The sequence below is a fragment of the Miniopterus natalensis genome, chromosome 16, assembly GCF_054644295.1.
Source record: "Miniopterus natalensis isolate mMinNat1 chromosome 16, mMinNat1.hap1, whole genome shotgun sequence".
Taxonomy (NCBI): domain Eukaryota; kingdom Metazoa; phylum Chordata; class Mammalia; order Chiroptera; family Miniopteridae; genus Miniopterus; species Miniopterus natalensis.
In genome coordinates this window covers 42914108-43037229 of record NC_142096.1, presented here as the reverse complement: position 1 = coordinate 43037229, position 123122 = coordinate 42914108, and the positions used below count along the sequence as shown (strand labels likewise).

Sequence of the window (123122 nt, the reverse complement as noted above, 5' to 3'; positions counted from 1 at the left end):
CACATACCATGAGGCAGTCAGGAGGGAGGGGAGGGCCCCCTTCCCAGCCCAACCCCCTGGGAAGCCTTCTTTTTGCCCCCTCCCTCTAGGAGAAGGGCTGTCTTCTCCAAGTCCGGAGGAAGGTGGCAAGGTGGTGCCTGGGGGCTGCCCCTGAGAACCCGCAGCTGAGCCCTCCCATCCTTCTGTGCCCAGGTCCTCACTGCAGCTGCCCTGGAGGCCGGATCTCGCGGCACTAGCAGCCTGTGGCCACCAGGGGGCCTCTGATATTAGGCCCGGAGCAGCGGCGAGGGTGCCTGCCTGCCGCCCGCAGCCAGGATCCCGGCGGCTCTGCCGTGGGGGAGGGAGCCGCCCTCCCGGCTGCTCTGCGCTGGAGCCGGTGGGGCTGGGGCTCCTCCAGACAGGCCATCCAGGGCAGGTAGTGTCCCCAGCAACCGGGGCTTCTCAGCAGGGCTGTGCCTTCCTCTTCCCTGTTCTGGGGACTCCTTGCTTCCCTCTCTGATTTGCCTCTTTTAGAAAATTGTGCCCTTGCCCCAGTTCCTGATCCAGATCCCGCTCTAGGAGGGGCAGAGAGGACCCCCCCCCATGTTCCTCCCTAGGGAGGGAGAAGAGTCAGCTGGGCCTGGGATCAGATGTACGGAATTCTGCTGATGACCCCACACTCAGCTCCCAACTGACTGTCTGGAAACGATGAAGGTCACCTGTACCTGCTGCAGCCTCAGTTTCCCTCTTGGTTCATGAGTATCTCGCCTTAAAGGTTTTCAAGGTTTCTTACAGCCAAGACACTCCAGGATTCTCGAAACTTGAACCAATGCCCACTTTTCCTGAGATTTTCTACAGATTTACATCCAGCTCCGCGCCCCGCCCACGACACTTGCTCATACTGCTGACCCTCACCACTGTGCCATCTTCCACCCAGACCTGGGGACCTGGCCACAGCTTGAGGAAACCCGGGGCAGGTTCAATGCAGGCAGTGGAGTTCGAAGGGCATCTACTGGGCCAATCCTGTCCAGCAGGACATCAGCTCCGAGGACCTCCTCACTCAGCCCCAGAAGAGCATGGCCCTTGTCACCTTGAAAGCCCCATTCATGACCATAAACCAATCCCTGACCATAGTCATCAACTCAGCTGTGACCTCTAAGTGACTTTGAACCCATTAATCACTGACTCTGGTCACTCTAAGTCTTGATCCTGCTCACACTCTGAGCCCTGATCCTGCTCACACTCTGAGCCCTGACCCTGGTTACTCTGTGAGTCCTGACCCTGGTCATACTCTGAGCCCTGACCCCATGGCAGTTTTACAAATCCAGCTCTTAGTCCCAAGGCTGCGTAGACTCTAAGGCATCCCAAAGGAATGGAAAACAGAGGAACATGGGGGTCTGGGAGAACCCCAGGGTGGAGCAGCCCAAAGTGTACCTCAAACTTCTATGTATTTCCAACCATTTCCACATGGGACCATCTCTTCCTCATAGGGAGAAGTGAGGGCTCCGGGAGGGGTTATTTGAGATCATGTGAGGAGCCGGCTGGACCAAGCTCCCTGACTTCCAGGCTCTGGGACAGAGTAGGGTCCTTAGCATCCTCAACCCTTCCTAGGCCCTTCAGCCTCCTGGAGCTGGGGAGGAAGGGACATCCTAGGTTCTCTCCAACCACTCAGTGAACTTTGCATGCCGGAGGCAGAAAGGGGGTGGGCCTGAGCCCAGTGAGGAAGTAGCTGATTCACAAGCAGGATAACTAACTGTGGATGTGCCCTGCCGCACCGAACTTTCCAGTCAGGAATACAGCACTTAGCAGAAGTGAGGCCCTCGCTGTGCTGGCTCTGCCCTCAGGTACCCCATGCCCCCCTTAAGTCCTGTGGAAATGGGACCCAAGGGAAAAGAGGAGGGCGGGTTGGGAAGGAAGGACCACCCTCTCAGCTCCTCTGGTTAACCACGAGGGTCTAAAGGGTGAGGCTCAGCCTTGGCAGGTTTTCTCAGTGGTTAGAGTGTCGGCTCACGCACTGAAGGGCTCTGCGTTCAATTCCAGTCAAGGTTACGTACCTCAGTTGCAGGCTCGATCCCTGGCCCCCATCAAAGCGCACACAGGAGGCAACCAATCAGTGTGTCTCTCACATCAGTGTTTCTCTCTCCCCCCCCTTCCACTCGCTCTGAAAACAATAGAAAAAATATCCTTGGGTGAGGATTAGAAAAAAAAGGTGAGGCTCAGAAGTGCCCCTTCCTCCAGGAAGTCCTCCCTCCTATCTCCCTGTTGGCAAGCATGGCCCCTTCCTGTGTCCCAGGCACATCACAGGCACCTCTTTCAGCCCATCCATGAAGTCAGACACTCTGGGACCCCCTAGTCCTAGGGTGATGCCTCACCTCACAGATTGAGGGGGGTCATTTGGGGGACACCAGGCCTGGAAAGACTGAACTCCCTTTAACCAGGTAGGGTGCTTGCTTCCGTGGATTGTGTCGCAGCCCGCGGGGGCCCTGGGGGGTGGGCCCCCAGGAGCTGCCTGATGGATCAGAAGCGAGGGAGAGAGCTTAGTAGTAGCTGGTGGCGGGGGGAGAGCGGCCAGTCCTACTTTGGACTCTGTGAGCCCACATCTGTGGCTGTGTCTGCCCTTGTCGAGACCAGGCATCATTACTGTGCTCTACGAAAAAGGCTCATAGGTGAAGGCACTGGCCGAGGCCACATAGCAGGTCCTCATCGGTGGGACCCCAGGCAGGCTGTGGGAGGAGGAGGGGGATTCAGGACCAAGCTCTTTGAAGAGTTTCTCCCATCCCGTCCTTGGGCCCCAGAGAAGTCTGGGAGGCCCGGGAAAGACCGCCTTTCACAGGTCCTACCAGGCCCCACAGACCAGGGCCTGTCTGACAGAGCCGTATGGGCCTTCGCCCAGGCTCTCTCCTGGCTGTGGTACTGACTCTGAGTGCTCAGCCTTCTCAGAGGAGCACTGGCTGCTGAGCTTATGTGACCCGAGTGGCCCTGCCCGCCCCTGGAGAGCGGGAGGTTGGGGTAGTTTCAGGCTATTTTCATCTATTCTTCTCACAAGTCTTGGGGTGAGAACCAGGCATCAGTGGCGGGTTTTCCTAACACCCCCTGGGGGGCCGGGCAGAGGGAATGCAGATCAGGGTTATGCGAGGTGACACCAGGCAGTTCTGCTGGTGCTTCCCGGGCTGGGGAACCCCTGGGGCCTTCCAGGCCCCTGCAGATGTGAAGCAGGCCCTGCAGTCTCCTGACACTTCCGCAGCAGCTGTCCCGGCCAAATTGACTTCATTCCCTATCTTCATTGGCCCTCGTGGAAACTACCAGAGGCTGAGGGTATGGTGACATCCCAGAACTGCAACACAGGCTCAGAGAAGTGCTGTGACTTTCCCAAGGCCACACAGCCAGGGACTAGGATTAACACCAAAGCTTTCCCTCTGACCAGAGTGGGACCCAGAGTCATGGGCTTGTCCTCTAAGGGTGGTCTTCAAGATTGACAGGGCAGGAAGGGAAGGGAGTCTGTCATGTGTAGAGTCCCTGCCTTGGGCCGGGAACTGCACTGGACACTTCCAAAGCACTGCTTCCAGTCCTCACGGCATCCTGACAGAGCCCTGACTCTGGTCACATGCTGGCCCAGATCCCTGGTCACTGACTGATCCTGATTCCTGGTCACTGACTGAGCCCTGATCTTGGTCATGTACTGATGCCGATTCCTGATCTGACTCAACTCTGATCCATTGTCACAGACTGAGCCCTGACCCTTGTCACACCCTGGTCATACTCTGAGGATGAACATCATTTGACCAGTTTCCTTTAGCCCATCTTATGGGGCCTGGTACCCTGCTCACACCAGGCCAATCCCCACCCTCACCCCCACCCACCCCCACTGCCCTGGTTCCCAAGGCAGAGGCCGTGTGGACTTCAGGCTGGTGCAAAAGCTGCCCTAGCATCCCCATCAGGCCTTCCCTCTGGGCTTAGCACAATGCCAAGCAAGCTCTGGGAGCTTTCAGTGGCAGGAAATTAAGCATTTAATAATCAGCATGGTGAAAGTCAATACAATCAGAGAGATCAGGGAGCCAACAGGAGCAGAGGCTCAAGGTGGCCTCGCAGGCCCCACATGCTTCTGCCATATTCGATACAGTAGCTCCAAGTGGCCCTCTTGTCCTCTCAGGTGCTCTTGTGCCCCACCCAGTGCCCTGCCCAGGCCCCCGGCTAAGACAGGTGTGTGTGCCTTACACAGTAACAGCCTCTGTGTGCTCACCATGGTCTGCCCCAAAGAGGCCCTAGTTGTCCACAGGGACCCTGGACATGGCCTGGGCCTCCGTGGGCCTCCCCACACTCCAGGTCCTGATGTCCCACCCCCATAGCCCCACCAGGAGGCCTCACTGTCTCTAGCTATCATTAGGTGGGGTCCTGATTTGGGCACCCCAGGACACAGCCCAGCCTTGGTGTGGGGGTGGCCAAACAGACATGCAGAAGACAATAGACACACCACCTCCACATCAGGGGTCCTCAAATGTGGTCTCAGTCCCCTGGGGCCCATAGAGGTGACATTCTGGGGGTGGGCCCCAGGGGTCCTCACAGCCCTGAGGTCTGAGATCCACCTGGGGGAGAAAGGTTGGGTCCTGAGCCCTCCCTGCCATCTGGTGGTCATCGGTTCCCATCAGCCTGCCCCAGTAGGGCCGCAGCCAAGGCAGCCCTGTGCACTGGGGCCACTCAGTGTGCTAAGGCTGCAATGCCCCTTCAGGGTGCCCCTTACATGAGCTGTGGCCCCTACAGGATGGGTTCCAGTCATGGAGTTCCAGCCCATTGGGCCAGGCTCTTGGAAGCCCCCAAACCTGTTCTGTGCTCTGGCCCTGCTGGATGAGGCTGATGACAGGCTTGGGGCCTAGGCGATGTGGGGCCAGCAGTGACCTCTTTGCTCCAGTACCAGCCAGCGAGGAGGGTATCAGAGTGGGGCATGAGGCCTGTGCCTGTGGCATACACACCAAACCCTGCCACAGTGGGGGACAGAGTATGTGACTGACCCATAGGCAGCTCGAGACGGCCCTCGAATCCCTCTCTTTGTGGATGAATCCCCACAGTCAACCCACCTGCCCACTTGCAGGTGGTGTCCTCTGCCTGAGGAGGGGCAGAGAGCACGCGGGACCTGGGCGTCCTGAAACCTGGTATGGGCCAGTGCCTTCCCTGCCTGGGCCTCAGTTCCCTTCTATGTTCACTGAGAGTTGGGTCAAATCATCAGGGCTGTTAAGATGAACTCTGTCCTCCACAAGCCTGGCCTCCCAGGGCTGAGATCCTTCTCAATGGCAGGTGTGACTGATTCTGTCCTGGGCTTCGCAGCCCTCAGAGGTTCCCCGTTTCCTCCCAAAGAAACCCCAACCCAGTCCCAGCCCCAGGCCTGTCCTGGTCCCCTGGGCACTACCTGCCTCATCCCTAGCACAGACAGGCCTATCCTTCTCCTCTTTTAATCTCTCCTGCCCATCCCTACCTCAGCCAGGTTCTTTCTTGTTCAGGGAAGCCCCTGTCTGCTGTGTCCTCTGCCTGGGACACCCTCTCCCTTTGGGCTTCCTGGACCATGTTACATTTGAGAAGGACTCCTGTCTTTCCTGGAGGCGAGAGCAGGATAGGGACTGTGAGGGTCACCTCTTGTTTGTCTCTCCCTGAAGCCCATGTGCCATTGGTGGAGACAGAATCCAGGGACTGCAGGGGCACCCAGGAGAGAGGAGGAAGGGAGGAGAGAGAGGGAGGAGTGATGAGACAGATGCTGACATTTGAGACAATGAAGGAAAGCTCACACCTCTATAAAGACATGTTGACATTTTGTGTGAGAATATTAAGTCAAGGGCTGATGTTTCCACACCTTTTCCTTCCTCTTCTGACCCCCACAGCCCTGTCCCTTCACCATCCATCTGTTCTGAACCAGAAGTGTGGAAGGGCAGCCCTGCACCAGCCTGGGATCTCCTGAAGGAACAGAGGGAATCTGCATGTCATTTGCATATTATTTGCATTCCAGTCACAGGTGGAATCAATCTTCCAGCTCCTGGGGTTGCTTCCTGGAACCGCAGCCTCCTAAGACCTGGCAAATGTATGGTTGCTGGGACAGGGGGCCAAGAGGGGGACTGACTGGGAATGGGCTTTACCTGGTGATAATAATGCATAACATTTTCTCAGCACTTTACAATTTACATAACAAAATCAAGTATTTCAAATTATTTTACTCTCAAAATAACATTGAAAAGTAGAGAGGTCAGGGAGTATAATTTCTTTCTTAAAGGTGGGGAAAGTGAGGCTTAGCCATAGCAAGTCAATTTGCAAGGTGACATGACAAGCAAGTAGCCTGGCAAGGATCTGGGTCCTGAAAATCCTCTCCTGCTCTTCTCAGCTGACTCCCCAGTAGGTTTGGTTCTTCAGTCACCAGCCTCAATTTGACTTAGACAGTCCTTTGCCCAGACCTAACAAAGGAAGATGGTGGTAATGATTGAGGTGATGGTGGTGGTGGTGATGATGGTGATGGTGATGATGGTAGTGGTGGTGGTGGTGGTGATGATGAGTGATGATGGTGGTGATGGTGGTGATGGTGTTGGTGATGGTGTTGGTGGTGGTGACGGTGGTGATGGTGATGATGATGTGGTGGTGATGGTGTTGGTGTTGGTGGTGATGATGATGTGGTGGTGATGGTGGTGATGGTGTTGGTGGTGGTGGTGATGATGATGTGGTGGTGATGGTGGTGATGGTGTTGGTGGTGGTGGTGATGATGATGTGGTGGTGATGGTGGTGGTGACTGTGGTGGTGGTGATGGTGATTGAGATGATGGTGGTGGTGGTGGTGGTGGTGGTAATGAAGGTGATAATGACAGTAGTGGTGGTGATGGTGATGACAATGGTGATTTTGATGATGTTGAAGAGACTAGCTCTGCCTGATTTGGATGGCTTACAGCTCCAGGAACAAGAATCTGTGTGGCTTTTTCTTGATACTTCCAGAGCCAGTGACTGGCTGACTTAGTGCCATGTCCTTCTGCAGTGGTTACTCCGCTCCCCTTCTCCAGTCTGGAGCTCTGGGAGGGTGGGGAGGTGTTCCCTTCTCAGCGCTGTCCCATATCCTGTTTTCCAGACAGCCCCTTCTGGGGTGCTGTTTGTTCCCCAGTTCTCAGGGCATGGCCTATGGCATCCTTATTTTGGCATCGATTTCAGCCCCTAGCTCAGGGCTGGGCCCAGGGGCTGCCTTACTCAGTACTGTCTGATGAGTGATGCCTGAATGACTCCAGATGTGGAGATACAGTAAGCCATGGGGTACAGCTCCTTCACTCTGCAGCCCTCTTCCCTACCTCCCATCACCCTGTCCCTAGCCAGGCTGGCATCTGCTCTCGCCTCCTCTGTCCTCATGCTAGCACCAGGTTCACCGTTGGGCTGTGAATCCCACAGGTTCTCAGCCTCTGGGTGAGCACACGTGTGTACACACAAACGTACAAACACCAGCCCTCCTACATACACACAAGCACACACATTCACACATGTGCACAACCTGGTACACGGCCTGGATCACACAGCCAGGCAGAGTGGGGCCAGCCCACAGGTCTGTTCTCCTGAACCTAGGATTCTGCTCACCCTGCTGCATTCCACATGACCTTGAATGCCATCCCCAAGCCTCTGCAGGAACCCCTGATGGCTTCACTCCCAGGGAGGGAGCTGTGGCTGCACAAGGACCCTTTCTGAGAGTCAACTGTCTCAGTGCTGCCCACTTGCTCTCCACTGGGCTGCTCCCTGGGTGCACCTGGTGATAACTGTCATGACACTAGTCACTGGGCCCGTCCTGCAGGGGGCGTGATGGGTGTTCCATTTTGGTTTCCATTTGTTTTCCTCTGTTCCTTAGATATTCCCACTGGCCTTGGAGGCTGAGAGGTAAAGGGACAAAAGATGGGCAAGCTGGGACAGGCCAGAGGAAAGGGCCAGAGGCAGTGGCCGTGGAGGCCAGGCTCTCATCTGGGCATGACCCGGTTCAGGACCTCGTCATGAGCACCAGTGGGAGAGACCCCACTGCCGCCAGCCCTTGCTGATGTTGGAACTCGTCTCCTAATGCACCTCATTTCTGAGTCCCTGGACTCCCTCGTACCTGGCCAGGCAAGGGTGCTCTGGATAAGATAAATGAACAAGCAAATGCTCAAATGAATGAGTGAATGAATGAGTGAATGAATGAATGAGTGAATGAATGAGTGAGTGAGTGAATGAGTGAGTGAGTGAATGAGTGAGTGAGTGAATGAGTGAGTGAGTGAATGAGTGAATGAGTGAGTGAGTGAGTGAATGAGTGAGTGAGTGAATGAGTGAGTGAGTGAATGAGTGAGTGATAAGTGAGTGAGTGAGTGAGTGAATGAGTGAGTGAGTGAATGAGTGAGTGAGTGAATGAGTGAGTGAGTGAGTGAATGAGTGAGTGATAAGTGAGTGAGTGAGTGAGTGAATGAGTGAGTGAGTGAGTGAGTGAATGAGTGAGTGAGTGAATGAGTGAATGAATGAGTGAGTGAATGAATGAGTGAATGAGTGAATGAGTGAGTGAGCTAATGAATGAGTGAGTGAATGAATGAGTGAGTGAGTGAATGAGTGAGTGAATGAATGAGTGAATGAGTGAGTGAATGAATGAGTGAGTGAGTGAATGAGTGAATGAATGAATGAGTGAGTGAATGAGTGAATGAGTGAGTGAGTGAGTGAATGAGTGAGTGAGTGAGTGAATGAGTGAGTGAGTGAGTGAATGAGTGAGTGAGTGAGTGAATGAGTGAGCGAGTGAGTGAGCGAGTGAATGAAAAACTAGTTGGGGAAGACCTCATGAAGCAAGATGTTCACTAATTTAGGGATGTTAAAATCACTTCCAACCAATAAGTTAGAGGTAACCGGCTCTAACAAACAGGGCTTTGGGTGAGGCCTAGCCAGGGGACACAAAGTACCCTTGCCCCAAGCAGAACAGGTGACGGGCCTGGTGCAGCCCCATTACCTGTGGAGCTCATGGCCAGGGACTGGTGTTAGGGGCAGGGGAGAGGGCAGAGTGACAGGCCCAGGTCAGTGCAAGGACGGTGATGCCGTGGGGGGCTGTGATGCAGAGGTGACAACAACCTCTGAGAGGGACAGCGGGACGAGGGTCCGCTGTGCTGACCAAGCCCAACAGAGGACATGAGGGGTAGAAATATGCCCCATGTTGATCGGGAAGGGGCAACTGCTATGTGCCAGGGGCCTCCATCCCCTCACCTGTCAGCAGGCCCTCCCTGGAACACTGGCCTTCCTCCTCCCGACCCAGGTGCTGGACAGGAGGGTGGGTGGCACTGGAAGGCTCAAGTGGACTTTTGAGTCCCGATGCTCAGGGCCCGGAGCCTCCTGCAGGATCCCATGGCAGTGTTCCGTGGCCTCTCCAGAAAGGACACCATCGGGTCCAGGACCCTGTCCACCCATCCTAGGCCTGCCTCCCAGGGTGCAGGCCCCAGAGCCCCTCCCACACAGCAGGCTGGCAGGGCAGGCAGGCGGCCAGTGTACTTGGTTACCCAGAATGCCACTCAGACCAAGATGTGTGCCACTGACTGGCTGAACATTGCCTGCCAGATTAAATTGGGTACCTCAAAATTAAAAATACATATTTACTTTAACTGGTTGGGGTGTTCAAGGAAAGATGAAAGGAAGGGGAGATGAAATATTACAAATTAGATAATTAAGGCAGCAGAGAGGAGAGTGTGCTGAAATGGGAACCAGGAGAGCGAGTGGTGAATTCCCACGTTGGGCTAATTTAGAGGGGAAAAAAGAAGTTACACTCGAAGAGGGAAAAAATAAATAGGCAACAAAAACCAGCCCAACAAGCCACCAGGTTCTATTAGCATGCATTCAGGGACTTGGCAGAGGGGATGGCTTGGGACCACGAGCCATGCAGGTTTTGGGGCAGCGGAGCCCACACAGGCCTGGGCATGGGGTGGGGACCAGAGCAGGGCTGGCTAGGTGCAGGGTGAGGCCCACATGGCCTCTGACACAGGTCCCAGAGTGTGACTGTAGCTGAGACCCGCTCTTAGAGGCAGCTGATGGCAGCCTAGGCACAGTGGTGCCGCTGATGGAGCATGAAATGGAGAGCTGGCTGCTGCATGGCGACCTCCCGGGGCCACGAGTGTGATGTGCTGGGGTGAAGGTATGGTGGCGGTACTGGGGCTGGTGGGGGTGCTGTGCTGGGTGGGAGGAGGGTGACATGGCGTTGGGAAGATGGTGACTGTGGTGCTGAAGGCGGCTGGGGTGATGCTGATGTCAGTGGGTGATGGGAGTTCCTGGCGTATCTTCTGCCAGGTGGGGCAGGCTCAGACCCCAGCGTTGGTCCCTGAAAGCCATGGCGCCAGTGGCCAACCTCTTTACTTCTCCAGGTCATGTTTACACAGCTGGAACATTCCCCCAAGGCCTGGGGGTGGAGAGACCTTGTTGAGGGCAGAGTGTTACTGGTGGAGTTGATGGACAGAGGCGACAGAGGTATGACTGGAGAAGATCCTGTGCTGGGTGGGCACCCGGGGCCTTGCACGCAGAGGCTGCCTTGTGGGCTCCTGCCTGCCACAAGTCTAGGGCCCAGAGCCCAGCTTCTCAGATGGGGTGTGGGGAGGGAGGGTGTCTGGGGCATGCCCCGAGGGTGGCTATGAGGACAGCATACCAGGATGTAGGTGCGTAGGTGAAAGGAGGTGAGTCTTAGCACCCACCCATGCCCACCCACACTCCCAGGGTTGCACCAGCACACCCTCCTGCAATGCCCAGAGTGGGGCAGGCCAGTGACACGGGTCACTAACAGGGCCCTGGTTGTGGAGCTCGTCCCCCCTGGGCTGACCTCTTAAGTGCCCACGGCCGCTGGCACCTGTGGCCCCAGATTTAGACGGAGTGAAGAACAGCAGCTCCCAAAACCCTGAGAAGGGGGGAAAGGCTACTTCCCAACAACCCAGAGGAGAAAAGACGCAGGACTGCTCCCCTGACCCTCCCTGGCTCAGGATGGTGGTCACAGCCCAGAGCTGATCCGTAGGTACTGGGCACTTCCCCACCCCCAGTCACATGTGGTCCTTGTAGTCCGGTGTCCTCACGTTCCAGTGCAGCCAGTGTGGTCCGGACCCAACCTGTCAAAAGGCAGAATCTGGGGAGGCCTCTGCTCACTTGACCCCCACTGGTGCTGAGTGCTGGGAAGGGACCTCCTGCTCTCTCCCAGAGCTGAGATCCGGGCCAGGGAGCCTCTGGGGCTTCAGCACCACCAGGTCCCGAGATGTCTACATGCCAACCTCCCAGCCTCTGGAGCCTCATTTCAGAAATTGAGGGGGTAGGCAGCTTCCCAGCACTGGTGAGGTGGGGCAGGAAGGGCTCCTGTGTCCCCTGCCTGGTGCCTCCTCCTGCTTCCAAAGGGTCAGAAAGGTGGGATGCCCATTTCTCAGACCAAGTGCCATGAGGCCTGGCTGAGGGGCTGGTCTGAGCTTCGGCACTGCCTGGCAAGTAGCAAAAGCTGGATCCCTGACCTCCCCCCGCTCTGGTCAGACCCCTACAGCTCTGCCACAGTGGGGCCCAAGGGACAGGCAGGGCAGTGGTCTGGCTGGGCCCTGGCTCACCCTGAGCCCTCCAATGCTTGGTTCACTGCTAAATCTTGGAGAGTAGATGTATTGGCACTTGCCTATGTGTGCAATCCATGTTTACATGTATGTGTGCTGGTGTATACACACACATGCTCATGTGCATGTGCATCTCATGTGTACACACTAAGGGCAGTATTTCCTGCATGTTTATATTTGTACACATAGATGTATACATGCCCATGCACACCGCACATGTGCATGCATGTGCATTTATCTACACGTATGCACACATGGTCACGGACATTTGTATAAGAGAATTGCACTTATACACACCCGGTGTGCACACACATGGATACGTGGGGTGCACACATGCATGTGCATAAAAACATGCAAGCTATGTGCACACCTCATGGGTATAAGTGCACATGCACCTGTTTGTCACATGTGTGTCTGCTTGTCACTGCATGTGGCTGGAGGGGGATGAGTGGCCATCTCTCTGCTGGTGCCATGAATAAACCTCAGGATTGCATAAAGGTCATGCTGCGCTTTTCACACTCCCAGTGAAGGTGTGAGGTGCTACCTGTGAATTAAATTGGGCCAAGTGGAGACTGGCTAAGTATCCTGGGCTTGGCAACCAGGGGCTGCCAGGTTCTCGGAGGTTCCACGCCCTCTGTGTCCAGGAGACACCATGCCCAGCCCCGCATGCCCTCACCCCATGATCTGGAGTGTCCTCACCCCTCCCTCCCTGTTGCCCCAGGCTCCTATCCTTCCTCTGGACCCTGATCCCATGGGACACTGAGCCCCACCCTTTCACAGCTCATGTCTCCCCCACAGTATGCTTTGGGAACATTTTAGGGCCTGTAACAGAAAACCCAGTTGGGCTGGCTGCACCTGTAAGGGGAGCAGATTGACTCTTGTTGATGGAACGTCTGGACCTTGTGGTTTTAGGCTCCCAGCTCTGCTTCCCTGAAAGCCTCCTGCTTTGCCTCATCCTCGCGTGGTAAATTTGTCCTTGGGTGGCTCACCTCATAGAGCCGGGCAACCCAGCATCCTCGGCCCTCATCTGCACCCACACAGCCCTTCCTCATCCTCTGTCTTGTCCCTCACAGTCCCAGGTGACTGCTTGAGCTGGAAGTGGCCACGTGGCTAGCCGAGAGGGCCCGGCCTCCTAGCCTGACCCTCCGCCCACACTGCCCTCCTTGCCTTGCCCCAGATCCTCAACTCCAGGGGTGGGGGCGGGCGCCATTCTCACTCACTGGCTATGCAGGGAGCCAAAGTGTCACTTAATCAATTAGCAAGTCCTTCTCTGTAGCAGGAGGGAGTGTTAGCACAGCCCAGCTGTACTGCTGCACATGAGTAGTTGGCAAACAGGTGCCAGAGTCTGGGCCCCTCTGCAGTCACCCCCATCCTGAGGCCTGACTGCTGGGACCCAGGAAAATTCCTGCCCTGGTTTCACTCCCACCCAGGCTCCAAGGCGCCCTCTGATGGTGCAGAGTTGGTGCAGACCTGACCTGAGGGCAAGGCAGAGACAGAGGAAGGACAGCGGGGTGTCGGAGGGGTGGCCACCAGCTCAGGCCATCCTGGGTTCAAATCCCATCACTGCCTCGAGCTGGCCTCACCTGTGAAGTGGGCAAATGTCTCCACTTTAAGGGTGTGGTGTGTGCAGCACCAAGCAGAGATCAGAACACAGTAGGTGCTCAGTAAATACCAGTCTCCATCGATTGTGTGCTTTGGAGAGCTGTCAGTCTAATGGGGGGAGGGGGACTCTGCCCTCAGAGAGCCTGATGGAGGACAGGGAATAGCCAGAGGGAGGAGGTGCGAAAGTGGGAGCCCAGGGAAGCAATAGGTTTAAATGCCAGAGAGAGGGAGCGGTGTAGGGGGCTCGAGCGTCACCATCTGCCATGTCATCATAAGAATACCAGTGCCGACGTGGCCTGTGTGGCTCTGTGGTTAGTGTCAGCCCACGCACTGAAAGGTTGTGGGTTCAATTCCCAGTCAAGGGCATGTACCTGGGTTGCAGGTTCATTCTCCAGCCTGGCCCCCAGTCGGGGTGCGTGTGGGAGGCAGCCAATTAATGTGTCTCTCTCATATTGATGTTTTTTTCTCTCTCTCCCCCCTTCCCTCTCTCCCTTCCACTCTCTCTAAAAAAAGCAATGGAAAAATATCTTTGGGTGAGGATTTAAAAAAAAAAAGAACAACACCTGTGTCTCTGAGGGCACCGCTGCCCACACCCAGAACCAGGCCACCTCTGAGCCTGAGGCCCTCATACCAGATACCACATGGAGCCCCATGGGTGTTAGCATGTTTTTGTACTTGTTTAACCACCACCGCAATCAAGATAGGAGCAGTTTCTCCATCCCCAAGGCTCCCCCATGTTACCGGTCTGTGGTTACACTTTTCCCCACCCCTAACCTTGGCCCCCACCCTGTGTCTAAAACTATGGTTTTGTCTTTTGGGGACTGTCATGTCAGTGGAGTCCCATAGCATCCCACCTTTTCTTTTTTAACCCTCACCTGAGGATACTTTTTCTGTTGCTTTTAAGAGAGAGTGGAAGGGGGAGAGAGAGAAACATTGATGTGAGAGACACATCGGCTGGTCGCCTCCTGCATGCACCGACTAGGGCTGGGGATGGAGCCTGCAGCCGACGTATGTGCCCTTGACCGGGAGTTGAACACGAGACCCTTCAGTCCCTGGGTTGACACTCTAACCGCTGAGCAAAACCGGCTAGAGCCTTAAAATTTTTTTTGATTTTAGAAAAAGAGAGGAAGAGAGAGAGAAACATTGATTGGTTGCTCCATTTATTGATGCGCTCATTGGTTGTTTCTTGTATGTGCCCTGACCGGAGATCAAACCCACAGCCTTGGCGCATCAGGACGAGGCTCCAACCAGCTGAACCACCCGGCTGGCCTGCAGCTGCCTTTGAGGCTGGCTTCTTCCCCCAGTGTGGCGCTGCCGAGCTCCACCTGAGTGGCTGTGTGGGTCAGGTTTGCGCTTTTTCCTGCTGGGTCCCAGTCCGAGGCACAGGTGTACCCAGTGAACTGTCATCTGTTGAAGGACGTAGGCTAGTTTCCAATTTGGGGCTATTACAGAGAAGGATGCTTTGAACATGTGCATAGGTTTCTGTGAACATAAATTCTGTTTCACTCTGATGGGGACCCACTGGGTCCTAGGGGTTCCAGCCTCTGCAGCCAGCGCACATCAGCCACTGCCAGGGTGTGGGCTGCCTGCCGGTGACAGGGGAGCTTCTTCGCCATGGCCAGTTCCAAGGATGGAGCTGGTAGGGAATGGGGTGCCAAGGCATGAAGGAGAATTCAGGGGTCTTATGGAAGCCACTGCAGGCGTCACAGGGGAGGGGCCGGCGTGGCCACCAAGCGCTTGCTCCTGAGCCTTCTCCGCAGGTGAGGAGGCTGCTCCTCTGCCTCCATAGGCCACGACCTGAGCTCCAAGCAGAAATAGACCACCAATTGAAAAGTGATGGGGAGGCCGGATTCTCCAGAGGACAGGGCTGGGGAGACCTGCACTGGGTACCCATCTTCTGTACAGCACTGCCTCAGTAGCTTGCAAGACACTCAGACAGCCTGGCGACATGGAGGGGATCCAACCCTGGGTGCCCGATGGGGACACTGTCAATAGTGCAGGTTCCCAGACAGGACTTGAGCACGGGTCCTGCCTGGGGTTTCAGGACTGCAGGAGACGTCTTACCTGTGGGTGCAGGCTGAGCCCTGACCGTGGTCACACACTGTCCCTGATTCTGGGCACACTGAGCCCTGAGCTTGGTCACCCTGAACCCTGACCCTGGCCACACTCTGAGCCCTGACCCTGGTCGCAGGCTGAACCCTGACCTCACTGGACATCCGTCTGGCTTCAGCCACAGGGAGGTCTGGGAAGGAGGCACAGAGGGCAGCGGTGGGAGGACCCTGCTCCTGTATTCAGGCAGGAGAGGGAGAGAGCCCACACTGTGAAAGGCTCAGTGACTCACGCGGCTCCTCCTCACTTTATTTTTATCCCCATCAAGCCTTATAAATACAGCAATGATCACCAAATACAGTCAATATGCCCAACGCTTCCCGCCCCCAGTGCTGGCCCTTGGTCACCAGGGAGAGGCCTGTGAGCAGCACACAGGCCTGTGACTGGGGACCCAGGGCAGAGAGACAGTGCCGTTGGGGAGGGGCTGAAGATCCTCAGCCCAGACCCCAGGGACAGACCCCATGTCCCCTCCCCATTTGGAGGGCTGGCACCCCCTTCTTTCTTTTTGGTTATGGTGCAAATGAAACTGTATTTCCTACACTGGAGCCTCTGGATTTGTTTTCCCTGCAGAGAAATGGTTGCTCCAGGTGGAGGCTGTGTGGTCTTCCTACCCCAACACCCGCCCTGGGAGGCGGCAGGCTTCACTGGTTTCAGCCATTGCTGCCCCAGTGCCTGGGTCAAGATAATCTGTGGTGGGTCACGAGATAATGGCTCTAAAGTGGTCAACGGTGGTGGGTGGGGCGATGCCGTCATGCTTTGGTGTCCTGCTTCTTTGTCTGAGGAACTGAGGCCCAGAGAGGTGGAGTGGTACGCTCAGGGTCACACATCGAGGAGGAGGAAGAGCTGGTTTGGGCCAGGACAAACGCTCTTTCTTCGAAAAACCTTTCCAAAATTCCAGGAATAATGTGCTGTATTCCCAGGGCCTAGCACGCTGTGACACTGGAAGAAAAGATTGTTGAACGGACAAGTGATGGTGGACAGGATGAGATCCAATTTGTCAAGAGAGGAGAGGGCACACTGCCAGGCAGCAAGCCTAGGTGGTCGGGGTGGCATACAGATGCTGCTCCTTGGGGTGTAAAGCTGCCAACTCCCTCTGGGACAGAGGACCAGCAGGTTGTGCCATTTCCCAGGACCGCAGCAAACTACTCCACTGAGGACGTGATTAGCAGAGAATACTGCACGCTCCTGTCAGATTTTCTTTTACTTTTTTTTTTTCTTGCTGCTCCTGCTTGGTGTTAAATACCTGGGGAGGCGGTTACAAGCTCATGCTACCATTGGTTCTCTAAGAGCCTAGCGGTGTGACACTGCTGGTCTTGAACTGTTGGGGGCCAGGCGCCTGCTTGGGTCAGAGCCCCATGTGTGCCAAGCCTGTGCCAGCCCCTAACCAGCATGCACCCCCCTTTGACTTCACCCTCGTGCAGTGATGAGCCACCAGTGGGCCACCCTCCCGCATGCCCTTGCGGGGCTGGGGCTTGGGCAGGTTTTTGTCAACTCCCCGATCAAAGCTTTGGATGGTCCCCAGAACAGGTGTGTCACGTGTCAGCATCACGCAGCAAAACGGGCAGGTTTGTTGCTGGAACAAAGACTAGGTTCCAGGAGGGAAACGTGAAGAGGTAGCCCGGAGTCAGCCTACCTGCCCCCTCCCTCCCTCCTCACCGGTCCTGGCCACACCGACCGCCAGGCACCCCATAGGAGCCGGTGCCGACGAAATACACCGCCTGCTCCCAAGGAGCCCGTCCTCCGGGGGCAGGACCCACACCTGCAGGGCCCGCGTGCCGTCCTGATGCCCCCATTCCCTGGGAGTGAAGGAGGCAGGGCTGGCTTTCCCGCGATGGCCAGTCTGGGCGCCCTCAGTTCCGGCGGGAGGCTGCCGGCTCAGCCCTCCGTGGACGCGGTTTGCCGCGTGGGGACAGCCCGCTCCATCCCTCCGGCCCCGCAGGGTGAGCGGGTCGACCTGGGGCGCTCCGCCGGCCCCGCCGCGGGAGCGGGCGCTGCGGGAAGGCTGCCCTCGACCTGGGCGGGGGAGCAGGGCAACGGCGGCCGGCGGCGGGGCCTGTCCCAGCGGCGGCGCTCGGTTCACCCGCGGGAGACGGGCTCGCACGTGGCCGAGCGGGGTGCGGGCCCTGGCTCCCAGCCCGGCTCCCAGGTGTGTCGCCGGAGGGCGAGGGGCACAGTCCTGGAGGAGGGTGGCCCGGGGCTGGCCGCCCCGCGTCCGCAGGCAGAGCGGGGAGGGGCGCCCGGAAGGAGAGCGCAGTGTCGGGGCGACGGCCGCCTCGGGGCAGCCCAGCGGCGGCCCCGCCCCCCCCGCACTCCTCCACTCGGACCTGCGGGGTGGGCCTCCGCCCGGGCAGGGGCCAGCTCCGGAAGAGAACGCGAGGTCTAGCCCTGCGGGCGCCTCGTCTAACTTCGCCTTCAGCGTCACTTAGAATATCGACGGGGAGAGACCGAGGCTTGGCCGACAGAGCGACCAGCCGTCTCCCGCGGCCCGGGCGGGGGCTGCAGCGCCCTGACAACAGGGCTTCGCGGTCCAGCCCGCCGTCTCCCGCCGTCAGCGCGGGGCATTCTGGGACTTGTAGTTCCGGGCGCACGCCGTCCCCCGTCCGCAGCGCGCGCAACCATTGGCTGACGCCTGGCGCCCACGCCCACCTGCCGGGCGGGGCGTGGCCTCTCCGCATTCGGCAGCCCGGGAGGGGCCGTAGCAGGAGCTTCGGCGTCGGCCCCGCCCCTTGCCCCGCCCCTTGCCCGCCCTCGCCCCGCCCCTCCAGCCGAGAGCGCGCGGGGCGCGCCCAGCCTCGGGGGTCCAGGTGAGGCCGCGGCGCGCCGGGAGGGCGGCTGGGGCGGGCTAGCGGAGAGCGCGCGCTGCCCCACGCGGGGCCCGCGCGGCGGGCGGTGTGGGCGGGGCCACCGTGGGAGGGGCGGCTCTGCCTCGGCTCCGCCTCTCCGAGGGCGCGCGAGCCGCGGGGGCCCAGCCCAGGCCGCGCGCTCCCGGTTGCCCTCAGGAGCGGGCTTTGAGCGCGCAGGGTGCCAGGACGGCGGGCGCGCGCTTTCCCTGAGGCCTCGGCGCCCACTCGTTGGGCGCGAGGGTCGGTCCCCAGCCCCCAGCGCATGGGAGCCAGACTTCGAGGGAAAGCCGAACCCTGGCGCTTCTCTCTGCGCCTTCCTGCCCTTCCTCCAAGTTTGGCATGAAAGGTGCCTCCTGGTACTGAGAGGGGCCGACCCTCGCGCCCACAGAGCTTCCAGGTGACCCTCATTTGTGCTTCCACCCGGACATCCTCGAGGGTCTCCTCTTGGTAGACCAACGTCACACTCTGTTCGGGCCCTGGGACTGCGCGCCGGCCCCACGTGGCACAGGCATGGAACACTGTTGCCCCCACAGAAAGCTGTGTGTGCCAGGCCGCTGCACGGTGGCCTGCAGCCACCCCAGCCACACCTGGCGCCCTTTTCTTCCTCACCTGCCCACTCCGGGTCCTCTGAGCGGTTCTGGCTCGCTTTTCCTACCAGCCTCTCCCTGCATTGTTTCCTGTCTCAGCTTCAGGCTCCTTTCCCTTCTAGCGTTTCATGTCCTGTCTCTGTTGCTTGTTGCTTCTGTTCTGCTTTATTTTTAGTCCCTGTGAAGCAGATTTGGGGTTGTTCCTTGCTGCACCCCAGCGTGGACAAAGTATGAGGGTGAAGGATACAGATGAAGTTTGTTACTGGAGTGTTTTGTCCTATTTTAACAGTGCTTTCCCGTGGTACAGCCTCACAGATTGTAGGTCCTTGGTAGGAATCTGGTGGGGCAAATGCCTGCCACGTCCAGCACAGGTCAGGAGGTAAGTTGTGATTGCAAATGGCTGTGGGAGATTGGCAAATCCCAGAAGGCTTCCTGGAGGAGGTGGAGCTTTAGTCAGACGAACACATCTCTCTTCCTCTGTTGGCCTGGCTGCCCTGACTGTGTCCAGGCAACTCAGCTGCGCACTTGCTCCTCTGCAGGCCCTGAGGTGGGTGCCTAGGCGCAGGATCTCAGGGCTTTGTGGGTGGGCAGGGATCCATAAGTCCTTCCCTGGCTCTCCTGCAGGGTGAAGGTCAGGGTCTGGCTCCTGCCCGTCACTCCAGCCACATCTTCTATGATTTGCTTCATGCGCCCCAACAGCACAGAAGTCTTTTTTCCTGCACCTCCCACGTGTTTCCTCACCAGTATGAGCATGACGATGCCAGGTCCTCTGCTTGTAATGCCCTTGTACTCCCAAGTCTCTTTGGAAGCCTTCCTGTCTCCCGCCTCCCCTGGGGTAGGTTCACCCACATTTATGCCCATGGCCCACAGCACTGTGTGCTTACCTTGCCTTTCTGCGCTATGTGACATGATCTGTGTCTGTCTCCCACCACGACTGGGAGCCCCTGGGGTGTAGGGACCTCTGTCTTGGTCACCCTTGTATCTTGTGCACCTGGTCCAGTGTATGGAGCCTGTGGGCACGCAGCAGATTTTGATAAGTGAGTAGACTACATATGAGCCAGGGAGGAGGATGTGGGGAGACATGCCCTTGTGGCAAGGGGTTTGCTCACAATGTGGACAGCTTGACACAGGGAGATGGGACTTATCTTCCAGCTGGGGAGAAAAGACTCAAATTGTGAGCAGGGGTCTGCTGGGCCATTAATGACAAGGACCGACCAGGTACATGCTGTGGGGTCCCGAAGAAGGCCTTCCCAGGATGTGGGATCTGAGCCCAATAGCAAGGCAAAGTTTGGTCTGTCAGAAAGGGTGTTCTGGGGGTGATGACACTGATCAGACTTGCCATGCTCATGCAGCTCCCTGGGTGCTGGGCTCTGTCCCAGATGATTAGATTAGGCTTAGTGACTCGGGTCACCCTCAGAGTGAGCCCAGGAGGAGGGTCTGCTATTACCCCATATCACAGCTGAAGAAACTGAGGCACAGAAAAGAGCTTGCCAGAGTCCCCTGACTGCGGAGTTCTAAGATGCCATCCACTCCACTCTTAATGTGTGGATTGCATCCCAGGTGGTTGGACATGTGCTGCTCTGGCTGGTGTTGGGTGCCTGACGAGGTGGCCAGGGCTTGGGCTGTCTTGTTTTTCTTCCTGTGCACAGGCCTGTTGGGGCCGCAGGATTTGTTTTGGCTGTGCTGTCTGCTACCAGTGGGATTTCCCTGTGAGGCTCAGTCGGCTGTAATTCATTATGTTCTTTAAAGTGTGCTTCATGCAACGTCAGTAATGACAGCCTTGCTGGCGCTCTGAAGGCAGCCCTCCTCTTGGATTCGTCTGTTTTCCACCAGACCGCCCAGCACTGCCTGACTCCTGAGTGTCTGGTGGGCCCGTGAATGGAGGGTGATGGGGAAGACTAAAGGGAAGAGAGGACGAGCAGAGCTGAAGAATGAGTGGGCCTGTCCTGACTCCCCTGGGGACGCTACCTCCAGTTGTTCAGTGTTAATTCTTGCAGGTGTTTAGGCACTCTGCCTGGAGTGTCCCTGTCCCGCTGTCCCGCTTTGTGTGCTGAGGCTGGCCTGGGACTAGTAATGCACTAGTCCCATTTTTAGGCAAGGAATTGGGGCTCAGTGAAGGCTCCTCCTGTGTCCTGAGCTGGGGTTCCCGGGCAGTGCCACAGACACCCATGCCCCCGTCTGCCTCCCCACCTGCTCGGGAGCCACATTTCTGAATGTGGGGGGCCTGAATCAGTAGGCACCCAGTGCCTGCTTGTTGAAGTGAGAGGGACTGTGACAGTGCTGACTTGAATTCGTGTTCTTACTCTGTCACGCTTCCTGTTAGCCCTGCCCATGTTTTGGCCCAAGTCCTGGTGGACAAGACTGGACCGACCAACAGGCAAGCCAGATGCCTTGCAGGTGCCCGAGCTGCAGAGCTGCTGGTGATGGTGACATCTCCTGGGGGGCTGGGGCTGGGTCAGAGTGTCCTCCCTGTCTGCTGTCCTCAGAAGTCTGTCACAGCTGTTCTACCTGGCCTTATCCCAGCTATGGGATTGTCCCTATCAGGCCGAGTCTTGCTGGGGCCGGGACAGGTGTGAAGTGGATGAAGGCGTACCATACCGGATGGAGCCCTTCCCTGCTTTAGGTGCATCCTGGGCTTGGTTAGGTTCTGTTGGGACTTGAGCCATCTTGGTGGGCTGTAGGTAGGTGCCATTGCAGGCAAGCAGGGTGGCCTGCTGGGGCGGGTGCCTGTCCTTAACAGGGTCATTGGCAGGGCCCAGCCATGGCCTTTGTAATCAGGCTACCCTCCGAGATGTGGATGTTCCGTGAGAAATTCCTGAGGTCAGCCCTTGCCCAGAGGATCAGGGTGCTTGTTGAGCAGGGTGGAGCTGCCCCGTAGGCTTTCCTGGTCCCAACAGGGACACAGCTGTGCCTGTGCCAGAGGCGGTCACAGCGAGCAGCCAGTGAGAGGTGTGGAGAGGGGCCCCCACTGTGTGTGTGGCTGAGGTTGGGTCCAGAGGCCTGAGTGGATGTCAGGAAGGGTCCTGGATGCTGGTGAGGCCTGAACTGAGTCTTGAAAACTGAGCATTAGCCTGGGAGGATGGGAAGAAGGCCACTCTGGGTAGCAGGAGACCAGAGGAGGGCACAGGGTACCGGGCTCCCCGCAGGACTGTCTGACTGGGCCAGGCTGCGAGGGCCTTGGGAGGTAGGTGAGGCCTGGACTTTGGTCCTGAGCAGGGAAGGGCCAGCATGAGCGGTGCTGAGGGTCCCTTGAAGAGGGCTAGAGACAGGGCTGCAGAAGCTGGGACCAAGTGTCTGGGTGGGATGGCACCCAGGGCCTGTGGCTAGAGGCTGCCTTTGGCCTTGAGAGGCATGCCGCCTCCCCTACCCCCTAGCCTGCAGGGTCCAGGCCTGTCAGCCCTATGGCTCAGTATCGGGTGGCTGGGTCTGTGTTGGTGGCAGCAGTGCTGCAGACCCCTCCATGGACAACTGGGTCTTTCTGGGGATTGGGGCTGCTCATCACCTAGATGCCCTGGGCTTCCACCTCTGGGAGAGAGCAGCTGTCCCAGTGGGGGACATGGGAGAGCAGAGCCAGGCAGTCATGCTGACCCTGGGAGCCCATCCCTGAGCTCCAGCCCCATAAGCCTTTCTTGTTTTCTTTAACTGGATCGATGGAAGACTGTCTTGTTTTGTGCCTCTGATTTCTCCTGAGAGAAGGATGGGGCCCTGGCCCGCACTGTGTTAGTGCCCTGGTACAGAAAGAGTGAGCTCCCCTGACACAGCATTGCAGCATCTTAGCCATAGGATCCTGACCGATTTCCCTCATCAGCCCTGACCTTTCTGATCCTGCCATCCTAGAGGTGGCATCAGCGCCAGTGCAGAGACATGGACACTGTGGTTCAGGGCCTTTTGGAGACATTGCTCTTGGGGTGTGGGAGGACTGCCCAGGGCACAGCTGCCCCTCTGCTGAGTGACCCTTTGGGCTGCCTCACCACTGCCTCCACTCCCACTTGCTCTGCCTGGGTGGTGAGGCATGGCCTGCTTCTGAGGTGGGTTAGCAGGAATGTAGGAGAACTGACCATCATCACCATCTGTACTATTACCATGATAGTCACCACTGTTTATTGACATCGGATATCTGCCAGGTACCTGCCAGTTTCTGTATATTCCTCAGGTGAGGGATGTGTAACTTAATAGCGTCCTGGACCCATAGGGACCTGGCAGGATTTGAACCCAGCACTTCAGCTCTGGCACTCCTGCTCCCTGGAGGACCAGCTTGGAAGAGCTTGCACAGCAGAAGATGCCTGTGAGTTAGAGGATGTCATTATGCTAATAAAGATTTAACTCAGGACCTTTCTCCCTTACTGGGCCGACCTCATAGAGAGCTGGGCCAAGGCTGAAGGTTTAAGGAGTCCAGATTTGGAAGTGTAATGTTTCTTACAGAGAGGGTAGGGTTGGCCCTGGCTGAGCTCGGAATTCCTGTCCCTGTAAGGCTGGGTGACAGGTGGGTAGAACATGCTCACCTTTGGGCTGTGGCTGGCTCCCTCTGACCTGTGAAAAGGTGTCTGGTCATCAAGTCAAGCATTTTGGGTGTTTTGGGGCTAGATGCCATGCTCAGATATTCATCTGTCCGTGTCTCTCTGTCCTCCTGTCTCCCAAGCCAGACCCTGGGTATGGTCTGAGGGGTGCAGACTGAGCTTACACTGGCTAGGAAGCTGAACATTGGGGGTGTGGGGTGGTGAATGAGGGGTAGGATGTCGTCTGGGGAAGATAGGGGCATCAAAGCTCTGTTCAGGGGACTGGTGCTGGCCAGAGCTGGCCAGAAGGAGGCGGGGTGCAACCCCACACCCTGTGCCTCAGCCACCTTTGGCTGCCCTCCAATGGGATCTATAATCCGTTCTAGCCAAGTGTTTGGCAAGGGAGTCAGAATCCATCTTTCCCTTAACAGCACAGCAGCCTCTTCCTGGCTTGGCTGCTAATAAGGAGCTGGGCACATCACTCTAGGGGGGCTCCTTCCTCACCCTCCCATTGCCCCTAGCCAGGGCGCTAATGAACTTAAGGGCTTTGAGGGTGGGCATGGGGAGGAGGGGTCTGCTGCTGCCTGGTGCGGGGTCCGGATGGCCTTCAGTTGCTGGGATGGATGCTCTGGCCCCTTTTCTTACCCTTCATGGCCCGGCTCCTTGCTAAGAGGTAGCTCCGGGGTCCCTCCTGCTGACCCTGGAGCTCAGGGCGCTGCCTCCCTCACTTGGCATTTGCAGCTACTTGAGATTCACGCTGATTGTTTTTCCAGCCTCTGGTTGACCTGCTGGTCCTGTCTCTGTTGCCTGAGCCAGCCCTTGGGTGTCAGCTCTCTGCCTTTGGCCTGGAATGGCCAGGTGTCAGCCCCACCTGGCCAGGGCTGCCCTGAGGAAGCCTGCTGTGCATACAGGGCCTGGCACCTGGGCCTGCCTCTCCTGTTTGCTCGAGTCCTTCGGCTGTCAGGGCACTGGGAGGACTGCAGACTCATGCAGTCTTGTGGCAGGTTCCTCATCGCCTTGTGGTCATTTGTCTGTGTAAGGCTCCCATGTGTCTTTTCTGTCCCTATGGGCCCAGGACAGGAAGAGCATACAATAGGTGCTCCATAAACACTCGTGCAAGCTCAAGCTTACAATTGGAAAGAACTGTTGCTCAGCCAGCAGCACTGTCCGCTGGGCTTCTGAGGTGCTGGGGCCACCTCCAAATCCCCAGGTGGCCGGCAGAGGTTAGGGGCACCGAAGGCATTGGGTAACCGGCCCCGAGCAGGTACTTCACAAATGTGGCACCCACTGCTCAGAGCGGAAGGGAGACAGTTGCTCAGAGAGGCCGGCGGCATGCCTTGGGACTCTGCTGCCAGGATGGGGAGCCTCCCAGGGCCTGCAGCTCACTGCTTCAGGGTACAGGTTAGAGAGCCGACTGGACAGGCTTTTGGCAGGTGGGGGCATGTGGGGAATGCTGCAGGGACCCTGGGGAGCATTGCCACATGGCCACTGATCAGAGCAGGGAAGGGGGGTCATTGCCTTTTGGAGCACTGGGGGTGCCTGTGTTGCCCCAAGAACTCAAAGCGAGCCCAGAGCGGGGCCGGGAGCAGAGCCGTGAGTCGCACGTAGAACCCAGGCTCTGTCTCTCCCACGCTGCCACCACACTGTGGACCCTGGATTGGGGAGAGCTACTAAACCAGTGGACTTAGGTGGTTCCTGGGAACGGGGGCTCTAGTCCCCCACCCCCTCCACCAGGTGTTGCACCCTTCCTCCCCCACCGCAGCTCTAGTTTCGTCTGTGTACCTGAGCCTTCTGAGTGCCGTTGTGTTTGAGGAAGGGATTCTGTAGCTAGGAACAGCCCTAAAATTGGCTCAGCCCTCACTTTACACGTGGGGACCCAGAGGCCAGAGCGGCTTGCTTCTGGTGGGTGCTGCCTTGGCCTGCCTCGTTTGGTCTGATAGTACAACAGGGCAGAGCGCCCGCCACCTCTTGGGCCTCTGCCCACCTGCAGGAGGGGTTTGGAGGCCAGTGGAAGGGAGCGCCCAATGGGCAGCATGCGGGTTGCTGTCTTACGGGGCAGGCGTGAAGTCAGGCAGCCAGATGGGAGCACCGCTGTGATCGGAGGGCTGAGGTCCTAATGGTGTAGGCCCACCACGTACAGGTTAACCAGCTGCACCCCACCACATGCAGATCAGCCAGATGCAAATGTATACTTTTGTTTTAACTTTTTCTTTCACAAGTCAGGTTATAACACATTTCTGCACCTTGGTGTTTATTTCTCCCTACTAAAACCAAAACACCCTGGAGATCTTTCCACATCAGCATAGAGAGCTGCTCTTTTTCTTTTGATAGTTACAGGATATTTCAAGTGTGGATATTGCAGAATCAGTTTTGTCCTTTGTTGGTGGAAATTTAGGTTATTTTGCATGTTTGCCAATTATGGGATGAATAACCTTGTTGGTATGTCATTTGGTGCATTTAAGTAGGGTAAGTGCTCCCTAGGGCAAGGCTGGGTCAGAAGAGACACGCTTTCCTGATTATGACGCACATGCCAACTGCCCTTGAGGGGACACACCAGTCACGCACCGTGGGAGGTGTGAGTGCCAGCCCCAGCCATCCCCACACGGGGTGTGGTCAAGCTTCAGACCGGGACACACTTGCCTCTCCTTTGCCATGAATGAGTTTGGTGTTGTTAATATATCGGAGAGCCGTTTTGCATTTCCTTCTCTTTGTGCTTTCTGCTCCTCTGTTCATTTTTAAAACCTGCATTCCTGATCTTTCTCCTGTGGATTATGCAAATCAGCTCTTTAGTGCCAGATGAATTCAGATCATGGGCCCCTCACTTTGTTCCTGTCCTGTTCTGCCATGTAGCAGATTTACGGAGTCCAGTTTGTCGGTGCATATATTGTGGTTTCTGGATTTTGAGTCATAGCAAGAGCTTCTTTTCTTCGAGTTTAAAAAGAAATCTAGTATTTTCGTGAAGTTTTTGCTGTTTCACTTTTAAAGTTTTGATCCATTTGTCTTTTATCCTGGCATGTGCATGTGAGGTACGGGTCTACTTTAATATTTTCCAGATGTCCAGAGGTCCTGTGTGCTCTCCCCCAGTGTTTTTGGGGTCTCATTTAGTCATGCCTTAAATTCCCATTTGTATTTAGATTTTTAAAACATGCATTTTATTGCGATGAAAACAGCGTGAGATCTCTCTCTTATCACGTTGTAAGTGTACAATGCAGCACCATGGACCGTAGGTGCCCCATTGAACAGCAGGTCTTTAGAATTTATTCATCACGTGTGTGGGGTTCTCCTGAGTGTCCCCTACCGAGCTCCCCACGCGAGCTCCCCGTCAGCTTGTCAGCACTACGAAAATGCTGGTTGCCTTTCATTGGGGCAGGAGACGGACACCTTTGTGAAACAGGGTCCCCTGTCCAGAGCAGGGATGTCATTCTATTGATCACTCCACCTCTGTCTTCCTGGGGGTTTTTAAAGTGTCTTAGAAGTTTCCGCCATTTCCTGTTAAACTTATTCCAAAGTCTGTCATCTTCTTTAGCCTCCTTTAATCTTTAGGGACAGCTCAGCAGTCTTTTTCTGCTTCCCGATGCTGACGTCTGTAGTAGACTGTCCCGTGCGGGTGTTTCTGATGTTTCTCACGGGCACATGTTTTGCAGGAGCGTCACAGCTGCGCATCGTGTTCTCCGTCCGCTGCTTCGGGAGGCGTGATGTTGGCTTGTCCATCGCTGATGCTGCTGACTCAGGTCTATCGGTTAAGGTAATGTCTGCCAAGTTTCTCCTCTGCAAAGTTACTATTTTTCCATTTTTAATGAATAAGTATCTTGGGGAAGATACTTTGAGGCTGTGAATATCCTGCTACTCACAGATTCACCCACTACCGCCAACGCCATTGGACGTTCTTGCCTGAATCGGTTACTGTTGTGATGATTGCTGACTCCATCCTTCCTCCCACAGTGATCAGTTTCTGCTCTGAGGAAGGAATTTCCCCCCTTTCCCTTATTTATTCATGTATAACACTGTGGACTCATGGATTTTTATTTTGTTCGATGGGTTGTAATTCTTTGTTACTGTTACGTGTTATCATGTTCAAATTGTCCCAGATTTGGCCAGTGGAAGCCTCTTCCAGCTGGTCCCTGTGTGCGTCTGAGATACATCCCTTCCCTTGAGCACTTCCTTACTCTTTTACATAAAAAGATGTCTTAGGTTTACCTTTTACATTCTCTGACCCCCACCCTGGAATCAGCTGTTACTCCAAGCAATTGTAATTCTTTTGAGTGAAGAATGCTGGTTTGTAACCCAAATCTGTGTGCTGGGGGTGCCCACTGCTGTGGCGTGTCGTAGTGTCTCAGTGGACAAAGCTAGCAGGTAGTGAATGTCACCCACGTGCACAGCTGTGTGAGCAAGTGTGCTTGTATGTGGTCAGGTCTGACCGCGTGTAGTTCTGTCTGCCCCTGTCGGTAGGTGATGAAACAGAACTCACACTGATGCCTCCAGGCTCTAATGAGGGGTGCCACCTGGGGAAGGAGGAGGGGAAGGGGTAGGGCGATACGGGAGTGAGGAACATGTGCTCCTGGTCCAGTGGGGAGGACCAGAGTGAGGCAGACCTGAGGCTGTAGTGCCTGGTGCAGAGTGTTGGGGAAGGAGGCCAGGAGGAAGGGACTGCAGCCAAGGGCGGGTCAGCTGCTGCCCTAGGTCTGGTCTGTCTCTCTAACTTTGGTTCAGTCAGTTTCCATTTCTGAATTTCCTTTTAAAAACTGGGGTTTGAGCTGGATAAGGGAATACCTGGCACTGGTGTGTCTGCCCACATGCCCCCCCCCCCCAGACCCATGGCAGATGTTTGTCATCTACCCTGTGACCCCAAATAGATCCCAGACATCTTTTCCACATGATACTCCTGTCTTGGTGCTAAGTATGACCAGACGCGGGACCCAGTCTGTCAGGCGGCCTGGTCTTGAGCAATGTGGTCACCTTCATCCAGGGTTTCCAAGGCACCCACCCCAAGGTCACATTCATGTGGCTGAAGCATTCTGGTGGACACGTGGGTAGCTGCCAGTGGAGGGAACTCTGGGTCCCGATGGCATCATTCCAGCTTGAGGGCTTCTGAATAACTGACTCATGGTGTCCATGGCCTCGGGGGCAGGTGCCTAGCGGGGGGGAATCACCTGGAATAGCTCCGGTGGCGGGAGCACCACTGCCGCCTTTCCTGTCCTCCGCCCTCCTAGGGAACTACCATCTCTAAGCAACACAGCCCAGGGCCTCCTGCCTCCTTGGGGCCTCCTGCCTCCCTGGAGCCTCCGAGGTGGGGTTGGTGGCTGGGCCCAGGGTGGAGCAGAGCTCTGGGTAGGGGCAGTGTCACTGCAGGTCATTTCCCAGCAGGCCTCCAGGTGAGCTGAGGCCGCCACAGCAGGAGGCTCAGGCAGTGTGTGAGGCCCTGGCTCCTTCCTTCTGCAACACCTAGCAGGAGCCTCTTCTTCCCCCAGCCTGCCTCCTTCAGGAAGCCTCCTGGGTTGCCTCCCTCCTCCCTTTTTCCTGTACCATTCCTCACACAGGGAAGGCATTAGGAATGCAGGATGTGAGGCCTGTCACTGGCCTCAGTCTTTGGCACATTCCTGGGCATGGCCCAGTTTAGGTGTTTGGGCATGACCCCCTTAAAGTCCCCTTGCTTGTTTTGGTCCAGGGGACAGGGAGGGGATAAGAAAGGACAGGGATTCCAGAGAGACAGACTAAATATCATCCCTGGAGTCAGGCCTGATGTACATGAGATCTCAGCCCATGGCCCAGCCGCTGCGTACTCCTGGCCTGGCAGTGTGACCTGGAGAGGGCTCACCGTGCATCTGGTGAGGGGACTGGGGCTGTGATGGTGAGCATGCTGTAGCCCACAGCACCTGCCTGGGCCCTGGGATGGTGGATGGGCTGCCCAGCAGCACAATTTTACCGGAGAGCCAGTTACCCAGCATTGTGGTTGTGCAGGGGTTGGGGCAGGACTGAGGAGGGGCACCTGGGGTTGACAGCATGGAGAGGACAGAGGACACGGAAGGCTGAAGGACAGAGACCCAGAGGAGGCCCCAGTGCTGGCCAGAATGTGGGGAGAGTGTGAGGTCCTGAGGGCTGTCAGCAGTGACAGGTGTGTGTGGGAAGGGGGGTGTGGGTAGGGATGAGGGTAGTGTGGGACTCAGAGGTTCCCATGATGGTGCATTGGCCTCCCTCATAGGACTGGGGTGTAGGTGGCCTGCTATGGGTGCCTCTGTACGTGTTGGACTGAGGTCCCTCCTGGAGGACACCAGACGCAGATGAATCCGTCTCACCTGGAGCAAGGCTGGGCACTTTCACTGCAGCCCAGGGTTTAGCAGCTCCCCCTCACCAGGCCCCCACATTTCCTTTGGATGGGTTGTCTCTGGGGCCCCCTGTGGGGCCATCTAGGCATGTAGCAGGGTCTAGGGGCCATTTGGAGGGAGGGTAGGAGGGTCCTGAGGGTGGCTGGAGCCCAGGAGCCCTTTGGGACTTATAGGTATTAATGTGGGAGCAGGGCTGTTGCAGAGGGGCCTGGAAGTGAGGTGACATATGGTTTGAGGGGCCAGCACCTGTTTCTAGTAAGCACCTGTTCAGGATCCCAGTGCCCTCCCCTGGGGCTGCCCTCCCTGGTACCTGTTACGGGGGGGAGACTAGGGTTGGGCTCTAGACTGGTGGGGACACAGGCCAGCTTGGGCAGGCTGGGACTGGACCATGTACTCTGTCATCAGAGAAGTCTGCAGAGCCAAGCAGGGGACACCTGCCCTTGTCACATTGATCTCTGAGGTTTGGAGCACCTTGCAGTGGAGCCTGGTCTGCCTGGGGGCGAGAACCTGGGCAGGGTGCAGCCTCCTGAGCTGTCCTCTAGCTCTAACCTGTAGAGGGGCTGCAAGGTCACACACTGAGTGGCAGGTGGAGGGCTGGCAGGGTGGGCCTCTGTCCTGGACATGCTTGGGGAGGTGCCGCGTGTTGGGGGTGAGGGTCTGTGGGCGGCTGGCCTTGGTGGGCACCCCACCAGCTCCCGCAGCCACAGGCATGGGGGCTCATTTTCTCCTCTAACTTGGCAGTTTCGTTTTGCCCTAGAAAACATTTCCCCAAGGGCAGGCTTTGGTGAGCAGTGGTTCACATACTCCTTAGTCTGTCCCTGTCCCAGGGGTGGGGTTGGGCCACCATAGGCCACGAGCTGGGGTCTGTCGTGGGGCTGAGGCCATTGTCAGGCCAACACTGACTTGAGTTGTCCAGCCTCACGTGTCTGCCTGTGGCCTGGTTAGGATGTGAGTGAACACAGTGGCCCCAGCCTGGCTACAGTGGCCCAGGCCTCCCAGAAGGAGCAAACTCAGCCATGTCACCATCCTAGTCCCTGAAGGACAGGACGGCTATACTCCCAGAACCCTGTCCTAGCCTTGCCCTGGCCCTGGAGCCAGGTCAGCAGGGCGCAGCCTGGAGCCGTATCCGGGTACTCCCTTCTTGTGGCCTGGGGGCTTTGTTCTGGGGCTGGCTGTGTTGCTGGGGCATTCCCTGGCACCCTCGCTTCCTCTGCTGCCCTGTGAACAGGATCTGGGCAGCACAAGGACAGATGGCTCTCTTCAGGCTGCTGGGGGTGGTGCCCAGGGAAGAGCCAGGCGCCAGCCCAGGGCACAAGGCTGGAGCAGGCTGGCAGCCCCGGTGGGCGGTCACGGAAGCCGCTCAGTAGGAGGTTTCCTAGGAAGCGGACATTGTTCCTGTGACCTCTGTCTGGCAGCTTTGGGGCAGTCTGGGGCCATTCCTGGGCACCACAGCCGATCAGCGTCTGCCCAGCCCTGTGGCCTGGTCCTACTGTGGCTTCCGCCTGCCAGGCTGCCAGCTGCCCTCTCCTTTGTCCAGCTGCCCCCTCCTCCTTCCCCTCTGGCCCCGCTATAGCCTGCAGCCTGCCCTTGCCAGTGGGGACAGCTCAGTTGTGAAGTCAGGGCATGACCTGGCTGCAGGTGGAGAGTGGGAGCAGCAGGAGAGAGCAGAGGGCACAGCCTGGGCACAGGACACGGGGAACATGGAGTCTGGTTTGGCAGCTGAGTGCCCCATGGCCCCTGGCTTCTGGATTCTAGTGTGCTGAGCAGGTGGGCAGTGAGCCTCAGGCAGGAGACACGTGTTGGCGTTTCCTCTTCCCGATAGTGCCCTCTGGCTGGGGCAACTCTGGGGCTTCCATGTGCTGAACAGACACGGGCTATCCACATGTTCCAGGCAGCGAAGTGAGATTGCAAGTCCGAGGGGGCAGCGGGCTGGGATCCCCCTTCGCTCCCACCCTCTAGGACTGAGTATGCTCATTACCCTTCACTTGCCACTTTTGCCCCTCGGTCCCTTCTGGCTACTCCGCCTGTGGCCAGGCGAATTGTGGGTACTTGGGCTGGGAAGGTCCCTAGTTTTGCCTACCCAGCCTCTGTCACTTCCTCCAGTTGGCCCTGGTCTCTCCTTTGCCCTTGCTGTTCCTCCTGTCTTTCCAGAGTGCCCCTGCCCCTCTCGTGTCAGACCCAGCTGGGCCACCTACTTCCTGCCCCTGCTCAGATCCTGCAGCCTCCTCTGGGAGCTGCCTAAGCCCCCCCCACCCCCCCCAGTCTGGGGCTCCTGCTGCACCCCCAGGTCTCTGTAAGCTCCTGTCAGAGCCCTCGTCCCTGTATATTGCAGCTGACTCTGAGAAGTATTCAGGTCTCCAAGGCCAGGCCCAGGCCCACCTCGCCCACATTGGACACAGTGCCTGGTCCACAGCGGGTATGCAGGTGTGTCTATGGAACTGGACCCAGTCCTCTTGGGTCCCTGTGCCTGCCTGAGGTCCACCTGAACCTGGACAAAGTTGGTGGTTCTCCAGGGCCACCCTCTGGAGATTGGAGGATGGTGCTGGGTCTTGTCCGCTTGGGGAGACACCCATAGCTGCCACCCTGCTTTCAGACTGATTATTTATTTATTTAAAAAATATCTTTATTGATTTTAGAGAGAGGAAGGGAAAGGGAGAGAGAGATCGAAACATCAATGATGAGAGAGTCATTGATCTGCTGCCTCGTGCACGCCCCCTGCTGGGGATCGAGCCCACAGCCCAGGCATGTGCCCTGACCTGGAATCGAAACACAATCTCCTGGATCCTAGGTCGATGCCCTTTCTGTAGAATCCATCAGGATCCCCAGCTTGTGCTCTGAGGATCCCCGTGGGTCCCTGAGGTCCTCCCTCTGCCAGCTCCCCCATGGGGCCAGATTTCTTCACATGCTCCACCCAGAACAGTGTTGCATGGGAGGGGTTTGAGAGCACAGCCTGTTTGCTCAGCCTGCCTATGGACTTACAGAGGGTAAGAACTCGCTGTTTGCACTGTGTGGTTTGTTTGGGAAAATGGAGTTATTTTTCATGAAGAGATGTTATATATGTTAACAGATAATGAGCTTACTGTTATTTTTCTTTTCTTTATTTCCTAAAATTTGTCTTTATTGATTTCAGAGAGAGAAAGGGAGAGGGAGAGAGAGAGATAGAAACATCAATGATGAGAGTCATTGATTGGCTGCTTCCTACATGCCACTGACAGGATCGAGCCCACAACCTGGGCATGTGCCCTGACCGGGAATCGAACCTCCATCTCCCGGATCCTAGGTCGATGCTGAACCTCTGAGCCATGCCCGGCCAGGCACTGTTGTTATTTTTAAATGAATTAAGTATTTTTTAAAAACTTCATTTTCATTTCTAGTGTGATAAATAGCGATGGATGTAATCCCCATAAACCACAGCTCTTTGAGATCCTTGATAATTCCTAGCTGGGGACTGAGATAGCTGGGGCCCACCACGCAGATGGCCTCCTGCCCTGTTCTGGATGGCCAGCAGCACGGGCTATGCAGGAATAGGTCAGGGCCAGGGTCCTGGTGGCCCAGCTGGACCCAGAGCTTGGGTCTGCTCCTGGTGCTCACTGTGGCCGCAAGCCTTCCTTCTGCCGAGGATTCTGTGAGGGCAAGTTGAGCAGGGGCTATAAAGTGCTGAGAGCCCAGCCTGGCCTGCACGGGGCTCCGCTGAAGTTGTTAGCAGGTGGCAGAGCAGACCAGTGCCAGAAAGGCCTCACATGCACTAGGTCGTGGGCCTGGGTGTCCCCTGCGGTGCGTGCATAGGCACATCAAGAAAACTGGTGACACTGGAAGGTCACAGGTGATAGTTTTCAGGCTGGAGAGGTCCCCCCCCCCACTTCCCTGGAGCTGCAGTTCATGGGGGTGCAGGCCGGGCAGGCACATGCCTGGCAGCAAGCTCAGGATCCTGCCTGTCACCCTGTTCTGAGCACCATGTCAGCTCCCTTCCACAGCCGCTTGGAGGGGCCAGCCTTCCGTCCCTCATTTACAGAGGAGGGAGCTGAGCCCAGAGGGCCAGTGGCTGGTCCAGGCTGTGCAGGCAGCAAGTAGCTGAGGTGGGTTCAGCCCCAGGCAGCTTGCCCCCTGCCCTCCTGCCATCCTGTGTGGCTCAGGCTCTCAGAGCTGCAGACAGAGGTTCGGCAGGTGGCATGAGCCTGGTGCAGCGCTCAGCTCTAGCGGTGCCATGGGGACCAGTGTATAGGGAGGGACCCAGCGGTCTCAGGCGCCAGGCAGGGCGGGCTTGCTCAGGGGAGAGCAGGGGAGCTGGGGCTCCAGTGGGGTCTGCTGTGGTCTTTGAGAGGGGACCTGCGGGAGCATTGTTCTCAGTGTCTCCACACCAGACATTGGACAGGAGTTTCACCTGAAAGGGGCTCACTGAGCTGAGATGTGGGCATGGACCGGCTGGGGTGAAGAAGCAGAGGGGTCGGCTCCGGGCCCGGTGTGCACTCGGTGCGCACCCAGAATCTGAGCACTAACCATTCTCCCTCCCTAACCTGGTGTCTATGTTTCCTCCAGCTCCATGAGAAGGCGGCGGCCCTCCCCTCTGTAAGAAGATGTCATATGGATCCATCACTGGCAGCAGCGGGCTGGAGAGCTGTGGCCCTTTTGGGGGACCCTCGAGACAAGACTATCAGCCCCTAGGTAATGACAGCGCTGGCAGTGTGGGTTAGGAGGAGGGGGGGCAGCAGTGGGCAGGTCTCCGCCATGTCACGTGTATTGGTGGCCGTAGCTGGGTCCTGTCCCTTTGAGCAGTGCTGCCTGTGACCAGGGTGACACTGGCCCTGGTGGGGGTGGGCTGTAGGTGTTGGGCGGAGTCAGCCTTTTCTGCCTGGTTTTGCTCCGTGTGTCTGACCCTCCACAGCACCTGCTGAGGTTGTGGCTCTTGGAACCTTGTTTAATGGAACTGCATGGTTTGCTTTTTTCTGTAGCTGGTTTTGCTCCTGAGTCACAGAGGGCATGGCTTTGAGGAGGAGCAGATCACTGGGACAGAAACGCCCCCTCTGTTTCTCTGCTCTGTGTGAGTGAAACATGGTTTCTGTACCTGGTCCCGGTGCGAGGGTCGGTCATGGTGGCCTGTTTGGGCCCTGCTGCAGGGCAGTGCTGGGGCCTGTGGGTGTGGACTGGTCTCTTCTGGTTAAAACTTGCATTTCTCTTGAAACTAATGGGATGGATCATTTTTTTCTGTTTAGTAGGCATTCGGACCTCTCCTACAGTTAACTCTTTGGTTCTCTCTTGAGTTTGTCTTGTTAGTGATTTGCATGCTGTCCTGTGTGTCCTGGCAGTCAGAGCCATGTCAGCTTTGCCGCAAACATCTCCCCCTGTTGGGTTTGCTCTGCAGGAGGGTGCCTGCCGGGGACAGGAGCCTCAGTGTAACACCTGCAGTGGCCAGTCACTGCTGCCATGGTTTGTGTTTCTCTGTCTAGTTTTAAATTCTTTGGCAAGATGATAATGATTTTACCTGTACTTTCCTCTAAAGCTGACACAGTTTTCCTATTTCAATCTTCCAGTCAGCTGGTGTCCCTGAGAGAGGGACCCCTTTGCAGATGACCAGAACTCCATTCTCACACTTCCAATCCAGCAGCAGTCAGGGTCCCATTGCACCACAGAGCACCATGCCCACAGGTCCCAGTGAGATCCATACCCAGTCCATTGCTACACCCTGTAAGTCCCTGTGGATTCTCCTTCATCTCCCCCCCTCCAAAGTTTATTTCTGGAAGAAACCAGGTTTTTCCTTGGAGTGTAATGGATTTTGTCCGAAGACTTTATGTCCTGGCATTTTGCTATAAACTTTTTTATAATGCAATAATTTATAGAATCTTGAGTTTTATTGTCGACATGATGGTATCATTTGTGGATAAGGACAGTTTTTTCTTCTTTTCCACTGCTTTCACCATTATTTCTTGTTCCTCCTTCCTGTGCTAGCTGGGACCTCTGTACCATGTCGAGTGGGAGTGGTGATTATATTCTGTATCAGTTTTTGGAAGAACTGGACCTAGTTTTCTCTGTGGTAAGATTTTCAATTGCCAGTTAATTTTTCTAGTTGTGAAAAACAGTCAGGTTCTCTGTTTCCTCTTGGGTCAGCTTTGTTACATTGCGTTTTTCTGGTCACTTGTCCGCTCACCTCAGTGATCAAGTTTACTGAAATCAGATTGTACAGAGTAGCTGACTATAAGGCGGGGCAGCCATTTGCTGGCTGTGCCCCGACCACCTGGATGGGCTGTACTCGCAGTCAGGGCTGCACTGGGGGCCTTGGGGGGCTGCTGTTCTTACATCGTCACAACCTGTTTATTTCCTGATACCATTTATTTTACCTCCCTCTTTTTTTCTTTTGTAATCATTGTGTACAGAGACATGGCCATTTATAAGCTTCTCCAAAGAACTGACTTTGGGTCCTTGAGTCCCTCCTGTTCTGTGCTAGTTTTAAAGTTTGGTTCCTGTTCATATTCTTATTTCCCTCCTTTCTTTGCATTGAGCTGCTTTATTTTCCTAACTCCTGAGTTGGATGTTTATTTACCTCATTCATATTTACTTTTTATTTTATTCTAATAACAGTATTTAAGGTTATTTAAAAAATTACTGCTCTAGGTGAATGTCAAACATTTGAAAATATGTGTAGTAGTCTTATTAATGATGAGCTGCAAGTATTTTCTTATTTCCATTATGAGTTTTTGACCCAGGGTTTGTTTAGAATTGTGTTGGTCATTTTCAAACATGCTGTTTTCCTGGTTGTCTTTTCAAAATGGTTTCTGACTTTACCAAGTTTCTCTCAGAAAAGCATCTGCGTTGTCCCAATTTTTGGACAGTTGTTCAGATGGGGCTGCTTCTGGGATGTTGGGTGTGGTCCCGGTCCCTGATACTCCTCTCTGCGGGTGACCCAGGAAGGCTGCCGGGAGGCGGGGCTGGGAGGGACGTTCTGGGTGCAGAAGCAGCTGCCATCACCTGTGCCTGCTGTGCCCCAAGCAGGGCTGGGCGCACGGGACCCGAGGTAATGATGCAGAGCTGCGGGGAGCTCTTCACAGTAAATCTGGGCACAGATGCGACAAAAAGACAACTGGCAGATTATTGACACATAAAGAACTCATAAATGGGAGGAAACACTCCAGATCTCCTGGAAATGGGCCAGCGCTGTGAGGAGATAGGAAATGGGGATGTCTCAGGGCCTGAGAAGTCCAGCCTCCCTGGGACCCAGGAAGGGGGAGTGACATCAGTGCCGTGTGGGGCCGGGTTGTGTGGGCTGCTTCTGGCCCTGCCGTGGACTGTGAGGAAACCCCATCGGAAACGTTGCCGAGGTGCTGGCTGTAGCATGATTTACAAGAGAAAATTCAGAAATGCTGCCAGTAGGAGTGAGCCTCACTTATGATGGGAGGCGAGGCAGTGGTCAGGGTTGGTTGTAGAAGAATGTGGGGCGACTTCTGTACTATCCAGCATAGTGACAGACATGGGAGCAGACGTGGGGAATGACAGTGGAGCCACGTCCATAGTCTTCCCATTGGGCAGTGTCCCTGCCCCCAGTGTCAACCCTGCTCACCTTGGATGCTGTGGCTGCAAATGGTCTTTATTGTTTTCTTGGTGATTGTCTGCATTGAAGGGTTTTCCTGCAATTGTGTGTATTATTCTAATAATCAGAAACAAACAGTAATTGTCTCTGGGCAAGTTCCCCCCCAAACTCAAGGGTCATGTGATTCCAGAGCACAGATCAGATGGCCCCTCCACAGATGTCTGGCGGCTATGTGGAGTAACCAGGGGGAGGCGAACAGGGCCTGGATTTCTGGTGACCAGATGCTGCTTTGGTGAAGTCACAGGGCAGCAATGTGGGCTGCCAGTCAGGCCTGTGGCCTCCCTGCACCTGCAGGAGAGGCTCTGAGGTGACCTGAGCAGATGCTGTCAGAGAGAGAGACAGAAACATCGATGTGAGAGAGAAACATCTATTTTATGCGCTCTAACCAGACATTGAACTCACAACATAGGTATGTGCTTTGATGAGGAATTGAACCCGCAACCTTTTTAGTGTATGGGACGGTGCTGCAACCAACTGAGCCACCTGGCCGGGGCGGGGCCTCCTTTTTACACACTGATGTCTGGGCATCAGTCACTAGGCTTGGGTTTTGGACCAGGAGTGTATGCCTGCAGGGAGCCTTGCCTGGCGTCGGGGAAGGAGGCCCTTCCTGGAGGCTCCCACAGAGCCCTTCAGAAAGAGGGAGAGCAGTGGGCCCTGCCCTCTTGGGAGATGGGCCCTTTCCTGAGGCTTAGGGTTGGACACTCAGACCTGCAGAGCCGATTCTTCGCACAGCTGTTTGGAGACCTGAGGTGCCTGCTGCTCTGCGTGGGCCTTGCTCTGCCAGTGGTGCCCTGAGCCACCATGTGGGCAGGCTGGGCATAACTGTGATGTCCCTTGCTGTCTGTAGAGTACGCTAAATGTTGGATGGAGTATGGAATCTGCCATTTCCCCTGCTCGTCGCCAGAGAGCAACCTGCAGGACCCCTGTGTGGGCAAGGACAAGACTTGTGATCTAGGACCATCAGGCCCAAGGGCCAGGAAGCAAGGTACTTCCACTGGGATGCTGGGTCTGGGGTCCCAGGGAAGGCCGTTGGAGATACTGAGCAGTGAGGAGTGAAGATCAGTGGGTGGGAAGCCAGGGGCTCAGGCCAGGGGAGCCTGGGTAGAAGCTGTGGCGTGGCCCAGCCCATCTCCACAGCCCCACTAGTCTCAAGGACTGCGAATGTTGGAATGGGGCAGGACCTGTGCCAGGAGGGTTGTCACCTGCTGTGACATCCAGGCCCAGGCCCAGGCCCAGCCCCTGGACCTGCTCATCTGGCCCCTTCACACCCCACAGCCTGGGTGAGGGAGGTTGGGTCCTGGGATGTACTTTAGGACAAGGGGGAGTGGGCATCTGAGACCAGGCTGTCGCCACCTGCCCGCCCTCCTGCTCTGAGGCCAGGACTCACGCCGAGGACAGAAGGCACATGTCAGCAGCACCCTCAGGGTTCTTGGCCAGGGCATCTGGAGTGTCATTGGTGAGGGCCACCCCCAGGCAAGCGATGTCTTAGAAGCAGCCTCAGCCCTGGCCCCAGGGACAGCTGCCTGGCCTGTCTTGCTCCTTTGTCCCTTACAGTGGCTCTGGGATACAGGCAGGGCCAGTGTAGCCCCCTTTGGAGATGGAAGTGAAGTGTTCTGCTGAATGGCACCCAGCCAGGCAGTGGTGGTCTAGGACTTGGACTCAGACCTCTCGACACCCAGCAGGGAGGGGTGGTGGCCTATGTTCGAGAGTGGGCAGCAGTGTCCTGGAGCTGCCACCCCACTCTCATGGCCCAGGCCTTAAACATCTGCCTTTTAGTGCCTTTCCAGGGCCAGGGGCTGTCCCTGAAGGCTGAGGGATGCCGGAGCCCACCTTGTTACCCACTGCCAGCCTGAGGAAGGATTCGGTAGCCAGGGCCCATGGCCAGATGGTGGGGCCCAGCACCTCCTGGGCCAAGAAGAGGAAGCCCAACTTTTGTCCGCAGGAGACAGAGGTGCTGGTGTCCAAAGTCAGCAAGCACCACTAGCTGCTGCTCAGCTCAGGGCTGCTGAAGGCTGAGCCGACCCGCAGGTACCGCGTGTGGAGCCACGTTCTGCAGGCTGTGAATGCGCTGGGCTACTGCCAGTGCGACCTCATGGATCTCAAGCACAAGTGGACCCGCTTGCCATTGTGCAAACTGGCTGACCTGTAGGACAGCCCCAGGCCCTGGCCTCATGCCTTGGAGCAGATGGTGGCCAAGACCTTTTGCTAGGCCCTGCCCTCCGGGGGCTTTGTCTTGGAGCCACCCAGAGGTGAGTCCCTGCCCCAGGTCACCTGTAAATGGAGGGCAGAGACCCGGCTCCAGGTCTAGGCTGCTGCAGGCTCCTCCTCCTGCAGAGGACTCCCCCTGCTCCCCTCCCACGGCCATCTGAATTTTTCCTGTGGGTTCATTCTCTGTCCCCAACCCTGTATCCGTCCCTCCGTCCATCTGTCCATCCGTCCATCCGTCCATCTGTCCATCCATCCATCTGTCCATCCACCCACGCACCCAACCGCTTCACTGAGTTTGTCTTCCTCCTCAGTTCTGCCTCAGGTCCATCCCTCACCCGCTGCAGAGCGAGAGCTGGCTGGACAGACGGGGCACAGCTTCTCTCAGAGCACCTCGTCCTACCTTAGGACCGTGGCTGCAGTGAAGAAATAGTTTCTTTTGCTGCCAGTGTGACACATAGTTTTCAAAATGGGACTAACCCTCTGTCATCCCATCATCCTGACATTTCTCTGCCCTGTCCCCCCTCCTTCCCCACTCTGTGCTGTCCTATCCCCTGTTCTCCCTGCCCTGTGCTCTCCTGTCCTTTCTGTTAAATAAAGTACTCGTGCTGACTTTCTGAGCTTCTCTCACGACCTGGGTGTCAGACCTGTGGTTTGGAATGCCTGGCCTGTTGCTAGTGTGATGCACTTGGTCCCAGTAGCACTAGGGGCTGCAGCAGCCGTGGCGCTGAAGGATGAGGGTTTTGCAGTCCCCACATTGTGTCCACTGCTCAGGCATCAGTCCTCTGCATGTGGAAGCTGCCCAGATAGGTCACAGCACCTGGGACTGGCCAAGAGCCTTGGCTGCAACAGATGGAATTTGCTCCCTTCCAGAAACGGCCCAGATCTGTTCTCGCCCAGCCAGTGTGCAGCAAGAGCTGAGATGTGCTGGGCACCACAAAACCTACGGTGCCTGGGAGGTGGTGAGCGTCTGAGCAGGCCCCCCCACTGGCCGAGGGTGTCTGTGTTTGCAGGCTGCAGCCTCCCGTGCGGCCCCAGGAGAGACGGGCACAGTGGCAGCCCCAGGCCATGCAGGCTGCCCTCCTGCAGGAGTGTGCTGGCTGTCTAGACCCAGGAGTCTTTGCTGGGAGAGCCTCTCCTCTTGGCAGTTGGGGTGGAGTTGGGGGGAGGTGAGGGGAATACGAGGGGTGTGTGTGGGTCACTTTCTTTTGAGCCCTCTGGTCTCAGGTGGGTGCTGGAGTTAGGTCCCAGGGGCGTTTCTAATTCCTCCCATAGCCTTTGACCTTGAAACAGGGCCAGAACTTTAAAACAAAGCTAGCAGCGAGCACCGGCTCTGTCCCCTTTTGATGCCAGGCGAGTGGGGTACACTGCGCCCGGGCAAGGGCAGTGATCAGCATGCCTCCTCGGGCCCTGCCCTCTGCCTTTTCCTTCCGGCCATTGTCACCTGTGGGAACTTATGTCCCTGGGCCCTCATGCAGCATGGGGGGGGGGGGGGCGTCTGTGGCCTGTCCACGGGGCTGCTCCTCACCGGCCCAGGCAGAGCCCAGGCCCCGACCTCGTGGTTATCCAGATACCTGCTCTCCACGTGGCCTGTGGAGGCTACCTCTTCCCGCGACCGCAGTGCACTCAGGCTCCTCAGATCACTGAGCTCGGGGGAAGGTCACAGGGTGCTGTAGGCTCTGTGCCGACCAGGGAGTGCTCTGTGGGTTCTGCCAGGTCCCCTCCTGCAGGTGACCCAGCCTGTCATTGCTGCAGGTGCCTTTGGGACCTGGTGAAGTGCAGGGCAGCTCACAGAGCAGGCGGACATGGAGCCTGTGACCTGATATAACCGCCACCAGCATCGGCTGCAGTGCAGTGTGGGAGCAACGGTGCCAGGTGGAGGCTGGTTGTCTGTCCTGTGCTTGTAGAAGTCCCATCATCTGTGTGCACAGTGGATGCAAAGGGCAGGCTGGGCCCCTGAGAAAAACCCTGACAAGCTCTGCTGATTTTTGTTCTACCTATAGTGCGAGCGGAGTCGTTGAGGGGAGGAGACGAATCTCTGAAGTGGATTTTCCTCCTTTTGTGGTGTGTTGGGGGCACTGGAGAATGAGGGTTCTCCTCTGTGCCCTCCTTTGGGGGTGCTGCTTTGTCAGTAGACTCAGTGAGGGGTGCCTGGCCGCACTGTCCCCCACCGAGTTGAGTGAAGAGCACCCGGTCCCTTCCTGGCACTTGTGTCCTCCACTCCCTTAGCCCAGCTGCTAACTTGCTTTTGGCTGCCGTGGGTGAGGTGTCTCCTGCAGTGTCCCGAGTGGCGGTCCGCAGTCTGCTCTCGAGATCAGACTGGTCCTCAGCCCTTGGTGAGGACCGCCCATATCTGGTCCATGTGTCAGTAGTTCGTCCTTTCCTGCTCAGGGGAGGATGCTCACAGTCTGTGTCCCGTCCACCGTGACGACGGTTCCCTTGTCACCTGTGTAAAACCTCTGTATAGAAACATATGTTGGTTGTTAGGGGCTTTGATAAATACCTGAGTCAAATTGCTAGTCATTTGCTGAGAGTAAGTGTAATGTTTTAGGAAAATGCCAAACCCTTTCCAAAGTGGTGGTGCCTGGTCAGCCCTGACCCCACACTGGCTCCGTGGGCTCTGCTCCTACCTGCACTCAGATGGGTGTCACTATGACCATGGCCGCCCAGAGGGTGCTGAGCTGGTGGACCTCATCACGGTTCAGCTTGCGGGTCCTGGCTCAGAGCGCTTTGTCGTGACCTTACAGCTGCATGTCCGTCTTGGGTGTGGTGTCTGTTCACATCTACCGTCTGATCTGTATCCACTGTGCTCACTGAGTGAGCTCTGGCTCGATTCCTGACACGGGGCTGGCCAGACACCTGTCTGGTAACTCTTTTCACTCAGGCTCTGCTTGTGTTTGATCTGCTTAACTGTATCTTTTTGGAAGGTCAGAAGTTGTACATGTTGCTGTTGTTGTTTTCTTTGGTGGTTTTGGTCCTCGCAGCCTGGTTCCAGTCATGGTTTCAGCCTTTATGTTTCGGTCTGTGGTCTGCGTCAGGTTAGTTTTGAGTTAGGCTACTTTTGGGGTCGCACCAGCGGGTAGCGTTGTTCAGCAGTGCGCTGAAGACTGCCCCTTCCCACTGAGTTACCCTCGCACTCGGCCCGTTCCCCAGGCCCTTTGTTCAGAGGGAGCATGTGCAGAGCAGAATTCAGGATGCAGCCCTCAGCCTGGCGCTTTCACTGTGGGAAGGTTTTACACTGCAGCTTTGCTTATGTTAGGCCGCGCTGCGTGCTTCTGTTTCTTCTCAAGGGTTTTTCAGGGAACTGACCCATTTCATCGAAGTTGTTCATGATACTCCTGTCGCGTTGTCTGAGTGTCTGTAGGCTCAGTAGTGAGAGCTCCTCTCCTGTCCCAAGATGGCTCGTCTGTCTTCTGTTCTGTCCTTGATTAGTCTGACTGTAAGCCTATCAATTTTATTGATTGTTCAGAAAACCAGGTTTGATTTCATTACTCTCGTGCTTACCTAACCTTGATGTAATTGATTTCTGCTCATCTGTTATTCCCTCCCTCTTACGTCCGGGTTAATCTGTTCTTGTTAGATCATTGACTTGAGATCTTTTTAATATAAGTGTTTATTGCTATACGTTTTCTGCATGCACTGCTTCACTTAAACAAATTCACATGCATTGTGCTTTCGCTGTTAAAAATATTTTCTAGCTTTAATTGTGATTTCTTCTTTTGCTATTTAGAAGTATGAATTTGCAAATAATTCTATTTCTGGATAGCTTTCTGTTACTGATCTGTAGTTGGAGTCTGTGGTGGTTAGAGACTGTCTCTTGTGTGGTTTCAGCTCTTGTTTTGTCTAGAGAGGGGCTTTACGCCTGGCATACCACGTAACCCCGGCGTGTTCCATGTGCAGTTGACAAGTGTGCGTTTATGGTTGTTGGGTGGGGTGCCCTGTGAATGTCGTCCAGGTTGAGGTGGTGGATAGTGTTGTTAGAGTCCTCACATCCTCACTGATTTTCTGTCAACTTGTTCTGTTAACCTCCCAGGGAGATGTTGACAGCTCGCTGTGATTGTGGAGTTGCCTGTTTCTCCTTCTGGCTCTGTTTCTGTGTCGTGTGTTCAAGCTGTGATATGAGGGGCGTGCTTGTTTAGGAGTGGTTTGTCTTCTTGACCCATTGACCCCTTTATCATTGTAAAATGTCCCTTCTCTCCACCGTTATGTGCATTCTTCTGAGTTCTCTCTTTGATGTTAGTGTGGCCACCCCAGCTTTCTCGTGGTTACTGTTGTCATGATACAGTTCCCAATCCTTTTACTTACATGTGCTGCCTGATTTTATGAGGTAGGTGTCCTGTATTCAGTGTTAATGGAGTTTGCTCTCAATCGCACCTGACCCCTCCCTTCTGATTGGAAAGGGTGCACCGTGCCTTCCACCAGGACTTTGGGTGATGGGAACGGCCAGTGTGATCGCCACTGGCCACGTGTGGACAGGTTCGGATGACTCGGGTTTAGATCATTTACCTTTAGTGTAAATACCAGTGCTTTTAGGTTTAAATCTCCCACCTTGACATTTGCTATTTATATTTCCTTTTGTTCTCGTTTTCTCTCTTTCTTCCTCTTTTGGAGTTATTGGATGCTGTTTAATGTTCCTTTGCCTCTGCTGTTGGCTTATGAACTGTACCTGTTTGTGTTGCTATTTACTGCTTGCTTTACAGTTTACAATATACATATTTAGCTTTTCAAGCCTACCTGCAAATGCATTGTTATTTTGTTGTGATGTGCAAATCCCGCAGCCCCTGGTTCCTGTGTCCCTCCTGCCCTTGGGGTTGTTCTCATGCACTTACCGCAGGTGTGTCAGTAGCAGCGCATGTTGCTGTCACCATCATCTCTTAGGTAAGTTAGGAGCGAGACACAGTGTCCTTTTCATTGGCCTCCGCACTCACCGTCCGGGCTCCTCGGTTCCTCTATAGATCTGAGTTTCCTTTTACTGTTTCTTCGACCCAACGGACTTTTTTGAAGCATGCCCTTGGGTGCACATCTGGTTGGAACAGATTCTCTTAGCTCTTTTGTCTAAAATAAATCTGTATTTTGCCTCTATTTTTGAAATATTTCTCCACTGGGTATAGAATTCTGTCTGAAAGTTTCTCTTTCTCTTGCTACTTTATGAAGATGTCACTGCGTAGTCTTTGCTTCCATCGACTCTGACGGAGGGACGGAGCCCTTCTCATACCTTGTTCTTCTGCGTGGTGACGTGTGTTTTATTCTGGGCCCCTTTAAAGCTGCTTTTTTATCACAGGTTTTCTGCAACATTGACTATAATGTGCCTGGGCTTTTTATTTTTAATATGTATTCTGCTTGGGACTTAGAACTCAGTTTATAATTGTGTAAAATTTGGGTACTTGTGGCCCTTATTTCTTGTTCTTTTCGCTCTGCTTGTGTGATGGTTGCTGCCACACTGAGAGTCCCACGGCTCTGTCACCTTTGTGGTCTTTTCCTGTTTCCTTTTGTTTAGCTTCTGTCACTCGTCCTCAAGTCCACTGCTCCTTCCTTCTCAGTGTCCAATCTGCTGCTGACCCCAAGCAGGAAGTTTCAGGTCCCATGTTCCACTTTATCTTCAGAGGCACTGTTGGGTCTTTTGTGTCCTCACTTGGCAGGTGTGTCCTCTGCATCCTTGGGCACTTTCCTGACTGTGGTACATGCTCCTCCGTACATACTCTGTCATCTCTTTGTGTTTCTGGGTCAGGTTTTCTGTTGATGGATTTGTCTCATGGTTAGGGGTCCCATTTCCCTGCTTTTCCGTGTGTCCAGTGAGTTTTAATTGTGAATGTTATATCATTTGTGCTGGATTTTTTTCCTTTGAAGAGAAATGTACTTTGTTCCGGAGCACTTAAGTTACTTGTGGGTCACTTTGATCTTTTCGAGGCTTGTTTTAAAATCTTTTAGGGTACTAGAGTAGCCTACCCCTAACACAAATTTAGCTTGTTAGACGTGGCCCTTTGTGATCACTGCTCAATGCCCTGGGCACTCAGGTGGCTTGCCTTGGAGCCTTGGCATCTGCCCACTGGCCAGGGACCAGACTGGATGTCTCAGAGGCTCCATCTCCGCAGGTCCCCAGGGAGCGATCCCTGCAAGCTCCAGAGCCCTGCATGGCCACTGAGGGCACGGTGTCACTTGGGGTGGGGGTTTGACTAATGTGTGTATTTGGTGACCCGCACCCTGTCCTGGTGTAGAGACGATTACCCTGGAGCCCCTGCAGCCCCTGGGGCACCTTCGGTTCCTGCTGTCTGTTCTGGAGCGTCATATAAATCAGACCCTATTGCCTGATTGTGTGCCCTGGTGTCTGGCTGCTTTCCTTGGCATGAGGCTCCTGAGTTCTGCCTGTGTTACATGTCACTCCTCTGGCAGCTCCATCACAGGAAGGGCCCTGTGCCTGTGTGTCTGTCCGTGAGCCGTGGTGCCTTCCCAGGCTTTGAGGACGAGGCCACGGTGTATGTTTCACATAGCTTCTTGTGGACATGTTTGCCTCTCAGCGTAATACTCACTGTAGCACTGCTGGGCCACGGGCAGGTAGATATCTGGTCTCTTTGGGGGCAGCAGGTCTCTCTGTAGTGACCCTGCTGTTTTATACTCGCCCAGCCATGTGTGAGTGTTCTGTCCTTGCCAGGACTTGGTGGTGTCCACAAGACGTTCGGAATGGTGGTTGAATTGAGACAAAATTCGCGCAATGTGAAATTCACCATTTTACCCATCCTAGTTAAATTCAGTGGTTTTTAGTGCATTCACAGTGTTGTGCAATCATCACCATTATCTGATTCCAGAACATTTTGTCACCCCAAAAAGAAACCCCGCATACATTAGCGGTCACCCTCATGCCCCCCCCCCCCTCGTGACCACAGGTCCGCTTTCTGGACTGTTGGCTGCCTCTGTGGGTCTGGACACTTCGTGTGCGTGGCCTGTGTGTTGCGCTTCCCTTGCTGGCGGTGTGCGTGAGGCTCAGCTGCGCTGTAGCAATGCTGGTGACTTTCCATGTCTGAGTGACATTCCGTGGTTGGGACAGACCTCACCTTGTCGTGACTGATGGATGTGGTGTTTCTGCTTTGTGGTGGGTGAACATGTGTGTGCAGGTGGGGACCTGGGTTCTTGTTTCTCGTGAGTGTGCCTGGCAGTGGGATTGCCTAGACGGGTGGTACTGGCCGCTTGGCCTTTCTGTTTGCTTTTCTCTCTCCTGCAGCTGAGTGCTGCATGGGCAGGCGGGCGCTGGCTCCATCTTGGATGCTCTGTCCCACCTGAGGGCGCCTGCCAGGATGGTAGCGACTGCAGACTCCTGCCTCTGGAAACGCCCCTGTGCTCTGTGGTGCTGGGCTCCGCAGACACCATTGATGTGTGCCCTTCCCTCCCTGTCTTCTTGTGGCCACCCAAGTGGACCTGAGGGACCTGCAGGAGCTGTTCCAGGAGACGGTAGCCAGTGTCTTCCGCATTAACTCCAATGGTGAGTCTGCATTCCAGCCCTGCCCTGGCCTGGCTGTCCTGGGCCACCCAGCGTGCCATTCAGGGTCGAAGTGACACAGAGTGGTTGCTGTGCCCTTGGCCTTCCCCCCGACTAGACCGCCCTGCAGTCTAGGCTCAGGTGTCTCAGGACAGGAGGGCAGGTGGGTGACTATTTCCCTGGCTGCCCTGTCCCCCTCACCCCAGCCTCTATTCCTGACCCCAGTGCTTCTCTGTGACTGGGCTCCTGCAGCAGGTATTTCCCTCAGCTCTGCCTCCTGGGCCCCTCGATATCCTGGCCCTCTGTGATTGGGACAAGTCCCCAGGGGGAAGGAGCGAGTCAGAAGCTTCCCTCAGGCTGGCTGGCTGGTTGATTCACTGATCACCAAGGCTGGGGGTTGGGGCGAGAGTCACAGTCCACAAGGCTAGCTCCTGCAGACCTGGGACATGTGGGTGAGGGTGGGTGTTTGCCTCTGCTCCCTGAGATCAGTCAGTAAGAGCGCTGACCAGGAGAGGAAGAAAAGTGGGAGAGGAGAGATGCCCCCTCCACAGACTAAGGGTGGGGCCCCCTGGAAGAGCACTCAGGAGCCCATGCACCCCACATGGGCCTTGGCCTGTCCTGAGACAGCTGGGGAGGGACCTGCCCAGGGCCTCTGCTGGAGGCATGACTGAACAGACATGGGACTGTGCTGTGCCAGCAGTGAAGACCCCAGCACTGCTCCAGAGCACTGCCCAGCTCTGGTGTCCTGGCAGGTGCACAGTCACACAGATGGTCTCCCAGGCCTGGGCCACCTGTCCTTGGGCTCCCTGCCTGCCTTTGTTGGGGGTGGGGCATGCACCTTGGGACATCTCCTTGAGGAGGGACTTCTGCTTCTTATACCTGTCCCCCTTCTCTCACTTTTATTTATTTATATATCTTTAGTGATTTCAGAGAGAGGAAAGGAGAGGGAGAGAGAGGTAGAAACATCAATGATGAGAGTCATTGATTGGCTGCCTAGCCCGCAATCTGGGCACGTGCCCTGACTGGGAATCAAACCCCGATCTCCTGGATCCTAGGTCGATGCTCAACCACTGAGCCACGCTTGGCTGGGCTGTCCCCCTTCTCTCTGCAGTGATCTCTTTGTAGCAGAGCCTCTGGTCCCTGGGGAGGCCAAGTGACACACAGGAGCTGCGGGACAGCCTGTGAGTGTGCACCTGTGTGCAGTGCATGTGGGTATGCACAGCTCTGCGCTTTGCCCACTGCCATACCAGCCTGTCCACATACCATCCTGGCAGCCACTTAACCACATGCACATATCACATACCTGAGGGCCACACAGCTGGGCTTGTGCTTGGAGCCTGAGGCTGAGCTCACAGATGGGTACACAGGTGTACTGTGTCCCCATGTGGAAGCCCAGATGTACCTGCTGTGCTGTATTGACACATCTGCACACAGGTGTGCACTCATGTGGCAAGCCATGTGTCTACTTGCACAGTTTTTGCCCCACCAACTGTCCTCAACATGTCTGCCACATTCCTGAGCTCAACAGTAGGGTCTGCACACTTGTGAGCACACCTGCAAATGCAGGATGCGAGCCAGGTGTACTGTTTGCATAGTAGGTTGCAGGTGGTGGACATAGAGTCTGAGCAGAGTGGGGCTTTATGGTTTGACTCCGCTCCTGCGGTTTCCCACTGGGCATTCCTTTCAAGGTCCCCAGAGGCCTGTCCTGGGTCAGGCCAGTGAGGCCAGCTGGTCAGAGGTTCAGCTGCTGACAGAAAGACTCCTTGGGGGCTGGGTCCCTGGGAGGAGAAAGGAGATCCCTGCAGGAAGCCAACCTTGTGGGCTTGCATGGGGCAAGGGACAGCTCTGTGTTCAGGCCACCCTGGGCCTGGTATGGGATTGGTGGGTGCTCTGAGGGGGAGCCTGAGGCTGTGTCCAAGCCCTATTCCCTTGGCCACTTCCTTGCCATGGACCCTGGGCTGCTCATGCCAATTCTCTGAGCCTGGGGCAAGGGCTGGCGGGCTGGCAGACTAGACGTTCTCCGAAGGGCATGGGCTGCAGTCAAGACTGTGTGTTCCTTCCTGCCATCGACATCTGTTGGAGAGGTCTAGACCCTCTCCTAGGTAGCCTGCCATCCTAAGCCTCACCAGCCCAGAGGAGGCTCCAGGCACCGCTGGGTTCCCAGGGAGGCCTGTGGTGCTTGGGCAGGGCTGAGCCTGGTGCTTGGTGTGGAGTCCCACTGAGCACTATGCTTGGACCCGAGGACCTTCCCTGTATCACCCCACTGTAACCAGCCTTGCCTTCCTCTTCCCTGCCTTACCCACTCTGGTGACCTGTGGGTGTCCCTGCTTGGAGGAGACCATGCAGGTCGTGGCAAGGGGCTCTGTTGAACCCACCCCTAGCCCTCTCCCCCCACCTTTGCTGTAAGCAAACTAGCAGTTGTCCCAGTTGTTCTGTGGGTAACAGGCATTTGATGGCCAGTCCCATGGGCAGGAACCCTTGGGGGCCAGTGCCTGCTGCTGCTGGGCCTGCACCTTTCCCTTGTTAGATATCAGTAAGTGCCGAACCATCGTGGCCTTCCTGACCCACCTGTGGCCTTGTAGGCACCTGGCTGGCCTACCCAGCAGGAGCCTCGTGGTTTGGGAACTGTGCCAGGTGCTGGCTATACCTCTGAGGTCTGGGCCAGTCATACATGGGTTTAACGTTTCCTGCCCTGATGATTTCCGATGCTTTGGAGTTAGTGATACTGGAAGCATTGTGCCCACAGCTTCCTTTTGGGGACTCAGCTCTGCCCTCAGCTCCCTGCATCCTGCCAGTGACCTGTCACTCCCATTTTACAGATGAAGACACTGAGGCTCCAAGGGTGGTTGGATGTGTGGCTGAGGCTACACCTCTCTGAATTGACAGACGAAACCCATCTACTCAGCCACCTACCCACCTATTCATTTGTTTATCCATCCACCCACCCACACCATCCATCCATCCATCCATCCACCCATCCACCCATCCACCCATCCATCCATCCATCCATCCATCCATCCATCCATCCATCCATCCATCCACCCACCCACCCCCCCACCCACCCACCCATCCACCCATCCATCCATCCATCCATCCATCCATCCATCCATCCATCCATCCATCCACCCATCCACCCATCCACCCATCCACCCATCCACCCATCCACCCATCCACCCATCCACCCATCCACCCATCCACCCATCCACCCATCCACCCATCCATCCATCCATCCATCCATCCATCCATCCATCCATCCATCCATCCATCCATCTTCCCATCCATCTGTCCATCTATTTGTCCATCTATGCAGTCATCCATTCATCTGCCCATCCACCCTTCCATTCTTCCATCCATTTATCCATCTGACTGCTTATCAGTCTGTTCATTCATCTGTCTGTCCACTTATTGATTTGTCCCCTCATTCATCCATTCACCTACCCACCTGTCCACCCACCCATCCATCTCTCACCCACCCACCCACGCTCTGTCCATTCCCTGAGACCAGCTAAGACAAGCCCTGCCAAGTCTGGGCTTCTAGAGCTTGAGGTAACAGAGGGCCTTTGCATATTTGATGTGCAATTTTGTTTTTAATTATTTTTATTTCCTTTTTTAAAAGTATGTATTGTGTTCTGATTATGAAAGTAACATACTCATTAGAAGAAATCTAAACATGCAGGATGTCTGAGGAGTGCTGTTAACATTTTGGTATTTTCTGCCAGCTCCTCCTCAAATCCATGCGCTCTTTATAGAATTGGATTTCAGCAAATAACATTCTGGACCCTCCTTTTACCCTGAGTAAAAGGCCCTCATCACACACTGCAAACATGGCCTCAAGGTGTGGGGACGCTGGTGACCTGCCTAGTCACTGTGCTAAGGTTGGGCTAGTCCTCCGCTTCTCAATGTTGTGAGCAGAGTTCTCTGGAACGGTATTTTGGTGAATCTTAGTATTGCTGCCTATTTCCAGTTTAGAGCCCTGGAGGGATGTGTCCCGTGGGCCAAGCAGGTGACACTTTCAGGGCCCTTGCCCACCCAGGTTTCCTGGGCTGCCTTGCCTGGCTGATGGAAGGATGACTTCACAACATGGGTTTGGAGAGACCTGTCTCCTGGACCTTCTCTGACACAGGCCTTGGCATCCCCGGGGCCACCCCCTCTCCCCGCCCCACCCCCATCAGCCTCGCCCTTCAGGTCCAGAAACTCTCACTTTAGCCCCTTCCTGTCTCCCCTCCCTGCAGGGCAGCTCCTAACCAGCTTGTTGTGGCCTCTGGAGTGTCCATGACCCAGTCTGTGGTGGAGTTTGTGCACAGCTGGACTGTTAGCATTTTTAAATGACTTGAGATGAATGTGCGGTTAGTTGCCAATTCTGTGTTTTCTGCACACTAATAGTTGCCAGCTTTTTTATTTTGCCAAGTAAGGACATGAAAAAAAAAAGCATACCGCCATTTGTTATTGCCATCATTTCATGAAAGAAGACAGGCCGTGCCCACAGAAGGCAGGCTTAGAGCTCAGGAGAGGACAGCTCTTCACGTTGAATAAATTCAGTTTCGTAAGAACCTCACAGGGTTGAACCTGCTGTTCTCTTCTTCATGAGATAGGTGTGGGCTCTGTCATTTCTGTCAGCCACCCCAAGGGGACCCGCCTGGCCCACAGCACAAGCTCCTAGTTTGGCCCAGGTTTTGTTGGTGATCTCTCCTCGCTTGTCTGGGTTCTGGGGGTGCTTTCCAGGGTGCTGCTGGGCCAATCACAGTAGGAGCTGAATGAATGGATGAAGTTCCAGGAGCCCCAATAGGAAGTGGCCTGTGGACAGGGCCCCGTGTCCTCAGCTTGTAACTGTGCTGCCTGCAGCCCTGCTTGCTCGGAGGTCTGAAGGGAACCAGCACCCAGCACGAAGCAATGATGCCCAGCCTTGGTGGACCCTGGTTCCTGCATGTTTCTGCACTGGTGGGGACCACTCCTGCCTCCTCTTCTGGTGGGGATCTCTGTTGCTGTTTCCATGGAAATAGCATCAGAGCTGAGAGTGGCACTTCCTGGTACTCCAAAGGGCAAATGCCTGAGTAGGGGTGGGCTTATTGCACTTTTGAGCTCTACCTTCCCCCCCACAGGTGTGTTCTCAGCTTGGCCCTTGGCCCACCCCAGCTCCTCAAGAGGCCTTTCTTTCTCCCACCCTCCATCCTTGCCTTTCCCTATCTCACCCTTGCTGCCTGTCAGCAGCTTAATGCTGCCTGATTGGGATGAGCCCTTTCAGGAGGTCTGTGTGGTTTTGGGTCCTGGGTCCTGGCACAGGTTTGGGGCCCAGAGGGAGTTTTGGGGAGCAAGCACACTGTGTTGGTAGCACCTTATGGGGAGCATGGAGGGCCTGAGGTGTGGCTTGGGGCTATAGTGAGCTCCCCTCTCTGGCCTGATCTACTGCTGGGACCAGGGCCACAGTTTCAGGTGGGTGCCAGTGTAGGGCCAAACTCATAAAGAAGCTGAGCAGAAGCCACCTAGCAGGTGGGAGGACTGGGGGGTGGGCATGCTCTGAGATCAAGCATGGGGCTTCAAGGAGGAGGTGACAGTGTTGCAGCGCTCAGGAAAAGCTGGCAGCCCACAGCAGGGCTGGCCAGGGGCCAGGCACTCCCAGGGAGCAGCACTGGGTCCTGGCTCTGTGAGCAGCACTCCCTCCCTGGGCATCAGGTTTACATGTTGGATTGGGCATCAGAGAGGATCAGGGGCTGGGATCAGGCTAATCCAGCACAGTGCTGCCTGGCCTGCCCACGGCTCTTTGAGGGGCTTAGTGCTCACAGCCTAGCTTTGTGCAGGCACTGGCGGCCTTGTTTCTCTTTCCCCTCCCCAAGCTTAGACAGCAGGATCCTGAGCCATGACTGCACACAAAGACTTTCTGGGGGTTTGCTGAAGAGCAGGAGTGGGGTGGAGGTGCTCCTTCAGCCACTCCTCTGTTATCTGGAATTAGCTCTGATCACTGGGCTGACCACGGTCCATTTCATCTGATCTGACACTCACTTCTCAGAGCTGCCTCTGGGGCCCAGAGACTCACTGACCAAGGGCCCGGCCCCAAAGGCCCTTCCAGTTGACTGAACCCAGTCCCTCCTTTAACACATAGGGAAACTGAGGCCAAGAGGCAGTTTTCCTGGGGCCACAGAATGAGTGAAGAGCTGCAAAGGGCCGCTTCTCCAGAACTCAGGGCTGGTGCCTACATGTCACCTTGGGCCTGGGGGATGCTACATGAAGCTCAGTTCCCTTTCTGCAGGGAAACCTTATAGCAGCCTAGGACCAGACCCTCTTGAGGCCAGTGGGATCTAAATCCTAGTGCCGTGGGGAGGCTCGTGGGGCTCCAGGGTGTCTGCAGTCTCAGCTGGGATCACTTAGCCTGGGGTGGGGGGCAGTGCCCCACAGCTGGGGCCAGAGCATGTGGAAGCTGCTTCACTCTCACAATCGGCAGTGCTGATGCTGACCTCGGCTGGGGCATCACCTGGAGCGTCTGCACCCCGTATTTGTGGTAGCTGATGTCTTGTGTATTGGCTTAGCTCCAGTGCCAGTGTTCATGAAAGGAAGGCAATGATCACCATTGCAGCTGATGACAGTGTCACTTCTGGTGCCCTCTGTGGTCAGAGTAACCTCGGCCTGTCCAAGTTCAGGAAGGGGCTTGGCCCTACCTCTCCTTGGGAGGGAAAATGGCTACGTCTCCTAAAGTGGCAGCAGACACGGCATGTTTGAGGCTCCAGAAGGAGAGGGGCTGCCACCAAGCGAGGAGGGCCTCGTGTGCCTGAGAGGTTTGGGTTTTATATTTAGAGCAGCGGGAAGCCGATGGGACGTTCTAGAAGGCAGTGACATGTTGGATGGTGCTGAAGACACACCCTGAGTTAGGCAGGGACTCTGGGAGGGAGCACTGGCTGTCTCCCAGGTGGCAGTCTCCACCCTCCACCTGTCCCCTGCTTGCTCTTGCTCACAACCCCATGGGGTCCCGCACAGGGGGTGCCTCAGACCCTTTGGCTGTCCTGAGGGTTCACGGAAGCCCATGTGGCAGACAGGCGGCCCGAAGATGGGGTGTGAAGCATGGACTGGGCCTGGCCTGGTCGGCCGCCTCCTCAAGCTGGCTCAGGTCCCTTCTGTCCCACCCCTGCCCTCCCCACTGTGAAAGCCATTTCTGTGTTTCGTGCTCACGTGCTCTGTGACTTGGGTGTTAGGGACCTGGGCTGCGGTACCTGAGGGGTGTCCCTCCTTGTCAGCCATATGTGTTGCATGTGGGGGTCCTGCAGGGAGCAGAGGGGGCATCCAGCTGCAGCTTACAGGGTCTGGAGGCTTCTCTGGTATGCACTGGGGCCAAAGCCAGGCCAGGCCCCTTCGCTGGCCTGCTGTGTGTGCCCGTAGGAAGCCTGAGGGCAGGGTTTGCCCTTTGTGCCACTTGGTCGGAGGGGTAGTGATCAGTTGCAAGTAGACGAGGGCGGGTCTCCCCAGTTCCTTCCAGGTTATACAGAATCAGGAACTGTGTGGCTGAGGGGACCCTGGCCCCTGTCTCCCATGTTCCTGAGTGTGGTGGTAGGGGTCTCACCTAAGACTTGCAGGGCCAGCTGAGTGGGCCCAGGTTCCTTCTGAGGTTCTCACCCCAGGTTCCTGATGAGTGCTGACCCCCAGTGGGGCCTTGCCACAGGGAGGGCTCAAGACTGGGGCCTCCTTGGTGGGTGGGTGGGGGTTGCAGGCGCAGACTCAGGCCAGAGGTCATCTGCAGGGTCTGTGGTGGCCATGGCGGGGTGAGGGTCCTGGTGGTGGCGAGCCGGTGTGCATGGGCTCCCCTCACCTGGAGTCGCCAGTCCTTCTTTCCTTTCCCAGCCCCGCCCTCTGCTTTTTGCTCTCTGTTTCCATCTGTCTGTCCCTTTGGCCCTGACTCTAGCTCTCCCCATCCTCCTCTGTCCCTCGGCCACTCCTCGTTCGGTTTCCTTGTCTTCTCTCTGCCTCTTGCCTTCCTGCTGGTTTTCCCCTCTCCCCTCTTCTCTCTCCGCGTCTCCTGCCCTCTCAGTGTTGCCCTCCCTTCTGCTTCCGCCATTCCTCCCTGTCCCCCTGCCCGGGTTCCCCACTCCCGCCTCCACCCCTGCCCGCCTCAGGCACACGGCACAGCAGGAAACTGACCACACCATCACGGCCCGCACCAGTGCCATGGAGCAGATGTTGGAGCTGCTGCGGGGCTGCTCTGGGGTATGTTCCCCTGGAGGCCAGGAGGGGACGGGAGGGCGGCATCCTGTAGCTGGGTGGGAACAAGTGACAGGAGGGGTGGCGTGGGGCAGATCTGTCTGTGCAAGAGGCTCAGGCTGTGGTGCCAATGACGAGAACCTCAGCTGGACTCTGAACCAGGCTGCATGTGCACAGAGCTGCAGCCACATGGGGACCATTAGGCCCGCAAGCCCAGGACCTTGGAAAGGCGTCCACTCAAAGTTGGTTTCACCTCAGTGGCTCTTTCTCATCATGGGCTTGCATGGCAGTGCGGGGTGGCAGTGGAGGGGTGAGGGGCCAAGGTCAAATTGGATCTACACAGAAGCCCCCATGCTGGGGTGGGCTTAGTCTGTGACTTGAGACACAGGGTCTGGGTAATGGCCAGGGCTCTCGGGAGATGACAGGAGGTGCTGGGAGCAGAAGCGGGCCTGGAGCTCGTGTCTGCATCTTGGTCATGAGAATACTGGGACCAGTGTGGCTTTATGTTGTTGTGTGTGGTGAGAGATGAGGGTTGGGGCTGCCGGTGGCCTGGTAGAGCTCACAGCTGACCAGAGTGGGCAGTGCCAGGCTCAGTGCTGGCTGGTCCATTCCCATATTTGGTGGTATGTCTGGAGCACCCGCTCTGTGCCCGGCATTGTTCTGGTCACCTGAGGTGCGGGGGTGAACAGGACAGATGAGGCCTGCTCCCCTGGGAGGCCAGAGGCCGTGTGTAAGGGCTGAGGCTCTGGTGGCAGAAGGCATGGTTTTATGGCTGCAGTGCTGACGCTGGTGATGAGACACAGCTTTGAGTGCTGGGTGCGTGGGCCCTGTGGTGGCCCTGAATAGGCCACTTAGAACTCAGGCTGAGGTCTCCTGAGCTTTTAGATGGGGATTACCACAGTCCTGTGAGGGTTGTTTCAGGGACCAGACAAGTGTATTGTGTTGGAGCAGTGCTGGCTCTGTGGTCAGTGCTGAAGTCGTGTGCAGGATTGGGTGGTGCTGGTGTCCATGGCGACGCTGGCCGTGTCTTGGAGCCTGTGCTGGCATCTGAGGGGATGGTGTGAATGGGGATGAGCCGATTCTAACGGCAGAGGTGGGATTATGACAGCAAGTCTGGGGATAGGCATAGAAGGGGGGCTATGCGGCTGCTGCCAGGAGAGCACAGGAGTGTGGGACATGAAGCCTGCTGGGAGGAGGGGCTGTGGGGCAGGCCAGGCCTTGCACCTAAGATCCAGTCCCTCTGCAGTGGAAGTGGCTTCAGTTGGACTGCCTAAAAACTCGGCTCTCTGACGCCATTTGATACAATGGAGTGGCGCAGAAGGGGAGGCTGGGAGGACAAGACCGCCAGCTGGGTGGGTGGGCCTCACTCTGTTGGGCACCCACTCTGGCTGTCTTGTCCCTAGTTTGGGCTGGTATGGTCCCAGCCCCCACAGCAGAGGGTGGGCCAGCTGTGGGCATTTGACAGTCACCAGGATCCAGCTGGTGTGACCGCAGGGCGTGTGTAGGGAAGGATAGTGAGCTTTTGGTGCCGCCCAGGAGATGGCTGCATAACAGCTTCCCAAGAGGTGGGAAGCCAGGTGTCACTCCTTCTGATGGGTGGGGAAATAGACCTAGGGAGTTAGGTGCCTGGATGAGGCTGTCCCGCAGGTCGCTGGCAGGGCCCAGCCACATGCTCAGTTTTCCCAAGACCCTGAGGGCTGCACTGTCCGGGGTGAGTGTGCTCTGCTGGCCATCATCATCCAATGTGTAATGTCTGTCTGACTGTTTCTCCTCTCCTTCTGCCTTTTCTGTTCTTCCCACATCCCTCCTGTGCTGTTTCCAACAGAAAATTGTGGAAAAGGCCTGAGCTCTTCTTCCCACGGCGAGAGGGATGGCAGATAGCAGGTGGGTGCCAGAGACTCTCTATGGCCTGTGGGTGTGAGAGGACAGCACAGGGTCAAGCTGTTGCTCCAGGCAAGAGCAGGAGGAGCTGAGGGCAGGGCCTCAGTCTGAGGGGTTGGTCTGGACAAATGATCTTTTAAAACATTGACATTTGACCTTAGGCCTGTGTCCTGGGCTTGGTACGGGGTAATGGTTAGCAGTTCCGCTTGTTGAGCATGGCTACCTTGTATCAGACCAATCCTCCCATGAGTAAAAAACCTAGAAAAGAGCATAATTGGAGTCCTCGATGAATGAGGGCAAGGGGAGAGGGAGATGGGAAAGAGACAATATTTGAAGAGGTGATGGAGAATTTTCTAAAACTGTCCAAATGCTTCAGGTCATAGATTGAAGAAGCTCTATGACAAATAGGATAAATTTATCCTCTTTCTTAAAAACCACCCTCAGTCACATCATAATAAAATTTTGATTAAGAAAGGGAAAAATAAAATCTTAAAAGCTGATTAAAGCCTGAGAAAAAAGTCACATTATTTAAAAAAGGAGCAATAAGACTTACATTTAACTTCTTAAAAGAAACAATGGAAGCCAGAAAACAGTGGAAAGGCCCTGTTAAAACTCTTAAAGAAATTACCTTCACCTACCTCTTTGTGGTGTGCTAACATTTGTTACCCAGGTGAAAAAGCCCGGACCATAAAGAAATAGGTTGCTGAACTTGACTTTGTTAAAGTCAACATACCTTTAAGAGAGTGAAGAGGAAGCCCATAGAGTAAGCAAAGGTATTTGCACAACACATCTGAAAAGGACTTACAGCCATAATATATAAAGATCTCTCACAAGTCAATAAGAAAACAGTAGCTCAATTCAGAAACCAAAAAGGGGAAAAGCCTCAGGCAGACACATGGCTGGAGGGGACGTGCTCTCAGCATGTGTCATGGGAAGAGGGCAAAGTGAACCCACCACACCTCACACCCAGCAAAATAACGAAGACGGTGCTGCGCGGTGAGGGCGGGGGCCCCTGGAAATCTCACACTGCTCATGGGAGCGGAAGTGGTACCCCCACTGGAACACTATTTGAAAACATCTTACGGTACACTGTTTTTCACCCCTGACCTTGCAATCCCACCACAGGTGCATCCCCAGCAGAAAGGCCCTTATTTCTCCACCAGAAGTCATGTCGAACACTCACAGCAACACAACACCCAGTGAAACGGCAGATTTATGTTTCAGTAGAATTTTTTTAAAAAGGAGAATGGTTAGTAGTACTTCTGAGAACTTATGAAAGATGAGCTAATTTTCAGGAATTATGGTAGCTGTGCACAGTGGGGTCGCTACCACCCTGCTCCACACAGCGATTGTTGCTGCGCTGATGCTCCCCACTTCGGGGCCACTGTCCACGGACTGGCAGTCCCGGCAGGAGCCAGGGTGCCCACCACCTGCCTCTCTCATCAGCCAGTGCTGGGGTGGCAGTGAGCAGCAAACCTCCCTGGAGTGGGCCACCTTAGCTAAGGTTGGCCACAACCTCAGCCGGGTCCTGCGTTCATCTGGGGCTGGCTCCTGCCCTGTGCTCTCAAGCAGCAGTAAAGGTGAACCCCACCCCCTGGGCCAGCTGGACCTTCCCTGCTGGGGTCTCCCTGCAGGGCACAGGGGTAGAGTTGCCCCTTGCTGTGTGCCCCTTTCATACAGGGCTGGGGGATGGCTATAGTCATGCCAGCTCTGGTGGTCTGGGCTTTGACAAGTCTCCAGAAACTTCCATCAGCTAGCAAGTAGAGTTGTTGCTGTTCAGAGAAGTTGACCGGCCTTGGCTGCTAAACAGAGCTGTTTCCCAAGTGTGTGACTGGCCCATGCCCTGCACCCTGGCCCTGCCCTCCTACAGGGTTATGGATGTTCCTGCATGGAGCCCAGGTTGGAGCACTGAGAGAAGTGGCCTCTTTCCCAGAATCCCCAAGGCCCCTGGATGCTCCTCATTGGCCCTGGGGTGGGGCTGTCCTCCCAGCCTCCTGGAACAACCCTCAGGGCTTCATCTTTCTCACGGGAAACCACTCAGCCCTGCTCTCCAGCAGTTACGTTGGGCTATGGCTCTTTTCGTACGTGTCAGAATGGGACCCAGACCCTTGGCCCTGGAGGGAGGAGAAAGCCGCCTTTGTTGACGCTTGGAGCTGGAAAAGCATCACAGGCGGCCCCTCCGTCCGGCCTAGTGCAGTGCCAGCAACTCCTGATCCCAGCTTCGGAGCTGAAGACCCAAATTGGGCCTTTGTACAGAGAATAAAGGGGTGCTTTCTGGTCCTTTCAGAAAAGGGAAGGACTGTGGTGGGGTCAGCAGCTAAACTATGTCTTCCTGGCCTGTCTCTTGTCCCGAGCCACTGGGGAGGGAAGCCTGGTACCTGTGGAGGGGAGGGCACGCGGGGTCCCAGCCACCACACCTCTGCACAGCAGCTGGCAACCTTGGCCTTGGGGTGAGGACCAGTATTCCCAGTCTAAAGGTGAGGACATGGAGGCCATGAGACTGTGAGACTTGACCGGGGCCTCCCATGGGGCTGAGTGCTTCAGCTTCCGGAGGGGCTGGAGTTGCAGAAAGGGAGGCCGTGAGGCTGGGCCAGCCCCCTCCTGCTCCCACCCACCGGCCAGGCACTGCTCACTTCCTCCCGCCCACACCCGGAAGGGAGGTGATAATTGCTGCCTTGGCCCAGTAGCGCTTGTCAACAGATTTTTTAGATCTTTAATTTTATATGCATCTATCCACAAATTTATTTAAAGGCTTCTGCTGACTGGGGGAAGAGGTGTCTCCTGTAGTAGCATGTACGTAGGGAGAAGGCAGGCTTGGGAGGGAGGACTGGGTTAGCAGGGCTTCACCACTCCATTGTGGGACTGGGCAGCCGTCCTGTGACTGAGAATGGGTGTAACCAATGGTGGAGCCTGGCACAGTTACAGAAGGAGCTCCTGGCATCACACCTGTCCTTCCAATGGCCCTGGTGCCCCTGGTGCCATTACCCCCTGGCCTCCTGCAGGTGGCCGCTCCTGCCCTCCTGGCATTTGTCACAATGGTGCTGAAGTTCTTATTTGTGGATTTCTCGGTTTCTGTGCCCAGCAAGTATGGCTGCGCACTGGGTTCTCGCTGTCTGTGGCTCTGTCCCCAGGCCTGGCACTGGGCAGGCGATCACACCCCTGAATGCGTGTGGGAAGAATTTGAGACTTGAGGTTGTGTTCTCCTGGTTGTGTTCTCGGCAAGGGGTCGGATCTGCCGGAGGACAAGCATAGCCCTGTAACTGCTGCCTATGAGAGACGTGTTCACGGGGTCTGCAGGGCCACCCACCTCATTGGGTCCCCTGAAGCCCCCTGGAATCAATCTGGGAGGGCCAGGAACATGGAGCCTTCTCTGTAGGGTCTTTTGTGTGACGCTGGTTGAGACTGGACTGCGGGTCCTGCCGAGTGCTCAGTGTAGCCAGGCCTGGGGTGGCTGGAGGTGAGCACATGTGCCAAGGGGCAGGGGCCCCATGTCCACCTGTCTCTGATCCTTGCCCACTATTTACAGAGCCCCAGCACCTGGCAGTCTTGTGGGAATGTCCCCCAAGAAACAGGGTGGGACATTCCTCCATCCACCCCCAAGCCAAGAAAGGGACTCAGGAGCTGCCTCCCTGACTACGGGGCGAGGCATGGGATGGGCGCTATGGCTGCAGAGGGCAGAGTGGTCGACCTGTGAGCAGGAGGTGGCCAGCCTGGGGCACATGCCTCTGACACACACTTGCATCCTGTAGAGCCCAGGCTGGGGCCTTTCCCCTTCCCAGGAGGCTGATGGAGTGGAGGGTGGGGAGCACAAACTCCTGGAGGCTCCTGGTGCCCTTGCGCTGAGGCTTAGCCTCAAGGTGGAGCTGCCTGCTGCTAGCTGGAAAGAAGACTTAGCCTGGGTCTGGTGGCAGCAAGGTGTACCCATGGTAACGGTCTGTCTGTCATCAGTAGATTCCCCGGGACCCTTCTGCTGAGCTGGCTGACGACAAGATCTTCAGTGGGGGTGGCAGCACATGGCAGGGCCAGGAGCAGGCGCTACTTTCACCAAGGAGGACCTGGAGGCCAAGCTGCAGATCGAGGGGAGGGCCTAGCATGCGTGTGTATGTGCATGTACACATGTGCCCTTGGATCCCCTGGTACTGTGACTCTTGGCTGTCCAGGAAGAGCTGGGCCAGCCCTGTTTTGGCAACACTCACCATGTGGTCAACAGACTGAGGCTGTCTCCTGCCTGAGCCATGCGGATGGCCCCTCCTTGCCCTCTGTGTTAAGTGTGGAGAGGTCAGAGTCCAGGGAACCCGTCAGAATTCATCTGATGTCTCTTGCTGCCTCCCTGGGTTTCTCAGTAGGGCACAGCCATCTGGCGGAGCTAGGGCCTGCCCTGGGAGGTGAGTCTCAGTCCCTGTGACTGTTTCCTTTGCTGCACTGAGACTTCCAGGAGTCTGCTTCGCTCTGGCCCAAGGGTTCTGAACCTGCAATTCATGGTGCTGCCAGCACGTGGTGGTTCTTTGTCTTCTCAAGTTCCCACGTGTGCAGTCCAGCCTGCCAAATGTGCCTATAGCCACGGATAGTCTGTGACAACTGCCAGAGGCCTGTGGCCCTGACCGGTGTGTGGGTATCCGGTGTGCTTGCAGTGCATTGAGAGTGCGGCACTCTGGGTGGAACTGAGCCCTGTACCTGGTGTGACACAGTCCTCCTCCCTTGCCCTCAGGCCCTCACCTGCAGCAGGAGGGGTTGGAGCAGTGCTTCCTGAGGGCCTGCCCACCCTGAAGCTTCCAGGGGCTTGGCTTCTGGAACAAAGGTCCCTGAAAGCAATAGCTTCTAAAAAAACAGGGACCTGGCAGGTCAACAGCTCAGGACCTGTCACGTGTCTGCCCCCAGCAGGTCTCACACTCTGAGGGCCCCCTCCCTGGGTCAGCCTGGTGAGGCACCCCGCCCTCCTCAGACCCTGTGCTGACACCCCACCCTGTGTGGGAAGACAGGCTCCCTCCTGCGGAGACGACCAGAGCAGGATCAAATGCAGAGACGGTTCCATCTTTTGCTTGGCTCAGTAAGTCTCTCTGACTACGGGGTGAGGGATGGGAAGGGCGCTGCAGCTGCAGAGGGCAGAGTGGTTGACCTATGAGCAGGAGGCTGGCCCACGCTTGCGTCCAGGCAGGACATCATTATCGGCTTGGAGGCCACAGGATGGGCCATGCCATCTGACCCCCAACTTGGGCACTGCTGGCAGCCCTGGCATTTGACCAGGCATTGCTGGCTCCTCCTGAGTGAGGTACGTCAGGAGGGCCATGCCCAGCTGAGCTGAGGCCTGCACATGCAGGGTCAAGTCTGGGGTGGGGTGTCCCAGCAGTGGGAGCGCACTCTTTCTCCTTGCCCCTGATCCAGAGGCCAGCTGGTCTCCGGCCTCCCAGCCGAGGGCACCTCCCTGACACTGTCTCAGGTGGGCCAGGCCTTGGGGGCCCCAGACCTTCTAGGACCCCAAGGGCCAGGTGTTAGTGCCACTGGGGCAAGTGCAGGCAGCTTGCTGCCTCCTGCCTGAGCCCTGTCTAGAGTGGAGAAGAGGGGAGGCATATTCCATCCTGTGACAGGGCTCCAGCTCTAACTGAATTTGAGCAGTGGCACCAGGCTGGGTGTGGGTAGAAGATGCAGGGTCGACATGCCAGGTGGTATCTGGCCCCCAATTAAGTCATGCCCAGGCCTGGTTACACTTCCCACTGTGGGCCAGCAGGCAGCCAGGTGGCCGGCAGCTCCGCCCCCAGGCCTGTTTGCTGCCCTTTGGTAACCTGTTCGCCCACTGCAGCTGTGCTAGAGCCCTAGCCCTCCCCTGCCTGGGGCCTGGCTGCAGGGTGGAGTTCCCACTGCCTGTCCCAGGCTGCATGCCCTCCATCCCGTGCCCTCTGCAGCTGAGCCTGTGGGCCCGAGAGGGGATCTGGGGTCTCTGTGGCCACGCAGCAAGACTTCAGTCTCCTTCTGCTTTGTCTGACATACTGTTTAGTTAATTATCTTGTTGTTTATCTCAGTCCTCAAGCATGTAAGCCCACGGAGGGAGGGGTTTTACCTGTCATTGCTGTGTTCCCAGCACCTGAAAGGACGCATGACACTGGGCACTCAGTGACTGTTTTTTAAAAAAATATGTTTTTATTGATTTTAGAGAGAGGAAGGGGGAGGGGGAGAGCGAAACAAACATTGATCGTCTGCCTCCTGCATGCCCCCTACTGGGGTTCGAGCCCACAACCCAGGTATGTGCCCTGGTCAGAATCGCTACGTTTTGGTGGATAGGGTGAAGCTCAACTACTGAGCCAGGCCGGTTGGGGCATCAGTGACTGTTTCTTGAACAAAGGTTGCATGGTGGATGGATGGGGAGGGTGGGGTGGATGAGTTCTCTGTTGATGAAAGACCCTGCAGTTTTTATCTCTACGCATCTTCTTGTCAGCCCCCACGAAAGCCCTGTGAGAGGGAGACCCCTATGTTCCAATTTTATTGAAGGCTTGGAGAAGTCATGCCTTGACTCAGGCCATGCAGCTCCTGTGGAGCAGAGCTGGCCTTGTGTCCAGGCCGCCTGCCTGGAGAGCAGGACTGTCCTAACTGCGGTGCTCTGACACCTGCCCCTGCTCTGGCCTCTTTCCCAGATGAGAAGAATGTAGGTCACTGAGGTCACCTACCAGGTAGTGGCAGAGCCAGTTTTGTCCCCATGGCAGTTCCTTTACCCTGGTTGAGTCTGGCTCTTCCTGTCTGCAGGGTAATGCAGTGCCCCATCTCCCTGGGGTAGCAGAGATCGGATGAGATGGGCACATGCCCCAAGCTACTGCTGTCACATAGTAGGCTTGCCAGGCACTGGTCTGGTCCATGGAGCTCTGCCAGGCTCCCCCTGCAAGGCCCGTGTCACCTGACCTCACCTGTGAGTGCCAGTGCTCCCTGTTTGCCTCCAGAGCATTGTGTCACCTGACCCAGGTGCAGAGCTCAGAGCACCAGCTGCTCTGTTGCCATGGCTGCCTGGCAGGCTTAGGAGGGAGGAGGCTAAGGATAAGGAGTGGGCCAGGAGGCAGCCTCCAGGCTGAGCAGAGCCCCAGGCCCAGCCCCCTCCCAAAGTCGGTGTGGCTCCCCTCCTGTCGTTGGCGTGCACTGGAGTGCGGGGTGGTTGATCTGGCTAGTATCGAACTATAAATACCTAATAAGCCAACACAAAGTTTGGTTGTTCCATTAACTGGAACCAGCGTCTGTAGGTGGATGGTTGCCAAGATCCTAATTATAAGAAGAGACTGTTTGATAGAGAAAATGCAGTGGTATTTTCAGAGGGCGCACACGCATGCACCAAGGTTTTATCATGTCCCATGCAAGGTTGTTATTCCGCGGTACCAGTGAAAGAAGAGAAAGAAGGTTCTGTGAGAGTTTTTAATGAGTTCTAGTTTTAGAAGCAATCAAGAAATAATTGCATGATTTAAACATTTACTAGCTAAGGTGTTTTTCAGTCTCGCCTCCTCACACTCGCTGTCCCACCCTCTCTCTGGTGCCCACACCTGGCACATGGCTCCCAGTACCTGTCACCCTTGGACACCACAGTTGGGGCTGCTTGGTGCTGTAGGAGGACTCCATTCTGGACTCTATCCCAGTCAGCTCCAAGGCTACCTCGCCCCCCAGTGCAGGCCCCGTTCCTTCAGGCCCCTGACCAGCCTCGCCTTGAGCTCACAGCCCAGCAATGAGGACTGGACTTCTGCTTGGAACTGGGTTCCCATCCTTGCTCCTGGTAGGATCTAGACCTCTGGTGTATCCCCCAGGCTGCCTGGGGAGTCAGGCCCCACCTGCCTTTGGTGTGAGGAGCTGAGGCCGGCCCGCCCCAGGGGCCCAGCTCAGTGGCTGGAGGGACACAGCTTCAAGCTAGCTGCCTGTGCCCAGACACTCCCACTCTGTGCTGCTCCCTCACACTGTGGCTGCCTGTCTGTGCCCCTTTCTCGGGTGCCTCCTTCTCCTGACCAGCCTCTCATGAGAGAGGCCCCATCCACTGCAGGCCCAAGTGCACTCACTGACCCAGGTCAAGATTGGTGTGTGGCGGGTTGGGGCAGGAACATGGAAGTCCATGGAGGTGGGATCAGTATGCGGACCTGGTGAGCCTGCAGCCTTTGTCTTGTGAGCTTGATGCCTGGACCGTAGGGCAGAACCTAAGCTTGGCTTCCCAGCCCCCGGCCTCACCTAGGAAAGGCTGTAGTGAGGCAGATCCCATAATATGGCCCAGGTTTGGGGCCACTGAGCATCCACCCATCTGCTGCAGATCCCAGAGCCTACACTGGTAGACTGCACACTAGCCAGCACCTTCCTGGCCATGGGCCCCATTCCCAAAGAGTTAAGCCTAGTAATTGAATTACAATTGATAGTATGTGTCCCTTTAAGATCAGCTAATTGCTTCACTTCCCAGAACACTCCTAGAAAAGAGAATGAATTTCCCTGTAATACTCTGCAGTGGGCTGAAGTGACCCTTCTGGAAATTGATCCAGGCTCCAGAATGAATTGCAAAGTCCGTGAGGGAGGGTGTGCTGGGGTGGGGTTCCCAGACGTGAGTGGTGTGGCCATGTCTCTTACGAGCATTATTGCTACTCCACTGGGCAAAAGGAGTTAATGTGGATTGGACTGCATGGAAGATGCCAGAGTCCAGTATGACCTGCTGGGTGGTGGATGCCCCAAAGTCCTCCTGGTCCAAGGTTCTGCTCCTCACCCCATTCACCATCTTCATGAAGCCACTCAATGTTAGGATAGTGGGGCTACCATCCATCGGCCACCCATCCATCCATCCATCCACCCATCCATCCACCCACCCATTCACCTACCTACCCACCCATTCATCCATCTATCCACCCACCCATCCACCCACCTATCCATCCATCCATCCATCCATCCATCCATCCATCCATCCATCCATCCATCCATCCATCCCCATCCATCCATCCTTCACCCACCCATCCACCCATTCATCCACCCACTACCTACCCATCCATCCATCTATTCACCTATCCATCCACCCACCCACCCACCCACCCACCAGTTCATTCACCACCCACCCGTCCATCCATCCACTACCGATCCATCCATCCATCCATCCATCCGTCCATCCATCCATCCACTACCGATCCATCCATCCATCTATTCACCTATCCATCCACCCACCCTCCCATCCATCCATTCACCCACTACCTACCCATCCATCCATCCATCCATCCATCCATCCATCCATCCATCCATCCACCATCTACCACCCCCCCCATCCATCTATCCACCCATCCATCCACCCATCCATCCACCACCCACCCATCCATACACCATGACATGGGGGACATAGGGTGACATGCCTGCTGTCTGTGCTGTTGGTGGGCACTGACTTGGGTCGGGTGTGTGGAGCCTGCAGGCTCTTGGTCCTGGGACTGTGCTCACTGGCTCTGGGTGGCTTGGATGACATAAGCCTTCATTCTAGCTCCCTCCCAGGCCAAGAGAGGACCTCAGCCTTTCCCAGGCAGGGCCCCTGTTGCCTTCTCTTTATCCAAGAACAGGTCTCTGCTCAGACGGAGAAGGGGGCCTTCCCTTGGGAGTAGTCGTGGAGCCCCAGGGCTGACCCCTTATCCTGGTGCGTCTTCATGCACATGGCGCTCACCTTGGGTGCTGGGAGTGCTCTGCGGGGGGGTGGGGATGGTGGCTTGGGGTCTCCAAGACATTTCTATTTTATGGACCAGGGTTAGGGGTGTTCTTGAGGCCCAGGAGAAATTGCCACATCTACCATCTACCACCCACTGTAATTAATGGCTAATTACACTCCAGCACTGGGCCAGGCCAGGGTGGAGGAGACATCAACAAGGTCTGGTTCGACTTGGAAAGGCCTCTGAGAGGGGGGATGGAAGCGGTCTTGAGAGGCCGACAGGATCATTGTGGAGCTCGAAGTCCCCGCGTTCCTGAGTGTTCAGACTCACCAGGCCAGCTGTGCAGGGGCCCTGGGCTCACAGTGAGCTCTGCCCAGCATACCCCATGTCCCCAGCTCTGTCTGCTATAACCCCTGGCTGCTCCAGAAAGAGGTGACGAGGGGACACCACCCCATGGCAGGGTGACTTGGGGATGGGTGTTTGCGTGGGATGGTCCCTTTCAAGGCAGAAACAATGCGGTTTTAAAGTGGTGGGGAATTTGGGCTCATTTTCAGCAGCTGTATGCAAATAGTATGCAAATGAGATATTTTCCTTCAAGTTCAGAAAAACAGTGTTCTTGAGGCCCCAGTTGGCCCAGCATCTTGTCCTCACTCAGAGCAGGAGCCCCTTTTTCAGAAGCTGCACTGAACAGGGGCAGCCACTGCTGTTTGCTTCACAGATGAGCTCGGCCCAGAGTCCCGATCCCAACTCTCAGTAGCAACTCGGTGTGACCTTGAGCACATTGCTTAATCTCTCTGATCATTTTTAAAAAAAATATATATCTTTATTGATTTCAGAGAGAGGAAAGGAGAGAGAGAGAGAGAGACAGAAACATCAATGATGAGAGAGTCATTGATCGAGCCCACAACTCGGGCATGTGCCCCGACTGGGAACTGAACCCTGATTGCCTGGATCCTAGGTCAATGCTCAACCACTGAGCCACGCCCGGCTGGGCTCTCTGATCACCCCCCCCCCCCATGTCATAGGCGCAGTCCAGCAGGCTCAGATAAGGGGGCCACTCCCCAAAGTCACAATGAAGTTGGCCACGGCAGCACAGACCTCGAACCCAGGCCCGCCTGCTCTGTGGGGTGGGAAGTGGGGTACAGGAGCCCCTTCTTGTCCAGAGTACTCAACACCAGCACCACCTCTACCCTCAGTCCCCATCTGCACATGAGGAGAAGAAGCCCAGAGAGGCTTGGCACCTTGTCTGGGTCACACAACCTGTTGGGGACACAGCCAGGATGAAGACCCCAGTGCCCGGTGCCCAACCAGCGCCCCCTCCTTCCTGCTGCTCATGAGTTATTAATCTGGCCTCTCTAGGAACCAGAACAGCATGTCTGTTTACCTCACGACAGCAGAAAAGAAAAACAACAAAATTAAACCAAACACACCGCCCAGACATCAAACAGGGTCGCTCACAAGTGCGTGCTCTGCAGATAGAAGGGTGTGGCGTGGAGTGTGGCGTGTGGCGTGTGGCGGTGCCTGCCCGAGGAGGCACCACAGATGTGAGCTGCTCCTCTAATGAGCCGTGGGGCCTGTCTCCTGGGTGAGCACTCTCAGGGCCTCATTGATGCTTCCAGGAGGCAGGGCTCAAGGCAGCCCTGCCGGGGATGAGAGATGTGCGGCCGGCGAGCTGCTCACAGCCCATGCACAGGTGGGACGGTCGAGCAGGAGAACCTTAGTCCCTCTCAACCTCCTTGTCTTTTCTTGATTGTGATTTTGGGTAGTCTGGCTTCTTCTTTTGAGCCCCAACTGCAGGGAATCGCCAGCTCCGAGAGAAGCCCCGAGCAGGCGTCCTTGGATGAGGTCCCTGCGATGGCTCAGTGCGTGAAGGACAGAGGTCTGGCCACAGGTGGGGGTGGGAAGCTGGGCTTGACCTGTCACTCACCTTCTGTGTGATCCTGGGCCTCAGCCTACCCATCATTTAAATGGGCACCCTTATCCACGGATGGGTTCTAGGCCTGAGCGTCGGCACCACAGATAGCCCCATGGGTTACTGCTCTCCAGGAGGGTGGCTGGCCACCCTTCAGAGTCCCCTGTGCCCTCTTTCGTTGGACACAGACCCCAGACCTGGCCGCTCTGCGAGGGGCATGGGAGGGAAGGACAGTTGCTGAGGATGGTCTCTGTGAGGTCTCTGCATGGTTCCCACCAGAGTCCCCTGATGTGCATGTGGCGGAGGCGTAGGTGGTGGCCGTTTCTAGGCCTGTGCAGCATGGCTTGTGGCCTTTCCTGGCCACGCTGATGCCGTGGTCTCCATCCCCCTGATACGCAGGTGCTGCCGCAGTGACGCTGTCAACAAGACAGATGAAAAGCTTCTAAAGAAAAAACAAAAGCAAAGGGGACAAGGGGACGTGTGTGACCCTGGGATTGTTAGATTGTCCCCAGTGCTGTCCCGGAGAGCCAGGCTCCTGCACACTCACAAGGCCCATGACGAACGGCTGTGTCCCTTTCTTCTGGCCCAGCCTGGAGTGGGTCTAGGGAGGCTGCCTGAGTGAGGCCAAGGCCCTGGCCCCCGCCGCTCTCCACCTTAGGGCCACGAGCGGCTCTGCCTTGCTTCTGCCCTAGGGGAGGGAGGCTCATTTCAGCTCCGTTTTTAGCATGGTGAAGAGCTCCCTCATGCCTCCCAAATTTGCATTTTTCCCTCAAAATGCTCTTGCCACTGGCAGGAGAATGGATGTGAAATTAGGAGGCATGTGGCTGTAAATGTGAGAGTTGCGGTGTGGGTCTCAGTGGCTCAGGACCTGCTCGGATCAATGACTGGCAGACATAGCCCACCCTTGGTACCAGCTTCCCTTGTGGGAATGGCCACCTGAGTCTCGCTGTCCACTCCACTTTGAAGAAGAGATGAGAGGCCTCAGCGGCCTTGCTGCTGGGGACCGCACAGTGGATTTGTGTGGGCTTTAGCATCCCATCTGCTGAACTGAGCATGTCACAGCCCCTACTGTAACAGTCAGCTCACGCTGTTTGGCTGCAGTAACAAATGACACTGTCTCAGGCTGCTTTTTGCTTGTCTCCTGTCCATAGTGTGTTGGAGGTGGCTTTGTGCCTGTGCTTTGGCTTCAGGACCCAGACTAACAGGGCAGCCCCCTTTTCGGCATCACCCAGCTCCCAGTGGAGACCAGAGTGGTGGAGGAATCTCACCGGGGCTCTGTAAGTGTCTGTCTGGATAATGCAATGACACTTCTGCCCCACAGCCTTGACCAAAGCGTCTCCCGGACCCTCATGGTCCTGCAGGGACATGGGGGGGCAGGGGGGCGCAAGGAGGGCAGTGAGGACCATCTGAATCGCTCCCGTCTTCAACATGCTCCTCGGCTCCCAATCATCCCCTTCTACCCTGGCCTCAGTCCAGGCTTTGCCTTTCTTGGGGGTCTTGGGAATCTCCACTCTGCTCCTCCTTTCCCGGAGTTTTGTGTGGGGGGGTTGGTTCCGCTTCCTAGAAGCAGCCTGCTCCTGGGTCAGGGCTGGGCCCAGTCCTCCCCCCCCCCCGCAGCGACCCTCCAGGTTTGGACCGTCACTCCACACTCCACTGGGCCTGCCCTCCCCAGCTGTCCAGTCCACCCCTAGGGAAGGGACACCCAACTTAGGGCCTCAGTGCCCTGCCCCTTCCTTGAGGCCCAGGTTTCCTTTCGCTGGGGTCGAGCACACCCAGCACTGCAGCCTCCCTGCATCCCATCCTGGAGCCTGCTCCTGACCGCTCTCAAGTCTCAGCGTCTGCCTCTGGTCTGAGTGGGGCCTCTGCCTCCCGAGGAGCCCTGTCTCTGCCCTCCTTCCAGGCCCTTCACAAGGGGTGGAGGAGGGTGTGCCCTGTGCTGGGCGGAGCCTGCTTGTCCTCAGTGCCAGCAAGGACAGGCCAGGTGGCCTGGACATGAGGGTGGGGACTGGGACCTGGCAGTGGGGGCACACCCTGTCAGGATATCAGCATCTTACGCTGGACTTGGGCCTGCAGCTCACTGCGTGAAAAACACTGTGGAGCTGTTAGCCTGTGAGGACCTCAGTGCAGTGGGATTCTAGGACGGTGCTGCGGTGGTTACAGGAAACCGAGCCTCAGAAGTCATTTTGATGGTCTTTTCCTAGCACAGCATTCGGTACTTACTCAAGGTCGCATATGCCCTGTGTTTGTTGTGTAAAGTGTGATGCTGTGAGGAGCTTCCCTTAACCGTCTCCTCACCTGACAGCGGAAAGTCCCTGCTCTGTCCGTGCGGGAGCTCAGCCAGCCCCCCGCTTCCACCGCAGCGGACTCTCTTCCCTAAATTACGTGTACGAGCACCTTCCCTTATAGAGTTCAAAACAGTTTGGTATCGTTTTATACAGACCCTGTTGGTAAAATGTGTCGGTTGCTAAACAATATATTGTTTGGTTTTGCTGGTTTTAGGCCATAAAGTTGAGGCACACTATCTGCATCCTTCCGAGACTTGCCTCTCCTTCCACTTCCTTCCCAGGCCCACCCATGTGCTTGTGCAACACTGTGGCTTAGAGTTTCACTGACGCCTAAGATGCACTCTCTTCTCAACAGGACGGAGAGCGTTGCCAGCTTGTTGGTGCCAGATGGCACTGACCTTGGCACTGTCTGTGTGGGCAGCGTCTCCCGTGGGCACTGTCGGCCTCAGAGTGGGAGGGAGGGTCTCTCTAATCCACACTCAGCACTGGGGTTATGGGGTATGGTGTGGACGGTTCGACTTCATCAGGGGACACTGAATTGATTTCCACAGTGCTGTGAGTTGTTGCGTTCTCACCAGCGACACCTGAGTGCTGTCCAATATTTGCTGTCTTCAGAGTCCGAAACATTTGCTGATCTGGCAGATGGAAAATAGCATCTAATTGTGGCCTTCATTTACAGCTCCCTGGTTACTGATGAGGTGGAATCCTTCATATGTTTATACGGGTTTTCTTTGCTGTGAAGTCTGTTCATGCCTTTTGCCCATTTTAAAAATTGGACTGTCTATTTCCTTCTAATGTACATACACACACACATGCACACACATGAGTGTGCTCTTGTCCAGATGCGGGCACTAGGTTGGTCATCGGGGTTGTAGACATCACCCTGGGGTTGCTTTCCCTGTGACTTCCCTCAGGGGGTCCCTGGATGGCGGGGGTTTTATGAGCTCCCCACACCCCTAGTCTGGTTTTCGTCTAAGGGCTTCAGCCCTGCTGGCTGTGTCTGAGGTTGGCTCCCACCCCAGGCTCTGTCGGGTCTCTGCCCCTCCTACGTGGAACCCTCACTGTCTCGGTCGCCCCCCGCTGGGTACTAATGACCCTATCTTCTAGGTAGACTCTGGCACCCTATTTTCTGGGAGTGCCTGACCTTTCCTGGCCCTTTGTCCTTCCGTGTATATTTGAGAACCGCCTTGCCAGGTTCCAGAAACAAACCGTTAGCGTTTTTGTTGCAGGGGCGTTGGCCTGTGGGCCCGCTGGCTGAGACCTGCCGTCTTTGCGACGCTGGGCCTCCTTTGCTGTGAACAGTGCATCTCCCAGCTCGCTTATGTCTACTTCAGTGTGTTACATATGCTCAAACCATGATTTCCCCCAGCTATAGTCTTCATATCTTTTAAAAGACTTATCCTAAGCATGGATATTTTTGGTCCCTATAAATGGCATATAGAACAGCAGTTGGTGGATGGAAATGTGGGTGATTTCTGCAAAGTGAGTGTTCAGGCAGCCAAATGTTAAAGTCTCATTTCTGATACTTTGTCTGAGAGTTCTCTTGTTTCCTCCGATGGCGACCCTGCTGTTCCCGATAATAGCGGTTTCATTTCCCCCTCCACACTTCTGCCTCCCGCTCCTGTTCCTGGCTCCCGGAGCCCTGGCAGGTGTCACGTGGCAGGGACAGGGACGTCCTTGCTTGGTTCCTCATAGGGACACTGCAGTGTTACCCCTCGAAGAGCATCGGGTCCGAGTCCACAGTCCGTGCTCCTCATCCGACAGGTTTGCTGAGGGTGCGCCGAGAGCTTTGCTCTGTTTTTCTAAATCCTGGGTGGATGTTCAGTTTCATCAATTGTTTTACCTGTTGGATGATTATTTAGTATTTCTGCTTTAATTTGTTCATGGGCTGAGCTCCAGTTAGAGATTCCCTAACAGTAAAGCCCTTGAGAGACGGGACTCAGCTTGGCCAGAGCGGTAACAGTAACAGTAACTATCGCTCAGAGTCGATGGCTCCCATGCACTGAAGGGCCTGCTGCGCTCACATTCGCCTAGGGCTTTGGCATCTCTGTTGGCCCCGCGTTTCCTTCCTTTCCTGACCCTGTCTGGCTGTGACACTGAGTTCACAGCAGCCTCATGGAGGGGCTGGCCTCATTCTCCCGTGCAGTTTGTAGTCACATCCTGTGTGCGCAGACACGCGGCCCTGACCCAGTGTGAGGGTGGTGGCGATTCCCACAGCCGGAAAGGGGTGGGGGTGACAGGTGCCAGCATCCTGGTGCCTATAAAGACCAGCGGGGCACAAGTGCCATGAATGAGCCACTTGGGTTGTCACCTCATGAGATAAAATGGATGGGCTTCCTCAGACAGGCAGGACAGGCACACGGCCACCCTCAGTAAGACACATGAAGACCCAGGCGAATGACAGGACAGGAGAGAAGGGACAAGTAAGCAAATGATTGTCTGAAGTGGACCAGCCTTCCGCCCTGACTCAGACACTTGCCCTGGGAAGGACGCGGGGAAAAGCCACTGGGCACACGCACCAGAGCAGCAGCCTCGCCCGCTGCGCAGGTGCGGCCTCGCCCTGGGTGTTGCCAGAAAGAAGTGTCTGCAAAGTTTTCTCCTCCTGCTCCCGTTGGAGTCGACTGGTGGGGTCCCCGAGAGGGACACTATTCAGCACGATGCCCGACTTTGGGGAAGTTTAATAAGAATGAGCTCATGAGCGTTCACAGCATGAAGTCACTAAGGAGCACAGGCGTCACCTCCTTGATCCCACAAGACCTGATTGTTACCCTTTTTTGTGGATAAAGAAACAGGCTCAGAGGGGCCAGGTTGCCCAGAGGTGCTCAGTGGCAGAGCAGGGCACTTGCATGTTCTTTGGGAACCACCTTCATGCCATACCACATAGATGGGGCAGCTCCAGGAACACCTTACATGCTGGATCCTTACATGCTGGTCCCACCACAGCCTGCCCACCAGAAGGCGTGAGTGGTCTTGGAGGAAAGCTCATCCGTCCTGATCAAAGAGGCTGCCCCCCTTCCCTCGAAGTGCCAGGACATGCGCAAGTCTTCAGGCTGGACTTGAGTGGGTGAAGGGTGGCGTTGGCAGTTCAGGCAACCCCTGGGGGACAGGCCCCGAGTTTTGCACTGGACCCTGCGGCTTGGCATAGGCGAGGTGCTCAGGGACCTTTGCATCACTTTGGAGGGCTCCCTGCTGCCTCCATTCCCCATCCTTGGGGTGGGTGCCCAGCTCCTGCCTCAGGACACAGAGCCCTGAAGTCAGCTCACAATTCTATAACTTTCCCAGTGCCTGTTTCCATAATTCTGGCATTTGTAATCCACTTAGAAAACATGGCATTTTCGATGTGAACACTTAAAAAACAATCCATTCCACACCCATCTACCCAAATGCTCTGATTTTGAATAATTCTTTTGAAGTGGAGTCTAAATATATACAAATAGATGTTTCTGAAATGTCGTGTGTTCTGAATATATTTACATGAGAAATAGCTACTGAGGACGGGGTCGGCCGGGAGGTTTCTGCAGAATGAGGGTCCCAGTGGGCCAGAGGCTCCCAGTGGGTCAGAGGGTCAGAGTCCAGTGCCCATGTGCCCACGCAGTCCCCGCCCTGGGAGCTCCTGGGGGAGTCCCTGCCCATCTCTGAGCTGTGGGGACCTTGCCAGGACCTCAGGGACCAGCAGGTGTGGGGAGAGAGCCTCAGCCCCACCTCCCTCTCACCCTGCCCCCCCTTATCTCTGTTCCGTCATCCTCAAGCCTCCTCTTGGAGCCCCTGCTGCTGAGCCCCAGGGTCCCATTTGGGTTTCTTTCTGTTTGTTCCCCACCTTTGTGGGAGGGTCTTCCTCACCTGCTTGGGTCCCTGCATGGCTGCTTATATTTAAGGCCGGAGCCTAAGAGGTTGAAGTTGGCTGGATGGTGTGTTCTTGTCTTTGGAGGCTCCGCAGCTGTGCTGTGAGCCTGGCTGGTGTCGCTGCCCCCCCGAAACTCTGACACCCCAGGCTCTCCCTGAGGGTAGGTGAATTCCTGGAAAACAGCCTTTGTCCTAGGGGAGTGACTCCCTTGTCCTCCCGTTTGGGGCGATGGGGGTGTAGGCCAAGATTCTCTCAGCCAGGCTTTCTGTGGGCCTGGGGTCATGCCTCTGCCCTGCTCCTCCCTGCCCTCCTCGCCTGGCTAGGTCTCAGACACCGTGCACCCTTATCTTAGTGGAAGGGGACCAGGCAGAGGTGGCACCTGTGTGTGGGCCTATTGGACTGACAGCCCAGTGTCTATCCTTCCTCGCTGTGGACACTGAGCCCGCAGAGACCTGAGGGCAGCGTCTGCAGAGCCCTTCTCTGGACCCCACTATTGGGACAGCTGGTTCACTCCTCTTGGTCACCTTGTTTCCATTAAGCCTCACCAAGTTCAGGGCAGTGGTCGGCCAAACACAGCCCCATCTTCAAGAGTACTAGTGGGAAGGAAGCAGAAGCTGAGCTGGGTGACAGAGGCAAGTTTTATGTAGAGGGAAGCAGGGGGCTGGGGGAGCCTAATGCAGTGGGGAGCATCTGGGAAGCCATCCTGGAGGCAGTGGCACTGGAGTTGGTTTTGGAGAGAGAGTGAGAGTTCTCTAAGTGAAGAGCTCAGAAGGCAGCAGGAGCACAAGAAAGGGTCCCACAGGGCTGGGATGGGCTGAGCAAGCTGGGGAGGCCTGTAGCCTCTTTGGAGCAGCTGGGAACAAGCCTGGGTTCTGGGCTTGGAAGGTGGAGCTCTTCCTCAGCCAGTGAATTAACTCAAGAAGTACTGCGCAGGGAGGCTTCTGGACCACACGGATGACACTAATTGGGCCCCAATCAAGAGCATAACTTAGGTTAATTGGCTCCCCACCAGCAACCCCCACCAGCCTTCTTCAATGAGGGGCTGTCATTTGTGAATAATTAGTCACAGCAGACTGCTGGGGGGGGGGGCACCCAGGGTGTGGGGAGCCAGGCTGGGTCAGACAGAGAGCCACTCCTAGGTGTGGAAGCAAGGCTGATGTCCTCCCACAATGGCCTTCACCCCACTCTGTCCCCTGTCCCTGTGGTATCTTCTCCCTGCTTGCTCCCTCCTGTCTGGTCCCTGAGCAGCTTTGTCCCAGTGCCACTGAGGAGCTGTGGGCTAACTGCACTTTCTAACGCTGGGATTGTGGCCAGCGTGTTGGGACCAGGACTGGCAGCCATCAGGACAGTCCCAGGGGCCTCGTGACAGCCTCTTGGTAGCAGGCCCCGGGCAGAGGTCTGGGGGCTTGGCTATCCACCCAGCCTTGCTCCCAGAGAGTGAACTGTGGCTCTTTGCTGCCCCAACATGCCCAGTGCAGGGGCTCACCACCTTGGAGGCATCACTCCCCAGAGTCAGCGGAAGAGATGGACTGGGCTGGATCTGTTATCTTGGGCTGCTGTGATCAGGACCAGGGACATTGAGGGCTTCACAAATCTGGGGCTGGGAGTCTGAGATCAAGATGGCAGCAGGGTTGGCTCCTGAGGCCCCCTGGTGAGGGAGAGTCTGTTCCAGGCCCCTGTTCTCCACCTATAGACTGCCATCCGCATGTTCACATGGTGCTCTCCCTGTGTCCTGGTGTCCAAGCGTCCCCCTCTCATAAGGACGCCAGTCAGATGGGGCCAGGGCCCACCCTAGTGACCCTGCTATCACTAGATCTCCTCTGTAAAGGCCCCTCAAAAGTAAGGTCCCACTCTGGGGTCCCCAGGGTTAGGACTTTAACATATTTTTGGGGGAACAATATTCAACCCACAGCACCAATCAGATGGGCATCCTGATGTCCCTGCAGCACTGTCCCTGCCCGGCACAGGGTGTGAAGCATGATGTGGACATGGGCGCATCCATCCATCCATCCATCCATCCATCCATCCATCCATCCATCCATCCATCCAGTGGCCCCGCTTGGGTCCCCTGCCCCCCTACCTTCAGAAACCGAGGCCAACCTCCTGTAAACGGGCTGGACTGGGGCAGCTCTCAGCAGTTCCAGGGGCCTTTCCAAGCCCCTCCCTGTCAGACATGGGGTATTCAATAGGAAAACTCCCACTGCCACCTGAAGGAAGACTCCCCAGCAGTTCCCCAGGTCACCAGTGTAGCCAGTACATTTCCATCAGGGAGTTGGAACGGTCAGCCTCAGTCCAGGCTGCGTCCAGGGACGTGCCTGCTGGAGCTTGGGAAGGGGGCTCGAACTCACTGGGTGCTCCTGGTGGAGTGAGGTGTGGTCTCTGCCCCCTCAGGCCAAGTGAGGGGCCTGGGCCCCTCCTTCTCTGCCTCCCCTGCTGGGGGCTGACCAGGGATGAAGTCTGCAGGGGTGGGGTGGGAGGACAGCAGGAGCTCCCTCCCTTGGGGAGGGTGCAGATGCTGGGGGCTGGAGCAGAGATGCTGGGGAGTGCTCTGCCTTGTGCCAGGAGGGGAGCTGGCAGGGCCGGGGCTGCAAGCACCTCATTAAAACCTGTCTCCGCCTCCACCATGTGTCCCAGCTGAGCATCTGGCAGCCCTGGGCCCTGCCTGTCATCGCCCTCCCTCCTCTTCCCTTGAAGTCCCTGGAGAGGCCCAGTGAGGTTTGCTGGTAGGGTGAGGAGGGGGCTGGAAGGAGCTGCTTGGTGGTAGCTGATCATAGGCTTGGAAGTGCCCTCTCCCCTCTTCTCCAGGTGACCTGTCCTGCTTCTCTTAGGATCACCGTCCACTCCAGCTGAGGCCCTGTGGCTGCTCCTTGGCTCCCAGCTTCCCCATCTCTGTTCAGCTTAGGGTGGGGGTGGAGGATAGACCAGAGGGACTAGGAAGGGAAGGCCTGAGTGTGGATCACACACCCAAGCAGGAGCTCGCCGCTGCTGTCCATCGCAGGGCCAATGCCATGGTGCCAGGAAGGGAGATCTGGGCCACGCTGGGAAGGTGTGGGCACAACTCTGACAGATGGCGAGGCAAAGCCAGCGTGCAGCCCTGTCGGCTGGGCTCTGCCTGAGCCACACTGATGGGAGAGCCAGGGCAGCATGCCCAAGTCACTTGGTCAGGCCTTGATATATGACCGGTTTGAAGCCAGACCCACCTGATCCTTTTAGCCTGTTGACTCCCTTGGGCACTCAGATGCATGCAGATGGCTCATCAGGGCTCAGTTTGCATTAGCCTTTGTTTAGGGAACTGGAGTGCAGGAGGGCAAGGACATGCAGGGCACACCCTTCTGTGAGGGGCGGGGAGTGGCTGAGAGCAGGCTTTGCTGCTGGATTCCAGTTCTGCTCTACAATGCTGGTGGTTTTGGGCTGGTCACTTTATCTCTCTGAGCCCTCACCTGCATTTGGGTGTGCATAAGACCTGCCTCTCAAGGCTGGGTGGGGGTGAGCGAATCCACACAGCCTGGTGCTCGGCACCCAGCAAGGGCTGGGGAAGAGTGCTGTCCTGCTGATGGGATGACAGTGGTGGGCATGCCATAAGGACAGGGACCAGGCCCGCAGCCCCAGCACATGGACTGTGGGTGCTGTCTGGGTCCTGAAGTGCTCCCAGGCTCAGAGCCCCTTTCCTGTGGCCTGACCCCCAAGCCCTCTCCCTCCCAGGAGGGCTGTGGGTTTCTGGCTACCTGCCTACCCCCATCTGTGAGCTCCTGGATGGAGCAGATTCACTCTGGGCCTCCCATCCTGACCCCTCCATGCCCCACTCCTGCACATGGCTGGCATGTCTGCTCAGGAGTGTGGTTCAGATTTGCCTACACCATCTGTGAAGCCATGGGCAGGTCACATAACTTTTCCAAGCCCAGTGTTTTGGCCTGGAGCACAGGACTGGGAAGCCAGGCTGGTGTGTGGGTCCCTCCTAAAGTGGAAAAACACTGAAGCAGCTGGATGGGGCCAGTCATCCAACCAGTGCCCAACAGATGAGACCCTGCTCTAGAGCAAGACCTGGATCTGCACATCAAAACACACTTGGATGCCAACCCCCAAACCCAAGTTCAGTCCCACCTACTCCAGGAACAACAACTCTCCAGTATCCCCTGTCACCAGCAATCTCTTCTTTTCCCCATGGTTGCCTTGCTGTGCTTTACTACCAACATCCACTTTATGGCCACCTTGAGAAAGTGGATAGATAGGAGGATGGATGGGTAGATGGATGGAGGATGGGTGGATGGAAGATGGGTGGATAAGTGGAGGATGGATGGATGGAGAATGGGTGGATAGGTGGAGGATGGATGGATGGATGGATGGATGGATGGATGGATGGAGGATGCATGGATGGGTGGAGGATGGATGGGTGGAGGATGGGTGGATAGGTGGAGGATGGATGGATGGATGGAGGATGGATGGGGAATGGATGGAGGATGTATGGAGGATGTATGGATGGGTAGAGGATGGGTGGAGGATGGATGGATGGGTGGGGGATGGATGGATGGGTGGGTGGATGGAGGATGGATGGGTGGGTGGAGGATGGGTGAGTGGAGGATAGATAAATGGAAGATGGGTGGATGCATGGAGGATAGATGGATGGAAATGGGTGGATGGATGGGTGGAGGATGGGTGAATGGAGGATGGGTGGATAGATGGGGATGGATGGATGGGTGGACGATGGTTGTATGGATGGATGGGTGGGTAGAAGGATGATGGTTGGGTGGGTGGAAGATGAGTGGATGGATGGATGGATGAATGGATGGGTGGGTGGATGGATGGAGGATGAGTGGGTAGATAGATGGGTGGATGGGGGGAGTGTGGGTGAATGGATGGATGGATGGGTGGAATAATGGATGGATGAATGAATGACAAGCCTCAACATTCACCTAATGACTCCGATGGGCAACCTGGGTACTCATCTTTGACATTGCTACTCCACTCCCTCGCATATCTAGTCACAGTCGGGTTCTGAAGATTCCCCTCCTGGTCTTGCCTCTGTTCCCCTAACCCTCTCTCTTCTGCTCTGGGCTCCACCCTTCCATGGGTCAGTCTTCCTCCTAACCATTCACTCTGTTTCTTCTCCCTTTTCTTACCCATCCTCCCATTTGTTTTCAAGTGGCCTCTTCACCAACACTCTCTTGAACATTTCACTCTGGCTTACAGTTTCTCAGTCTTACATGGTATCTCAGGGGTGCTGTCCAAACCCCTCCATATCCTGCAGGCCAGTCTCGCCCATCTACTTTTCCCTTCCCTATCCTTCCCTACCCTTCCCTACCCCCACTCCAGCCACTCGGTGACTTACCCGATTATTTTAAGCTCCATTTTGCCTGGTTTCTCCCTTGATACCTGGCCTCCCACCTCCTGGCCTGCCTGTGAGTCCTTGATGCCCACTCAGGACTTATATGAGGCATCACTTTCTTCACATGGTCTCTCAACCCCTCCCTAATGAGTCCCTAGCACAAATCTATGTCTTTTTTTTTTTTTTTTTTATGAGACCTTTGATGGTAGACCTCAGAACTTGCTAAATTAGTAATAATCCAACAATGTACAGGAATAATAAGAATATCTGATGAAGTCTACATGTCTGGTATTTGCCAGACCTCAGGCTATGTAACCTCCATGCATAATCTTTTTTTTTTTTTTTTTAAATGTATCTTTATTAATTTCAGAGAGAGGATAGGAGAGAGAGAGAGACAGACAGAAACATCAATGATGAGAGAGTCATTGGGGATTGAGCCCACAACCTGGGCATGTGCCCTGACTGGGAATCGAACCCCGATCTCCTGGATCCTAGGTCAATGCTCAACTGCTGAGCCATGCCTGGCCGGGCCATGCATAATCTTAATTAAGGCTTTCAGATGTTTCCCCCTGGAGTCTGGCATCATTCTCTGCCTCTGGAGCCGGGGCAGTCTCCTCCCTGTGGCCTGGCTGCAAGGCTAGCCCAGAGCAGTTCTTGAATGAGCTTGTGTGCCAGCTCAGGGCAGAGCCCTTTCCAAGGGACAGATTCTGCCCGGACCCTGCCTCCAGGGTGGGCCCAGTCCCCTGCATGCCAGAGTCCTCAGCAGGCATGAGCCAAGTGCTCCCCATTCCCACCCCTGGGATAAGAGGCTGGCAGCTGAGATACATCAACAACCTTGTTCTCTCTCCTAGCTCCAGAGACACAAGTACTACTTCCTGTTGGCTGGAGTCACCATTCTGCTGGTCATCATCCTCATCATCACCACTCTATCTGAAAGCGATGCCACCTGTGGTAAGTGCCCCCACCTTCCCCTTACACCATCTGTCTCTCCATCATCCACTCGTTAGTCTTTCCATCCTTCCTCATTTCATCCATCACCCACTCTCCTTAATCCATCACCCACCTGTCCATCATCCATCCATCATCCATCCATCATCCATCCATCTATCCATCCATCCATTATCCATCCATCATCCATCTATCCATCCATCCATCCATTATCCATCCATCCATCCATCCATCCATCCATCCATCCATCCATCCATCCTCCATCCATCATCCATCCATCCATCCATCCATCCTCCATCCATCATCCATCCATCCATCCATCCATCCATCCATCCATCCATCCATCATCCATGTATCCATCCATCCTTCATCCATCCATTCATCTCTCCATCCGTCACCCACTCATCCATCATTCACCCATTATCCATCCATCATTCACCCATTATCCATCCACCATCCTTCCATCATCCATCCATCCATCCATCCATCCATCCATCCATCCATCCATCATCCATCCATCCCTCCATCCCTCCATGCATCACCCACCCATCCATCATCCATCCATCCATCCATCCATCCATCCATCCATCCTCTGTGTCAGGCCCAGGTTAGGCCCAGGTGACTCAGCAGGGAATGTGGCAGATGGGGGCCTTCTTTTTCTGGAACTCACAGCCATGGGACAGGCCAATCTGAAGCTCCCTGTATGTGCTCACTGTAAGGTCACAACTGGCCATTCCCCTGGGCAGTCAAGGAGCAGAGCTGGCTGGGTTGTGTGGTGGGTGTGTTCCTGGAGCCCCAGCAAGAAAGTGAGGCCCTGGTTGGGAGACTTAGGCAGGGAGCCTCACTGAGGCACATTGGGAGCTGGGAAGTGGGGTGTTCCCTGAGCATGGGGCCCTGGGTGGGAGCTGAAGTGGGACTCAATTGGGACAGAGCAGGTAATGTGCCTTGAGTGTCAGTGCAGAGTCTCCTCCGCATGTTAGGCAGGCGTCTGAGTTATTTATTGCTGAGCAACAATTAGCTTAAAACTTAGTGTCCTGGAAGAATTAATATCATTAAAATGTCCATACTACCCAAAGCAATTTATAAATTCAGTGCAATTTCTATTAAAATATCAGCAGCATATTTCACAGACCTAGAACAAAAATTTCAAAAATTTTATGGAACCAAAAAAGACCCCAAATAGCTGCAGCCATCTTGAGAAAAAAGAACAGAGTGGGAGGGATCACATTACCGGATTTCAAACTGTATTACAAAGCCATTGTAATCAAAACGGCCCGGTATTGGTACAACAGGCATATAGATCAATGGAACAGAACAGAGACCCCAGAAATAGACCCACACCATTATGGTCAGTTAATATTTGACAAAGGAGGCAAGAGCATCCAGTGGAGTAAAGACAGTCTCTTCAATAAGTGGTGCTGGGAAAATTGGACAGGTACATGCAAAAAAATGAAACTAGACCACCAACTTTCACCACACACAAAAATAAACTCAAAATGGATAAAAGACTTGAATGTAAGTCACGAAACCATAAAAATCCTGGAAGAAAACATAGGCAGTAAAGTCACAGACACCCCACGTAGTGGACTTTTCACTGATACATCTCCTAGGGCAAGAGAAACAAAGGAAAAAATAAACATGGGACTACATCAAACTCAAAAGCTTCTGCACAGCAAAAGAAAACAGCCTCAAAATACAAAGGAACCCCACGGTCTGGGAAAACATATTTGCCAAGGATGCATCTGATAAGGGGCTAATTTCCAAAGTGTACAAAGAACTCACAGCACTCAGCAAGAGGAAGACAAACAACCCAATTAAGAAATGGGCAAAGGACTTAAATAGGCACTTCTCCAAAGGGGACACACAGATGCCAAGAGACACAGAGAGAGATGCAAATTAAAACCACAATGAGGTGTCACCTCACACCTGTCAGAATGGCTCCATCTACAAATCAGCAAACGCCATGTACTGGTGAGGGTGTGGGGAAGGGGAACCTGGTGCACTGCTGGTGGGAATGCAGACTGGTGCAGCCACTATGGAAAATAGTACAGAGGTTCCTCAAAAAATTAAAAATGGAGCTGCCTTTTGACCCAGTGATCCCACTCCTGGGAATGTATCCTAAGAATCCTGAAACATTCATCAGAAAGGATATATGTACCCCGATGTTCACAGCAGCGCAGTTTACAATAGCTAAGATCTGGAAACAGCCCAAGTGCCCATCAGTAGATGAGTGGATAAAAAGCTGTGGGACATTCACACCGTGGAATACTACGCAGCTGTAAAGAAGAAGGATCTGGTACCCTTTGGGACAGTATGGATGGACCTGGGGAATATTATGTTAAGCGAAATAATCCAGGCAGAGAAAGACAAACATCGCATGATCTCGCTTATATGTGGAATCTAAAGAACTTAATAAACTGATGAACAGAATAGATTCAATGACATGGAAGCATGGATGAGACTGACGAATGTCAGAGGGATGGAGGAGGGCGGGTGGGTGGAGGGGGAGAGAGTAACCAAAGAATGTATATGCAGATATGCACAACCCAAGGACACGGACAATGGTGGGGAGAGGGACTGGGAAGGGGGATGGGATGGGGTGGAATGGGTCATTGGGGAGAAAAAGGGACATCTGTAATATTTTAAACAAAAATAAAATTTAAAAATAAAGACAAAACAAAACAAAAGTTTAGTGTCCAAAAACAATAGACACTTATTCCCTCACAGTTTCCGTGGGTCAGGAATTCAGAAGCGACTTTCCTGGGCAGCTCTGTCCCCGAGGCTGGGCTGGGGTGCCCCTGGGAGAATAAGTAGCCAGCTCTGGTTTGCACTGAGCATAGGCTATGGGGGACAAGCTTGGGGAGGACTCAGTTATTGTCAGCCTGCTGTGTAGGTGTTGCACGTGTATTACCTGGGCTGCTCATCCAGCCTCCAGAGGTGGGCAGGTCCCTGCCTGGCTGAGCCGTTGGGCTAGACAGATGCGGAACGTCTTTGATTTCCCTAGAATGCGAGGCAGTGTGGCCCCCAGCCTGGCACCCTCACGTGCTGAGGTCAGAAGAAAGGACAGAAGAGGCTGGCAGGGAAGGATAGAGGGCCCCAGGGAGGGGCCATGGGGTGGAAGATGGGCCTGGGAAGGTGTGTTTGGGGGCCCAGCAGACAAGAGCTCCTGCGGGTCCAGACGACAGGTGAAGGGTCCTCCTCTGTCCCTGCAATCTAGGGTGGGGACAGCTTCCAGTTGCAGGCCCAGCTGTGGGAGGGATTTCCCAACTCCTCCAGCCTGAACCCTCTCCCCTTCAGGTTCCCCAACTCCCTCCTCTTTCCTGAGATTGGGGCCACCAGCCGCTTCCCACTTCTCTGCTCTGCTCAGGCTCATCCCCAAGTCCCTGCACATTCAGGTCAGACCCCACCCCAGGACCAGGCAGATCTGAGACCCCTTCCATGTGCAAGAGGGAACCCAAGGATGCGTTCTGGGCCCAGGGGTCCCTCCCCAGCTCCTGCAGACCCAGTGGGGACAGCTGTTCCCTTCTAGCAAGTCCCCCAGCTGGAGCAGTCTGGTCATAAGCAATGGCCCCTGTCCCTTTGGGGAGACAGCAAGGCTAAGGTCACAGATGGCAAGAGAGGCGAACTCTGGCCCCGGCAGCTTAGAGAGCAGTGGTGGAGGAAGCGGGCAGCAGGGCAGCTCGGACCCTGTACAAACCAGGAGGTCCTGCTCCTATGCCAGACCCCAGGCCGCCTGGTGGGGTCCGTAGGTGTGGGTGTCCCCGGGCTCTGTGGGGCTGGTGGAGTCCTGAGCCCAGGAAGGGACTCACTGTCTCTGGCATGTGACCTGAAAGAGAGACACCGGCCCCAGCACCCCAGCACCTTCTCCCAGGAGCTCTGTGGGAGCCTGGAGCCCTGCGCCCGGGACTTTGTTTCCTGCAGAGAAGCGGAGCCAGGAGGCTGTCCTCTCCGTCTCCGCTGAGTTGCTCTGAGGACAAAGGCAGATGGCGCTTGGAGGGCGGAAAGGCTCTGTTTAAGCGTACGGGATTATTATTTTTGCAGAGAAAAGCGGCCTCTGAGGGGGAGCTCAGGCTCCCTGACTTGAAGAGTGGGGTGCACGTGTGGGAGGGTGCGGCCACCCCCAAGAACCTGCCGAGCTCACAGGGCTGTGACCCTGCACAGGACAGGCGCCCACTCAGGTGGGGCAGCATTGTTGCCTCGGAGGCCCTGAGTCTCCAGAGTGGGCAGGATGGTGCCAGCGAGCCTCACTCCCCCTCGAGGCCCTGGAGTCGATTTACAGCGACTGTGAAAGCTACTCTGGGATCAGGGTCAGAGCCCAGCCCTGGTGTGATCGACAGGGACAGCTGGATTCTCGGGGGTCCTTCGGGGTCCCCCATTCCTCCTCTCTCTTCTCCTCTGACAAGGCCTACCTGGCCTCCTGACCCCATGGACTCCTCAGCCCTTCTCCAGCTACCACCGCCCACGGCCAGGAGTGGGCATCGTGTCCTGGCTGGACTTTTACAAGGCCTTCAGTTTTCTCTTTTGAAAGTATATTTATTGTTTGTCCAAAAATGATGCATGTCCCCTCAAACAAATGGAAAAAGACAGAGAAGGTGACAGAGCCACCCCATGTCCGTGGCCACATGCTACAGGGCCACATGCAGAGCCACGTGGCAGCCTGTAGTTGGAGGGGACCTGTGAATGGGGGCCGCAGGAGGTGCACCTGGAGGAGGGCACTCAGTGAGCCCGAGTTTGCGCAGTTCACTGACAGTGAGAGATGGGGGTCGGGTCAGGGAAGGACGGGAGGAGCTAAGGGCAGCTCCCGGGTGTGTGGCTGTGAAGGCAGGTGGAAGGTGGTGCCCCTACTAAGAGCAGAAGAGAATGGAGTGGCCCAGGCAGGGCTTTGGGGCAAGGACAGGCTGGCAGGGCCAGAGTGCAGGGCAGGGGCAGGTGTTTAGGGATGGCAGGGAGGCGGCCACTTCCCTCTTAGGCCCTGTTTTCTCATCTGTGAAATGGGCCCACCTCCCTGGGGCCCATTCAAATTGGCACGTGGAAAGGGCACCAAGGACGGGCTGCCTGGCCTGGCCCAGCCCCAGGTGAGCAGGGCGGCTGCTCTGAGCCTCCCTTTTCTCAGTGGGACTTGATGGAGCTTATTGTTTTGCAGATTGATGCTGTCACCTGGCCTGCATGGACCCAGGAGAGCTTTGCATCTGCCTGTCCCCAACCTGGGTGCTGACTCCCACCTCTGCACCGGCCCCTGGCTGTGTTGCCCTAATAAATTGCCTCTGCTTTGCCCGCTGCTGTGTCTGTCTCCTTCTGTGGCCTGGGAGGCATCTTTCTGGCTCTGGGGCCTCTGAGATGGAACCTGGCTGTGGGGGTGGGAGGGAGGTGGCAAGTGTGTGAGTGTGACAGTGTGTGTGCATGTGAGCCTCAGTGCTCCCTGTGTGTGTGTGAATGTGAATATGTGTATGTTTGAGCATTAGTGCTCCGTGTGTGTGTGTGTGAGAGCCTCAGTGTCCCTGTGTGTGTGTGTGTGTGTGTGTGTGTGTGTGTGAGCCTCAGCGCTCCGTGTCTGTGAGTGTGTGTGTGCGAGCATGCTGGCTGAGCTTGGAGGTGAGTGTGAATCGTGCGATGGGGGTAGTCTAGGGCAGTAACCTGCCATGGGGCCCAGCCCACCCCTCCCATGGGAGATCTGCGGCATTGATGGATACGGGGACCTTGCCCTTTCCTCCCTGAGACCAAGTACAAGCCCTGGCCTTCTGGAAACAAAGCAGGGGTTGGAGGCAGCTCTGAGGCCCCTGCAGCTCCTGAGATCCTATTTTCTCTGCCTCCTGACGCCCAGCCTGGGACGGGCAGGACTAAACGGGTCCTGGCTGTGGCAGGAATAAAGACACCTTGTCCTATAGGGGTGAGGGGTAGTGGATGAGATGCCCCTAAACAAGAGGGGGGCAGAGAAGCTGCTGCGGGTGGAGAGGGCTGGAGGCAGCCCCTCTCGCTATGGGGAGTGGGTGCCTGGCAGGCCGACTGAGGTCCCCATCAGTACAGCACTAGGGTCAGCATTGTCCTTCCCAGGTCCCCAACACAGCCAGGGGCCGGTGCAGAGCTCAAGACCTCACAGGGGCGGGGAGAGAGTGAGCCCATCTGGGAGGCACATCCCCAGAAGAGTCCGCAGGCTGCTGCTTCCCGCTCAGGTGGGCGGGAGCAGGCGGCCACCCCCTCCTGCAGCCGAGGCCCCAGTCCTCTGCTGGGGCACGGTTCTAAAATGTTTGGAATTGCTGATGCTTTTCCCAGACATGGCTTCAGGGTTTTGAAGATTCTGCAAAGCTCTTTCTTCCCCAGGGACCAGTAAGGTGTGTGCAGTGCAGCCTAGCAGCCTGAACTGGGGGGGAGTTGGGGGGAGGGGGTGTCGGGGGCAGGCCCCCAGCGGAGCTGCAGCCACAGCTTTGCTGCAATGGCCACTGGCTCACTAGCTGCCCGGGCCCCAGGGGCTGTCTGCAGGAGGTTCAAGGAGCAAATTGGATTTTACACCTCCGGGCCTCAGGTATGAGGGACAGTCAGAGGACCAGGCACTGGCGGCTCAGCGTCTGAGCCCACAGGCTGGCAGGTGCAGGCCAGGCTCAGGAGGGTCTCGGAGAGGGGGCTGTGCGGAGGCCGGCCCTGGATTTGGAGATGGAAGGGCCAGTTCTCTCCCCCGACCTGGGAAACCCAAGTGGTGGAGGCACTGGTTGGAGTCCTGTAAATTGAGGTCCCTGCTCTGGGGCTGTGGCCCCCATTTTATAGATGAGGACACTGAGCCCAGAGAATGGGTTTACCTGCCGGGAGGTGCTGCTGGGAGGACACAGGCCTGGCTCTGCCTTGCTTCCCTCTGAGCTGCATGACCTTGGAGATCCTGGGGGGCCAGCCAACCCTCCTGTGGGACACACAAGACCCAAGCACCCCTGCTGGCCCGTCAGCACTTCTCTGGTGGCCCTGGTGGGAGCAGCTGTTGGGGGTGAGGAGTTCAGGCTGGCAGACTCAGGGCAGTGTGGGGCCAGTGCGGGGCCAGAAGGCAGGTGCCCAGAGCAGTGCTGATGTCAGCGGTAGCTGCCACTGCCTGGCTGACTCAAGCCTCCCACTCAAGGTGTCTGGTGACTTTCAGCTGCACTGTGTGTAGCGCGTGAGGCCGAGAGCCACGGGGGCTGTCCCCGCTGAGCCAGCCCCGGCCAGAGAGGCCTGCCCAGCGAGTGCCCAGCGGTTAGGGTCACAGGAAGGGATAGGGTTTGGTATGACCAGCTGTAACCACGGTATCCGCTCCCAGAGCCAGCAGGACTGGTGGGAGGACCCACCTGTTGCTCCTCCTGGGAACACCCAGACAGAAATCCGGTTTCCCTGTCACACACTGTGTTGGGCAGAGTGGCAATTAGAAGCATCTCCTTGTTCTCAGGCCAGATATGATTTATGGGAACCCAGAGGTTGGTTGGAATTGTTGAACTTTCCTTTCGGGGAGGTTGGGGTGATGGAAAGACTGGGTTTTGGCACATAACTGGTGCTCAGAGGTATTTGTTCGGTGGAGATTGCATCTGAAGCATCCAAGTCAATTCTCTTCTATTTCTCCCCAGTCCACACCTCTCTTACCTCTCTCTCGCTGTCTTCTCAGCCACCTCAGGTGCCCTGGAGAAAGCATCCATTCCTCATCTACTTGTCCTTCCATCCATCCACCCATCCACCCATTCATCCCTCATCTATCCACCTATCCACCTGTCCTGTACCCATTCCCCATCCACCCATCCTGCATCTATCATCTATCATCTATCTATCTATCTATCTATCTATCTATCTATCTATCTATCTATCTATCTATCATCTATCTATCTATCTATCTATCTATCTATCTATCTATCTATCTATCTATCATCTATCTATCTATCATCTAATCATCTATCTATTATCTATCTATATCTATCTATCTATCTATCTATCTATCTATCTATCTATCTATCTATCTATCTATCTATCATCTATCTATCTATCATCTAATCATCTATCTATTATCTATATCTATCTATCTATCTATCTATCTATCTATCTATCTATCTATCTATCTATCTATCTATCTATCTATCTATCTATCTATTATCTATCTATTATCTATCTATCTATCTATCATCTATCTATCTATCTATCTATCTATCTATCTATCTATCTATCTATCTATCTATCTATCTATCTATCTATCTATCTATCTATCATCTATCCATCCTGCACCCATTGCCTATCTATTCATCCATCCATCCATCCATCCATCCATCCACCCACCCATCCATTCCCTATCCATCCATCCATCCATCCATCCTGCACTTATCCATCCCCATCCACCCATCCATTCCCCATCCACCCATCCATCCATCCATCCATCCATCCATCCACCCATCCATCCATCCTGCACTTATCCATCCCCACCCATCCATCCACCCATCCATCCATCCTGCACTTATCCATCCCCATCCACCCATCCATCCATTCATCCATCCATCCATCCTGCACTTATCCATCCCCACCCATCCATCCACCCATCCATCCATCCTGCACTTATCCATCCCCATCCACCCATCCATCCATTCATCCATCCATCCATCCTGCACTTATCCATCCCCACCCATCCATCCACCCCTCATTCATCCATTTGCACCCATCTCCCATCCACTCATCCATCCATCTCCCTACCATCTACCAATCCATCCACCCACCCAACCATCCCCCATTTACTCATCCATTCAACCATCCATCTCCCCTCTCATTCACCCATTCATTTATTCCAACAGCTGCATGTTCTAAGCGCCCCCTCTCACCTGGGCTTTGTTCAGGAAGTAAACAAGGACCCTGCTCACCAGAAGCTCCCAGTGTGGTGGGGAGTCACGCGTGTAAACAGAGGAGCCACAACCTGCTGTGGGAGGCACATAGGAACAAAGGTGACACAGAGCAGGCAGCCAGGTGCTCTGGGTGGGGTCCAGGATGGCTTCCTGAGGAGGCTACCCTGAGCTGCAGGCAGGGCAGGAACATGTGACCTCCTTCCAGCCCAGAATCCCGTGCTTCCCAGCATCATCAGAGGTCCAGAGCCAAATTTTGGCCAGAAGTTTTCAGTTCTCCCTTTAACCAAATCTCTGCTCCCTTCCCTTGGTGAGTTTCCAATTTAAATACCCACATTGTTTACTCACTGAAATCAATCGACAAGGGACCATCTTGTATTTGCAATTCAATTGACTATGATACACTGTATCACAATTACAGCTTCAATGGATTTCTTTTTAATTTATTTTTCTCTTAACACTCTCCTCCGAGGTGATTCTGAGACTAATTGTCCTCCAGCTCACCCTCGTTGAGGAGAGAGGGATGGTGGGCCGCTGCAGCTCCCGGGGCCACAGCTGGCCCTCACTGCTGCTGAGCCTCAGGGCTCTGCTCCACTTCTCTTTGTCCTGCATCCAGCCGCCCACACCCTGTGATCTGAAGTCCCCACAAAGTGTATCCCCAGAGGAGGTTCCACTGTGGGTGCTCTGATCTGTGGGCTCGGATAGGACTGGTCCCTGCCCCTGCCCAGCCCTGCCCTGGACTTCCCACCCAGAAGGGAGGGGGCAGGAGGCCCCTTCCAGCTCTGAGGGCCTGCGCCTCTGCCGGGGATTCCTGAACGTACCTCTTCCACTCTGGGCCTCAGTTTCCTCATCTGTGAAGTGGCCCTGAGAGTCTCTGGGCCTCTGCGGCTGTGACATTCTGTGAATCTGTGTACAGTTTGGGGTGGCATCCTGGCAGGGAGATGAGCAGCTTCCCAGGGGCTCTGGGCAGATTTACCTGGCATCCCAGGAATAGATGTAGCCATATATTAGGCACCTGCAGAAACAGCCGATAACTCCTTCCTGCATTGCCCTTGCCTGAAAAATTCTCTCACAATGGGGACTTTTTTGCTATTTTGGGACATAGATCCTCACGGAAGCTGAGATGCTATTTCCATTACGGTGTCGCATCTGTGAAAAGAATAAATAACAGAGGTGCCGGAAAGGGGGTGGGGACGAGGGAGGGGAGCCCCGTGCTGAGTCCAGCACTGCAAGACCAGCCCACAGGCTTCCAGAAATGTCCAGGGTGGAGAACGACGTCCAGCCGCGGCTGCTGGCCTCACTGCATTGGCCCCAGGTGAGCTCAGCTGGGACATTGGAGCCACTGGGCTGGGAAACATGCTGACCCCATGGGCTGAAGGAGGCAAAAGCCCCAAGAGGGCATGGCCACAGTGGGCATGGGGCAGCCCCTTGTGCAGTCACTCGGTGGTCCCCCTACCCAATATGCAGGAGACAGCACCCCATCGCATGCAAACCCCAGTGAGAGCCTTAGTCTCCACAGTTTCACTTTGCTGGTGTCCACCGCGGGCCCTCGGCCTGCTGACTTCTGTGGCAGATGGTCAGGGTCAGCTCAGTGCAGTGGCTGCAGATGGCCCTGGGTCCTAATGCTGTCATTAGGCCCAGCTCTGTCATTTTTGTGACAGTTCAACTTGGGAAAGTCAGGTTCTCAACTTCAGGTTTCTGACCTGTACAATGGGAACTTTTCCCTAAGGCTTCGAGGAAATGCCATTTGCTCTTTAGGTAGGTAATTAATGTCTGTTAGTGTCTGTCAGTGCCTGCCTGCCATGGGCACCCAGCACGGTGAGGGCCTGTCCATGGAGCAGGTGAGTGCCCATGTTCCCTCAGGCATGGCAGACTGGCTGAGAAGGCCTCGGAGGCCTTCCAAGTGGGGATTGCAACAGAACTGCAAGGACCCGAGGGGGCTGAAGTGACCCCCGGAAGTCCTCCTTGAGATCACACCTCCTGCCCTCATGCTGCAGCCAGGAGGCACCTTCTCTGCACTTCTGCTCCAAGCTGGGCAGTGGGCCCGAGGGGTTCCCAAGTGGGGCTTCGAGCAATGAGATGCTAGGGAGCCAGATTCAATTATGCACCAGGTGTTATGTATGGGACACGCCAGGAACACATTGATCCCTCAGGGAGACAGATTGGCTATGAATCGGGTAATGGACTAGCTTGTAAGTAAAATATATTGGATTGTGCAGACAGCCTGGCTGGGTATTGGCTTGAGGGGATGGGGCAGAATTACGAGCCTGGGAGGACAGCTTTCCAGCGGGTGGCAAGACATCAGCGTTCACCCAGCACCTGGGCCTGGGGAGGCGGGGAAATCCCACTTCATGAGGGCTGTGTGTTCCAGGGACTCATCCTGGGTTACCTGTGTCCCCTGTGATGATCCTCACACCCAAGAGTCTGATGACCAGGGTCAGGGTCAGTGTGAGGCCAGGATCAGGGCTGAGAGTGTGACCAGAGTCAGGGCTCAGAGTGTGATCAGATCAGAGTCGGGGCTCAGAGTGTAACCAGGGTCAGCGCTGAGAGTGTGACCAAGGTCAGGGCTGGGAATGTGACCAAGATCAGGACTCAGAGCACAGCACTGAGACACAATGAGATGCCCTCCGCCACATGGATCAAATTTCTAATCTCTGTGGCTTTTGCTCCATTCCTTAGCCAAATATTTGACCAAGATACCACCGGATGGAGAGCGATTCTGGACAGGTCCAGGACCCTCTGAGCCAAGAGCTGTCCAGGTGCACCTGTCCCTACTGAGGGTCTCTGTTTCGAGGGCGGCCCCATGAACCTCACTCACCCCCTTTGGCAGGGGCCAACTGGTGTCTGTTCAGGACTCCTTACACCAGGGCAGCTTCTCAGTAAGCTTTATGGGGTTCAATGATTATGTCTTCAATAAATATGACTGATCTCAATGGTTCTTAATGCTCCGTGTCAAACTCTCTTGTAAAATAGCTTAAACATTCAGCATAAACACCTGTCACTGCTGGTAATGCTGCCACCAAGACCTTGACAAGAGCCTCAACTGGTTCGGGGAGGACAGGAGGTGTCCTTGACCCTGGGCCCAGGGTCAGCTGGGACAGGGGTCCCTCCCCAAATCCCACAGCAGGAGGATTTTATGATGAGAACTGAGATTTCAAGGAAAACAATGAAACGAAGTGTGAGGTTGGATGCAAAACCATCATATTTGTTTTCTTGTTTCTGCTGTAACAAATCACCACCAATTTAGTGGCTTAAAACACTATATATTTGTTTCTTACTTTTCTAGAGGTCAGAAATCCAAAACGAGTGTCAGGGGCTAAAAACCAGGTGTCAGCAGAGCCGATTCCTTCTAGAAGCTCCAGGAGAGAATGGCTCCCTGCCTCCTCCACCTTCTCCAGGCACCTGCATTCCTTGGCTCGTGGTCGTGTCACTCGGAGCTCTGTTTCTACCGTCACCTCTACTCCTCACTTTGACTCTCTGTCTCTCCCATGAAAAGACCCTGGTGGTTACATTTAGGTGCACCAGGATGATCCAAGATAACCACCCACTGAATAGCCTGGACGTACCACAGCCTGAGAGTTGCTGCTGGGACAGGACACCAGGAAGGCACGCAGAGGGACAGGGCCCAGCTCCAGGTCACGGGTCTGCAGTGCAAGGTCACCCAGGCAGCATGTGGGGAGTCATGTCCTCTGTGTGAGGAAGGCCTGGGCTACTTTCTCCTTGAGTTGAGGGAGGCACCAGGGCTCCCGGTCATGGGCTGGGGGCACTCCCCCTTCCCTGGGCCCAGTGCCTATGATTAATACCAACCCCCCTCCTGAGACTCCTGAAGCCCCTAAGTGACTCCAAAATGCACATCAAGGACTTTACCTCTGCATCCAGGCCCTGTGCAAGCTCTGGTTTCCACTGGACTCCCAATATGCCACATATTCAGTCACCGCAAGAGCTCTCGGGCAGCCCCTGATCTCTGGCACATGGCTTTGCGTGCTCACTGTTCCTCTGGTGTGCAATTCCCTCTCCCGACTTTTCCATGGACAAACTCCTGCTCATGCTTTAAGATGTAATTCTGGTGTCTCCTCTTTCAGGAAGACTTTCCTGATCACACACATCCTCTGAAGCTTCTCTCACCCCCTGCATGCGCCCTGTGAGTTGCTTCCCTGGCCCATGGCCTTCCCCCTGCCCAGAGCAGCTGCCTAACCTTTTCTACGAGGGGTTTCCCCACTGGGCATGGTGCTGCTGGCACAGGGCATCCTGCCTGCCTGGCCCCATTTTCTCACGTGTAATTGATGCTTCCTATCAATCTCTTGCTTCTTGGAACAACTTCAGGTTTATTGAATCTGGAAGGAACGAAGAGAGCGAGCGAGAGAGCCATGTATATTGCACAGATCAGTTGTTCTGACAGTTTTATTAAAGACTGGGGTGGTTCGGTCATGTTGTAAGTGAGGCTCTGTGGGGGGAGGCTGGGCAAAGGCTGGAAGGCAGAAGGATCTGGCCTCTTCCAGAATCACTCCTGGGGGCTCCTTCAAGCTGTGGAAGGTGGGGTTCAAATCCAGTTCTCCCACTTAGCAGCTGATGACTGTGAACAACGGCCCAGTCCCCAGTGGACTGGCACCTCCCTTGCTCGCCTCCTGAGCTGGGCAGGCTGCGGGGCTCCTGGGTTGAAGTCACTGAGAAGTGCCAGGCGGAGCCAGTGGGGAGGACAAGGACAGGCTGAGGGGAGATGGAGAAGGGAGCAGACAGTGTTTATGCAGGAGCCACCCATGCTGGCACTTGTGACTGAGGGCCCCGGTGGGAAGGGGCCGGCCCAGCTCCTTGGCAGGAAAGCTGGCTGCGTCCAGGCCAGGCAGCCCTGCTAAGGTGGACGCTGGTGCTGGGGCCAGCCGTGTGGCCTGCCAAGGGATGACAACAGCAAGCCTGGGGTGCAGTGCTGTGAGCCCAGTGATGCCCTCCTGCCCCTCAGCCCCCTGCTGCCTGGGGAAGTCAAGGCTCAGAGGCCTGTGGGGTCTCAGCCTGAGTCCACAGTGTGGTCTTGTACCTGGCATCTGGGCAAACAGAAGCAACGCCCCACCCCGTGAGCATGGAGGGCACAGGCGTGGCAAGTTCTGGTCAAATACCCTGCTCCGCAGAGCACCTGCGGCAACGGTGATGTTTAGACATTTTCATGACAGTTCTCACCTCAAGCCAGTGAGGCAGAGGAGTAGTCACAGTTAGTGGCCCAGGGAGGTTAGGACACTTTTCCAGGGCCACACAGCTCATGAGAGTCAAAGTCTGTGCAGAGGCAGGGCCCATGCCTGTTCACCTGCAATGTCCCGCCTCATGCCCCGGGGCCCGCAGACAACGGAATGCACTTTCCCCGGGGGGGGGGGGGGGGGGCGGGGGGGGGGATCATTCGCGTCCTGCCCTCGCCAGCACCGTTAGTCAGGGGACTGCAGGCTCTGCGGACGCTGGTCCTGGTGCGGCGGAGCAGAGGCAAACCAACGGGGTGCCACGGCTTCAGCAGCGTCCTGGGCAGGTTGTCCATAAACCGGAAAGAATTGTCCATAAACCAGAAATAATACAGGCTGGCAGGACCCCAACAGAACATGCCGACATTTACGGCTTTTTTGCTGAACAGCCCTTACCTCTTCGGGGAGCTGATGGTGCCTGGCTCTGGCTCTCTTTTCCAGACCAGAAGTCCCAGGGCCCCAGGGTGGCCCTTCTTCTGGGAGCCCTGAATCTCCAAGAGGCCACCGCGATGTTTCCTGGCTGCTGGCTGCGGATTAGCGCTTGTGTTTGGGAGACTGAGGTCACAGTCACCTCACGCCGTCCATGGGCAGTGTACACAAGATTCCACTGAATCACAACCAAAAAAATTAGAACAAAATAATGGTCCGTTTCTCAGCGATTCCCTGATTTCTCTGACACACGGGCAGTCCTCAGTGTGCAAGTGGTCCCGGAGGCTGTCAGGTTCTGAGTGTGTGCCAAGCCCTATGGAGGGAGCTGGCCCCCCAGGGTAACTTGCCGTCTGTCTCCTGCAGACCGATTCTGAAATGTGTCCTCCCTCTCCCCGGCCCACACTGGCCCGGGCCTGGGGAAAGGCGGGCTCTGCATTTGAGGTTGCTGGGGGGCCGGGCTGACCGTCCATCCCTGACTCCTGACCTGCGGGGCTTCCCCAGATGGGCAGGCTGCCTGTGCCGCAGAGGCTGGGAAAAAGTAAGTTAAAGAAATCGTCAGAGAAAGCAGCCCCCTCCCATCCTGCTCCCTCCTTCAGGCTTTCTCCTCTAAATAGACCAAAAACATGGCAATTTTATGAACAAATCAAGCCATGCATTATACAATTTTACGTTCCTAAGCTGACAAAGTGACTTTGAATCTATAAAAGGCACCACAAATAAGCATTCCATTTAATTTTGCCCCCTGAATGGCCCTCTTCTCCATTGCTTCCTCTCGAGTGCCCTGGCTGGGCCCAGGCTTCACCTCGTCTGAGAGGACCGCTTCATCCTGGTAAAGACGGGGATGACCCTGACTCCGGCCTTCTCCAGGCCTGCAGAGTCCCTGCTGGCCAGCAGAGATCTGTTCACCTCCCGTGGTCCCATTCCTGACTCTCCATATGAGTCTTGCTGATCTCCCTCCCTTCCCCAAATTTCTACAAATGCTCTCACTTGCCCTCTGATCAACTGGTGAACTCCTACACATCCTTTGAAACCCAGCTTGAATGCCCCCTCCTCTGTGAAAACTCCCATCAGTATAGTGACAAGTGCGCATTGTTAGCCCAGAATTTATGTTTTCCCTCTCTCAAAGCTAAAGGACAGCTTGGACTGGCAGACTAGCAGAAGCTCCGAGCTGGGAGGAGGCACAGAGGGACTGGGAAGAGGGGAGTGGGGGGTTTTATGGGGAGTCAGCATGAAGAGATGTGGAGGGAGAGGCTACTGCTGGGTAGGAGGGGCTGCCCGGTTTGAGGGGTTGGAGTGTCCAGGCAGGGCTGGAATCCTGGCATGGTCAGCAAAGATGGGATCACAGAGGCCCAAGTGCCCTGCTGACGGCATCCTGTCACCATTGAACAGGTCCTGTCCTTGTCTCCAAGCACCTGTGTCCTGGAGGCCACACAGTCCCCGATGCTGACCTGCAGCCCTGCCCCTGCGGCCCTGGCAAGAGAGCGCGTGTGGTTCCAGGTGCAGGGCCAGCTGCTCCCTGCTGCCTTTTGGGGTAGTGATGGTTCATCCTGGGTGCCCAGGCCCCGCTCCAGGCTGACACCGGGCAGGCTGCAGATGCCACCTGTCTCGGTCTCTTCTGTTTCCTGCCTGAAAAGTGAAGATGTGCACAGATGTCATCCCAGGGTGCCTCCAGCTCAGCATCTGTGCCTCTGGGGCACGAGTTATTCTTTTGCCCTCTGAGTGGAGAAACGTTCTCGTTAACAGTGGGCATGTTGATCGCAGGCGGCATCAGGAGAGGAGGCCAGGTGAGCCCAGGCTGGCATCTGGCAGGTCTGGGATCGGGCCTGTGTGCAGGGTGAACCGAAGGTCAGGAGGTGGCCGGCGCACGCTGCCCCATGCGAGCCTGAGGCTGTGAGGACAGCAGAATCCCGGCCCCTCCCTCCCCAGGCTCCGGGAACCCCCAGGCCAGGGGCGGGCCGGCCAGTGGGAAGGGGCACTGTGCGCAGGACGGGGCGGGCAGGGCTGCCAGCTCTCTTGCTAGCACCGTGTCCTTTCGCCTGGCACACGGGACTGCCTGTATGTGTACATGTACATATGTTTGCACAAACGTTCTAGAGAACGTGTGTGCACGTGTGTGTGTGTGTACACATACGAATGCACATGTGAGTGAGCCTGGGTGTGTGAGTGTGTGGTTCCCTGTGCCTGGCTGGGGGACTCTCATTGGCTGGGACAGCACCTCCTGACCACAGTCCTGGGATTCCGATGAGTGTCCAGCGTCCTTCACAACCTCCTCCGGCCACAGCGATTGCTCAGGGGAGGGGCAGTCCTGACCTGACCCTCAAGTCAGCCTGCCTGGGCTTTGGCCTTGCCACTTCTCCTGGAGCAAGGTTGGGGCCACCTTGGGGACCTACCTGGGAGGGGCAGTCAGTACTCAGAGTGCGAGGGTTGGGTGGGCACACCACCCCTGCTCTGTGTGCCCTGTGAGCCACAAAGCCCCTTCAGACCACTCAGTTGGGGGAGTCTCTGTGGCCTTCCCCCAGGACCCCGGCCCAGCACGAGCATCTGTTGGTCCTACTCAAGTCCCCTTGGTCACCTGTGGCTGTGAAGGGGGCAGGCAGTGTCGTATAGCTGGACGATCGGCTTGGGTGTGTGGTGCTCCTACAGAAAGAGAACAAAACTGAGAGCCAGGGAGCCACTCTGTCCCCCACCAGAGGAAGGCAATCAGTGTGGCCAGAAACCCAGGCCTCAGCGCGCCCTGTCCCTGCGGGTCAGCCTTGTGCCTCTTGGTCCCGCTTCTTGCTGCAGTGGCCCTGGGCTCACACACCTGGGAAAATCCCAGCCACACCCCAAGTCCCTCTGCAGCTTTGCTTTCTGGTGGCTGTCCCTGTGTCTCTCATTTTGAGGTGGTCACTTCTGCTCTCGACCCTGCCCGACACTTCCTTCCTCTTCCCTGGCCATGACCTTTCAGTTAGTCTGAGTGCCCTTCAGACGGAATGGCTGGGTCCTCGAGGGGCACAATGAGTCTTCTCCAGGTGGCATTTCTCACCATCTGCATCACAAAGGCTCAGAGTATGGACATTGGGGGCCCTCCCGGGGACCCCATCCTCCTGCTCCCCATCCCTAGCCCCCCCCATCGGGAGAGGAAGGCCAGCTGGACTTAGTCTGTTTCAGGACAGAGAGGAGCCTTGTTTCTCGTGGCTAAGTGTGCACGCGGGTGAGTGGAGGGCGGCTGGATTGCTTCTCTCCACTTGTGTCCTTGTCGGATGCCTGGCCGCTGATGAGGCGGCTGGGGTTTGTCCAGACCCTGCGTATTGGGCTGAGGGGCAGGGAGAGGCCTCTGGGTCTCCAGCTGGGCCTACTGACCAGCCCTGGGTCCTGAGCTGGAGGTCCCGCACAAACCTGATGGAGTGTAACTGGACCGTTTGTTCCCCTGGGCTCAGGGGTACATCCCTCAGTGAGCCTCATGGGAGGAGGGACTGGGTTTGGTACGCCTGGCTATTCCTAGGTCCTTTGCCCAAACACTGGTGCCCAGCACATCACCCCTGCCATCTTTCCCAGCAGTGCATCTGATGGAGCAGTTGTCCAGTGAATGATTGAGTGTCTGATTGAATGGGCATGTGACGGCTAGCTGGGTTTAGTGGGGGTTCCTCGTTAACATTTACATGGTTCCCACACAGGTGGGCTCTGCTCCGGGCCCCTGCTGACTGCCAGCCTTACCTCCTTCCTGGAGGAACCCCTGGGAGGAGCACAGGTAGAACCACATGTGTCTGCCTGCCTTTTGGGCACTGAGCCTGGCTGGTCTCTGGTTCCTGGGTCTCTATCCCAACTTTGGTATTTTTCTCCATAAATGATAGTATTTATGTGTTAAAAATGTTATTCCTCCCCCATTGCTTCTAAGAGACCTGGTAAACAAGCCCCCCACACCTCCCAACAGGAGGCTGACCCCCAGCTGCCTGGGAGATGCAGTGGGCCTGAGTCAGCCCCTGGGGAACCAAAAGCTGGCAAAGGAAAGACACAGGTGGAAGCTGGAGAGAGGTTTCGAGCAGGGGGCCTGAGCTGGCAGAAGGACCCAGTGCTGTGTGGGCCTCAGCAGCCCAGTTGGGTCAGACTCCAGGGGTGGAGGGACTGTGAATGTGCCCACTCATGTCCCATCCAATGCTGGAATCCTGCTCCAAGTCACAGCCAAGCTGTTTGAGCTCCCCTGTAATGGAGAGCTCCAGGCTCAGGCAGCCTGTTGCACTAATCCTGTGGTCCCACTGTGCACGCCGATGCTTGTGTGAGGACTCTGTCTTCCTGGGATGGCAGGACCACAGGTCACCTCTGCCCTGGCCAGCAGTCCCCTGAGGGCCTATACCACTGAAGGTAAGAGCTGTATGGTCCTTGGACATGACCCCTGCCCCATTCCTAGGATGCAGGAGAACCCAGCTCCAACCCCAGTGGACCCAAACTGCATGCAGCTTGCCCTTCTGAGTGTCTGGTGTGCGGTGACATGCTGCCCTGCTCAGCCAGAGACCAAGCCTTACTAGTCTGTGTGGTCGTGCCCCAGAGGCAGCTGCCCAACCTGGGTGTTTGCTCCTCAGCAGATGGTGAGACTGGGATCTGTGCAGTCACATGTCCTGGGGTCAAAGGAACATAATACTTGAGCAGTTCCTCGTCTTCCCAGAGCTAATGGTCTTGTGGGCAACTGTCAGGGAACAGATGGTCACAATCTAGGGGCTCAGGGAACCCCAGAAGCTCCTCACTCTGTACCCCAGGAAAGATCATCCCATCCCTGCCTCTGGATAGTGTCTCAGTGATGGGCTCACCATGGGTGAAGGGTGAGGAGGTGCTGGTATGTGGGCAGCAGCAGACTCTGCTGACATGGGGTCTCTGCTCCTTCCTTCCCAGGTAGGAAAGGGGCAGGGCGTCAGTGCAAGCCTTCAGCTTTGTTTCTTCATTCATCCAATCATCCATTCATACTGTCATTAGTGAGCTCACTTAAAAATCTTTATTGAAGATTTCTGCCTGTGGTACAGTGTTCTAGGTCCTGGAGACACTCACTCTCCTGGGAGAGAAGAAAGAAGACAGACGAAAGCACACCACCAGGCAGATGCTGTGAATACGCCGAAGCAGGCTGGAGATGGCTGGTGGCGGTGGGCTCTGCCACTCGAGGCCATAGCAGGCCTCTTTGAGGAAGGGACAGTTGAGCTGAGTCATGAACCCAGGCTTGTGAGGACCTGGTGGGCCAGGCAGCTGAAGGATCATGGGGACCCTGTGAGGACCCACTGGGCGGTGATGATGGCAATGTCTTAGGTGGTGGAGATGATGATGATGGTGCTGGTGATGGTTATGTTGATGGTAATGATGATGATGGTGATGATGATGGTGAAGATGGTGATAGTGATGATGATGGTGATGGTGATGATGGTGATGATGGTGACGATGGTGCTGGTGATGATGATGGTGATGATGGTGATGGTGAAGATGGTGATGGTGCTGCTGATGGTGATGATGATGGTGATGATGATGGTGATGATGATGGTGAAGATGGTGATGGTGATGATGATGGTGATGATGGTGCTGGTGATGATGATGGTGATGGTGATGGTGATGATGGTGCTGGTGGTGATGATGGTGATGATGATGATGATGCTGGTGATGATGGTGATGATGGTGATGGTGAAGATGGTGCTGGTGCTGCTGATGGTGATGATAGTGGTGATAGTGGTGATAATGGTATGATGATGGTGGTGATGAAGGGAATGATGAAAGCCAGCATTTATTGACCTTAAATAAATGGTGGCTATAATACTTTTCCATATGTTAAGTCATTAATCCTCACAATAAGACATGCCAGTATCTACCAATATTATAGATGAAGACACTGGGGTCCAGAAGGGACAGTAGGTTGCACAATGTCCCATGGCTGTTAGTGTTGGAGTCAGAATTTGAACTCAGGAAGCCCGACCTTGGAGTGCCTGCTTTTAACCAAATCTGATAAAACACAGCTGGTTTGGTTGTCTACCAGGCTTGCTTTCCCAAGGATGACACCCCAGCAGCTGGCCAGCGCTGCCCTAATCGTCACTGAGAGGGGCTGGGCTCATCTTTGCCAAGTTTGCACTTTCTCCTAAAGTTTGAATTAACCTCAACATTAATTTGGAGATAGGGCTCCCGCAGTAGGTCACATAGCAGGAGCACCTGTGATATCTAATACATTTCCAAGGAAATTATTGTAATGTGCTAAATGGGAGATTTAAAGGTTACTTGTTCTCCTGCATTCTATGAACTATTTCATGAAAAAGTCATAACTGAAAGAACTAAAGTGTCAGAAAGAAAAAAAGGCTAAGAACACTAACCAACAACTTTCTTGCCATCTGCCCATTGTCCTGATTTTATTCGGTATTTTGGCAATCCACCAAGTCTTGACTATTGCTCTGGGCAGAGGGAAAAAGGAGGAGGGAGAAAAATCACAGAATCACAGATGTCACAGCCGGGGAGCCTCAGGTATCTGTGCTGAGCCTCTGGCTTTGTTCAGGTCCTGGGCTCCCCATTCCCAGGAGCATTTCTGCATCCTGTGGGTGGCCTCCTGAACTGGGCACTGTTGAGAGGGCCAATGCCTTCTGTGGTTGGCTATTCAGGAGAGTCCCAAGGTTTTTACCAACCCTGAGCTCCTAGGAGTCTCAGAGCTTAGGTCTGGCCCAGGGAAGCAAAACGACTGCCCCATGACCACACAGCAAAGTCAAAATCAGAGTCCAGACATTGGACTGTCTGTTCCCAGCTCCTTCTGGACTGAGTTCAAGGGAGAGAAGCTGGGAAGAATTGTGGAGGGGTGAGGGCCAGATGTGGTGGAGATGGGGAGAGACTGGGGACCAAACCTGATTCCTTGGTGAGGGAGTGTGTGTGCATGTCTGGGAGCTTTGAAGAGTTAGGTCTGCAATTCACAGGGATGAATAATACATTGAAGGAACATTAAGGGGCATCAAAGCCAGAAGTGATATCTTGCCAGGAGCCCGGACTCCATCAGCAGCCCGGCTTGGCCTGAAGGCTGGGCAGCCTGAGGGAGAATCCGGGCCTGGGTTGAGCATGTCTGGCCTGAGGCTCCCCCTCCAAGCCAGCCAGCTTGACAGGCTGCTGGAGGTGGGGGCCACCAGCAGGGTGGAATTAGCTGATTGTGGCAATCGCCCTGAATTCCCCAGTTTTTCCCACCAGTGCCTGACATGGCACCACTTGTGAGGGTTTTGGGGGGAAGGAGGGATAGTCGGCAGGGGCAGGCATGGTTCCTTGCAGCTTTGTCTGGGATACCTTCTAACCACAGGGCTCAGAATCCCTGAGGATCTAGGTAACCTGCAGTTTTCCACGGGGCAGGTCTGGGCCGGTGCCTGAAACTTTGCATTTCTAACCACCTCCCTGGTGCTGCTGGCCTACTGGTCCTTGGACCACACTGCCTAGCAAGCTAGGTGAGGGATCCAGCAGGTGATGGGTTTTCTTGGCTCTCTGCTGAGAGCTTGGACAGTTTCTAAAGCCACTGGTGCTGAGGTTCTGTGAGAAACAAGACCACAGACCCAAAATGGAGTGTCTTAAGCTAAGATCCGCATCACCAAACCTAGACTCACCTAGAATTTCTGCTCTCCCGAAAACAGAATCTTAAACCAGCCAACCAGGAGTCACCTGAGCACTCGGTAGGAAGGTTACCTGCCTGAGGGGCCCTGCGAGAGAAAGTGACAGAAACCACAAACTTTTCATAAACTGATCTTAGAAGTGAGGTCCCATCACTTCTACATGTTCCATTCCTTAGAATCAGGTGGTGAGTCTCGGTCCAGCCACACCGAGGGGAAGCCATGACCAGGCCTGCACAGCAGGGTGCGGCTCCAAGGAGGCGCCACTGCAGGGGACCTACCTCACAGGTCAGCCTCGGTGATTAAAGGGGGCGAGTCAGTCATTTTGCAGCGCACACACCCCTCCTTCCACATCACAGCTTAATTCTTAAAGGCAATTTCCTGGCACCCTGACAGCACAGGCTCCCCCTGGTGTGGGGGAGACAGATGAATGAGATGTGGCCAATGACCCAGAGGATGGTGCAATGAAAATATGGCCCGGTCAGCACGTTGATGGGGCGTGAGGCCCGGGAGGAGAGCGGAGCTCAGCTGCGCCCAGTGGTGGCTTTGTGCTTCTTCCCTCGTGCCCCAGGGGCCATTTGCCAGCCAGTCCAGGCTCAATGGGGCGATTAACCCGGAGCTCAGAGCCACGGAGCCACTGCGGATGCGGGTGTGCAGGAGGGCGTGCACTGCCTTTAAATAAGCCTTACGTAACCGGCCGTCGGGACAGCTGACTCCCCGCACACAGACCTCTTTTAAAATAGATCCTTGTCTTTATATAGCCCACTGCTTCTTTCTTCTGGCTCCGCCGTCTTCCCAAGGCGCTGATGTAGGTCAGATATTGCTTGGTGACAATTAATTAATCTATAATTGTATTGAATGAAGGGGAAAAAAACAGGTTGGTGCTAGCCCTGGCCTGGGAACCAGCATTCCAGACTGAAGCTTTGGGGAAGACCTGCAGCCAGGGGCCTCTCCTCCTAAGATGGGCCTCAGCCCTAGCCCCACCCACCCTGTGCCAGTGGGGAGAGCACAGGCTTGGAGTCCAGTCGAGCTCGGATCTGGCCTCCTGAGCTGCTGCAGACTCAGCGGTGCCAGGCCTGTGGGACGGTCACTCAGGGTCAGCTGTGGCCAGAGGCCTAGCTCCCCTGCCAGCACCGGATCCTTCTTTCTCTCGCCCCTGAGTGCACCCTGGCTCCCCAGTGTCCATGTCCAGCCAGGACCCCTGTATCTGCTCTGTTGGCAGAGCCTGCTGATGGTGTCTGCTTGGAGACAACTGCCTGCCCCTTCCCATCCATCCCACCACCCATGTCTCCCACACCTGAAGGGTCTCCTTTGAGTCCACTGTTTGAAGACCCTCCAGTCAGACCATGCCTCTCTGTCTAAACTGCTCTGTGGCCCCCAAGGTCCTGATGGTGACCGTGAGGCCCTGCAGAGCCTGGCCACACCTCCTCACTGCCCCTCCTCAAATGTCCCTGCTGCTTCTCAAATGTGCTGTCACGGGCAGGTGACAGTGGGGATCTGGAGCAAGAGGCACTGTCCCCTTCTTCACAAAATGCCTCCAACCCATCCACACTTGGCACTGAAGATCTCCCTTCCCCAGCTTCTTACCTGAGGGTCACTCTCCCTGAAACTTGGTCCTCAACAGTCACTGACTGAGCTCTGAGGATGTACCTGGGGCACAAAGCACAGGTGAGTCCAGGCTGGACACAGGACCTCCAGACACCAGCAGGGAAGTCCACAAGTGGCCAAGCCAGGCCCTGGGTCACCGTCTTGGCACGAGGCTCTCCCTCCAGCCACAGCATTGCTGCTCCCCAAGACCCTCCTTGGCAGTCCACTTCCTCAGAGCTTGGACCAAACACAGAGCTAATATCTGTGAGGGGCCCAGCCAGGATGTGGATCGGTCCAGTGACTTTCCAGCATGGCCTGGCTGAGGGTCATGGGTCTTTGTCTGGTTGGGGTGCTACTGCTCACCCCAGGCCCTGACCTTCAGTGAAGCATGGATGCTTAGAAGAGCCTCCCCCTCCTCCCGGACTCCCTCCTCCAAGTCCAGGCCAAGCTCCAGGGTCACTCTGAGAGCCCCACTGGCTGCCTGAGGCCTGTGACCTCCCATAAGAGCACCTGGCTAGATCCCACTCCTTCCGCAGCTGTGCGCCCTGGGCCAACACACTGACCCCCTGAGCCTCAGTTTTCCCTTCTGTAAAATGGACATGGTAGTGCCCACCTCCTGGGGCTCTGGGAGGATGGGGCAAGAGCCTGCATGGAGCCCAGGGCTGCCCTGTGTTGTGCGGGTCCCATTCTGCAGTGGGTGGACCAGGGCCCTTCTTCCCTTCCTCCTCTTTCCCGGGACAAGGAGACCCTGGCTCCCCAGACCTCTGCTCCCTCTCAGCTGCTTTGTTCCGTTCCCGGCCATGCCAATGTCAAGAAAGAATTTAAGTGAGGGGAAAACGGCCTCAGAGGTTGTGTTCCTGGTAGGGTTCAGGACACTTGTAATTAGGGGTGCAGTGAGGGCCTGTCCTGGCTTTGGAGGCAACAGCCCAACGGGTCAGGCACGGCCATCCACATGCTGTGGGGAGAGCAGGACGGGCTGGCCCTGAGTGCCTTCTGAGGGTGTCCTGGTTGTCAGTGATCAGAGCCCTGGGTCTGTGGCCACTGCCCTCTGTGCTCTGGACGTGGGGGTGAGGCCTGACCAAGACTGGCACTCCCACCCTGCCCTGGCCCACAGCCTCCTTCGGTGCCCTCCCCACCCCCACCCCTCACTGATGTCTCCAGACCCTCAGGATGGATCTGGGTGACAGAGAGGATGATTGTGTTTTATCTCCTGGCTGCTGGTCCTCATACATGCCATCTGGCCTCGGGGTGTCCGCTCCTGTTATTGATTCAAGAAGACATGTTCCATTGTGAGCACCCCAGTCTTCACTGAGAGCCCCCCTTTGTTTGGGGTCAGGCCCTTTAACTGCAGTGCCCTGATCCTCCCCCAGGTCCAGGACTGGATTGGCCACTGGCATTGAGACCAGCTTGAGAAACCCCTGTGCTTGGTGAGTGTGACCTCATTAATCCTCACGGCCTTATAAGGTGGCGATGATAGTCACTCCTATCTCCCAGGTGAGAAATTAGGCCCAGAGAGGCCGAAGAAACTGGTCCAAGGCCACTCGAGAGGTTGGGCAGGATAGGTGATCGCTGGCTGAGTGCCCACTGTGTATGAGACCCTCCTATCCCGATGCCTCACTTAATCCAGACTCTGTACTGGGGTTCAGGCATGTGCAGATACTGTGCAGGTGCTGTGGGTGCAGGGGTGGCCAGATGCTGGCCTCACTCTCCAGAGGGTGACTGGCACCTACAATACCCTGTTTGGCGAACAGTTAGGCCTACAGCACTAGTGGAGCAGAGAGGAGGGCCCCAGCAGACTGCCTGGAGGAGGTGACCTCTGAGCAGACTCCTGGAAAACAGACAGTGGTTAGGTGGGTGAAATGTATGTGCACACTGGAGGCAGCAAGGGGCATGAGAGAACAATAGAGAGCCGGAGTGGGCAGGACCAGACCAAACTTCCACAGTGAGCAGCACTATGGGAGCCTGGATCTCAACCTGGACTGTTCGATTGGGAAGGCCCTGTGGCCAGCAGTCTCACCTTACACAAGACGAAAGGGAGGTTCTGAGAGGTGCAGAGATTTGCCCAGATGGGAGCCGATCTGACCCTGTCGCTGGGCCAGGCTCCTGGGTTGAGGCTCTGCCTGTGAGAATGAAATCAGAGTGAACCAACTCAGCATTATAAAAGCAAAGCGAGGACTGCCGGCTGTCCGCAGCCAGCTGGGGAGAGCCAGAGCCAGTCGCCAGGAGACGGGGCTCCGTGAATGTAATTAATCACTTTTCAATTAGTATTCCGGCGCTTAGCTGAGGACGTGAAGCAGGTCAGCTCCAGATCGCTGCGCGGGCCAGTGGGTGCGTTTTTATAAACGCTGTGAGCCCAAATAGCACACTGGCAGCCAAGCCAGGGCCCGGCCAGGGGGCCGAAGGAAACGCAGGAGGGTGGACATGGAGGGAACCAGGCGTCGCGGATCAAGGCAGTGGGGCCCTGGGCCTGTGGCCGGGGAAGGTCGGGTACGTGGCCGGAGCTGCATGACCACTTAGACCCGGAAGGCTCCCCGGCAGGGCCGGGGTTTCTCTGGGGTTCTCAGGGCTGTTCGGGGGGAGCTGGCCAGGCTGCCGGGACAGCGGCCAGATGTTGTGTGCGCTGCTCGGGGTATCTCTCAGGTTTTCACACCAACCCAGTGAGGTGGGTCCCGTGATTCCACTTTACAGGTGGCATGTCAGTCAGAGCCAGGCCACTTCAGGGAGGGTGGCAGGCTGTCTGGCCTGGCTAGCTGTGTGACCTTGGAAGCATCCCTCAGCCTTTCTGGGCCTGTTTATAAAAAGGCACAAGGCCTCCCTAGTTGATGAAGAGCAACTGGGGGTCCTCCTGTAGTCACCAGGCACAGAGCAGGTTCTCCGGCACATGTCACACCTCTCCCCACAGGGGAGGGCCCTGTCCCGTGTCTCCACAGTGCTGGAGAACCGATCGCTACTCAGGTGGGATTTTGCACTGGGCCCTCTCAAGGATCCTTCTTTGTTCTGAGGCTCTCCCCTTCTGGTCAATAAGACAAAAGCAAACAAATGAGTGAGCACCCCTGGCCGCTGCCCATGGCTTGGGGTTGGGGGTTGAGCCTCTTTGCCTGGAAGCCACATCCACACAGGAGCAGAGGGCATGTAGCACCTGGACATCCAGCCCTGCCCAGTGCAGCCCGGTGGCCTCCGTGTACCCTGGGATTGCCAGCCTCGGACTTCTGTCACTGTGACCACTGGGGAGCTTTGCCCTGGGGGGTAGATTATGGACTGAATTGAGTCCCTTTCCAAAATTCCTATGTTGGGCTCCTCACCCGCAGCACCTCAGAATGGGGCTGTATTTGCAAATAGGGTCATTGCAGAGGGAGTTGGTTAAGATGAGCTCCTGCTGGAGCAGGGAGGCTCCTATCCAATAGGACTAGTGTCTTAAGAAAAAGGAAATTTGGACACAGACCTGCTCACTGGGAGGGCACCCTGTGACCATGAAGAGGTCAGTGATGCTTCTACAAGTTGGGGATGCCAGCAGCCACCAGAGCTGGGGGCAGGGCCAGGGACAGATCCTCCTGTGGCCCTAATGACCTCAGAAGGAGCGGACGCTGCCCACACCTTGATGTTGGACTCAGGCCTCCAGGACTGTGGGACAGTAAATGTTGTTTTAAGCCATCCAGTTGGGAAACTTTGTTCTGGCAACCCCAGGACACTATACATGTGGAAGTGGGTGAGCTGGCCCAGGAGACCGGTGAGGGCCTGTGGCACAGAGAAACCAGGCACTCCAGCACAGAGTCCTTGATTGGGGCAATACTGAGCTCTGGCTTGTCTCTGACCTGGCCAGCAGAGGTAAACTGAGGCACCACTACTAGAAACAGGGGCCAGCATGGGAGGGCAGCTCCAGGAAAGCAGGCCCCATAGATTAGCCAAGTTTCAGTGCACTGAGGCCCTGCAGGGAGGCCCGTGTACTCCTGTTCTCAAGGTGGTGTTTGACCTTTTGGTTTAATAACTCATTTAATTCTTCACATTCAAGAACCACCAAGGAGCTCAGTGTGGCTCTGCCCAGGCCCAGACGCCAAGGTCAGACCCATCTCCTGCCTTCCTGGTCACCAGCCCAGTCTGACTCCATGCTAATTTCTTCATTACCAGGAATTGGTTTGTAAATAGCTCAGGAAGCCTCAAGGTCTTTGTCTTCTTAAGAGAATGCATTCTCCGCCAGAGAAATTCTGCTGGGGGACCTGGGCAGTGTCCCTGCAGAATGCTCACCCAGCGGCACACTCGAGTCTTGATTATTAATTATTTTATAAATAACTTGATCTTCATCATGGCTGCATATTATTTATGATAACTGTGCTATTATTTAGATGTCAACAGCTCAGTGCTAATTGCAGATGCTGGCAGAGCTGTCAGCTCAGAGCGCGCCGGACTCTGCTCTTCACTTTGGGTGGGAGCGGCTCTGGTTCGTTCTTGTCGTCTGTTCCTCTCCTGGCACTCTGCCCTGTCACCCACTGTTGGCTGGGCCGGCTGACCCCGAGCAGCTGAGTGTCCCACGGGGATGGGCCTTTCTGTGCTGGGTGGGCTGGCTGGGGCTTGATGACTCTGATGGTCTCGGACATAAGATCTTTCCACTCAGGTCTGTGGAAATGGGGTATCCTCTTGTTACAAGGACAGCTGTTGTGCACATGGGGCTTGGCGTGCAGGCTAGAGGGTGTCTCCACCACAGGCCTCCAGCTGGGTGGGTGGACTACCTGCCCTTGTCATACGCAGGTCCTAACTGGTCCCTGGCTCCATCCCTTTGTCCCCATGCCATCCTCCCCAAAAAGTCCCCAGAGGGACCTGACTAGAATGGCATTGTCCAGGGGGCCAGCCACTAGCCACACATGTCTCCTTAAATTGAGATTAATTCATTGTAAAATGAAATTAAAAAGTGTGGTCTGCATCCTGGCTGCCTCATCCCAATGCATGGCTGCTCTGCCAGTCAGCTTCTCTTCTGTTGTTTCCTGTAACACAGGCCCAGGCCCTGAGCATTGGTGGGCTTGGGGCTGCTGTCACAGGCACCACAGAGAGCGGCTTACCCAGCAAGACACTTCTTTCTCACCGCTGGAGGCTGAAGTCCAAGATCAAGGTGCCAGCAGGCTGAGGCCACTCTCCTTGGCATGTGGACGGTGCCTCTTCCCTGGGTGTCATGTGGCCTCTTCTCTGTGAGTCTCTATGTCTTAATCACCTCTTCCAATAAGGACACCAGTGAAGGGATCAGGGTCCATCTTAGTGACCTTATTTAACCTAACCACCTCTTTAAAGACCCATCTACAAATCCAGTCACATTCTGAGGCCTCAGGGTTAGGACTTCAATGTAGGGACTTCGATGAACACAACTCAGCCCACGGCCGCCACACTGCCATCGACAGAGGAGGGTGGCCTTGGGGGAGAGTGAGGGAAACCCGCAGGTTTAAGAGAAAAGACTGGACATGGGAGTGCCTGCCTCCCCGACACATTCCTGCAAAGCTCCGAGCCTCAGTTTCCCCACCTGTATGTGGCACGTCACGAACTCTGCCACGAGCTTGTTTTGGAGATTAACTGAGTGACTCACGTGTCAGTTCACGGAGCGTTATTGGAGGGTGAGTGAGCAGCGTGTCCATTTCTCCCTCTCGTGTTTGTTGCCTCCCTCCCTGTGCTGCGCAGGCTTCGTCCTGGGTGCCGGGTCCCCTGGGGGCAAGGCAGTCAGGGCTCAGTGGGTAAGTAACAGCGTGGAAGCGTGGGCTTCGCACTGGCAACCCTGTCTTCCTAGGAGCTGGCACACAAAACAGGAGAGGGCTTCCCGGCGGAGGCAACCTTTATGCTGACCCGTGAACTCAGGCCTCCCTCTGCCTGTTGGACCTGAAGTGTTGGCAGTCACTCTGTGGGCCTAAGGTGAGGTCCCACCCAAGGGATGCAGAGGGCATCCCAAGGAGAAGGAGGAATGGGCCACCCTCTGTCCCCTCTGGGTCCCCTCCAGCCAGTGTGATCCAAGTCCAGGTCGCTAGCCTCCCCCCTGCACAGCCTCCCAAGCGTTGGCCCCTCCCCCACCTACCAAGTCACCTAAATGAATTTGCATACATTGTTTCCCATGAACCTTGATTGTTCAGGAGCCTGACAACTTGACTCATAAATATATGCACCCTCCCCAGGCTTTTATAGAAGAATTCCATAAATATCCCACCTGTCACCTCCCAGCTACCTTTGTCCTGACCACCCCCTTGCCTTTTAATTTCTCAATATCATACCACCAGGGAGGGTGCGATTTCTATTTTATTTTTTTATTTTTCACTTAGCAGCTTTCTTTCTGGGTGAACCCTGGTGGCCTGCCAGCCTTCCATGGCCCCTGGAAAAAACAGGACTTTGATTGTGGGTGGTGACATCTCAATGTCCCCTCTGGTGGCAGGTGTCTGTCTAGGCAGTGGGGAAGCCAATCTGAGCCCCTGTGGGGCAGGCTGGACAGGGCTGTGAGGGAGAGCAGGGCTACTGGCTTCTACCAGGCTGTCTGCCAGTGCATGCTACCCCCGATGAACCCTAAGACTTGAAGAAGCTCCAGAGAGGGGAACACAGGGCTGTTCACCCCCACCTTGGAAAGAAGGGGCTGCAGGTGGCATAGTACTGGGGCTATGTCAAGTGAAAATATCCACAGGACATGCCCACGGGGGCTGTAGCCATTGGGGAGGGTTTGGGAAGAGGCTGCTTGGGTCACTCCATAGCTCCAGCACCCTGCATGGCTCCCTATTGCTCAGATCCCTGGGCCCTGCACACACCTTATTGCACCTAGCCTTCCCTCATCTGATGCCCTTGAATTCTCCCCCGGAGTCTACAGCGTGTGTGCTGTCACCCCCAATTTACAGAGATGGAAACTGAGGCTCAGAGAGGCAATGGGGATGGGAGGTCACATTTCTTGGCCTGTGCTGTGGAGACCCTGGGCTGAGCACACAGTGGGTGCTCAGTTCATACTTACTCATACATGCATTTGCCATGTGCAGTGGTCAAAGGGCTGGAGGCCTGGGTGGGCTGGCCAGGGCAGAACTGTGGGCCTGGGCCCCTCCTTCTGTTTGAGGGGCCTGTCCTGCGTACTCCGGAGACTGCACCGTCTGACTCCCCGTGCTGGTGCGGTGGTGCCGTCCTCCATTTGCTCATCCATTTGTGCTCCATCCTGCAGCGCCCATTGGGCCTTTGCTCTGGGGATGCGCTGAGTGGAGAGGGGAGGCTGCAAGGCCCGGACTCTGTCCTTGCAGGGGCCAGATTCAGGCCTGGACAGCTGTCACCAGACAGTGGACAGGGTAGCAAGCAAGGTAGTGGAGAGGGAGGAAGTATTAATTAAGTGATGGATTCCATGCGCCAATCCCTGGGCTTCTGAAGGAATTACAAACCACCCCCTCAAGTGTGGCCATTGACTGAGGCCAGACCCAGACCCACTCAATCCCACATTTGACAGTAGAGGGATTTGCATAAATTTGGGGTTGGGGAGAGGCAGCTGGGGAAAAATCAACCAAACAGGGAAGGGAGCTGGGGGGAGGGGGCTGTTCCACCAGGACCTTCCTTCCCTCAGGGGATGCAGGGGTGGGGAGACTGGGCATCCCTGGGTCATCTAGAGATGGGGCAGGGGTGGGGGTGGAGGTAGGGGCAGGTGGGGTGGGGACTCAACAACAAGCTGGGCAGTCAGGTCTCCACCTGCCAGGGCTCTGGGGAGAGAGATGGGGCCCATAGAGCCCTCCCGGTCCCCTGTTTCGGGCAGATGGCTCACTCACAGCCTTCACCAATTTCCAAAAATGTGTCTGCTCTGTCCCCACCTGCCACCTAGATTGGGGCTGCTGGAGGTGGACAGCCTGTCTTCCCTGCACCTGCAAGCCAAGCTGGTGCTGTCCACTGCTCCACGGATGTAGTGGAGCGACACAGTGAGGTGATACTATGTTCCCGAGAACTTCTGGCAGTTACCAACACAAACCATGTGGCCACTTAATGAAGCAGGTGGCCCAAGGGCCGCAGTCAGCAGACGAAAGCCTACTACGAGCCAGACCGGGGCTGTGTGTGGGGCTGCAGGGCTGAGGCTCCTGTCCCCATTGTCCACCCACTGTCTACCCAGCAAAGATGAGAGAGCTAGGGTCCTGCAGACTTCATCTCCCCAAGTCCTGTCCCACCCGCTGAGGACTGGGGAGCTGGCCCTCTAATGCCCTCAGCACAGAGAATCACCTCCTGCTGGGAGTCCCAGTGAGGGAGGTGAGGCTGGGGTGGGCTTAGTGGGGGGGGGAGGGCAGCTGGTAGCAAAGGAGAATACAGCCCTTGGAGGCTTCCTGGACTGGCATCTCCTGTTTGTCCTAAGATCTGCTCCTAATTCATAATGCAGTCAGGTTTGTGCCAATCCAGGCATCATGTTCTGACTCACTCACCAGTTAAATGTCTTCATTTCCACCTTCACATCTTCAAGTGTTCTCAACGCCCCCAGAAGAGGAGCCAGAAGAGGGCAGCGGCCAGAGAGACTGGCTCTGGGCAGGGGCCCTGCTCCATAGGCAGCAAGTGGCACTCAGGGCCCAGGGTGGGGCTGCAGTGCAGGGCAGGGCAGCGGCCAGAGAGACTGTGGACGCTGGTGGCAGGCCTCAGGCGCGGATCCTGACTCTGGCCACCTCCCCAACCAAGTGCTGGCCTGGAATCCCTGGGCGTCCTGAGCGGTAATAGATGGGAGGTGCTGAGCACACAGCAAGTGCCAAGTAGATGCTAACTGATCGTGAGTTCTTACAGCCTGCTAGCAGGCCTTGTCCAGACTGTGCCTCAGTTTCCTCATTGGCTGAATGGTGACTAGCTTGAGCCTCATGAAACCGCCCTGGGTATAGATGCCCCCGGGGATCACAGCCGCCATCCCCCCTGGCTTGGGGGGTTAAACACCTTCCTCAAGAGGGGAAGGAGGGAAGCCACCTCCCTTGCCTGTGTTGTTGCCTCTGGCTCATGAATCACTGCCCACTGCCCACAGCTGGCTGGGCAGGCCCATTGATCGCACACTTGCTTCCCAGCACATTGTGGGCACAGATGGGCCTGTGTCCCCAAGGCTGGCCCCCTAAATCCATGCTCTGGTCAGCAGGGAGTGGAGGAGGCAGAGGCCACCGCCTGAATCCCCCCCACTCAGGGTGAAAACAATACCCCAAAAAATGAGCAAATGAAGGAAACAGCCACTGTTCCAGTGACAGTTTCATGTTGCCTGCTGAAGACGAAGGGCCGTCATCATTCAGGGATCACATCCTTCCCAGAACAGGTCTCTCCCACAGCTAATACCTGCACAGCTAATACCCGGCTGCTCCCAAGGCCAGGAGATGTCTCATTTTTGCCTCATGCCTTTTCACTGCTCTGTGTCCCTGGGAAGCTGGGCAGGGAAGGCCCCCTGGTGCCCACTCCTTCCTGGACTTTGGTCTTAGAGCGCATTTGAGTCCTGCCTGGTGATCAGAGGCAGAACCAGCCAACTCAGATTGGGTCTTGGGCACCCAGGCTCCCTCCCCAAGTGGTGTCCAGTGGCCTTCACTAGCACCATGTCTGTGACCATCAGTGTCACTTGGTGTCCACCATCCCATCTTACCGAGGGCACTGTCATATTGGTGGTGCCCGGAGCCTGCCCTCATCACCCCTACCCCATCTACCAGTCAACTCTGTCATCTTCATGGCACTTACCAACCAAGACACGGCCACCCTACGTGGTCACATGACTGTCACCTCTGCTCACAGCTCTGCTTTCCCCGACCTGGCCGGGTGCTTCATGCTTCTGGGAGCAGAGCTGGGATAGCTGATTCACTATGGGCCACACTGGGTGGCCTATACTAACAATGCGATTTACAGTGGGGCTCTGAGCCACGAGGGGTCAGCTGTACCTCTGGAGGGGCTGGAGATGAAGGACTGACCTCCAACAAAATACTCTGGACACCAAGGCCTGGGGGACTGTCCTTGGTTGGCCACACGTTACTGCTGGTGGCCAGCTTCATAAACTAGAAATCCTTAGACGTACCCTCTTTTAAGCTAATGGCAGCCAGCCTGGGCCTGGGGAGCAGGGCTGCTTGCAGCTCGACTCAGCTTGACCCATTCAAGTCACTCTAACCCATTTGGGCTGAGCTCAGTTCCAGCCCAGCCAGCCCCTGCCATTCTGGCTGGTCCCCAGGGACAGGCAGGGCTCACTCAGGTCAGAGCAGTGTGAACTCATCCCAGCTTCGTCTTGTGTGGCTCCTGGGATGAGCAGGGAGGGCTGCTGCCCACAGAGGAGGTCCCAGGCCCTGTCTTGGAGAGAGGAGGTGCATAGAGGGCTGCCCCTGGCTTGGGGTCATGGCCGCGGGGAGACTGCTGTGGCCCCCACACGTGGAATGGCTGCTATTGGTCACCCACAGGTTTATAGTGTGCTGCCATGCCCAGGGTGCTCGGGTTGGGAGGGAGGCCAGCAGGGCCCAGAGCCTGGCCTGGGTTTCTGTCCCCGAGCACTCTGTCCCTCTCTGACCCTGGTTTGAGCTGGAGGTAGCGGCAGGCTCAGAGGAGCCGGGGCCAAGGCCCCTTTTCTGCTGCCAACACGGTTCAGTGCCCTGAGGACCAATTAGACTGAAAGGGCCTCTCACCTCTGGGGAGTTAAAGTGCTTTTAAGAGGCGATTATTCAAAATTTGTAATCTCCGCTTTCTAAGTGCTCTCCCCTTTCCTGCCCTGACTTAAATGCAATTATTTCCATTCGCCAGGTTTGAAAGAGGGGCTATGCCTTTCCACTATTCAGACACCTATAGCCCTGGCCTTCTGACCTGGGGCTACTGCACCCAGACGCCCAGGACAGCGGGGCACTGCTGCAGCCCCAGGATTTCTCCCTTGGGGAGACTGCGCCCCTTCCTGGTCACTCAAAGGTGGAACTTCTCCACCCCTGAGCTGCAACATTAGCTCCCTGACTTCCCGGCCAGTGTGTTCCCATGTCACATGTCTTCCTGTTCAGGTGCTGAGGATACTGGAGGGGATGGATAACACGGCCAGCTCGGCCTGGTCAGCGTATCTTGGCTGCCCAGTGTGAAGGCCCCAAGGTGCCACTGTGGGGGTGGGCAGGGGTCCCCTGAGGCTCCTCCTGACTGCTGCCACCCTGATCTCTGCCAGAGCCCCCCAGGGCAGGAGGGGTCTCCACAGTGGTGGATATCCAGGACTGGGCTTCAGGATGAGAGCACCTCTTGGAGTAAACTCAGGCCAAATTAAATTGAGCTGATCTGGTGTGAATTATGTTGAACGTAATCGCTAACCAGTTGTGCTAACTTGAGCTGAGCCGATGTAATAAGCAGTACGGAGGCATGGGCGGGTTGCTTGGGAGGGGAGGGCTTCCTGGAGGAGGGGGCTCACAGCTGACCTGGGAAGTGATGGAAGACCTGAGAAATGGACTTGCTCAGAGCCTGGACAGGACTGTGCCTTCTCTCGGGGCCCAGGATGTGTGCTCAGTGGCGCAGCTCCTCGCCAGCTCCTCCTCGCCTGCTGCCTCCATCCTTCTGAGGTCTCAGCCCTGGCGGCGGCTCTTCCCCCGCCACTCGCTCCTGGGTGAGTGACGCACATCTCTGGCTCCTAATGAATGCTGTGACAAGGGACAGCTTGCCACCTGGTCTGTGCAGCCTGGACCTCACCCAGAGGCCGTTACCGTTGTTTCTACCGTCAGTTCCAGCTCCCTCTGGTGCTCAACCAACCCCTCACGCTCAGTGTTTCTGAAATAGCCCGGACTTCACACAGCTCCAGTCCCAACGCTCTGCCCCCCTCAGGTGATGGTCAGGACCTCAACTCATCCGTTCAGCCACTCTTTCTCTTGTGACCCACATCTGATCCTCCAGCTCATCCCATGGACTATGTCCTGAGCCTCCCACCCCTACCCTGGTCGAAGTCACCATCTCCCCTCTGGGTTATTACTGAGGCCTCTGGCGGAACCCTTGGACACCTTGTCTGAAGGAGGAGCTGCTCTCCAAGAGCTGGTCTTGCCGAAACAGTCAGACCCTCCCCTCTCAGGACTCTGCAGTGGTGCCCCTCTCTCTGTGGACAACACATCCACTCCAGGCCTGTCCCATCTGAGCCCATCACCCATGTCCTGCCCTGTCTTCCTCCTGCTCCCTCACAGCATTGGGCAGAGGGCAGGGCAGAGGAGCCCTGCAGGGCGTGGGAGCCCCAGGGCACTCTGCAGGGCGACACACCTCTCTCCCTCCTTTGTGAGTGTGCGGGATGTTCTCCACTGTCCCCTGACTGCCTGTGTGTGACAGTAAACATTGTTTGGATCCGAAGGAAATTGGCTCTAATTAGCCAGCCGCCAGATTAAAGCTTTGAGGAGCCTGTGGAAGGGAGGATCCTTCCTGAAGGAGGGGTGGGGACCTAATTAGCAAGGCAGTCAGGCCCTTCTTTCCTCCAGGCACCCACCGGCTTCCTCTCCGTGGCCCCTCCACAGGAGCATTTGCTCAAACTGAAGACCCATCTCCATAACCTGTTCGACTTGGCTTGGACCAGGCTCTCCAAGTTGATGTTCAGGATCTTGAGCGGAAAGCACAGGGCTACTCACTGCTGGGTGTGTTTTGGGGCTGGAAGGAGACAGCATCTCCATCACTATAAAGGCCATCAATGTCCCCTTGACTGCTGCCTCGAGAGCCATCAACCCTGGAAACATCTTCATTGCTGCTTCACCATAGTTACTGTCACCACTATTATCACCATGGTTCCTGTTACCACAACTATCGCCATGGTTACCACCACCTCCACCATCGTCACTACCACCACCTATGGGCTAGAGAGTCTCCATCTGGCCCTCTAGGTCCACTCTTCTTTGATCCTGTACCTTGGGAGGCTGAGTTTTATGGAATGTGTCAGTGAGCCACTTCCCTCTCATCCTGGTGGGTCCTGCAAGTGGGAGGCTGAAGGGGAGCAGGGGGAGAGGGAGGAGGGGGTGGAAGGAGAGGGGGAGGAGGTGGGGGGAGGGGGAGTGTGAAGGTGGGAAGAGGCAGAGGGCACAGATTTCTGTTGGAAGCTTGAAATAATTGCGGCTTCACATGAACTTGTAGGAAATAATGCAGAGCGACCCGCACCCCCTTCCCGTCTCCCCACTGGTAACATCTTACAAAATGTAATGCAGCCACCTAGGCCTGGAGCCGATGCCATGGCGATGCATTGAGGATTTTGTCCCTACTGCAGCCTGGGGGTGGACCTCAAGGACGAGCGGCAAGTGGGGTGGGTGGAGGCCCCCTCTGGCTCCCTGCCCAGTCCTCCTGCCTCCTGGAGGAAAGGGCCCAGACAGTTCAGGTGGTCAGAGGGCAGAAGCCACCCTGGAGGTGGCACCTCTGCACCAGGCCTCACCATTGCTCTTGGTGTCTCGTAATTGAAGGAATTCGTTCAGGAGGCTGAGTCCAGCAGCCCTGTGGCCTTAGACGCCGTTTTCGGGACATGGAGCATGGAGGTGCTCAGGCTCGCGCTGCCTCGGTGATCAGGGCCAGCTGCCTCCCCACTTCCCTTCTGTGCCCACAGCTCCCGTGCCGTGGGGTCCTCACTCTATTGCTTTCTCTGCAATATGAGCTTGTGCACTGGTGACATCACCTGGCTTCTTTTACTCTGGCCGCAGCACGCATAAACGAGTCACACCTCCTTGGCTGTGCATGAGCCTGTCCCGGGGGGAAACAAAGAATAAACGTGGCTGGGGGCTGTGCTGCCCACTGAACGATGCACCAGAGAATTAAAATCACTTTCCTGGCAGCAGCTGTCCCTCCTCCTGCCTATTGCCCAGTGCTGGCAGGCTGGGCCCTGGGTGGGCATGGGGGTCTGCAGGGGCTTCCCTCCAGCCTGAGGGAGATCAGGAGAGAAGTCCTCACCATGGGGACAGCCCCTCCCCCCTCAGTCTCTCCTGTCGCATTCGCTTTCTCTCTACTTGTTCCATTTTCCAGCCTGAAGGACAAGAAGCTGAGATGTCTTCCAGGGTGTTTCCTAAACTTTTCCAGGGTCCTGTGCCTGCAGGTCTGTGGTGGCCTTCAGCCTGTTTTGTCCCAAGCCAGTCTCTCTCCCTGTGGTCAGTTCATGATCTAGATTTGCAGCTCTGTCCTGGGGAACTTGAGACCCCCTCACCAGGCTGACCCTCAGATTCTCTAAGAAGGGCCTGTGTCTGCACCTTTTACAAAGCATCCCAGGTGATTCTCAGGTGCACCTGTGGTAGGGATCCTGACACAGTTGGGTTCGGGAGGGTCTGGCCATGAGGGAAGGCGAGACTCTGGGGTCAGTGAGGGCACAGACTTCGCAGAGGGTCCCGAGCCTCCTGGGACCCTCAGATGGAGGCTGGTAGGACTTCATGGCCCAAGGCCATCCTGCCCACCAGAGTGGAGGTTAGCTATTGGAGCTTGGCTCCAAGTGGGCCTTGCATCCCCTGACCAGAGTGTTCATTTCTGAAAGGGGAGAACAGAAGGGCACGTGTCCAGACTGCCTGGGACCTCCTTTGACAGTTCCTGCATCCCTCCCTTGTTGGGGCTCATAGTGGGTTGGAAAATCCCAGTTCACTCAAAACTTTGAGACATGAACTTATTTGGAATAAAAGCCTTTGCAGATGTTAGATGTCCAGATGGGCTCATCTTGGATTAGGGTATCCAATGATGAGTCTCCTTAGGGGAGAGAAAAGGAGGGATCAGAGACACAGAGGAGCAGCCACATGAAGACCGGACTGGGTGATGCAGCACAGAAGGAAAGCCTTCTGGGACTGCTGGGGACACTGGAGCCGGGAGAGCAGCCTGGAATCTCCCTGGAGCCTTCAGGAGGAACAGGTCCCTCCCTGAGCTTGATTTCAGACTCCAGTCTCCAGAACTAAGAGATGACAACTGTCTGAGGATTAGGCCTAGGAAACAAACTGCTACTGCCTGGTCTTGCTGACTCATCTGTGACCTCACCTGTGGCTGGCACCCTGGATGGCGTCCCCATTCCTCCACATTCCAGCTCCCAAAGCCAATAAGTGTGTGGGTCCTTCAGGTCCCCTGGATTCCCTGCTAATGGGGTCATTCATTTCTTCTGGAATGAATTCATTTCTCATCAGGAATACTGAGACTCTGGTCAGCTTCCTAGAGGAGGGGCTGGGGCATTTTGGCTTTTATGGGGACAGATAGTGACATGGTGTTTGGTGAGCTTCACCTTGGGGATGGAAGAACCATTTCAGGGCTGTCATAGGCTCAGGGCAGACTGAAACACCTCATAAAGGAAAGGACATTTGGGGTGAGCCTCCCTAAACTTTGGAAGGATCCTGACCAGCAGAGAAGTGAACAATACACATTCAGGAAATGACCATTCATTCACTTACTAATTCATCTCAAGGACAATAAATAACATTTCAGGCCTCTGAAATCTGAGTATTTCGTTGTTCCCAATGCTGAAGATGCTGGACGCTGGACAGAAAACAAGGGCTCTGCCTTCAGAGAGGCCGGTGCCACGAAGGTGAAGTCACTCATCACTGGGTGCTGAACGCTGTGAGCAGCCCCCCCACCGAGACCCCCCGTCACCCATGTTTGTGCGCATGGCAGAAGCAGCAACATCCACAGGACAGCCTGTGTGGTTCCCACCTTGAAAACCCCTCTCATTCATGGGATGCCACACTGGTGGCCCCTCCCTGGGCCAGAGGCAGCCTCAGTCCACATGACAGTGTGCCCCAGGCAGGAGGCCCCGGGACAAGCCTCCGCATGGCCCAGCGCCCTTAGTGAACCTCACCTGGGAACACAGTCCTGTTAGGTTCACTCATCTGACCCCACATGTCCTCAGTTATTGCGGCCAGAGACAGACAGACAAGTTGGAGCAGGAGGGAACCAGGACGGGCAGAAAACACTGGCAGGTAACAAGCTCTAATTACCAGAGATTGTTAATTATGAGGTGGCTTGTCACCAACTCAGTGTGACAGTTGGCATTATATATAGAATGCCATTCATAATATAATGCCTGTCAACCCCGTCCTCACATTACCATCATCTCAGAGAGCCCAAGTTTTCGCCACCATCATTGTGACCAACGCTGCCAGCATCACCACGACCCTTTCCACGTTATCATCACCACCACAATAGCATGTCTACTGCTATTTTTGAAACTCCAGGTCCACGAATCCTGTGAAGTTTAAGCTCTAATTACCAGAGATTGTTAATTAGGCAGAACCGTCAGCAATTTGTTTTTGTTGAGCCAGATGAGCCCAGAACCGCAGGCCACCCTGAGCTCTGCTCTGTTATCTGCACGAGCACACCCAAGGCTGTGACTGCCTTCTCATTTCGCTTCCACCTCTGGCAGGTCTAGTAAATCCATGAGCATTTGCTGAGCCTCTGGAGGCACAGCTTCCCCTGTGCAAGCAGGAGGAGGGGTGCGGACCCTGAGAGCTGGCAGTCCGGTAGTGGAGCCAAGACTGGGCGGGTGCGGGCCATCTCCATGGTTCCCGGCCCTGAGGGCCTCCTCCCCACTCCTGAAGATGCCCAGTCACAGGGCTCCTGCGCTTCTGTGCCCTTGGCCCGATGCTCTTCCTGCAGGATGTCTGGTGACTGATAGCTGTGAAATCGCGCCCGCCCTGCTCATCCGGGCCCTGCCTGGCCTCAGCCCCGCGGCGTAACTGCCGGACTCCCTGGCCACCTCTTTCCCCTGCCAGACACCAGGCCCACGGAGGCGGGCATCTGTCTGTTGCGTGCTGGTCAATGAACAAGTTTCGAACTATACAGCTGACTGAGTCCTGCTTGGCGACAGAACTCGAAGACATTGTAGTTCCGGCTGTTTTGTGCATCCAAATGGCCACACACTTCTTGAAGCTCCACTGTATCTTGGACCCTGGGCAGATGAGGGGAGAGGGCAGGCTGGGCGTGGGTGTGGGGGCCTGAGCATGCTTGGCATCCTCATCATCCTCTGAGGGAGGCCAGAGCCACTCCCGCCTGGGTCCCTGTCCCCACGTGGCAGAGGGAGAAGCCAGTGTTCTGGAAACTTCTGGCATGTAGGGCTGGGGTCCCACACTCCAAGGCTTGTGATGCTGTGTGGTGTGCAGGTCCTTTGACGAATTTAAACTGTCTTAAGAAAGCATTTAGCTTCAGGTCAATTACACGGTCAGGTTCCCTGGTTACCTGCCTCTGCAGTCACGGCTCTCAGCAGAGGCTCGAACCCGGGCCTTTCCCGGGAGGGGCTGGGATGAGGGGCTGCAGCTATTAGCTCCCATTCCACAAATGGGAGAACTGAGGCTCAGCAGCTGGTTGAAGGTGCTCAGCTCTGGTTCCCTAACAGTTGGTGGCCGCCCGTGATGGCCAGGCTCCCCGAACACTGGGTTTTGCATGGGCCATGTGGCTTTCAAAGCCCAGTCACCACGGTGGATGTGTTCGACTGTGCCCACTGCCGTGGAGGGAGGGTTGCCTCTCCAACATAGAGTGACTTATGTGCTATGTCAACACGCCACCTCGGAGAATAGAGAAACACCAGCCACGCCATGTTAATTACTCTTCTCAGATGAGGTAATGATCGCTAATGTGCACTGGATCTCCATTAATTATCTCTCTGACTTTAATTAACTTCTTCCCTGTTTCACCTGACATAATATATTATCACAAATGTCAACTTTGCAGAGTGTTTCCCTCTCGAAACAAAATAAGATGAGCCACACAAACGTTGCATTTTTGACACTGTAGACAGAAGTTCTTGGTCAGGGTGGATGTGCTACGGGTGGGACACAACAATGTCTCAATAGAATGCAGAGTTCTCTAAACAGCTGCAAAGAATTCATAATCATAATCAAGTGTGTTCCTCATCACACTTCTGTGACTTCTTTATATCCTTCAAACACACTGCTACCGATAAACATAACAATAGGACACCTGAAAACACAGCAGTATAATTTTTGGGGGATAAGAAAGCACTTTATTCCCACGTGGTGGCTCGAGGGCCCTGTCAGAGCATTCCAGGTATGAGAATCACCACCACCATCACCACCATCATCCCTATCATCATACTACCATAATCACCACCACCATCACCATCACCACCATCACCATCACCACCACCACCATCACCATCACCACCATCACCATCACCACCACCACCATCACCACCATCACCATCACCACCATCACCATCACCACCATCACCACCACCACCATCACCACCATCATCCCTATCATCATACTACCATAATCACTACCACCATCACCATCACCATCACCACCACCACCACCATCACCACCACCACCATCACCACCACCACCTTCACCACCACCATCACCACCACCATCACCATCACCATCACCATCACCATCACCATCACCATCACCATCACCACCATCACCATCACCATCACCACAATCACCATCACCACCTCACCATCACCACCATCACCACCATCACCACCATCACCACCACCATCACCACCACCACCGCCACCACACCAGCACCAGCACCAGCACCATCACCACCATCACCATCACCACCACCATCACCACCATCACCACCATCACCATCACCATCACCACCATCACCATCACCACCACCATCACCATCACCACCATCACCACCATCACCACCATCACCACCATCACCATCACCACCATCACCACCACCACCACCACCATCACCACCATCACCACCATCACCACCATCACCACCATCACCATCACCACCACCACCACCATCACCATCACCACCACCACCACCACCACCACCATCACCACCATCATCCCTATCATCATACTACCATAATCACTACCACCTTCACCACCACCATCACCATCACCATCACCATCACCACCACCACCAT

At 55.8% G+C, this 123122-nt stretch overlaps 1 protein-coding gene across 1 annotated transcript; it reads left to right on the top strand.

The window, feature by feature from the left end:
- Positions 1 to 26765: 26765 nt before the first annotated feature.
- Positions 26766 to 81891, top strand: TSNARE1 (t-SNARE domain containing 1). Its single transcript, XM_087825527.1, is given in 7 exon segments — positions 26766 to 26924; positions 34039 to 34164; positions 37929 to 38066; positions 38869 to 39328; positions 46681 to 46760; positions 80652 to 80751; positions 81867 to 81891. Coding segments are annotated over 5 exon segments (849 nt in total). The 5' UTR covers positions 26766 to 26924; positions 34039 to 34076; the 3' UTR covers positions 80735 to 80751; positions 81867 to 81891.
- Positions 81892 to 123122: the final 41231 nt, after the last annotated feature.